The sequence below is a fragment of the Abramis brama genome, assembly GCF_963993115.1.
Source record: "Abramis brama genome assembly, chromosome: 17".
In the NCBI taxonomy this organism is placed as follows: domain Eukaryota; kingdom Metazoa; phylum Chordata; class Actinopteri; order Cypriniformes; family Leuciscidae; genus Abramis; species Abramis brama.
Genome location: NC_139979.1, coordinates 23,456,048 through 23,558,565, shown reverse-complemented (window position 1 = coordinate 23,558,565; position 102,518 = coordinate 23,456,048). Strand labels below are relative to the sequence as shown.

The 102,518-nt window shown below is 37.9% G+C and overlaps 4 protein-coding genes across 6 annotated transcripts; all 4 read right to left on the bottom strand.

Moving 5' to 3' along the window:
- Window positions 1–4,751: 4,751 nt before the first annotated feature.
- Window positions 4,752–11,274, bottom strand: rpl18 (ribosomal protein L18). The gene is made up of 7 exons (XM_084088905.1): window positions 11,149–11,274; window positions 10,429–10,515; window positions 10,170–10,277; window positions 8,505–8,603; window positions 5,242–5,365; window positions 5,004–5,073; window positions 4,752–4,891 (listed from the first exon to the last, which is right to left on the bottom strand). The coding sequence occupies exons 1-7, from the start codon at window positions 11,149–11,151 to the stop codon at window positions 4,816–4,818; spliced, it is 567 nt and encodes a 188-aa protein (XP_083945031.1). The 5' UTR covers window positions 11,152–11,274; the 3' UTR covers window positions 4,752–4,815.
- A 421-nt stretch (window positions 11,275–11,695) lies between these two features.
- On the bottom strand, window positions 11,696–13,622 carry LOC311067322 (mpv17-like protein). Its single transcript, XM_084089093.1, has 5 exons — window positions 13,588–13,622; window positions 12,486–12,989; window positions 12,266–12,336; window positions 12,137–12,166; window positions 11,696–12,036 (listed from the first exon to the last, which is right to left on the bottom strand). The coding sequence occupies exons 2-5, from the start codon at window positions 12,979–12,981 to the stop codon at window positions 11,917–11,919; spliced, it is 717 nt and encodes a 238-aa protein (XP_083945219.1). The 5' UTR covers window positions 12,982–12,989; window positions 13,588–13,622; the 3' UTR covers window positions 11,696–11,916.
- A 7,302-nt stretch (window positions 13,623–20,924) lies between these two features.
- Window positions 20,925–66,269, bottom strand: myh14 (myosin, heavy chain 14, non-muscle). Of its 2 annotated transcripts, XM_084089523.1 has the most exons (44): window positions 66,095–66,242; window positions 60,226–60,394; window positions 55,155–55,361; window positions 53,775–53,931; window positions 51,661–51,688; window positions 51,091–51,208; window positions 50,193–50,240; window positions 49,250–49,342; window positions 49,087–49,150; window positions 48,476–48,574; window positions 47,895–48,038; window positions 47,540–47,754; window positions 46,239–46,391; window positions 44,551–44,724; window positions 44,184–44,357; window positions 43,973–44,087; window positions 42,942–43,013; window positions 42,217–42,422; window positions 40,863–40,984; window positions 40,405–40,474; window positions 40,028–40,188; window positions 39,842–39,950; window positions 38,901–39,032; window positions 38,585–38,791; window positions 38,365–38,502; window positions 37,964–38,087; window positions 37,569–37,740; window positions 37,257–37,469; window positions 36,750–36,894; window positions 36,433–36,639; window positions 35,587–35,691; window positions 35,212–35,364; window positions 34,871–35,119; window positions 33,971–34,183; window positions 33,645–33,857; window positions 33,360–33,521; window positions 33,032–33,160; window positions 32,845–32,933; window positions 30,596–30,719; window positions 30,309–30,517; window positions 29,537–29,645; window positions 26,332–26,504; window positions 25,324–25,350; window positions 20,925–24,128 (listed from the first exon to the last, which is right to left on the bottom strand). In XM_084089523.1, the coding sequence occupies exons 2-44, from the start codon at window positions 60,382–60,384 to the stop codon at window positions 23,939–23,941; spliced, it is 6,171 nt and encodes a 2,056-aa protein (XP_083945649.1). In that variant the 5' UTR covers window positions 60,385–60,394; window positions 66,095–66,242; the 3' UTR covers window positions 20,925–23,938. The 2 variants fall into 2 exon arrangements, with proteins under 2 accessions (XP_083945649.1, XP_083945650.1); XM_084089524.1 differs by lacking the exons at window positions 42,942–43,013; window positions 50,193–50,240 and having other exon boundaries at window positions 66,095–66,269.
- Window positions 66,270–67,151: 882 nt separating this feature from the next.
- Window positions 67,152–102,170, bottom strand: kcnj14 (potassium inwardly rectifying channel subfamily J member 14). 2 transcript variants are annotated; one of them, XM_084088717.1, is made up of 6 exons: window positions 101,893–102,170; window positions 83,046–83,120; window positions 82,530–82,847; window positions 80,069–82,413; window positions 74,595–74,912; window positions 67,152–73,559 (listed from the first exon to the last, which is right to left on the bottom strand). In XM_084088717.1, the coding sequence occupies exons 4-6, from the start codon at window positions 81,113–81,115 to the stop codon at window positions 73,287–73,289; spliced, it is 1,638 nt and encodes a 545-aa protein (XP_083944843.1). In that variant the 5' UTR covers window positions 81,116–82,413; window positions 82,530–82,847; window positions 83,046–83,120; window positions 101,893–102,170; the 3' UTR covers window positions 67,152–73,286. The 2 variants fall into 2 exon arrangements, with proteins under 2 accessions (XP_083944843.1, XP_083944842.1); XM_084088716.1 differs by having other exon boundaries at window positions 80,069–82,847.
- Window positions 102,171–102,518: the final 348 nt, after the last annotated feature.

Below are 102,518 nucleotides of genomic sequence, written 5' to 3'. Positions count from 1 at the left end.
ATTTGGACACGCTGAGACACATAAAATGAATGGTAACACTTTATTTTTAGTGTCATTGTTACATATGTTACATGTTACTATTGTAATAACTATAAGTTATGCATAATTACATGCAACTAACCCTCAACCAAACCCTAATCCTAACATGTAAGTACATGTAGTTAATTATTATTACACAGTACTTAAATATATAATTACACTGTAACAGTGACGCCTTAAAATAAAGTGTAACCCTTTATTTTGAGGTGTCTTTGTTACACTGTTATTATACATTTAAGTACTGTGTAATAATAATTAACTACATGTACTTACTCTAGGGTTAGGATTAGGGTTTGGTTGAGGGTTAATTATGCATAACTTATAGTTATTACTATGGTAAGTACATGTAACATATGTCACTGGACACTGTAAAATAAAGTTTTGCCAAATAAAATGTAATCAAATTAATTAACTGAATTTTAACGAGATGCAAAGTATCAAACAGAGGGACTTATGCAAAGAAATTGTGCTTTTCCCAGAACTAATGTCTTTTTTTGCAATGACTTTTAACAAAGGATCTCACTGTGTTTTCAATGTGTGTAGTTTTCACGGGTGTTGTAACAACAGGTGTAGATCATCACATTAACTATAGACACGTTACACTAACATTTGACAACCAGAAAGTGTCCAGTTTTTAACAGCATTGTTTTTAGGTCCCACTTTATAAGTAACTTTAATTACTACGCTTAAAAAAATTTTTGGGACAAATATGGACAAATATGGAATGTAAAATTTACATTCAGTTTTTAAATTGGGTTTGTCCATATTTGACCCAAACATGGGTTGAAACAATGTCATTTACTAATCTGATACAATGTAATTATGTACATACATGTTTTTACATTGTACTTTTTAAAAATGCCTGCATGTAATTATAGCTATAATTATTTTCTGTAATTACATCTATAATCACACTGTTGACTTTTTCCTTACACCTTCACTCTAAAAAATGCTGGGTTGTTTCAACACATGTTTGGGTCAAATATGGACAAACCCAAACATTGGGTTTAAAAATGTAATTAAAATGTTTAAACCAGTGGTTGGGTTTGCCCATATTTGACACAAACATGGGTTGAAACAACCCAGACTACCCACATATCCCTAACTTGAAAAGGTAATCTCCCCTCGCAAGTATTTTTCAATACAACAAGAACACAATATTGTACCAATTTTTTAATTTTTTTATGTAAGTACATAGAAGTATGACACATCACACGTAATATAAAGTGTGACCATTTTGTAAAACCTTAATATCTTGACATCTATCTATATATGGCTTTTTGAGGCTGCTGTACACCAGATCAGTGAAGAGCTTTTAACCAGGTGGAAATAGTAAGCTGGCTATTGAATATGTAAATATGTAAATCCATGGAAACAGCAGTGTGTAGGTAATGCCTTCATGAGGTGAAGTATGGGAGGATAACCTCAGATCTTCAGACGCTTTCAAGCTTAGATTCTCATCATTTCCTTCCTTTGTTCATCTCGACAGTTCTCACAGCGTTTGTGTGTGTCCATGTGCCCCCATTTCACCAGAAAACATCCAAATATCAAGCGGGGTCAAGGTGGTTACAGAGCATGCGGATATCAGCGTTCACTGTCTTCAGATCAGAGGGGGCGATGTGAGAGTGTGATGGGGTCTTTCCTACTGTACATGTGGCTGATGCAGCTGATTTGAATAACAAGAGAGCTGGGAAAGACCTACCTGAGCCCCTGATGTGGAAAAAAGACACTGTCACGAGTGGGAATATTACATGCATGCAGATAGCAGAGAGGATGGAACATATTAACACTGATTATGGCAGGATTGTGACTGAGATATTACAAATTTCCTCCCCACTGACCCCCACAGTTATTAGTTTGTCATAAGTACAGACACCCACGTTCTCCACATTCATCTGTCTAAACCCTTTACTCTCTTGAAAATGAATATCCAGAGTCATTTTTTTCTTAATTTTTCGGCAGCACTTTATTTGACAGTCCTGTTCTCCATGTACATACTGTGTATTATAGTAATTGCAATAACTGGGTAATAACTAGGTACTAAACCTGAACCTACACCTAAACCTAACCTTAATCCATGTAGTTACCTTATATTACCAGTACTTTCTAGTACACGTACTGTAAAATAAAGTGCAACCCATTTTTATCTTCATTTAATCAAATTTTATTCAAATAAATTAACCCAATAATGCCTTGAATTGAATAATGAATTGAATATATATATATATATACACACACACACACACACACACACACATATATATATATATATATATATATATATATATATATACACACACACATATACATATATATATATATATATTCAATTTAATTCACATTTATTTGTATAGCGCTTTTCACAATACACATCATTTCAAAGCAGCTTTACAGAAAGTCCATATTACAATTTAGAGTGTTCTGTTATCAGACGTAACTAACTATGTATTTCAGAAATGTATATATACAAAATCACAGTTAGCTAAAAACGTATTAATTTAAACAAAGTAGTAATTTAATGAGTTCATTGAAGTAATGGATATATATTGAAGTATTGAATATATGAATATATATATACATATGAATATATATATATATGCAAAAAGCCTCTAAGTGAATTCAGTAATTCAGTAATTTCACTTAAATGGCAATGAAAATTACCTAATAATTGTCATTTAAGTGAAATTACTGAACTTAAATATACAAGCTTGATAAAAATGATCATTCTAGAAGAAAATTTCAGATGGCACTTAGAGGCTTTTGCATCTGAACTCTTCATATATATATATATATATATATATACATACACACACACACATACAAACGTGTATTTATTTTACATACATTTATTATAATGGTTTTGGGGTTTTTGGGCTGATTGTTGTATTCATTTAAATTAAACTGTTGTTATTAGATAGATGATGGACTGTAATTGCTGTTTTTTAAAACAAAAATAGTGCTTTGATCATTTGCAGTTTGCTGCGTATTAAAAATGTTTCAGATATTAAATCGAGTTGGATAGTTGAATGGCTGTTTTGTCCTTAAAATTAGAAAATCAGTTTAAATATAGGTATTAGTACTTGGTAAAATCGTGCCTTTAAACATTACATTGCATTAAATTGATTTGTGTTGCTTCTACATTAATTTGGGGATTCAATGTGTAAATATGATTTAAAAAATGTATTATTATATTTGAAGTATATTTAAGATGTAGAAAGACAGACAAATCTACTGACACAAACACATTTTATTCAGAATGATCTGCAGAATGTGATTTGTAAGAAGTTGTTCAGTTTCATTCATTACAGTGGTCAAAGTTCCATGAGAGTCAGAAGTGGGACACTGGAGCTCACAGTTTCAGTCAAAGCTTTTAATTCCACGGATGATTTCTCTATAGAAATTAGTCAAAACAGGGTTTTAAAGAAAGATATGCATCACATAAACTATTTGTGTCTCTGAGCAGATGCTGTCAGCAGATTTGTCAGACAATTACCGTTTCTTACATCATGGCACAGATCGGTTTCATCTAGAAAGTTTTGTCCTTATATAGAAAAACCCAAGATGCGTGTTAAATTCAATGGACTTCAATGTGATTTCTTAGCGGGCTTTAGAGAGCGTGAGAACCTGCTTTTCATAAAGACTTCAGATTTTATCATTTAAAACCTTAATTTCGAGATGTTGAAAATGATCAAGGTGGAAACTTAGAAATTAATATTCATTGTCTGCTATCATAACACCATCACATGTGGCTGAAACCGCTCCTGACAGTCTGTTGAACTGTTTGTCCTGTGTACTGGAAATTATAACCACAGATTTACAGATCAAAGAGAGTCAGCTTCTGAAAAGTGTTTACTCACCAATAGCAAAGCTTCTTTGAATAGTGTCCAAACACTACATGAATGTGTTTCCACATACTTCTGCTGCCACATCATTCCTTCAAGCTGTGCCATTTTACGTCTACATTTGCATGGCCGTCCGAAATAATGTAGATATTTTTGCATTTTAAATGAGGCCATTACACTTTGTACGAGATAAATTTAAAATCGCTCCAAAAACCATTTCCTAGATTGATTGAATTAGTTCTGTACTCAAAATTCATTTAAAATACATACATAAAATTACCCTTTTTTTTGTTCAACAGTAGTGTCATATAGTACTACTTTGTCAAACAAATTTTGAACATTTCTATTATTGCATGACAGGCTGAAAATTTTTTTTGAATAAACTGGTGCAAAATGTGTCTGTTAAGACTTTTATGAATTTATCAACTTCAAGCACAGATTTGTACACTTTAAAAAGATTTGTACAAATTTAGATCAACCTCAAAATCAACCCATTAAACTGCTCAGAACTGGTTTGTTTTGTGCAAATGTACGTGCAAAGTAAAATGGAAAATTCAAAGTTCAATCAAGGCCTTTCCTCTGACGTTAACTTCTTTCAACTCGACAATTATATTCTTTGCAATCTTTGAGTTTGATTAATTCTGAAACTGTATTGGAAGCGTGTGTATACACAGATGTACCTGCAGTTGTAAAAGCATTTCATCATTAGGTTTGTTTTTCCACTTGATGTGGTGAAGTCACAGTCATTTCTGTGCTTCAGGTGCATGTAAGGTGCCAATTTCACAAGAAAAGCCACTTGGCTGCAGCAAAAATATTTTGTAGCATTTTTGAAGGTGCATAAAATAGATCAAGAAAAGCAACTCCGAAATATTGTGTTTTGAATATTACCCAATCTTTATTTGCATTACAATATAGAATACAAAAAGACAGCTGTTTAGTTCTTGTAGCCTCGGCTGGCTCTGCGACCACGGGCACGCTCAAACTTCCTGCCTTTGGAGCGCACATAGGGTCTAGAGGAGAGAAAAACATGCTCTGTTAAACGGTTCATCACAACGATCAACATTTATCAAACAGCCTCAAGCTCATAAAGGCTTGAAATGAACGTTCACATTGATCCCTTACTTGGTGTGGCTGTGGGGAGTTCCAGGAGCTTTTCCAAAATGCCTGTACACCTCTCTGCCCTTACGGGGTCCTGTTAGCAAAGAAGACATATGCTTTAACAACCTGGAGCTGAAACCCTCGAAATACGAACAATTAAGCAACTCATTCAGGAAAATGAGAATGAGTTATTATTAACAAGAATCATGTTTACATTGAATGTGTTTTCTACAGAAAGTATTCTTGCTTTGCACACACGTACCAGACAACAGAACGGTGCCCTGTCCTCTAGGTGCAGTGAGGGCCAGCTGGTCAAAGGTCATGATCTGTCCACCAGCCTTCAAGATCCTGTGGCGAGCACCATCGGTCACCTTTAGGGCACACACCTGTGAGGAGGCACAGGAAAGAGAAATAATGTTCATTTAGATATCCAGACAACTTCACACTGCATGCACTCGCTTCTGGGTGAAAACCACCGCAAGTATATATATAAAAAAAAACATCCAACAGAGCCTTTAGGACTGCTTATATAACAAAAAACATCTTAAGCATAATTTAAACATCCATGTCATCTCTATAAGACATATACAAAGGCATAAATACTGTTCCTTAAAAAAAAAATAAAAAAAAAAAATAGGGTACTGCGTTTGTGTACTACTAATAAAAATGCTCTGATACCAACAACCTATACCAGGCAGCGTGCATACGGACAAAGAAACATCAACAACAGTATAATGTGGTTAAAAAAGAAGGCTGTCTATAAAGTAAAAAAAAGAGAGAGAACTTGTTGATTGCTGATCGTTCACTCAGCACACATTAGGGTATGGGCGATATGGACTTGAAATTATATCACGATATTTTCTGGTATTTATTGCGATAATGATATCACTATAGCACCCCTGTTTTTGGCCACAAGTGATGGCTGCATGCATTCTTGAGAGCCTCAGTAACAAACATTTATCTAAAGTAAAAAGTACCCATCATCAAATAGGCTCCTATAATACACCAATTACATAAAAGAATAAAAAAACAAATCCAAACACCAGTCCTTGCAGAAATGGTAAAAGTTGTAGATAAACGTTTCTTCTGTAAAAGTGCAGATAATGTTTAAATAGTGCAACTGTATTGAAAAACATCACACAATGATCATAATAATAATAATAATAATAAATAATAATAACAACAATAATTCAAAACTTAATTCTTTGTTCTATTGCATTCATTTGTAATTTGATTATTTGTTATTTTATTACTGACTGCTTGTCTGTAATGTTTTAAATGTACATTAATTAGGCCAGTAGTTTTGCTGTAGTACCAAAACTGGAAAAGACATTTGAGGCATTTCACTGGCATCTAAACATTTGAACCACTGACCCAATTGACCCTTCGCTAAGCCCCGCCCTCCTTAGTTACTGTTGCTACGCCTGTCAAGCTTTTGCGCCTGGCACGTCTATTACAGTATGTATGCACTGGTTTCAGACATTCCCAAGGAGATAATTAGTCATTTTTTTGGTCGAACAGGTGAAAATCTGAGAGAGCAAGACAAAAGGGACTGCAGTATGCATTCGAGGGATATATCCACGACATAAGATGCAAACGATTAGAGAATAATTTCATCAAAATTGAGCCTAAATTGATCAAAAGCCTAGATCGTTAGGTCCCAGTGCAAGCAGCAGCCGCCTCATACGCTGACCATTCAAATGGGAAACACAAATTGAGGAACAGGCATGCACAGCAGGGTGAGTGAAATTTGAAAATCTAATATTTATAAATCAAACAGCTTATCCATAAGTATTATGGAATAAACAAGACATTAGCCTGACCACTTTGCAATGATAACATTCTCCCGCTTATATTTTTAGTGCGCCAGGCTAACGTTACTGCTCACACGTCGTGAGTCACATAAGTGACTAACGTTACTGTTATGAACTGATTAAGTTTGCATACCAGCCTTTTCCTTGGAGATCTCTGGCAAGCCCCCTGATGTTCCCTCCTTTTACTAACTACCTTTTACTTATACTAGAACTAACACCGGGAGAGTCGCGATCGGATTGGGGTACTAGTTTAGCCGTATATTAACAAAATGCTGTATATATTTTTAAGTAACGCTAAGTTATGTCAGTAAGCCTCCGTCTTGCCTTTTATCACATTGCTTGATCCACGAGCTGGACAATAACTTTATTCTAGAGCTATAAAGCCAAAACACTTTACTTTTAATTTCTTATTATCAATGTAAAGCTGCTTTGGAACAATCTACATTGTTAAAAGCGCTATATAAATGATTACGTCCAGCATTTCTCCCCTTGGGTTTTAGGTTTCGGGAAGGGAACAAAATCCACCCCCCCCGTCCAAACTTTTAGGATACCGGGTATCAGATTTGCACAATCCATACGCACAACGCTAAGGCATGTTTCCCTCGCTCGAAAGCTTGCCAGACCTCCCGCGCCTAGTTACGGTTGCTAAGCCACGATTGGCCAGTGGTGGTTTTCGGGCGTGGCTTAGCGAAGGGTCAGTTCTCAGCACTGAGCCCTGCTGGAGCAACTCTAAATATGTGCTGTGATATTAAATGAAAGATAAAATATGAATGTAGAATGAATGAATAGCAATAGAATGAACAGTAAAAAGTAATAGAAGCTCATACAATACATTTTAACAGGCTTAATTCAGCATGAAAATAACTGAAAGAAATATATATTTGCTGAACATAATTAAGCCAACAAATATAATTTATATTCTTTTAATTTCTCTTACCCGATACATTTACATTACAAACGCAGTGAAAATACAAGTAGCGATACTCTATCATCAAGTACCAAAAAAGAAAATAGTCTCGTTCTGGAAAAAGTGGTATCGGTGCATCCCTAATAAACTGCATTACAACAACTTAAGTGCAATAGTACTATAGAGGGCAACAGTTGAGTTCCAGAAGTAAAAACTCTTTTCTCCACTGGGAAATAGATTGTTAACGATAAATTGTAAACCTTTAAAAGACAAACCTACTGTGAGCTACAAGGTTGTTAAATGATAGAATTTGCTTGTTAAAGCTGTTAGCCCACATCATTTCATCTTGATGCCTATTAGAACAGTAAATGTCATGTGGACGTCTATAAAAATGTGCATTTCACCTCAGTGATTTCACTCATGCATTCGGATGGAGATGCAGGAGCGAGTTTCGTAATTCTACAAACCCGGGAATGCACTGCTCATGTGGTCAGTCACATGATTGTCTGCTGTAAATAAAAACGTCTGTATATAAACAAACAAAAATCGTATACAATATGATAGTTTTATCAAATGAAGTGCTGAAGCTTCACACGTGCATGAGTATGTGTAGTAGACGAAACTGTGAGATTCACAGAGGGACACGCAAAACAAGCTGACTTCAGAAAGGGCCGCTTGATGATAATCCAAACTCATTTGAATGAATTACAAAATGTAAACCGAGGTACCAAAATGGACATGGACAGTTGGACCGTAAACACAAAGCTTATAAGACATTACCCACACTTCCAATGTCTGTCTTACCTTCAATTTAGGGATTTTGTGAATCCTGACATCATCAGTAATCGTTCCCACAACAACAGCAGTCAGGTTTTCACGGCCTGGAAGCTTCATCTTACGGATCTAGAGGCAAAGAAGAAAACTTTGCATGAGACAAAAATGACAAGGTTTAATTAGGGCTGTGTTAAAAATATTGATTTCTCACCAATTCTCATTTTGGTGAACCAATATCATTTCTTAAAGGGATATTTCACCCAAAACTAAAAATTCTGACATCATTTAAATCACCCTCAAGTTGTTCTAAACATGTATTAGATCTATGGCACTTAAAAGATAATATTTAGAAGAATGTGGGAAACCAAATAGTTTCTGGTCCCCATTGACTTGTATAGTATTATTTTTTTTCATACTATGGAAGTCTATGGGGACCAGCAATTGTTTGGTATCCAATTTTTCCATCTATGCTGTTTTAAGGTGATGAACAAAACAGTGTTACGTTTGATGTGAAACAAAGCCATTACTTTACCATTACAAACAATTTCATTACTAAATTCAAAACATTAATACCGCTTTCAGTCCGTATTGTCTCATGTAATCGCTTAGTTTTTCAACTGCGGAAAGACGTCAATAAAACAGCTACAAAAAAAAAAAAACCCGAGAGGAGCATTTTGCTAAATATATTCATTATATTTGTACTTAACCTGTTCAATATTTTAAGTATTTTGAATAAATTGACAGCTACAGTTTACAAATCAAAAAATTTAATTAATGTGATTAAAAAGTTATTATAACAACTTCCATATGTAATGTAATTGTGCATATACATAAGTTAATTTTAACCTTTAATATTATAGTAATGGTTCAATAAACAGTTTACAGCATTAGTTGAGAGATTTATTTTCCTTGAGAAAATTTGTCATGTACTGTACCTGATATACATCTAAATGAATCAATATCAAATCATAATGGAATCGAACGCAAGCTTGTGAGTAGAAATCAAATTGTGAAATTGTGTTAATACCGAGCCCAAATAATAAAACACAAAAGGTCATGTGTAAACGAGATCTACAGGAGTATTGCCTGCTACAGACTGTGTAAACTTTGGTATGACATGCATGTAGACTGTACGATGCTGACACCTATTGAATAGTAGGCTACGACGCAAGTTAGTATAGAATAAAACGTCATCGGCATGCGCTAGTGATAAACAAATAAGAGCGAGATGAATCGCACTTTGGCATTTGTGGTTTTTATGTGCGCTGAAAAAAACAACAAGAGCAAGCGAAAGAATATGGATGCGGTCATGGCTAGGGAAAAGAGCCCAACTTGGCATGCCAATTTTGTAAATGGAGCTTGAGGCAAGTAGTTATTAGTTTTAGCACCATGTCGCTTTGATCAATATGGCATTTGAAGTTGCATTTTTATTGGCTAGTCAGTAGACGTAGGTCGTAGCAGCAAACACACTGTGAGATGATCATGCTAAATCTCTGACAGTCAGAAAATTATCGCAGTCGAGCTTTGGTCGCAAGACCGTGACAAAAGCCGTCTTTGAACCTCTCTCACTGTGCGACGTAGGACCACCGTTTAGGAGCCATGACCACAGAAATCACCACGATTGGTCATCTTTCGTCTGGGACAGGCCAAAATCAAACAATGTGTACTGGGCATAACACTGGGGTTCAAACTCACCAGTCGGGAAATGGACAGAGGCGGGCGGTTGGTCTTGCTCATGAAGAGTCTCCTCAGAATGACCTTGTTGAAGGGAGCATCAGAACGACGAGACAGGAATCTGTACAACTACAACACATAACAAAAAAAAAGTGAACTTATATAAAATTAAAGGGAAAAATTGACAACTCATCCAACTAGCAAGAGAAATGTAGCAATACATTTTAAAACTGGAGTTTCTTGCTTGCTTATCGGTGTTGAGTATCATGTTGGTTCTTACCTTGACCAAGAGCCTCAGGTAAATATCCTGACTTTTGGGCTCCTTCCTGTGAACCTTGCGGTCCTTGTTGTGTCTGATGTCAACTCCCTGGGAGATTCAACAAAATACGTCAATTACACACCAATAAAAAGCATCGTTTCACAAAAATGGAGAATTAGCAATTTCTCCATATAAACACTAGCTTGAGAACTTAACGTTACACATATTTGAGCAATAATGGCAAACGCAACGAAAAAATAATAACGAGAAGGGAAAAACATCTTCTTTACCATAATTCATATTTGTCTCGGATAAGATGTAACTCATGTGTCTGAGAGCCGAAAACTGCTAGCACTAGTAAAGCTAGCTTAGCCAACACGAGTTTGCTGTAGTGTTTTTCCTTCTACCCAGTCAACTAAATTAAATACCAGTATGTATTTTATCTATACATTTATAAACAGGAGATTAATGAGACAGTAACACGCTATTGTCAGAGTATGTACGGCAAGTATTTTTAAACACGACAAATGAACGGGAGTCTCAGCTCTGCGGCCCGATGTGCGTTAGCCGGCATTTACTTATTAATTTCAAACACTATCCACAATAATACCTATATCTATTCATTTATAACGCTATGTAATGCTTCTAAACATCATCTGCGGCAGAACTAGATCACATATCGCTGAGGATGGAGGAAGATTTTGGATACTGGTAGATTCCACAAGATATCAAGCTACCTACCATCTTGGACTCAGAGTGAAAAGGGAAAAAGAAAGCTCGCGAGAGGACGTATAGCGAGATTACGGAACGCTATGAGTCATGTGACTGAAAAAGGCGCGTCCGGATAGGCTCACGCTTCCTGTCACTGAAAAACACATTTCAGTGTACACTGGATATGGTTGGTTACAGAAAGAGAGTAGGCTACAGTCAAATTCATACTAATCGGTGTTTAAGCAAACAAAAATAGCTAAATAAAAATGTAGGGCCTATAATAGTACAGCAGTGTGGTCTATCTCAGCTACATAAAGTTTAAAAGAGTTTGATTGCAAAGTTATTAATGAAGACATATCTTTATTGTGATAATTATAAATATAGCCTACATGTAGGCCTTTGTGTACTAAAGACACCTGATTTAAAGTGACCATTTTTTTTTACCTCATAATGTTTAATAGAACCAATTTCCCACACCTACATTATCGTTTTCTTGATAACCCATTTCACTGTGGAAGAAAAGATCTGTCACTACTTCCGTTTCATTGTAAATTTTAAAAGAATGAGTGGAAAAATTGGGTCACAAAAAAATGTGTTTATTATGTCGCATAATTGACCATTTAAAATATTCATTTATTTGTACTTTACCTATAGGAGACAAGGAAAATGATTTGTTAAAATATCTGTTGTTAAAAACGTCTGCAAGATTTATTGCATCTCTTATATGTAGTTAGTTGCATATATGCATAGTATGTTGCATATTTGGATATTCAGTGGCAAGCAGCTGTGGAATAAAGCTCAGCTCATGAAGTCACTCTTCTGTTGCTTGAAATGACATAAGAAGACAGTCCAGCCGAGAGCAACTCCTCCGACAAAAACCGTACGAGCCACTGGCGGGATCAGGGAGAAGTTCACAGCCTGAGACATGAAGAATATAATTAGGAAACAAATGAAGAAGCATCTTAGAAACAGATCTGACAGATGTATGAACAAATATATATAGATATATATATAGTACCTGCATTGCTGACCAGTACACCACTCCAGTCTACCAGAAAGTGAAACAAAGAGTAAATCAATGTGTCAAAATAATCCAGAACCTTTAATATTTACATGTTCAATCGCTCTTGTGCTCTTTAATGTTTACCTTATAAGAGGTCCAGAATTTATTTCTCCAGTCTTCAAAGGGATCCTCTGCACCCTCCAATGCACTCAGCCCTTTAGAAGTGTAATAAACACTTTAGTTTATCATTATTCATTCATTTGTGCACCAATGTATTTCTGTATAGATTTTGTTTGATTATAAGTGGAAGTGGAAATTCCTCAGTTATTCCTTTTGGTGAGTTATATTCATTGCTGATTCTCACCAATGTAGAAAGCACTTATTGTCATAGGGGCCGCAAACAGCTGGTCTAGAAACACTTTGAGTGACACTCTTTTGGCCCCTCCCCCCGGAAACATCCTCTCCAGTCCTCGTAGCCAATGGTAATTGAAGTTAGCATGGAAGCAGAACCCAACCAGTGCCACCCGAGCGGTCTGGGCCCAGTCGATGCCGTGAAGCTGTGGACCATGTTGGACTGGAGCTGATGTTTTATTTTCTTCGGAGGCTTTTTTATTGCCTTCTGGGTCACTTATTTTGGTATTATACAGACCATCTGTCTTTGCTTCTCCAGCCACAACTCCTTCAGTGGACATCTTAGATGGATCTTGTCCCATTCTATCTGGTTTGTGTTCTGTCACTTTGTCCTGAGCTTTTCCCATCATGCTTTGCTGAATGAGGTCCGCTGTGGCAAACAGGGTTGTGTATCCCAGCACATTAGGGATGTATGGATGGGATTTGAACAAAGCCCATGCTCTGTTCATGATGACCGCTGGACAGGGATAATAAAAGCAAACATTTCATTCAACTGAATGCTCAATCTACAATAAATGTCATTTTATCCTTTTAATTCAAGTTTTTAAAGTCACCATGAAATCAAAATTCTTTTTTTTTTTTTGCACCCCCATTTCCCCTCCCACTTGTAGCAACATCTCTTCTCTTCTCTGATGATGTGTTTACTGGCGTGAGGGCGGGACAACCTGTCACTCACATGACATCACAGCAATAGCAACTCACTGCAGAGCCAATAGGTGGAGCTTGATGTCCAGCTCCGCCTCATTGGACTTAATGGGTGGAGCTAGACGCCCCCCACCCACACACTAACCCTATAGCTAATCATAACTCCGCCCATTATGTCCAGAGAAGGAGAGCTGGACGTCATTTGGCACTGCAGTGAGCACCACTTGAACCATTCCTGATGGACAAATTAAAGTCCCAGCCTACATTTTTTCTTGTTCAGTGCTGTTCCAATCAGATCAAAATAGGGAAGAAAAGACTATAGCAACTTCTGTTTCATGCTGGCTTTTAAGTTTTTTAATAGTTACAAATGACAATTTAAGTTGAAATAATGTGTGTTTTTTGTAACTCACCATGTAGCTGTCCTGTTTTAAGAATGAATGACAAATCTCAAGGTTCACCCTGTTGTATCCCTCTGATTGATTCTTGTAAACAAAGCTGATTGGTCAAACATAGACCAATCAGAGTTTGTTTTGAGGTACAAAGTTCAAAGTAGCAAGAATGAGTGTTTATGATAAGGTTTATCAATGCCAGAATGTGAGAAAAGAACACGTGGTGAGAACCAGGGAACATTTGAGGGAATGTATTACGAAAGGGACATTTTTTTAATAATCAGTATATACAGTAAAACATCCTTCTTCTTAAAAGTAAAACACATTATAATCATACATAATGAAATGCAGATATTAGATACAACGTGAAGTATATGAAGCTCACCGATGTTAAACTTGAGAGAAGAACATTCTGACACCAGGCTGAAAGCAGAGGTTCTTCAAAACCAACAGAGAACATACGCTGCAGTGACATGTGAGAAGCCACACTAAATATAGTGAAGAGTCTCCTGTACACACCCCACTGCTTATGTTACCATAGTGCTGAATGATAATGGACCAATAATTCATATAACCAACGAATCTCACAAAAATTCAAGCAAGATGCCATTGGCAAGTTAACATCTGGTTCAGTGTTGTTAACTGACACTAAAAATATCACAAACTGCATTCGTTATATGAAATAAGACAGAAATAAAATAGAATATAAATATTAGATGAAAAAGATATTTAATATTTAATTGAGATATTTAAATTAAATGTAGAAATTCTTCAGAAACACACTTTTCACACTTTTGCTGTTAAATTTGTCTATTAACAATATCCAATAGAGATCACATGACAATTCTCTCTTTTTTTAATTTTTGAGTGAACTATCCCTTTAAGAATTAATTTAAAATACGATGCTCTAATGTGGATATAGATGGTAGACTATCTTATTTTCTTTTAAGTCATTTATTAAGCATTCATAGTTCAATTGAATATGTTCCTGCTTTGAATCATGTCATATTCCCTGTCCCCTGGACCACGTTCCATTATGTTGAACGTCCCCATAGATATGTAAAAACAACATTTTGTGTGAGGGCTGAAATGTGAAGGCAATTTGTGTGTGGCAACCAGTAGAGCTCTCAGACAGGAGAATGTGTTAATGAGGATCTGAGATTAAAGAGATCAATTAAAGGCCCGTTAAGCGCTTAACCGGTGCGCTGCGTTTGCTAACACTTAACAAGCGCTGTTTTTGACAATGCTCAAGGAGACCGCACGGCATGAACCAGTTGACTTCTTGGTAATTGCTTTTCTTTTCATTCTGCTGCACTTCTCTGTCCTCTTTAATGGCGTGGTCTTGCCACCCTTTATCTAAGCAGACAAAGAATCGTTCACTGTGGCATCATCGCCGAATCAATGCCACCCTCCCCTCGGTCATTCATTCACTCTCTCTCTGTCTCTCGGTCAGTCAGGGTGCAGGACTGGATCACCTGTGCAAAGCCTTCTGGTTCCCTGCTTCACATTTCAAAGTGGACTCTTACTGAGTAACAGAAGGTAGGTGGTGCTTTCATATAGAAAGATTGATTATCAGGCTTTTAGAGATCTAAATCTTAATTTGATGTTATACTGAATGTTATAGTTCTGCTCCTTTAGTTTTACAAAATGTTAACATTCTGAGCCTAAGCTATCAACATTCATTGGCAATTTAGCAGACAACTACTGAATCTGATGTATTATTATTTTATTTTTTTCTCTCTCTTTCTTTAATGCCCCTACTATTTTCTCATTTTCTCCCCGAAGCTATGCGTCCATCCAGTATTTTGACCTTTGAGCCAGGGCCGGAGCATGGAGTGCCATGGGGTCGGGATCTTTTTACTTTCGTGACCTCAGCAGCTGGTCACATGATGAGGACTTTGCAAAAACCACGTAAAAACAAGCCATCAAAACGACAAGTCAATCATCGTAGGTTTCTACACAACATGATACAGAGGTATGTTATACACAGTAGGCTATATAGCCTATGGATATGTATATGCTTGAGAGTTTCTAGCATGTTATATGTTTGGAAAACGTTCTTCTAAACCTAATTGATGTATAGTATGTAGGAAGACATGGCTATATTCCAGAATGACAATGTCAAGATTCATCAGGCTCAAACTGGGAAAGAATGGTTGAAAAGAATTATTTTCACACATGAATCGGCACCTCTGAGTCCAGACCTTAAATTCATTGAGAGTCTTTGGGATGTACTGGAGGAGACTTTACAGAGTGCTGGACTCTTGCATTGTCAATACAAGATCTTGACCAAAAATGTATGCACCTCTCGATGGTGTATGCACCTCGATAAACGTTGTGGTGTTATTTCCATCAAGATTTCCATCGATTTTTGGTTATTGTACATGTTCACAAAGGCTGCATTTATTTGATAAAATAAAAAACAGTAAAACAGTAATAATGTGACTAACTCTTTTCTATTTTAAAATATTTAAAATATTGTATTTTTTCTTATGATGGATGGCAAACCTAAATTTTAGCAGTCATCATTGCAGTCTTCAGTGTCGATTCAGGGTCGTTCTAGACCAGTGTCGAAGTGTTGATTTCTTTCAACAAAAAGAAAGAAAATCTTACTGACCCCAACAATTATATAGCCTATATATTAAATATATTTTATATAATACTAATATAATTATAAATAAATATATTAAATGATTAAAACTAATATTCCATTTGCCTCTACACAGGAAATTTGCAGAAATAGAGGCAGCGAACCATAAGCTGGCTTCTGCTTTATTTTCGACTGAAAACTCCCCAGATCATCTAACACCCAATCTGTCTCACATTGCAAAAGAACCCTCAACCCTCAACGCTCAACCTAAACCCTCAAAAAAAGGTAAAAGAACTTACTTTTTATTTTCAGAACTGGTTTGTTCTGGTCTGGAACCAGTTTGATGACTCCTTGTTCTGTTTTCTACAGCTATTGAAACTTTTATAAATGCTGACAAAACAGAAGGTCTTCCTGAACAACAAGAAGATGTCTGTGACCTCTGGACATTGGACAGTCTTACGGAGACCAATGTGGTTGATAAAAGTTTCTCACAGTGTAAGTCCTTCAACAGTACCGGCACAAATCTGAGAACTGAAAAAAACTGTAATGCTGCAATAAAAAACAACCCTGGACACACAATGGAAGGCAACAGCTTCGAAAGGCAACCGCCATCTACCGATTTAGAAAGCTTCGAGGAGAGTGTGTCCTCCTGGTTGGGAAGCATTGAAAGAACAAGAACGTATTCAAAACCATGTCTCACCAAACACTCGGACATGAAGTTGTTCCCCACAGGTGTTGAAGTGTCAGACCTGTCACCCACTTCCCCTGTGATTTCACTTTTGTCTTTGGATTCATGCGATTTGGAGGTTCAGATGCTCATTGATGCTGAACACGGCGTCCAAACGCAAGATCGCACAATCGCTGAGAGTCTTCAAATGGATATAATGGATGACCTTGAATTACTGGATTGTTATGATAATCATGAAGATCTGCTGATCCAAAACATTGATCCTAAATGTAAAATGGCTGAGTGGACGGTTCACAGTGAAGAGGATTTACTGGAAACCAGCACATTTCTAAGCTCTCTGGATTCAGACGTAGAGAACCTAACAGGTTTTGGGGTTGGAACCAGCAATTTGAGCCAAAACGGTCAAGAATTTGAATTTGATGTTCTCTGCAATCAAGAGCCACATAGAGGTAGTTTCCATCACAATCAAACAAACTATTCTATGAGCCACAATAACATCCTAGAGGGCCATTTCGGTAGAGTTGAGCCTTGCATGAGGACGAATGGAAAGGAGGATGGTTACTCAGATACAGATTTGTCTGCCTTGGATGGTATTGTTTCAAGCCACCACATGTTCCCGGCGCTTGAGAATCAGCTGGACTCTCAATCCAAACGGATTGTTCATGACATCTGGGAACAACAGCCTCTAAAAAGCTCACACAAGAACTATTCAAGTCCAGAAACGGATCAGTATCTTATGATGCAAGACACTGATATCAGAAATATTGTACAGGTTGAGAATCTCAACCAGACTGGATCAGGTCTCCTGTGCCCCATAATGTGTTGCCTTGAAGGCTTTTGCTATCATAAAGGAGAGTCGTGTTTTTACTCCAAATTCAGAGGCAATCAGAGTAGTCACAAATTTGAGGGCGTGGCTAAATCTTTCCCTGCAACATTACATAAGATCCACCCCACTCCAATTCCAACTCCGCCTCTAGATGATGATTGGTTGTTCAGTAATATTGTTGCAGAAGACGAGGTGAATACATTTGGAAAGTACAGGTCTGTCACTGGACAGTAATGTAGTTATGAAATGTGTATATTAATTTTATTGTATTGTTTGATTATTAAGTTATTAAGTTGAAAATTACAAATTTTCAGGAGGAATCTGTGCGATCCAGAGTTTCGTGTGAAGATGAAAAAGTTCCCCAAGCAGATTTCGCTCATGTTTAAGTTGGTCACATGACTGGTTGGTCAATGAACAACAGAAATCTGCTTGGTTTGAATGTGACTCAGAGATGTGCTGATACAAACGCTATTGATATTTTGCTCGCACCTTTATTGCGTTCATGATTTTATGATCATTTCTGTGAAATGTTCTTGTCCGTGTTGTGAAATGAATTTCTCAATTAGTGAACTATTTTTCTGTAATAAAGACTGTATAAGTATTGTAACATTTTATATAGAGGACTAGGAGTGCCACTCTTTAAATTATAAATGTATTTTAAAAAGTGTTAAGTACATTTATTGTTATACATTTACATTATGAACATGAATTAAACTGTTTTAAAGGGGTCCTATTTTGCTTTTCCATGTTTCTGTTTGAGAATAAAAAAGATCTGCAAGGTTAGTCCACTCCAAAGGAAGATATTTTATTTAACAGAATCCCCTTTTTAAGGACTACAACAAACGGCTCGTTTGGACTACAATAAAAATTTTCCGGAACTTATGAAGTCACAATGTTACTCATTTAAATAATCCACGCCCACGGAATATGCAAAAAATGTGTGAGGCCTGGTTTAGAGAAGATAGTGTTGTCTCTATGTCAATGAGACGCTCATTTGTTTGACCTTCCTAAGGCTGACGAACTTAAGAGTGGTTAAAACTTAAACGCTGCACATTTTATGGAGAACAGCTTGTTTTCTGTTGCTTTTGTAAGCTCACGCTTTTGTAAGACGGTTCACCGCTCCTAGGAAAATTAACCATGGTTTTCTGATCGATTACTGTTTGTATTACCTTAGTTTTCCAAATATCACGATTAAATGGTGTATAACATTGTATTTATAATGTATGAGATAATTACAAAAAAACACACCACTCTGAAACGTCCTGTGAAATCCGTGCTTGCAAAGTCTTTGCATGTTTCTTGTTCGTTAACATTGTCAGGGTCTGAATCGGGCTCGAATTGGTTTGAAATTGACGCCATCCTCAATATTTACACTAGAGAAGAACTCGCAGTTATGGAGGGGCGGGACATTTCCCGAACAGACGCTAAGCGCTGCCAATCACAACACACTGGGCCAGCTAACCAATCACAGTACATTTCATATTTCGGAAGGAGGGGCTTCATCGAAATCAGCGTGTTCGAGCCAGACTGGGGAAAGAGGTGCTGTAATAATGTAAAATATGCATGTGAAAAATAATGCGTTTTTTGAACAAGCATGAAAACATATTCTAGTACACCCCAAAAACAAAATGAAGACTTCGTAAAAGGGCATAATAGGACTAATATTGTCTAAGTGTTAATTATTTATTTGAAGTGATTTATTTATCATTTTATTGTTATAATTAACCATGTCTTTACATGTAAAATCAAAATTTAAATATCTATTTATTTATCAATTTGAAAGGTGATTTATTGGTTAATTTTATTGTTAACATTTTTTTTTAAACTTAGCATACTGCAAAACAATTATACAGTTTAATTTAGTCAAATCCAACTATGATTTATCCATTTCTAATCTAATTTTGGTTTATGATCCATTTATGATCAAATCTAATTGATTTTTTCATTGTTTTTTTAAGTGGTCCTCCACATTTACTGTGCTGATGGTGAATTGTTAATAGCGTGTTCGTGTGAAAATAAACCACACTGATTTCAAAACCAATGGTATATTAAAATTCACCCCGGTCTCATTTTATCATTATAGCAAAATAAAGCAAAAGATCAAATAAATTACATGGTTAAAAATTCAAGTTCCACAGATGCAAAAAAGCACACAGTCCTTCAGAAACACCTTAGATTCACACACGTATCTCCCCTGGAGTGTTAATACCTTTTCATACATATTCTCTGCTATTTTCCACTCATCTCACACTGGATTAAAGCTGCATTATATAAAGCACGAGTTGAGTATACCAAGACTCATTTATTAAACTAGAATATAGGACTTGAGAAATACGATTGTTTTTTATTTATTTATTCAAATGCTCTCCTAATTTAATTTTTGAGTTTGCAGCTCTGCAAATCTGATAAATGCACAAATCGATCAAAATGACTTTGTACATTTATCAGTGACAAAACACATTTTAGCAGCAATGTTGAGTTGCTTGAAAGGCAAACAGTCAGAGACATTATAGGCAGATATAATTTACGAATGCGTTTTAACATGGACAAATAAGTATAGAATAAAAACAATCTGTTGTACAAGGCTTGAGTCTTTTGGCTTGCGTGTGTGATTCTATTATTTTGTCTTTAACAGCATGGTTTCCTCCCTTTTAGTCAACATTTTACAACTGCATTCAATTCCAGCTTGATTCTAGTGATCGGCAATTAAAAATACACTAAAATTGAAAATTTAAACATTATTGGGGCAAATAAAACAAATAAAGTATCAAAATGTGATCTATTACAGACATTTTACATACAGTGTAATCTGATATGAAAACCCTGCTTTCCGATTCATAGGACAGATACAGTGGCAAGTAGTAATAACTGTGGTAATAACAGTGTAATAAACCCATCAGTGCATCAGGGAATCAAAGAACCATGTAATTTCACAGGCTGAACAGATCTTAAATATGTTCTAATACTTATTGGTGACAAACAATCATTATTCACAGTTTAATACTGCTAAATTGAATCACTTGCAAGTGTAAGCCTGTGTATCAATACTGTAAAAAAAATATTGTTTCAACTCAAAAAGTACGTTTCTGTGCTGCCTTAAAATTTTAAGTTTAGTCAACTTGGATATTTGAGTTGACTAAACTTAACTTAAGGCAGAACAAACACTTACTTTAAGTTAAATTAACAATTCTTTTTTGAATTTGCTCATCACCATACAATATCTAATTATGAAAATATTAGAGACATAAATACAGTGAAGGTTAAGAAAACTTTCATTTGACATGCCAAAGGATTCATCAATTAAATGAAAACAACCAATAAGCAATTGTATTCTAAAATGTATCACATCGCTGCCTGTATGAAAAAAGCACCTGTGAGAAGGATGTCTGAGTCAGATTATTGTTCAGCGAGACCTAATATTGCAATTTATTTATCAAATTCCAGACCTCGTTCTTATTATTTCACTGATTTTCAATGGAATCCATTTAGTATATTCTGCAGATACTACAGGCACTGTTGACATGCATACAGCTAGAATAATGTCCCTTTTGTCATCCATATGCCTCCGATTGTGTTCAACATAAACACTTTGATCCATAAATACTTACCACATTCAAAAAAGATCAAACAATCAAACAAAATACAATATGTCCTTTTGATAAAAAAAAAAAAAAAAAGTTACATTGATATAATGATATAATTAAGGAGCAACTAGCAGCCTTTGACCCCTGGGAAAAACAGGCAAGATGTCATATGTTCATGTCTTCCAGGTTCATTCCATAACTCTCAGAAATCCTGATAACAGACTTCTCACTCTTGTCAAAATGGTCTCAAACGAATGTGTTTGTGTTTGGTGTGTTATAATCTTTTAGGCCCAATGCATCTTATATGGTGAAAATGTATTTTTTTTATTCTGTCCAGTGTTACTAACTGATAAAATAGTGTAAACCCAACCTTACCCTCAAAAGATCTTTCATTTTGCCTTGTTTTCACTTAAATTGCAAACTATACAACAACCATGTCATGTCTATGTGCAGCGGAAAAAAAATACAAAACAAAATAAATAGACTGCATACCGGAATTCTCTTAATTAATAAAAATTACAACGAGTCAGTAGCCGATGTTTTAAGACATAAATTAAGAAATCCTAACTACCTATCTATGTCACTACCCACAAAAGCATCCCTTTAGAGCGACCTAACTATCTACACACAGTTTCTAAGAGGGAACGATCTGCAGCACAGATACCCTGAACTTAACAGGGAGTTGAACTGATAACTAAAGTTTGAATGAGATCAGAGTGTGTATATTTCAAATATCTAATAACTTTTACTGCTAAATCTATATGGAAGTGAAATCTATCAACTTTGGCTGCTTTTTTTGTTTGTTAGAAGTCCTTTCATGTATTTTTTATTTTTATTTTTTCTGTATCCCCATTCTTTTCTTATGGTCAGGTTATGGCTAAGATATAAAAGCTATCATGGATGGCTCAATTTTGTAGCGTATTCAGCATTATTATCTTTCTCACTTTTCTGTCAGTTTAATACAATCATAGCTTTGTGCACATAAATTGTCATCTATGGAAGCTCCTTGTTACCTCAGAGTAAAAAATAAAAAAGTAACTGTGCGACAAAGTTGAACTCTTTCCCCTCCATTGACAGAATTTTCCGGCTTTCCGTGTTTACACTGTTATACGTTAGGAGGTGATATTACGCATCCTCTGAAAGAGGACAGAATCTCCGGGTTCAAAACACAGGTGAAAAAGGAGCAGAAACAAGTGATAAAAGCAAAGCGTTGTAGTCTTTGAAAAGAAGAAAAAGGATTTTCTCAGCTTTTTGTTCAAAACGTTGCTTTTTTTTATGAAACTTGCCCACATTCAAGTGTTGATAAAATAGAATGCATGAAGCTAGAATAACATAGCAGAGGCTCTGTCCTTTCTTTTGATATATTGCATTATGTTCAGATATTAATTTAACAAAATACTCTGAGGGACATGAAAGTTTTGTGAAAATTATCAAAAATGCTGGCGTTGGCTGCCAACTTAAATAAAAAATACTGGCGGGGAAAGAGTTAAAATAAGAAATATTCACACTTTGAGATACAAAGTCGCAATTACGAGATATTGCGCTGCATTGTGAGTTATAAAGTCACAGTTAGTAGAAACAAACTCACAACTGCGAGACATAAAGTCACGATATTGAGGAAGAAAATTGCAAGATGTAGTCACACTGAGATATAAAGTCACAATTACAAGATATAAAGTCACATTTTGACATGTAAAGTGTGAGTTGTAAAGTCACAACTGTGAGAAACAAACTTGCAACTGTGAGATGTAAAGTCACAATTAGCAAAAAAACTCGCAATTGCGAGATGTAAAGTCACAATATTGAGAAAGCAATTACAATATATAAAGTCACATTTTGAGATAAGGTCACATTGTGATTTATAAAGTCGCAAATGCAAGGAACAAACTTACAACTGTGAAATGTAAAGCCACAATTTTGAGAAATAAAGTCGCAACTGTGACATTTAAAGTAGCAAAACCTTTTTTTTTCTTTTACTCTGGGGTGGAAATGGGCTTCCATAATCATCATCTTTTGCCAAATCATGTTTAACAAAAAGCAAAGTTGTCTATTTATCTGAAGAAGAGCTATCACTTCTAAAGTTTAAAACACAGATATTCTAAAATACCAAAGAGATATCCTTGTACCTGTTCAGTTCTCAATTTCTTCAAACATGACATTATTTTAGGAGTGAGCGAGAGAAAGTTTTTCAGGGCTTTGAGGGTTTGATGGCTTGTGCGACTACAGACGATGCATTTTAGCCTGATGGTGGATCATCTGTGCAATACCAAATGGCCTTTGATTGCCATTAACATGCAAATTTCTCCCATACACATGGCTTTTGATTGATTAAAAGAGTTTGAGGTGGCCATCATAATTTTGCCACATCAAGCCCGATATACTGCACCAATATACAGTACTTGTATTTCTCAAGAAATGTTGGGAAATGACGTTTTTTTTTCTCCCCAACTTTAAAACTGCAGTCCTTACTCACTGCTTGGTTGGTTTAAACAGTACTATAGGAATACTGCATCCGGCTTTCTCCATCTTGCATGCTAATTCATCTGTTCATTTAAAATCAATAAATCACATTAACTACTTTCAAGTTTATGTGTGACTGCATGGATGTTCTGTTATGTGTATGACTGCAAAAGCTATGCGAGTTAAACCAGTAAAACTGTTTATCTTTCACACACCCCCCCTTCTTATTCAGCGTCTGTAAGGCTGTAGGGGGGAGGGGGTCCTAGGGCGTTGTCTGAGGGTGTGGGGGTACCCGGCGGGCCGCTGGACGGGGTGGGTGAAGCACCTGGATCCTCAGAATCAGAGTTCTCCTGAGAAAGGTCATCCACCAGAGCCCTCCGGCCAGCACGCATGGAGATAGGGAGCGGAGCTCGCCTGAGACAGAAACAGAGAATAATCATATGCAGTTCATACACAAAACGCGAAATACATAGACAGTGTCCCCGAAACATATTTGGCTTTTTTTAGACACTTACTGTGTCACACGAACTACATATTGCAATAAAATTATTGCAAAAAATGATAACCTTTTCTAGCCATTTTTGCAGTACGCAGTTAATTCTGCTATAAAGAGTACAGAATCTCCGGATCAAAACACAGAAAAAAGGAGCAGAAACAAGCGATAAAAACATTGCTTATGCACGTTGTCGTCTGTGAAAAAAAAACGTGATTTTCTCAGCTTTTTGTTCAAAATTTAGCTTTTTTATAAAACGTGAACCCACATTCAAGTGTTGATAAAAAAGAATGCATGACGCAGGGATAATTTTTATTTTTTTTGATTGTTTAAAAGCAGAGGTTCTGTTCTTTCTTTTGATATACTGTATGTTCAGATATTCTGGGGGCTATGAAATTGTTGTGAAAATTATCAAAAATGCTGGTGGTGGCTGGCAACTTAAAAAAAAAAAAAAAAAAACGCTGGCGGGGAAAGAGTTAATTTAGAATAGTTATCAGAATTTCTTCTTTCTTTTTTTTTTACAGTGTAATCACTTTTTTGTCAAACATTTGCTTTTAATGTTTTGTTCTATAAACAAAACCACAATACAAAAACTCAAAACAAAACAAATACTCAAAACAAAAACTCAAAACAATAACTCAAAAAAAAAAAGAAAAAAAAAAACTCAAAACAAAACAAAACCTCAAAACAAAACAAAAGCTCAAAACAAAAACAAAACTCAAAACAAAAACAAAACAATAACTCAAAACAAAAAGCGTTGTTTTGGTATTTTGTCGCCTAATTCAAAGACATTCATACATTTTGAATTGTGACTTAAGTGTTCAAATACTTTTTGGGGTCACTGTTTATGAACTGGAAGAAAGAAAGAGGGGGAAAAAAGAGGAAACTGAAATGATTAGTGGAACAGAGAATCTGTGATTCATCACCATTTATAAACAGGAAGTGACCCACAATCCAATGTATACTACACCATCTTGATACGCTTCAGAATAAATCAGTTATAAAGGACTGTCTCTAGTCTCAACAGGGCACACACCACCAGAATCAAGAGGAGACAGGAAATGCTCAGAGAGGAACACAAAACACACAGTCTGACACTTTAGTATGAAAACCTACTGTTCGGACTTCTGACGTTCTGTGACGCTGAGTTGGTGTAGGAGACAAACACACAAATATGGATGGACACAAGACACATTAGATGAGTCAATGAAACATGCACACATAGTACAACAAAAAATGGATATGTATTAACGCCTAAAAGACTGAAACTTTCACTGTCCTGACCAGAGGCATTGTGACAAGTTTCCAGCAACAAGCAATTTTTCCATTCACACAGAACACTAAACTGTGCGATGTAGCCAATGAGAAGATATTTGATATAGACTGATAAACTCTTGTGTCGTTTCAAACCCACAAGCTAGTTTACTAAAATTTGAGTGCTTTATGCATGTTCGTTGATTAATGTTTATAAGTGAATGAAAGCATACATTAAGTTTGTTCATCATATAAATCGGTTGTGTCCCTTCTGAAGACTTGATTTAAACCGCTCAATTCATATGGATTAGTTTTGCAATCTCTTTATGAACGTTTTGAAGCATCAGAGTTTTGCGTGAATAGACTTTCAATGGAGGGACAGATCATTAAAAATATCTTCATTTGTGTTCTGAAAAAGTCTTATGGATTTGTAACGACACAAGGGTGAGTAAATGATGACAGAGTTTACATTTTTGGGTGAACTAACCCTTTAAGGAGTTATTTCTACCCAATCTGAGCCTTTTTTTTGTTGGTAAAAAAACAAAAAAAACATGGTCACACAATAGTTAAGGGTCCAAATTTCACTATTAACTAATTATTAACTATGATTTTTGCCTTAAACTCCTAATTACTGTTTATTAATAGTTAGTATGCAGTATGGTCATGCAGAATAAGGCATTAATATGTGCTTTATAAGTACTAATAAACAGCCAATATCCTAGTAATATCCATGCTAATAAGCAACTAGTTAATAGTGATAATTGGACCCTAAACTAAAGTGTTACCAACTTGCTTGTTGCTTTTTCATTTTACTCTTTGAATTTTACACATAGAATGGCAAACTTCACAACACACCATCATAATCCTTACCTGAGTTGGGATCGGAGAGTGTTGAGCTCGCGGTTCATGCTCTGCATGCCGTCGCTCATTTCCTCCATCTCTCGCTGTAGTTTCCTGCGCTGAGCGTTGGAGCGAGAGTTCTCTTCCTCCACCTCTTCTAACTGCCTCTTCAGCTGACGGAGACGCCCCATAGACTTATCCAACTACAAAGAGAAAGAGAGAGAGATTTTATCATTGTAGAATTACAGTTGTAATATTGTTGCACCCATTAGATTAAAAAAGGTCAGAGAGAAAAGTAAAGCACCATGGTACAACAATACTACGCATGTTCTAAAGAGAGAAACCCGTAATTTAGAGCGTAAATGGAAACAAACTAATTTAGATGTCTTTAGAATCGCATGGAAAGACAGTATGTCACGTTATAAAAAGGCCCTTAAAGCGGCCAGGGCTGAGCACCTCCGCAAACTAATAGAAAACAACCAAAACAATCCTAGGTTTTTATTTAGCACCGTGGCTAGACTAACAAATAAACAGATGTCACCTGAACAAAATATTCCGTTACAGTTTAGTAGTAATGATTTCATGAAGTTCTTCACTGAGAAAATAGAAAACATCAGAACCACAATTGTAAACGTTCAATCCTCAATCGCGCCTTATAATTCAGCCTCAATTATCACCCTGCAAGAACAATTACAGTGCTTTACAACTATAGAACAAAAAGAGTTAAATAAACTTATCATTTCATCTAAAACAACAACATGTTTATTAGATCCTATACCAACTAAACTACTGAAAGAAGTGTTACCTATAGTGGAAGAGCCTCTCCTCAATATTATTAACTCATCTTTATCTTTAGGTCATGTTCCAAGAACATTTAAACGGGCAGTTATAAAACCTCTCATTAAGAAACCACAATTAGACCCGCATAATCTAGCAAATTATAGACCCATTTCAAATCTTCCTTTTATGTCTAAAATACTAGAAAAAGTGGTATACGCTCAACTGGGCTCTTTCTTGCAAGAAAATGACATCTATGAAAAGTTTCAGTCTGGATTCAGACCGCATCATAGCACTGAAACTGCGCTCGTTAAAATTACAAATGACTTACTTTTAGCATCTGACCAAGGCTGTATCTCAATACTAGTTTTACTTGATCTTAGTGCTGCGTTCGATACTATAGATCACACAATACTCTTAGATCGACTACAAAATTATACTGGTGTTCAAGGACAAGCATTAAGTTGGTTCAGATCATACTTATCTGACCGCTACCATTTTGTCTATTTAAATGGAGAAAAATCGATCATAACTCCAGTAAACTATGGAGTGCCGCAGGGATCTGTGTTAGGCCCTCTGTTATTCTCAATATATATGCTGCCACTTGGAAATATTATAAGGAAACATGGAATTAGTTTCCATTGTTATGCTGATGACACTCAAATCTATATTTCATCACGGCCAGATGAAAACGCTAAATTATCCAATTTGACAGAGTGTGTTAAAGATATAAAAGATTGGATGACGCACAATTTTCTTTTATTAAATCCAGACAAGACAGAGGTACTAATCATCGGTTTAAAAAACCGCCCACAAAACCTCTCACACCACAACTTTAACATAGTAGGATGTCCTGTTACTTTATCCTCTACAGTAAAAGACCTAGGTGTTATACTAGACTGCAACCTGTCTTTTGAAAATCATATTTCATATGTTACAAGAACAGCCTTTTTCCACCTTAGAAACATTGCTAAGCTACGTAACATGCTATCAGTTTCTGATGCAGAAAAATTAGTTCATGCATTCATGACCTCGAGACTAGATTACTGTAATGCTTTATTAGCCGGTTGTCCTGCATCCTCAATAAACAAGCTACAGTTAGTCCAAAATGCCGCCGCTAGAGTTCTTACTAGATCAAGAAAATATGATCATATAACACCAATTTTATCATCACTACATTGGTTACCTATAAAGTTCCGTATTAATTACAAGGTATTGCTACTGACTTATAAAGCCCTAAACGGTTTAGCTCCAGTCTATTTAACGGATCTTCTATCGCCCTATAATCCATCACGCTCTTTAAGATCACTAAATTCGAGGCTTTTGGTCATACCTAGGATATCCAGATCCACCAAAGGAGGGAGAGCATTTTCACATTTAGCTCCAAAACTCTGGAATAGTCTTCCTGATACTGTTCGTTGCTCAGACTCGCTCTCCCAGTTTAAAACTAGATTAAAGACGCATCTCTTCAGCCAGGCATTCATATAATACTTTTAATCTTACAGTTAAATCCGACCTCTAGTTCATAAACGCCAGAGGAGAACTGGCCCCCGACTGAGCCTGGGTTCTCCCAAGGTTTTTTTTTCTCCATTAGGTCACCTGATGGAGTTTTTCGGTTCCTTGCCACTGTTGCCTTTGGCTTGCTCAGTTGGGGATATTTGGGATATTTAATTTAATTAATCAATCAACATTACTATTGATCAGCATTACCAAACGTGGACATTTTCCACTAGAAACAAGCATTGATGTATTATTTTAATTTAATACTGTGAAGCTGCTTTGATACAATCTGTATTGTGAAAAGCGCTATATAAATAAACTTGACTTGACTTGACTTGAGTTGTACTGAACGACCCACAACCCTGAAGCGAATCCTGCAAACCCTGATATGAGTTTGTGTAGGTTAACAAAGGCTGGTTAGGTAACAGAAGCTACATATGTTATGTAATATGGCATTTCAAAGAAAAAAAAAAACCCAGACTGAATCAATGATTAGTAGTGCTTTTTGGGATTCATTCCCTCAAGCTATGAGTACACACTATTTTACCTTTGCCTCTTTTCCCCCCAATTTTAAAGTTTAGTTAATTTCCTAATCATTTGGCAATTTGAATTGACTGTTTTAATGTGATTTATCTCAAGTTGATTGATTTGGTTAAAAGTAGAACTCCTTAGTAAAATGTTTTATGGAGAATTACTTTTTTGAAAGCTTATGAAGAAAATGAATGGAAAAAAGAAAACAATTAGTTCAGTGTAACAAATAGTGCAAAAATTATACACTAGTTTCTATCATTTGCCAATGTTATTTAGATTAAATAAACAAAATGATATATATATATATATATATATATATATATATATATATATATATATATATATATATATATATATATCTTATTAATTATATTTTATGCAATTTATTACACCAGGCTGATATGCATGCCCTGAAGGGTGGAAGTACCTGCTCTCTATACTGATCTGCATGTCTCCTTTCATCCTCCACCTGCATCAAAACTTCCTTCAGTTTCTTCTCTGTTTTCCTCACCAGCTTATTGGCTATGGCTCGCTCTCTAGGAAGGGAGAAGATGAAGAGAGGACACACAAAACAGACACAATGCTGTTAAGACACAGTGAATGAAGAACCTTAAAAGAATAATCCTTGCAAAAAATATTTTTAAATTATTTTTCTCACTTTTTCAACAACAACAACAAAAAAAACATATTCTCTTGTTCATGCAATGCAATTTAAATGGTAGCCATAGTTGTCGATCTTTATTTTTAAGCTTTAAGTCACACCAATGGCTTTGGAACGTGCAAATATCACACACAAGTGTGCACACATAGAGTAGTTCTGACATTCTGCTAAACTGAATCAACATTGAACTGACTGAGCTAAATGATGACACTGTTGCCTTCTGTAGAGATGCTTAAAGCTGAATTTAACTTGTTTCATTATTGATGAACTTTTGCATTGCATTGACAGTTGAATAATGACACTATTATCTTCTGTAGTGCTGTTTTACAGCTGAAATTGACTTTGTTTCATAATTAATGAATTTTCCTGTTTATTAATGTGAAGCTGCTTTGAAACAATTTGTATTGTAAGAAGTGCTATATAAATAAATGTGACTCAACTTGAATAAGAAAATCATTCAGATTTCATTTTACATTCAGAAGACATCTGTTCATTTGACCTCCAAGTTTATCTCTAGCACCCCCCACTGTTTTCTTACTGTCTCTCCTGCTCCATTTGTTCCTCCATCGATTCTATCTTGGCCTCTAGGGCGGCGACGCTGAGGCGATGTTTCCCCTTCACAGTTCCCTCCATCTCGCTGAGACGAGTCTTCAGCTCTTTATTATGCCTCTCGAGAGCCTCTCGTGCGCTCTCGCTCTTCTGTGCAAGTGTCCTTTCTCCAGATAGCTGGACTGTAAGAGTCTCAACCTAAAAAGTAGAGAGAGAGATGTAGAGTGCTCTGTCTCTATGTGTTTGTGTGATAGTATAGTGTGCTTCTTTGTGTACCTGTAAGGTGCTCTTCCTGTGTCTCTCGGCTATTAGTTCAGCATTACTTTGTTCTTCCTCTAACTCTTCCTCCAGCTGAGTGATTCTTCCCTCAAGACGCCGCTTCTCATCAATCAGTGCAGCTCTGCAGGGCAAACAAAGTTAAAGACAACATGAGTCCTGTTTATTTTTTAATAAACCGGCCTGTTGTTGCACACTGTTCATCAGTGCATACGAGAATAATATTAGACAATAATATTGGTATTCAAAATACTTCCAAAAAAATATTTTTAATCTGTGGGAAAGGACTTTAAAGTGGGTGTTACATACACTAACTTTCACATATTTGGTTTTTTTAAAATGTTTTTGAGTCTCTTCTGTTCACCAAGTCTGTATTTATTTGATACAAAATATTATTACAATTTAAAAATATCTTTTCCATTTTAATCTCTTTTAAAATGTAATTTATTCCTGTGTTGGCAAAGCTGAATTTTCAGCATAATTTACTCCAGTCTTCAGTGTCACATGATCCTTCTGAAATCATTCTAATATGATGATTTACTGCTCAAGAAACATTTCTCATTATTATCAATGTTGAAAACAATGATGACTGGAAAGTTAAATAGAACAGCATTTATTTGAAACAGAAATCTTTTGTAACATTAAAAATGAGTTTACTGTCAGTTTTGATCAATGTGTCACCTTAATGAATAAAAACATTAATTTCTTAAAAAAATAAAAAAAATAAAAATAATTATATATATATGGGGCGACAGTGGCTCAGTGGTTCATGTAGGTTGTCTACAAACCAGAAGGTTGGTGGTTCAATCCCTGGTTCCACCTGACCAAGTGTCGAGGTGTCCATGAGCAAGACACCTAACCCCAGCTGCTCCCGACGAGCTGGATGGCGCCTTGCATGGCTGACACCGCCGTCGGTGTATGAATGAGTGAGTGAATGGGTGAATGTGAGGCTATATGTACAGCGCTTTGGTGGCCTTAGGTCTGTGAAAGCGCTATATAAATGCAGTCCATTTACCATATATATATATATGTGTATATATATATATATATATATATATATCATACAGACCCAAAACCCTTAAATGGTAGTGTAGCCAAAAAATAAAGACGTTTTAGATGGAGAACAAATTATTACATTATTACAATTATGACATAAGACGAGGAACATGTATTAAGAAAGTTAAATTGTTAGTTCACCCAAAAATGAAAATTACCCCATGATTTACTCACCCTCAAGTCATCCTAAGTGTATATGATATTCTTCTATCAGACGAATACAATCAGAGTTATATTAAAAAATGTCCTGGCTCTTCCAAGCTTTATAATGGCAGTGATTATAGCAGAAAGTCCATCAAAGCGCAACCATCCATGCTAAAAGTGCTCCACACGGCTCTGGCGGGTTAATAAAGGCCTTCTGAAGTGAATCGATGTGTTCGTGTAAGAAAAATATCCATATTTAGAACTTTATCGACTAAAATAACTAGCTTCCGACAGATGGCCGTACGCATCGATTTACGGCGGAAGAGTAACCCCTGACCCGACGCACAATGTAATGACGAACGCGGAAGCGCAGAGGATAGAGCAAAACAAAATACCAGTCACGAATTAGAAGTCTAAAACGACAATCTTTAAAGAGAAATGTGGGAGGTGCTTGAGTTTGTTGCCCAGTCCTGTTTGTTTGAACCGCTAGAGGCTTCAATTCTTACGTTACTCCTACATCCTACGTCATACATTCGTCACTGGTTACTCTTGTGGCGTAAGTCGACTTGCGTAGTACGGTCGTCTGCTGGAAGCTAGTTATTTTAGTCGATAAACTTTTCCATATAGATATTTATCTTACACAAACACATCGATTCACTTCAGAAGGCCTTTATTTTAACCCCAACAGAGCCTTGTGGGTTACTTTTATCATGGGTGGATGCTTTTTTATGGACTTCAAAACAGAAACGCCCATTCACTGCCATTATAAAGCTTGGAAGAGCCGGACATTTTTTAATATAACTCCGATTGTGTTCGTCTGAAAGAAGAATGTCATATACGCCTAGGATGACTTGAGGGTGAGTAAATCATGGGGTAAATTTCATCTTTGGGTGAACTATCCCTTTAATAGAGGAACATTTTTAAATGCATTGTGAGTGGTGTTTAGTGTTGTTTCTAAAGCATACACAAAAATATGCATCTCATCCTCCCTAAACAGAAAGATATCTCAGGGTCAATAAACATTAACACAAGCACAAACAAATACTGACTTTCCAGTTGAAGTGTTGACAATTTCATCCGCCATTTCGTCTCTCTCCTGCTGGGCCTGTCTCCGCTGCCTCTCAGAAACGGCCAGCTCCTGAGAGAGTATCAAAATAACAGCGAATGAGAGAGAAAAAAAGAATGAAGGAGATGCATTTCAAATATCTTCTGGGTTACATTGGCAAGGCAACACACCTCTGTCAACTGTAACAGTTCTGCCTCCAAAGTCTGCAGCCGTTTCTCGCTGTCCTTTGACTGGACGACGATCTCGTCTCGAGCCAACTTGGTTTCGTCAAGCTCACGAATGAGCTCCTTCATCTGAGTCTAAAACACACACAGGAACACACTAAATATCCAAATCAGGGATCAATCAATCAAATTTTATATGGCCCCTGGTTTATTTGAATGAATTCTGGCCTTCGTAATGAAATCTACAATAAGCAACTAGTTATATCACAGCTTTCAGCAACATCTTTTTAAAAATGTCTTGTGGTCTATTTCAAAATGAACTGAACTGACAAACCTGGAGACGTTTCATCTGTCTAAGTGCTTCCTCTCTGCCCCGATTGGCTGTTTCCACCTGAGCCTCAGCCTCCTGCAGCTCGGTCTCCAGTTGTTTCTTCACCGTCAAAGCCTGAGCTCTCTGAGTCTTCTCCTCTTCAAGCATTGTTTCAAGCTCTCGCACCTGAACAAGTAATAGAAGAAGAAATGTGAGAAAACAGGAGCTCAAGATCAATTCTTTTCAGCTCTGAACATCTTCAAAGACTATCTCATCCCTTCACTTCTTTGTTCTGCTGAGGACAGCTACCTGTTTGTTAAGTGCTCTCCTCTTTTCTTCTCCTTTCTCCTCCTTAGTGCTGATCTCTCTCTCAAACTGAGCTCTAAGGGCCTGAAGAGTGACATCCAGTCTGAGGCGAGCGTTTTCCGCCTCTGTCAGCTCATCCTCCAGCTCTTGGGTCTGTTCTTTCAGGGATTGTGCCTCTGTTTCCAAAGCCCTCCGAGAACGCTCCAGCTCATGAACCTGAGGAGGCGAAAAAAGTCAAAAGTCAAAGAACAGAATATGTTTTTGCTATTACTATGCTATAACATGTTTATAAACTCTGTGCAAGCATTCAGGTAAAAAGCAAGCTGTACATTTTTGCCCACGTCATCTTGGGCATTGACGAGCTGCTCCATCTCCACACGAAGCTGCTTATTGGTTCTCTCCAGCTCATCTCTCTGCTCTGTTGCTTCCAGCAATGCTCTAGAGAGAGACAGGAAGCGTGTTTCTTTCTCTCGACTCTCTGCTTCTGCGCGGTCCCGTTCCTCCAGCAGCCGAGCACTCACTGCCTTCTCCTCTGCCAAACACTGAAGGTTAAAGGTCAAAGGGTGATGAATATTTTTTTACTTTTTTAAATGACCAAATATGAATTTATTCATGTATCTTCCTATCAATACATCTAGCTGTCTATCCATCCATCCATCCATCCATCCATCCAGCAGTTAATTTATCCATCCATTGATCCAGCAATCCATTTATTCCTCCCTTCCTCCCTCCATCCACCAGTCAATCCATCCCTTTATTGATTCACCAGTCAATCCATCCATGCATCAGTCAATGAATCTATCCATCCATTCCTCCATCCACCAGTCCATCAATCTATCAATTAATCCACCAGTAAATTCATCCCTTCATCCATCTCTCCTTCGATCCACTTGTCAATCCATCCATCCAACCATCCATCCATCCATCCATCCATCCACCAGTTAATTCATCCCTCTATCCATCTCTCCATTGATCCACAAGTCAATCCATACATCCATCCATCCATCCACCAATCAATCTATCACTCCATCCATCAACCAGTCAATCCGTCCATCCCTCATCCACCAGCCCATCCATCAATCCATCCACCAGTCAATCCATCCATCCCTCATCTACCAGTCAATCCATCTATCCCTCATCCACCTGTCAATCCATCCATCCCTCATCCACCTGTCAATCCATTCAACCATTCACTGTCTATCGGTCCATCCATCCATCCCCTACAGTACCTGATCAAATTTCTTCTGTCTCTTCTCCAGAGCAGTGCAGTTTTGTCTCTCTCTCTGAAGAGCGATAGTCATGTCCTCTATCTCTTCTCTCAGACGTTCTTTCTGCCTCTCTATGCGTTCTTTCTCTTCTTCTTTGGCTTTCTCTCTCTGTGTAGCATTCTCCAGCTCTCTCTGCAACTTCCTCCTGGCCTCCTCCCCGACCTCCACTGCTGAATTCACTTCCTCTGTCTGTCTCTTCAGATCAGATAGCTGCATGGGCACATAAAAAGAATATGATAAAATGGAGTTAAGATGGTTAGAACAATAAAAATGTTTTCCTCGATTTGCAAATGGGTGTAAACCTGTTGTGTAAGGTTTTGAATCTGGCGTGTAAGCTCTCTGGTCTTCTCCTCCTCCTCCTCTAGTCTCTCCATCAGTCCAGTTTTCTCTTCCTCTAGAGCACGTACACGTGAGCCCAGCGTCAACTTCTGCCGTGTCTCTTCCTGCAGTAACTCCTAAAAAATAACACACACACACACACACAAATAGTAAGCTTGATAAAGAGACCCTCACATTCACAGTCTCAGAGAGAAATCACAGTCTCTAAGATCTGCGTTGAAATAGAACAACAATCAGAGTGAGCAGAGAAAAGCAGTTTGGTTAAGTCCCATGAGCCTATTAATATTTAGCGGAAGAGAGCAAATTAAAACACACACTTGCACAAACACAAAAGTTACCTGCACATCATGTAGTTGGTTCTCCAGGCTGCTGACCTCCTTACTTAGACGGTGAGATTTGGAGTCAGATGAGGAGAGGGAACTGGACAGAGACTCAAGCTCTGACTGAGAGGGAGAGATTTCGAAGAGAGTTTAGACTCGTTTCATAATTGGTTTGATCCATAGGTTTGATTCAGACTAGAGTTTCATTTCAAAAATAAAAGTGGACCAGCAACAAACATTCACTAGCTGGTCATACCAACCTAAATTGGTCACGCTACTCTTTGTAACAAGGTGGTTTGTAAACCACCCAATTACCAGCTTGGACCAGCTAATGTCCAGTTTGGACCAACTAGAAACCAGCTACCATGTACCAAAAATAGCTATCATTTTAAGCTAGATTTTCCAGAATGGGAAGGACTACTGTCAGCTTAAAGTTTTGCAAACGAAAAAGGTCAATGAAGCACAGAAAAAAAGAAAGAAAAAAAAAGTAACTTTCAAAACAATCTGTTGATCAATGTGGCCAATTCACGTGACCAACTTTAACATGTTGCGCAGTCTGCATGGGTAAATCTTTCGAACCTCATGCAAAATTCCCAATTGCCTGGTTTCCAAATGACTAGATTCACAGTAAATGTGGCCACACCTTAACAGTGAACTGTACTAGAGTTCACATCAATCGTACCTAAGACCTCCTTTACAGGTATATTTGGGAGCAGTTCCCTGGTTCAGAAAACCATTTTTACATAAACCAAATCAATTCAAATCAACTCTAATTTCAAATGGTAGAAAGTAGTGGCCTTAGTCAAATTTATTTTATTTTTTTTACAATTAAGCCCATTTCCTCTCTCTTTTTTCCCATTTTACCTGGAGTTTACTGAGTCGTTCCTCTCGCTCCTCTCGTTCTCTATCGGCCTGCAAGAGGCGTGCGTTGACTTCCTGTAACTGTCCCTCTGCCCTCTTTCTGCCCCTCTCGCTCTCCATCTTCCCTCCCTGTAATGTCTTTAGCTCAGCACTCAGGTTCATACGCTCCTCCTCCAGAACAGCCTTCGCCTTCTCCAGAGACTGACGGGACTGTGGAGATATACACAAAACTTGGACATGTACCAATACAAAAGCTGGTTTCCCAGTGAAACAAACAATCTTGCAAACAAGCTGCATTTGACGTAAATGCTAGGACTCACTCTCTTGGCATTGTCTAGCTGCTCCTGTAGGGAATCTATAGCGGCGGTGTGTTTGATGCGGAGCTCTGACAGCTGAGCTTCATGACGACGGGTCTCGTCCTCTAAACATCTCTGAAGCTCTCCTAATTCAGCCTCACGACGAGACCTAAACAAACACACACACCGAAATGCCTGTGGTTAACTCTAGTCTACCCTTCTGTAAAAGAAGTATTCTTAATTGTTTTGAATGTGCACTTTTTGTGTACTTCAAATCTTAAAAGTATATAAAAAAACCTTTGAGCTTTCAGATAGTATAGTATTAATGAAATAAAAGGCCACTTAAGTGTTTTTAACGAGAGTACACATTCAAGACTGCTTCTTAACACACTTAAGTATGTTTTCTGTTTTAATAATAATTTGTAATGCTACAAAGAAGAACACTTATTTTGATGTGTTGACTAACATACTAAAGCACATGTAAAGTATTTGACTATTTTACCACGCGCACACGCACACACACACACACACCTGAGCTCTTGCTGAGCAGCTGTAGTGTCCAGTGTATCTTCTAGTTCAGTTCTCAAAGCCTCTAACTCCTCCCCCAGATCTCTCCTCTGTTTTTCGGCTCTCTCCCTCATCCCTCGTTCATTATCCACCTCCTCTTTATACTCCGAGACCTGAGACATAGCCTCTCTCAGGGCTCTCTGAGCTTCGGTACGACGTGCCCCTTCTTCTTCCAGCCTAAGAGAGAGAAAAAGAGAGCAAAAGATGTCATTACTGGAGAAGTATTAGCAACTGCGCCAGATTCACTATAAGGCATATTTGTGTTTGTGCGTGTACCGTGTCTGTAGTGTGGTGATCTCTTTCTCTCTTTGGCTCAGGCTTCCTCTCAGCTCTGTGACGAGTAAGCTCAGGTCAGACAGCTGCTCTTGAGCCTCCACTGATTCTGCTTCCATCCGTCTCTTCCACTTCTCCTGCTCCAGACGGCCCTGCTCTTCCCTCTTCAGGCGCTCTAAAGGAGAGAAAGAGACAGTTATTCGGACTTTGTGTGCTTTTGAACTATCATTGCATGGAAAAGAGATGAAATGAGGTGCACTACTGTTCAAAAGTTTGGGGTCAGTAAAACTCTTTTGCATTTAATGAATGCATTCTTGAAATTTAATCAAAATTCAACATATCCAATGAATCATTAACAGTGACATTTTTAAATGTATTATTAAGTCAAGTACTGTTACCTTCCAAATCAGCGATGACAGCTTCCTGTTTGTTTTTCAGCTTGTTAAGACTCTTCACCTTCTCCTCTTCCTCTGTTAGTTGATCTGCCACTTCATTCAGTCTCTCATCCAACTGTTTCTTCTCCTGAGAAAGAGAAAGATGGAAAGATTCATAAACCACTGTAAAATTGTAGCTGCATTTTTTCAGACAATAAACAACCCTCTTCTCTTTAAAGTCATCATGAAATCAAAACTGACAATTCTTACTTCTTTATGGAGTACTGCAGTATTTATTATCCAACTATCCAATAAATTCCCAGTGGGAAAAATCAAGTCCCGTCCTACATTTTTTCTTGCTCGAGAAGCCGTTTCACTTGGATAATGTCACAATAGGGATGAAAAGACTATTCTTGCTTGTATACCTTGCTCAATCTGTCTCTCTGCTCTCCCAAAGTCAAGGTCTCGGCTTCCAGACTCTTCACTTTGCTTTCCAGGGTGACTTTCTCCAGCTGGAGGCGCTGACGTGTCCCCTCTTCCTCCTCTAGCTGTTCTTCCAGATCCTGAGAAAAAGAAACAATAATCTTGACAGAGGATATTCAATAGTAGACATCAGACACTGAATAAAGCTTCAGTCCTCCTCACCTGCACATGTTGCTGCACTCTCTTCTTCTCATTGGTCATCTGAACGGTCCTCTCCTCTTCCTCCTCCAATCGGGTCTCCAGCTCTCCCAACACATCTTCAAGCTCCTGTTTGCGACTGGCCAGCCGTGCTCTCATTTCTTCTGCCTCCGCGAATAACTCCGCCTCCGCCTGAAGCTGGTCGGTCAGCACTGACTTCTCCTCCATCAGCTGTCAGGAAGACATCCAGATGAATGTGGAAACCGAACAAATACATTTCTTTCTTCTTTTGGTTTACCAACATGAACAACAAAAATGAGTGAAACAATGAAGTAGTCACCTGTTGGTTTTTTTTGTCCAGTTCAGTAAAGTCAAGCTCTAGTTTACTCAGCTTGTCTTTGGCTTTCTGAAGCTGTGCTTCCCGAGCTTGAATCTCTTCATCTTGACGGGTCACCTGCAGCAAGGGCTTCACCTGGAGGAGAGGTCAAAGGTCAAAAAGCAAATTAAAAAAAATATAATAAATGCGTTTTTTTTTTTTCAAAGAATCCTGAATAAAAATGTATCATGGTTTGCACAAAAATATTAAGCAGCACAATTGTTTTCAACATAGATAATATCAGCATATAAGAAGAATGATTTCTGAAGGATCATGTGACACCGAAGACTGGAGTAATCAGATGAAAATTATGCTTTGCCATCACAGGAATAAATAATATTTTAAAATATATTCAAATAGAAAACACATTTTAAATTGTAATCATTTTTTACATTATTACTGTTTTACTGTTTTGATCAAATAAATGCAGCCTTAGTGAGCATGAGAGACTTCTTTCAAAAACATTTTAAAAAATCTTATCGACCCCAAACTTTTGAACGTGTAATTCTGAGTATGTAGTAAGAGAGAGCAACATACTACCACTTCATTACTTTATATATTGATACAAAAATGCCATGTTCATCTTAGTTTTAGCTACATTCTAAATAAAATCATTACATTAAGAATGTATTTTCATGTATTAATCACTTTTTTATTGCCAATGTATGAACAGCTTGTAACCAAACTTAAAAAAGAGACCTTCCCCGACTTCCTAGGTTGTCAATGAAAGCCTGTAGACTGATTTTTATGTGAAGGATAAGTTGCTGGCTGCAGTTTACTTAATGGCCACCGGTGTCGCTAATAACAAGGATTTCATAATTCTACAAATAACCCCTTTAAAACTCATTATTATGCCTAATTCATTTTTTACTTTATATAACATGTTGTGTAATGCTTTGTGTTACCTTGGTGAAGAGTCTCCACCACTGCCAGTTTCTGAGCTTCAGGTATGCAGCACAGTTCCTCTGCATCACACGCAGAGCGCTGAGCTGCTGCTGCTTCTTATGGAATGCCCTGAAAGAACACGTCAGTTAAAACTTACATGCACACATATTACACACCACACAACCTATACGCACACAGACACTTACCTCCTGGCGAGGTATCCACGGGCCGCGCTCTGGAAGCGGATGATGGTGTCAGTGATCTTCAAGTCTCGTTCTTCCTCCAGATGAGCCAGGACTCCAGCCCGGAAGAACACCTTACTCTGCCCTACCCGGAAAAGGTTCTTGTCCAGCTCCAAAGCACTGATCTATAGATACAGTAACAATACATAATCAACAACATGTAGAATACTAATCAGAGATCTGAATAAAACACTAAACCACCATTGACCTTCCCCACTCAGTTCTTGACCCTAAAGCATCTGTGCTGTTCACATTTATGGATCCCAAACTCTAGTGTGTAATATCCTCTATCAAATCAATATTATGTACTCTTTGATTTAGGTTTGAATGGCATCACTTACCATGAGCTCACACGCCTGTTTGCCATCCATAAAGGTTCGAGGAATAGCATTTGGAGTCAAGATCTCATACCTGAGAGATACACAAACAGAAAAAGAGGCAGACAGATAAATAAGACGCAAGAAGCAAGAATCTCATTTATGTAAGATATACATAAAGCATAAAAGTATTACTGTAAGCGATTATTTTTTCCACAGACATTCACACAAACACACATGTGCGCACGCATGCATGCAGACACACACACACACACACACACACACACACACACACACACACACACACACACACACACACACACACACACACACACACACACACACAATTTACTCATCTACTGTAAATGGGGAAATTCCATAGACTTCTATTGTTTTTATATTCAGCTAGTAATAAAAACTATAATCTAGCACTAAACCTAACAAAAATGATTACACAATTGTTTGGTTAAATACACACACACCTCTGTCTGAACTCCTGGAATGGGATGCGGTTCGGGAAGCCCTGTCTGCAGATCCTGATCCCCTCCAGTACACCATTACACCTCAGCTGATCCAGAACCAGATGAGGACTCAACTTCCCTGCCTGTGATTATTTAAAGAACAAAAAGTAAGGGATGTCCCAATATATATAAAAAAAAAAAAACACACACAAAAAAAACATCAATGATATTAAAATTCTATATGTTGTCTAAATAATATTAAAAATAAAACACAAAACATTTAAAACATTACAATTTACAGTAAGAAAATGGCTTCTATATTTTGAGATTTGCTAAAGATTACATTGCACACTTATTAAATTATTAGTGTTATTATAGATTAAATGAGTGTTAGATGATTGTAAAAGGTAATCTAAATGAGCATACATAATTAAATATCCAATATCCACTGATAACAATACATTTGATAACCAACATTTTGTGCAACCTCACAATAAATACCATATCATTAGTTTCATACCATATATCATAGAGTCTTGAAGTGCCCCCATTATTATTTTTCAGTAGTGTGTTTTGTAGCTGTTTGTGAATGTAAAAGGTCTGCAGAGTTTCAAAGCCCAAAGTGCACGACAAATGGAGTTATAATCTCCCAAAACAACTGAGTCTTCAGTAATTCCAGTCTCACTTCCTGCACATGTAAGTTTGTAACGAATTTGCATAATGCCCGTCTGTGGTCTTCATTGGCTGCCACATCTACTTTGCCCCGCCCTCAAACACTGTAGTTGTAGCTGAGGCCTGGAAGAGTTTGGTTTGTGTTGTCGACATGTCGAAAAAAAATTTGTTTTATGGGCTGCAAAAGCAAATCCACTTTGCATGCACTTCCAAAGTATGAGGACTGTACAGTATTGATACAGTAAAACCAACAACATTTTTACTGTTCACATCACTGTGTATAGAAGCGCTGAGGAAGCCCCTGGAGCTGAAGTTCAGAATAAGGTAATATACGTTGTTTGTTTAGTTTCTGACACACGTTGTTAGCGGTAGACCAATCACAAAAGACTGGGCCATCTGGCCAATCAGAGCAGAGTAGGCCTGAGGAAAGGAGGGGTTTAGAGAGACTGAATCCTTTATCGAATTGTTTCAGACACTGTGAGAAAAGAACTGATGCTGCAAAAGTATATTATGAGAAAATTAAAGTGTTTTTTGAGCTTGGATGTATGTAAACCTTTTGTAAGAGACCTTAAAAAGTTAATTAGGAAACTTTAAAATAGCATAATAGGGGCACTTCACAGATATGTTAAGAAGAGAGAGATCTCATCGAAGAAGTTCTATGTAAGTACTATGTTAGTTTTTCAATTTCTCTTTCTATTCTTACCTTTTTCTCATGGTTGGGGATGATGCAGCGCAGGAAGTTGGGGTTGGTGTTGCGGAGGGTGGCCATCAGTTTAGTAAGGGACTCTTTGTAGAGTTGCCCCACCGTGCGAAACATGCCCTTCTTCGTCTTAAACCCAGCGGCCCCAAAAGTCACCGGTCCACTGTTCTCTCCGGACGACCCCTGGTCCAGACCCACAATCCTCTCCACTGACAAGCACAAAACAGACATGTTATTATCTAAAAAGAATATGTTTATGGCATGTTCAGAGAGCACTATGGCTCTATATTAGTGCTATTTCTGTAAAACCATACAACAACCAAAACGTTTTTGAGAAGAAAAGTTTTCTGTTCAAATGGAAGTCATAATATGAATGTGTTCTTCTTCTGAGACATTTAAAACTTCCCAAAAAGAAAGAAATTCCATGTGCATTTCTACATTACAAGCACTTTAAGAAAGATGCTTCACGAAGAATAAACTACAGGCAAGCAGATCACAACCATCTACTGTTAAACCAAACTAAACTAGAATGAGTTCTATAGCAACCCACAGAAAACTTACTACACATTCTACTATCTAACTACAGTTAAAAAAACAAAAAAAACAGCAACCCACACATCACATCACAATCTGATGCAATGAAAGAGAGATGAGAGAGAGAGTGAAGGGCAAATCATAATTAGATGAACTGATGGAGAGGTTAAAAGAAGAAGGGCAGAAAAACCTACTGCTGTCAGAGCCATTGGTTTGCAGTGTGGCATAAGAGTCAAAAAAGTACACACGAGGAAGAGTTTGAATATCTGAGAGAAGAGTAAAGAAGAGAAGAGAAGAGAAGAGAAGAGAAGAGAAGAGAAGAGAAGAGAAGAGAAGAGAAGAGAAGAGAAGAGAAGAGAAGAGCGTTAGTCCATAGTAGATTGCAGTGTTAAATATTAGAAATCGAACAAAAAATTTTTTATTAACATTGCATTATTAAATATTTATTAATAAACAACACAATTATTATATATATTATTTTACCATTTTCATTGTTTGTAGCAGTTTCTAATTGTTTTAAGCAATTAATTAATTTATTGTTGCCGTTAATAATATTTGTTTGTTATTTATTTAAACAAACAACAATTATTATTACTATTACTCATATTTTTATTATGAATTTGTTTGTTTTCCTGCTTCTGAACCGGAAACTTTGGGAAATTATTATTATTGTTAGTTTGTTTATTTATAAACATTACATCTTTAAACATTTATTGATAAATAACATAATATAATATAATATAATTATATATCATTCCTTCAATTATACTGAAACTTTAAGGCTATAATTAAGCTGTTTTACCATTTGTATTGCTGGTGCCAGCTTATAATTGTATCAAGCAATTAATTAATTTATAATTTATATTAATAATAATATTCATTCATTCATTAATTCGTTTATTTATTTATTTATTTTCAGCTTCTGAACCTAAAATTAATTATAACTACTTAGAATAATATTAATAACATCATCATTACTAATTAATTTGTTTATTTGTTGTTTATTTTTGGAGGAGATATGTAAAAATGATTATTATTATTATTGCTATTATTATTATTTTTCTTTATTTTTCTGAGTCTGAACCTGACATTTTGAGAAATTATTCTAATTACACCACAGCGTCTTTTAAGCATATACCAGTGCAAAACACATTCCCCAGTGTAACAATGATTTACGACACACACACACACACACACACACACACAAAAACATGCTTCCCCTCACCCTCCCTCCAGAGCTCAGAGATGAAGGGGTCAGATGACTGATGCAGGAGAGATGCCACATTATCGTTCAAAGGATCCATGTTCTTCACCAGCCACTCATCTGCCTTATAGTCCACCTGACAGAGTAAGAAAGTAGACAGAGTCCATTTTGACTTCATGTTGAATAGAAAAAGGAAAAATGGAGAGCCTAGGGCGGTAAAAAAAAATCTGACCTTGCCAGCATAGTGTACAATGGAGAAGTCGGCCTCTTCTTTAAGCTGCCGCGGCCGCATGAACTTTGAGTGTGAACCCTGCTCAGCTGACAGTTTGTCCACAAATGAGCGATCAGTTGCCCTCGGAAACCAACACTCCTCATCCAACAATGCCAGCACGCCAGGAGGATGAGCCTATGGAGCAAACCAATTCGAAACACTATCAAGGCACTGCATGTCAAACAGTGGCGGATTTAGGGGTAGAAGTGGTGGTTTGCCCAGGGCACCTTACAAGCTAGACACTGCCAATGATGTCAAATCAGGTTGTATGACAGCAAACAGTCATACATTCTCTATTATGTGAATTAAGATCTACACACACACTGACCGGTCTCTCAATGAGGTCGATACAGGGCTGAAGATCCAGACCGAAGTCGATGAAGTTCCACTCGATGCCCTCTCGCTGATACTCCTCTTGCTCCAGTACGAACATGGTGTGATTAAACAGCTGCTGCAGTTTCTCATTAGTGTAGTTGATACATAACTGCTCAAATGAGTTCAGCTATTGAGAAAGAGACATAGAGAATAATATTTCGTCAGTTGAATAATTACAGACAATAAATAACAGACATTTAAGGTGAAGTTTGTAGGGTTTTTATGTTAAAATTCATTATTTAACCCAGTTTATTGTCCATTGACTACTATTAGTAGGGTAGTCATTCATGGGTTTATCTCCCAAAAAGTGTAAACATTGAGCCTCTTTCAGGCACCATCAAAACATTGAGAGCGGTTCGTTCAGATCTGTCAATCTCTTTCCAGCTCGACCAATAGCATGTGTTTGGGGCGTGGCTACAGTAGCAGGCGGAGCCAGAGGGTGTTTAGCTGGTGTGAGACCATGGCTGCGTTCAGCCCCGACAAAACGTTGCACAACGTTTTTTAAACAGAAACGGTGATGCATTGAACACACTGTTCTGATGACGCAAGAGTTGCAACTATGGCAGCTGAGAAGGCCATTCTTTGTGTTCTTTGTGAAGAATTTTCGGAGCCTGATGAAGTCGGTATAAATATGTGTTTAATACTACAAAATATGCCCGATGTTACAGTTACTGCACTTGCCGCCCAGAACAAAAGAGAACATCCCAATCGAGTGAAGGGATTGCTGAAACTGAAATAGAAGCACACATCTTACCTAATTCAGACTAAAACACATCTATTTAGCCTCACATACTGACTTTATTTGTAGTTCATATTGTTTTAATACCCTGTATTTTCTTTCTCATTTTTAGGAAAAGCACTTAATTACCATTGTTTATTTCTATAACAAATGTCATACACTTGCAATGAAGCTAAAAATATAAACAACTACATCATTATGTTGATATCCTATATTTTTACAATAAAACTTACGACAAACATGTCTTCTAATATCCTCAGTTGTTGCGTATACCGAGCTGCATCGAACACATTTGTAAATTACTTTCCTTGAACCCATTGTGCGAGTTCACTTTAATACCGCGTGCTTTATATACATGTTGCTGCTGATTGGACTGCAGTTCTGACACACCCACCAAACAAGAGAAAACGTATCTCAAACCCCGTTGCACACCGGTGCACGCCGTTTCCAGGAAACATGACGTTCAACCCGAAAACCGTAGCAAAACGTTGCGCACCGTTTTGAACTTGAACGTGCCCCATGGCTGACGCGTTACAATGACATTTAGCTTCCGTTACAGAAGTGCAAGCCAAAATTCAATGCATTTATACCTTCAAAGATTAAACAGGTCAGGAACTCGTTCTACTCAATTAGTTCTACTCAATTGTTTACTCGTGTCGTGACACATAGCAACACAGCTGAATGGATTCCTAATATGTTGGAACCTTTATTGAAAGTAGCCTACTAGAGATGTGGCTTCACAAGCACCCGTGAGAGCTATTTTTGTGTTATGTTTGAGTTGGGGGAGGCTCGACGCACGAAAGGGAATAATGAGTCTAAGTGTGTTTGCAAGGTTGTTTGAAAATATGCTTTATTCTTGTAATTCTGCTAGGTGCCACTAGTGTTGCTCGGATCTGGCTCACCTGGAAGATCTCAAATCCAGCGATGTCCAGGATCCCGATGAACGAGGCTCCCTGGCGCTGCCTACGGTCCAGGGCTCTGTTGATCCGGTGCACCAGCCAGCGGAACAGACGCTCATATGTGGCCTTCGCCAAAGCCTCTATCGCAAAATCAGCCTGAACACACCCACCAAAACGGAAAGAATAAAAATTCAGGTTCACGTAAATCCCAAAACACACCCATTACTCATTATGAGAATAGGGACAACCCTTTTAGACCATGTGCCTGGCGCGCCGACCATTTTTCCCGTCGTTAAACTAGCAAAAGTGGATTCGGACAGGCCCTAAGTGAACTTGCGCCCTGCGCTTTAGACCTGAGCAATGTGGAGTGTTTCAGAGTGGAACAGGGTTTTTAAAGAGAAAAATAAGGTAGGGACTTTATACCTTTGGAATTGAATGGATTGTAAAAAATTATAATAATTATTATTATTTCATATGTGGAGCAGGTATCGCAATTACACTACCATTCAAAAGTTTGTGTTCAGTAAAATGTTTTAATGTTTTTGAAATTATTTATTCTCACCAAGACTGCATTTATTTGAATTTTTTTTAAAGTAAAAACAGTAATATTGTGAAATATTATTACAATTTAAAATAACTGATATAACTGATATTTACATTAAAATGTAATGTATTCCTGTGATGTCAAAGCTGAATGTTCAGCATCATTACTCCAGTCTTCAGTGTCACATGATCCTTCAGAAATCATTCTAATATGCTGATTTGGTGCTCAAGAAACATTTCTCATTACTATCAATGTTGAAAACAGTTGCTGCTTAATTTTTTTATTTTTTTTATTTTTTTTGTGGAAACCTTTCTTTTCAGTATTCTTCAGCATTTATTTTAAATATAATTTTTTTGTAACATTATAAATGTATTTATTTATTTTTAAAGAATTTTTCTTTTTATATTTGAATGGAAGTGTACATTTTGATAAGACATCAATTTTTCTTTGGAATATCTAATAAATCATCATAGTAAAATCTATAAAGCACTTTATGCGGAGCTGCGACTTTGAAAATGGTTTGATATGCGAAACTATTCACTAATGATTCAGACAAAAGTTATGATTTATTGCTTAGACACCCTTGTTTAACCATGCATTAAAAAAGCTGAAATAACACAGCAGTGTGAATTTAAATGAGGTCACTGTCAATCTTTTTAGGGTAAAATGAACTCAACTATTAGTAGACAAGCAAGTTCCCTTCTCAGAGTCAGTCTGTAATGTACATTTGTAGTATTTGTAAAGCACTACACGAACACACCTGCTGCTTGGTCTGGGCCTTCTGGACGTACTCGCGGCCCACTTTGATGCGGGGAGTGAGAATGGCTCGGCTGAACTCCAGTACACTGATGCCCAGCAGGTGGCAGAGCTTCTGCGCCGCCGTGTCATCCGGCATTGAGGCCTGATCTGTGTTCTTCTCTTTGTGAAACGAGATGTTCCCAAACTGCAGCACTGCAGAGATCACCTTTAACATAGCTGAGAAGAGAGAGAGTGAGAGATCAGGATGGACAGCAGGATAGAAAATCTTTTTTTTACATGTTTAATTCAAGTACATGTTTTATGAAATCGTGTGGATGTTTCCTTCTAGATCTATTTGAGACCCTTTTCTCCCTTACATGTGGATTCTTCCGGGGTGAAGCCCATGATGGTCACTGAATCCATTGTCTGAGTGAAGTTTTCTGAATCACTCTGACCCGGAACAGGAAGTGACCCCCCGCAGATGAAGCGGTACTGATCCGCGCTGCCCAGCAGAAGCTCCTCTACAGAAAGGGTGTGAATAGATAAACACAATGATTATGTTTCCATTAGAGAGAATTCACGAGTTCACACTTACAAATAAGTCAGATAGAATAAATGCGTATTTGGCGTGCTGTCCGAGGAGAGGGCTCCGGGCTCGGTATTCGGCCCGAACCCAGAGTACTCCCCCCGTATTCCTGGCTGTGAAAGAACAAGCCAAGAGTGAGGAGTCGGGGTGGTGGAGGGATGCTGAAAACTGTCAAGGAATGTTAGGTAAGTTGACAGTGAATATACATATGCTTCCTCTCATGCTGATAGGGTAGACATGGTAATTGTTTGATGACGAGTTGATTGATTGATTATTTGAACGTGCTCCTCCCGAACTTTGTTTATAAAACGTTATTAAAAAACCTGTATATTGTGAAGCAGTGTGTTTTCAGTGTTTGTGTGGTCTACTGACTTCTCATGGCCTCAGAAGCTCCAGAGAGGAGCTGGTAGAAGATGTGGAAGGTTCGCTCCTCTTTAGCCTGCCTGATGGCTCGAGACTTCTCCAGCAGATCTGATACACATGCAGGTTAATGAAAAATGCACCGATACACACTTTGTTTGCTGTACATTATGGGCCAGATTTACTAAACAGGGCAAATTAGCATGAACGCAATTCAAAAAAAGCGCAGATGGGAGTGGAAAAGTTCAGCGCGTGATCTACCGACGACACACAAATTAAAGAACACAGACGCAGCCGGATCATTTCCATAATGACCAATGCAATTTACCAAGAGCAGCGCAAATTCGCGTCTGGTTTAAGACTTGCTTTTTTTGGGCTGTAAATAATGGTGCAAATACCAGTAAATTGACAAGAGCTAACCTTAGTAAATCACCTTGCATGATTAATTTAAACACTCTCCTCCCATAAATTTTGCGTCTGAAAGGGAAACTCCAACAAATGCATTTGCAATTAGTTTAACCGCAAAAATAACCCTGTCCACGCCTTTTCAGCGATAGTTTTTCACTGCGTCATTAATTATCAACTGGTGTAAAAGTGATTTGTAGTGAATGTTTGAAGGATACAGGTCTCAATATTAGCACCAACAATATATCCAGCAACATCAAAATTGATCCTGATGAATTTGCCCTAAAACAAATAAAAAAATACATGTCAGACCAGAACAAAGCATCTGATCGAGATATAACTCTCTATGAATATGGTTAGATGTGGCGTTTCAGGGCTTACAAATCTGGAAGAGTTGTCGTTTTTGACCGTTTTGGCATTGCCGAAGGCCTCGAGGATGGGGTTCGCTTGCAGTAATTGTCTCTCTAGCTCCCCCTAGTGACGGGACAGAAAGAACAGCATGTCAGTGCAGGAATATTACCTACATTACAGCTAAAAGCCCTTCATCAGCCCAGCATCAGCATATGACGCAGCCAAACAATCACACTCTTTTGCAAAAACACATACGCATTCATTTTACTAAATTGAGACTTACCACAGACAAGAAACACGCCTTCTAAAGGAGTGCAGATGTACTGTAAGGACAAACTAGTTCTCAAATCTAGCATCTTATGTAAAAATAAATGTCTGGAAACAATTTTCATTACATCTTTCCTCAACTTTGAAATCTGTCCTCAAATTAAAGCTAGCTCAGAAGAATCACACACATAGACAGCTGAAATGGCAAACTCATAAATTTGCAGCTCAGCAAAAGCCTTAAGCCGGAAAAATTAAATTCCATGTACAGGCTAGAGAACCTCTGTCTAAGCTATGAGGTTTCGCTCTCACCTATATAGACTAGTATGGTCTATATAGGTCAAAAAAACAAAACAAAAAAACACCATAGCAAAGCTTTAATATGTATACAGTGCCCCCTACAGGCCCATAGTGGAAGCATTAGAACACAGCAATACTCACATACTGCATTGTCTGTTAGTCCACAAAAAAAGAGAGATGGGGTGGTTGAACAAGTGCACAGAACACACAGGGGACAAAAACAGAACATGTTGATGAGCAAAAACATGGTAAAAAAAAAAAACATAAATAAATCCAAAGACATTAATAAGACATATGATATCACACATTATGAGGTTAAAGTGGCAGGATGTGAATTAGAACTGCTGTAGTTTGAACTTCTCCTTGTCAGCCGGATGTGCCAGTCATGAAGAGAAAAGCCCCCACTCACCCTGTTCACAGCACTACTGCCACGACCCAGAGAGCGTGTGCCATCCATCTTCAGCAGGACAAAGAGGAAAGAAACCAACAGCAGAAAGAAACAGCAGGACCCGGGAAAGAGAGGAGACAGGGAGAGGAGGGCAACCAAGAAGAGCGGAAATTGAAATATTAGAGAAAAGGAAATGCAAATGAAAGGATTTTTTGGGATTTGTATGTATATAGCGCACAGATACACCAACATTTACAGATTTATAATTCAAGATGCAACTATAAGGATGGCCCATGGGTAAGAGTGAAAAAACGTATCAATATTGGGGATATGTAATGTAATATATATATATATATAAATATATTATAATTATTATAATTATTACAATTCACTTTTAATATTTAAAACAATTGATTTGATTTTTTATTTAATTTTTCACATTGTTTTTGACAAACTAGTATAGAATTTTTAAATCTAACATTTACTGTTTACCGGCATCAGCTTATCGTAATAGGCCAGAATTGTAATCATATTTGTGCATCCCTAAAAAAAAAAAAACCGTAATATTTAATTAAATATAATTTTGGCAGATTTAATAAAGCAATAAATTAAAACATCACTTAAAATAATTATAATCATTTTTATTTGTGGTTCCAGTGAAAATATGGGTACTATCTATACTATACTATAAGTACTATCCCAACCGGATCCTCAGAATTATTGTATTATTACTGCATTTTGTATTATTTATCCTTATTGTTGAGCCATGTAACAGAACAGTTATTAGAGAACTACAGACAACAGCAAAAATAAATAAATAAAATAGAAAGGTAAGCATGTGCTGACTTGTTTTAGAAAAGCAGAATGCAGAAAGAGCTTTTTCTCTCCCTAAAGTCTTCCGCCAGTCCCCCGTCCTCACCTGTAGGGCGATGTCTTTGGGCCGTCCCAGAGTGCCAGACTTGTGTGAGGACGCCACATGTGCCAAATACTGAATCACTTTTTTTGTGTTCTCCGTCTTTCCTGCACCAGATTCCCCACTGAACACACACACATACATAAACAGAACAAATAAACCACCTTCTTCTGTAAAATAGGGGCAGACTATTTTCAGAGTTATTCAAACAAATACTGGCAGATGACTTAAATGACTTAGCTGGAAACAAATTTGGAACAAAATTAGAAACGTGCCAGTAAATGGTAAGAAAATACGGATCTGTAGAAAAACATGTTATTCTACATTATAACAGGCCTTAGGGACTAAACAAGGTAATATCGTGTCTTTTTGTGCCCTTTAGGCTTCTGCTGTGCCTACTAAGGCATTCAAGTCAAATACCTGCAGCTCAGTCTTACATCTCTCCTCATGCTGCAAACCATCTTAACTTCTCCATATTAAATGCTCAATTAAATGTTCACTGATTTTTCTAAACTTTCTGCTGTAATTCCACATATATGTAGAAATATGCAGTGGCCACAGCCAGTGGAAACTCACGTGCACAGAATGGCCTGATCTTCTCTGTCTGTAGGAGAAAAAACAAAACACATGAATAGGGATATTAGAATGACCAGTGAACATTTACAGTAATTGCTCTTGATTTAAAAATGAATTTGAATTGTGTCAAATTTCTGAAAATTAAACTTTTGGTATTTAAGAGAAAACTTAAATGTAATAAAAATGCTTAGAGAATAATCATTTAATTATTATGACTCAAAAGTAGGGGGTGACACCCTAAGACACTGAAAGTAACTCTAAATGATACAATTATAAAATTATATCAATATTGAGAGCATCTAGATTGGTGGATCTGAACGAGTTTTGATCCAGGACACAGATTTTCCATTCGACAGTGGCAATACAACACAGTTGTTATTGTCAAATAAAACTAAAATGATTAATAAAATATAAGAAAAAAAAAGAAAAAAAAGAAAAAAAATTGAGATCCCGCTGTTATTCATGCAAATGCTTTTAAACCATCTAAGCACGGTAAGACACAAAAGAGAACACACTCATGCGCACAGAAAGCCGCTTCAGACAGCGCCTGAACGGACAAAAACCTAATAAACCTGCTGTCTGTCATTAAGGATAATCAAAGAACAAAAGAAAAAGAGAAAATCACTGACTGAATAACTTTTGTAGCTTTAATAAGGATTAATCTATATTTAATTTATAATTTATGCAGTGAAGACTGTGAAGTGTTTGATAACTTTATTCAATTTTTATTTATATTCTACCTGTCAATGTTTTTTTTTTACAAGGTTACATGGGTCAAAAACAACAAAAACAATAATGTTTTGAGCATTTTTACAGGGAAAGTAAAAATCTGAATCGGTCTGACTGGGCCAATAGAAAAAAATTGAGTCCTGATATATTGAAGCGCACAGGTAAATGTGACATTCATTACAATGGGTTTATGTAACGATTTTTTAAAGTTTACTTAAAGTTTACTTTTTTAAAAGTTTAAGTTGTTACATTTTATAAATGTACATTTTTCAAATTGATAGCTTTCAATTATACCGTAATGCTGAATGCCTATAATCAATGGCTAAAATTGAGGAAAAAAAAAATTCATAGAGACATCAGTAGCAGTAGCGGTGTTACTGGCTTTCTTTCATAAAATGATGCCATTGAACAAATATTTAAAATATAGGTGTCAGAGATATTCAGTCATTTGCTCATTTAGTTTCATTATCATGGACTTTTAGTTTGCTTCTCATTATTTCCTGTTGTCTTTGTTCATGTTTTCCGTCATCATTAGTTACTGGCAATTCATCTGATCATCACACCTGTTAGTCTTTTAGTTCGTTATCAGGGTGTATTTAAGTTCCTCGTTTCTCTGCTTTGATTGTTGGTTATTGTTTGTGTATCACACGCTATTACGTTACCTGTGGATTATCTGAGTTTGTTTGATTAAATTGTTTATTTTTGAATTCATCTTCATCTGAACTTCTTCTGTGGACCTTATTCACTGCGATCGTGACAATAGGCTTCTGTTGTTTCTGTTTCTAGAAATAGAATAGAATGGGGCATCAGTTTACTGTTGGAATTTGTCGCTTCGCGCTGCATCCAGTGTAGACAGCATCACTGATTATAATAGGTTGTATTTGCTTTAGCGTGTCACACCGCTCACATCTGGTTTCGGTAGTTGTGACGTTTAAAGTGGATTCATCGCTTGTTTTACGTTAACCTGGCACTGGCAGCCCTTTGCTTACTGCAGAACCTTGCACCATTCACTTTATATTTTTACACGTTTCGCTGAAATACTCAATTCTGATTCTTCAATTGCGCCATACAACTGGTAACAGACTGAGGAAAGACCCGTGACATAATCGGCATGGCACTTTTTCCCAGAAAACACACACACCGGTTGAGCCAGTTTATTAACCACGGACACACCCTGAAGAGCAGGATCCAGGGTGAAATTGCCAAATCTCAGTGTCTCAGTCATGCCTGGGGTTTCGCACTGTTACTAAGTGTGTGAAAGATCTGAAACTTCATGTAGCAACATGAAACTGGTTTTCTACTTTCTATATATGACGCAGAGGTGTATGAATAAATTCACATGAACTGAAGCAGGCCTACAGCAGGATAGTTGGTTGCCATGGTACCTTGCAGCATGCTCCTGTAAGCCGCCTCCGATATGGCGTAGATATGTGGAGGCATCTCATGCCGTTTCTTCCCACGATACATCTCTATGATGGATTCTGTATAGATGGGCAGGTTCTTATAGGGGTTGATAGCAACACAAAACAGGCCGGAGTATGTCTGTGGCACACAAACACAATAATTAAGACAGTTAGAAATAATGATTTTGTATGTAGAAACTATTCTTGGCAGAGACTGAACAACCTCAGACCGCCCACATTCTCTTCACTGACTGCCTGATGGATACTGCACACAAAACTAGCAGCCACTTAAAATCAGAAGCTGAGATCTGAATGGCTTCCTGAAGTCAGAGTGCTCAGGTTTTTATCAGTTCAAAGCAGATGTTGAAACATTGTAAAACCAAGCACAATAAGCAATTTTAAGGAAGGACTAATCACTGGATTTTACAAAGTTTGCAAGATTAGAGCAACGATTTTTCTAAAGAGCTCTAGGTCTGCTGTGCTTGTTTGTAGGGCTGCACAATTTGGGCAAAACTTCTGTGATTATAAATCAATGTGACATTACTATTATTATAATAAAAATATTAAACAAAATAAAAAATATTTCTAGACCATTTCACTATAAAATAAAGAGCTAATATTTTATAACTAATTATTAAATTAGTATAACTAAAACGAATATTTGTGTCTTAATTTCCTCCTTTTCAAACGTTAAACCACTGAGCTTTTATTTTGGTGGAAAACTGTATATTCCGTTTTGTTTTCTGTGTTATGTTACTTTATATATAAATTACAATATATATATATATATATATATATATATATATATATATATATATATAAATAATAAATGTACCATATTAATTTGAGTGAATTTTACTCTACATTTATTTTAGTCAAAGTTTGGTTGACGTTAAAGTGAAAAAATGTAACCAAATATTAATATATATTCACATTTTACTTGTGCAGTCAAATCGATTAATCGCATCTAACATAAAAGTTTGTGTATATGTGTGTGCGTTTGTATATATACACACAACACAAGCACACACACACAAAATATTTACTAACTTTTATGTTAGTGATACTCCTTATATATAAATACTCCTTGATCTTGTGTTGTATAAGTGTGTCTGTTCATGTGTGTTTGTACTTTCTTGGCTGCGTTCTACATGAAACCTGGGCAGAAATTCAAACCGTGAGCCTTTGATGAACAAACACACACGTGCATATCTGTGTGTGTAACACTATCCTTCTCACTTACTTACTCAGAGAAAACCCACACACTCATGTGATGGCAGCGCACAGTCGTGGGCATGTGTCAGGACTAAGTGATTGCTAAAAACATGTGTGAAACAACTCTGGCTAAAGGGAAACACTCACATATATGAGTCCTGAATAGTATCTCTCTCGTAGATTGTGTAAGACAGAGGCCTCATTGAGGCATGTGAGATCTGCCATATCTTCGACTTTACTGAATCGGGGAGGGTTCATCCGCTGCAGCTCCTCCCTCGAAAGCGTCATTTTCTTCCCAGTTTCAGTAAGCTCCACCTCCACCTCGTCGCCCCGCTCCTCACGCACACTTGCAGACTGACCAAAGGAAACACAGGCAGAAAAAGAAAGGACGATGAGAGATTAAATGATTGCACTCTATGTAAAATGCCTTTCATCGAACATGCGCTACCAACTCCACATTTGCAGCCAATGGGTCAATGTCCTAATATTAATATTAAAGTCATAATCACTGTGAAGTCAAATGTCCAATGTTGGCTCTGATATTATGTAGACAGAAATCTAAAATTTCACTCCAAAATAATTGTGACACTGTTTTCATGACAATTATGCACATTAATGTCTCAGTACTGTAATGTAAAACAATAAATAAAAATATAGCTGCAAGCAGCGATGACGGGCCCAAGCCCCCGGAGGCGGGCAATCATTTGAATGTGCCACATTTACTGCAGTCAGCTGGTGCCACTATGAGCAGAAACCACAACAGCCACATCCATGAGGTCAATTAAATTTAGATTAATTTCATGTCATAGGATGTCATAGGACAATTTCAAATATGTGTGAAGTTATCAAGTTATCATTGCAGTCCATAAGTATTTATCTTAAGGTCTTTTTAAATGAATGATGATGGTTTCAGGAGATGCACCCTACCAGAAATGTTACCAAAGCACAGTGGGACTTTAGTGGGTTTATTCAAACAACATTGTGAGATAAACACACACAGTTTCTGTGTTTCAGAGATTGATAATGATACTTAATATTCTCCTACAGACCAGTCTCTCACACAAGCATACTCACTTTGTTGGAAACAGAGAATACATTCATGTTTGATGGAGACAGACAGTCTGAGGGGGAGAGTGTCAGGGGTCCAGAAACAGAAATAGATATACTGAGACATAGAAAGTGAGAGTATAGAGTGCCGCCTTCATGGCCTCCAACAGGAAGTGCTGAGATCTCTCTCTCTCTGTTCTCTCTGGCAGTCAGTCACATTCTCAACATGGGACACTTCATGACGAGGCCTCATTTTGCATTGCGGTGACGTTTAGCATTGAGCAACCCTTGGTTCAACAAGTGTATTGAGTTATTTATAGAGTGTCATATCAAAGCACTAAAGCCACGTGTTTGGTAGGTGGGCTGCATAGGACTTTCTGAAGTAGCTTTTTAGATCTGAAAATGTAACTAGAAGGAGACCAACATAAACAAGGTCAAAAGTTGAGCAGCAGATTAGAGCCTCCTGTCATGGCTTGTAATACAACAGCTCCTCAAGAACCTTGGGCAACCAGCTAAAAGCTCTGGTTCATTTTGTGATCATTTAGTCACCTGATATTTTTTAAATCCTAATTATTTACCTTGGAATTTTAGGGAATATTAAAACTGGTTCTATGTTCACAAGAGACACAAGGTGGCAAGCTTGTATATCCATAAGTGGGAATGATATTTGAAAGCTACAGTGGAGGGGTAGATTTTTAGTCAATAACGACATAAATTTGGGTTTGTTTCACACAGAAATCAATCATATGAATCATATCAATCATAATCATACTTATGAATATAGCTTATGAGCCATATGGACCACTTGTATGCTGTCACTGTATTGAAAAGAACAGTCTTAGGGCCGGTTCATACAGAACATGTTTTTGGTGTTTACACACAGGTGTCACGATTTTGGACTCTTATTTTGCTATTCTGTTTTGTTTCCCTTAGTTCCTGTATCCCTGCTCTGTTTAGTTTTGGTTTCCTTCGTTTCTGATTATGTCCTTAGGTCCATAGGTGTGTTCCTATGGTTACATATTATCTGCACCTGTCTGCCATTATGTTCGCCTTGTACTGTATTTATACTCCGTTCTTTAGAGTTCTCGTCATGGTTTGTGATTTCTCCTACGTTTTCCCTGTGTGTTCCTGAGTGTCAAGAAGTTTTCAAATTGAGCTGCTTGTGTGGTTACCCCGTTTCTAAAAGATTATTGTAGTTTAAGGCTTCTTTATATTTCCATCAGGATCAGTGAATCAGGATAAACTCAGGATTATACACAAATTATGATTACTCCCAGATCCCAAGCATCATGATCAATAACACTGTGGGCCCTATTTTAACAATCTAAGCACATGGTCTAAAGCGCAGGGCGCAAGTTCACCTAGGGCGTGTCCGAATCCACTTTTGCTAGTTTAATGACGGGAAAAATGGTCGGCGCGCCAGGCGCATAGTCTAAAAGGGTTGTCCCTATTCTCATAATGAGTAATGGGTGTGTTTTGGGATTTACGTGCATTAAACCAATCAGAGTCTCATCTCCCATTCTCTTTAAATGCCAGTTGCACTCGCGCCATGGCAGATTCGCGATTTACATGACGGAATTTGATAGTGGAAAGACCGAATCTGTCTCCAGAGCGCAAAGGGAACTGCTCGTGCGCGAGGTAAAAGTGCGCAAGCAGACCATCTACGGGACAAGCCAGATTCCACCATATCTTTATGTACACAATAATAATCTTTTACATTGTAATTTAATTTTAATATTTGGCATGTTTGTGTGCTGCTGTGTGTCCCTGTGTGTTTAATAAGCAGAATGTACGCTCGCTGTGGACCCGCCTATAGGCGCACATTACTAACGCGCTCTTTAAATAACAAAAAATATATATATTTTTTGTTATTTAAAGAGCGCGTTAGTAATGTGCGCCTATAGGCGGGTCCACAACGCACGTCTATTTCTGTTGCCTCAAAATAGCAACGCGCCAACAACGCACCAGAACACACCTCGTTTTCAGACCAGCACGCCCATGGGCGCACAAATGGGCGCAAATGCATTTACCTTTTAAACAACGTGGCGCAGGACGTGAAAATGATAACTGCGCCGAACTGAAACTAGCAAAAAACACTTGCATCGCGCTTGACGCTGCATTGCGCCGGGTGTAAGATAGGGCCATGTGTGTCAAAAGCAAATAGTACCCTTTATGGGGTATGGAGTGGATTATGCAAATAAAAATCTTGCAATGCTGAAAAATCTGCATTTATTTTGGATGCTGTAAGTAACTTTTACAATTTAAAAACTATTAGTCAAACATTTAAAAAGAACCCACCTATATCTTCTCTACAAACAAATGGAATTGTAACACATTTATGTAATGTTTAAAATACTATTTATAATGATCTATAGAGCGTAAAACACGGAGCTGCTCATATCCATCATTAAAACTGCTTGACTGAAGAACTGGGAAGCGCTATTGGCGGTTTTTACACCTAATTACACCTATTAAACAAACTCACATGTCTATCACAAGGTTGAATCCAGTTATTCATTAGTCAGCTATTTATTGATGCTTGTTCTATCTTGAATAACGTGACACTTCCATAACGTGTTGTTCCCATAACAGAGATGTAAATCTCTGTCTTTCTCGCATTTTCAAAGGCTCATAAAATATAATACTGTGGCTTGGCTTGATACACAGTCTAATGGTCTAACAAAATCTAAAATTTAAACATCTTTTAATGTACCATTTCATGGGCCTTATACTTCTTATTTGAGCCAATGCAGATGAATGAGCAAAGTTAATTCAGGGCAAGACTGATTGTAAAGCAAATCCTGATTGGTTGGAGCGAGAGCATGCTATGATTGGTGAGCTCAAATGGCTGTTATCTGATTGGCTTAGAGTCCACCGGTTGGTGGAGTTCATTTATTTGCGGATTTCTCTGCATGGCTTGACGCTAGAAGTGTTTCAAAATCCATAAATGTGTGCGGGGATGTACAAATGCGCAGGAAGCAATTCACAAAATGCAGAGTTGTGTTTGTGACATGAAACACATTTGTAAATAGTTGTTATATGCAAATCTCATTTTATTTATTTGTGAATTTTATTAATTTTTGTGTAACTATTTACATTTATTTGTGAATCTCAATATATTTATTTGGAATAATGAAACAATTCTAACCCCATAGTTGAAGGACGCAATCTACTCTATGTTTTGATCATCGTTTCGAAAACGACCCGGACGTAGTCATTGACAAAAACACAATTTTCTCAGCTTTTTGTTCAGAATGTTGCTTTTTTTTATGAAACTTACCCACATTCAAATGAAAAGGAATGAATGAAGCTAGAATAAAATATTTTGTGAAAATGATCCAAATGCTGGCATTGGCTGGCAACTTTTAAAAAAAATGCTGGCAACATTCAACTTAATGTCAAGTTAATGTCAAGAGTTAACTTGAGATTCACATTTTAGAAATGACGTGTAATGCTTGACATGAGGGTTATAGACATCCATCTAGCATGTGATTACATTGAAAAACAATGGAAAAGTAGTGCAGTGAAATGGAAAAACACATTCTGTGTGATCACTGTTCTTAATGTTGGACCAATAAATCGTTGCATTTTTTCTGTTTGGCCAGTAAGTGTCGGAAGCAGGACTTGTATATTGACAGCACTGGGACTTTTATTTTGACAGTTTATAGTCTTTGTATGACAATTATGTCTAATAATTTATTAGGTCTGAAATGTTAAAGAAATTAAACAATATTTGAAAAAAAGGTTAGCGTTTGCCTTTCTAGTATTAGTAGGCCTAATCGAAAGGCAAAAACTATAATACTTTTTGTATACCATTTAGTTTATTGAATATTTCTGCCTTTAATTTATTATCATTATTGTCACATTCACTGTGTATGTAAAATTTGCATTAACTGATTTTCACCCAGTTCAAATTATCTAAATATGTTTTTCCATATTGGTTCATTTTCAAAAAAAAAAATTCCAATTTAGTTTTTATATAATATATTGTTAAATAAATATACATTTTATAGCAGCATGTATTATTTACTATCTTTAAATTAAATAGATATAAAAATAATAGATATAAAATATAAATATATATATATATATCGCCTTTACATCGGCCACAATACCTTCTAAAATATCAGCACCGGCTATCAAAAACCAAAACTTTTTGTATCAGCCTTACCTCAAACCCATGTTTCTCTGAAGGCACCCATACGAGTCTCTTAGCCGCCCAATCAGCTTGGCTGGAGGCGGAGAACTTTGAGCTCGGTGACCCAGGCCCCGCCCCCGTGGACAGGAAGCAGGTGACATCATTAACACTGCCCCCCGCTGGCCTGGACATGGTTGTAGCACTGCGTAGGAGAAACAAAGAGAGAGAGGTGTAACTCTTCTTGGAGGAAACACAGCAAAGGCCGATCATTACCCTTAATCGAATTATAACCCTCATCATTATTATGCCACTGAGGCAATCAGCCAGTCCATCAATCACAGGATAGGGCAACAGAGAGGGACGAGGGGAGGCAAACCAACAGACAGAGAGTGTTGAGAGAGAAATATGGAGATGATTACAGTATTGTGACATTTAATACTGCAGTTATACTGAAGGACACCCTGATCAAGAGCTTCAGCAACAGTATGCATATGAGAAAATGTGTGTGTGACTTTACATAGCCTGTGCAAATATGATTAAGAAAATAAACAACCACACGTACATATGTGTATTGTTGATCTTGTTACTGCATTTCTGCACCACAGCTCCACCAATGAATTGTCAACTATAATAAACGTGAACAAACAAAATGTCTATTTTTCAGGATACATGCAAGAGGCATGAGAACTACAGATGTGGCCAGAGCAATAAACTGCAGTGTCCGTAATGAAAGACACCTAAGCAGTGCTACAGCTAACCATAACGTGTGACCCGAAGACCTGTTTGAGAACTTGCAAGTGCCATGGAGGAAGAGTGGCGAGACATCTCACAGCAAGAACTGACAAATCTGGTGCCATCCATGAGGGTGAGATGCTCTACTATCGTACTAAAAACAGCTACTGGCCACACCAGATATTTAGATTTTGCTTATGACAGTGATTTGAAAATACTGTTCAAAAGTTGGCGGTTGGCAAGATTTTTTTATGTTTTTGAAAGAAGTATCTTATGCTCACCAAGGCCACATTTATATGATCAAAAATACAGTAAGAAACAGTAATATTGTGATATTATCATTACAATTTAAAATAACAAAAACATTTTTTTTTACTTTAATTATACTTTTAAATATTGTAAAAAGCAATTTATTCTTGTGTTAGCAAATCTGAATTTTCAGCATCATTACTCCAGTGTTCAGTTACATGATCCATAAAAAATCATCATAATATGCTGATTTGATGATCAAGAAAATGATTTGCTGCTTAATTCATATTTTTGTGGAAACCGTATTACATTCTTTTTCAGGATTCTTTGATGAATAGAAAGTTCAAAAGATCAACATTGTTTCTCATTAGCCATTTCTCATTAGCCTCACGATCACTATAGGGAAGAAAAGACGATCACAATTCCGTTTCATTATGACTAATTTCTTTCCTTTTTTAAATCTTACTTTGCAGCCAAATGGTCTAGTTGCGACATCTTACAACATGTGCTAACAGAATCTTCCAACCACCTTTCACTCTTTGGCATGCAGTAAGCCATTTCTGAGAAACGCTGTAGAAAGTGGATCGGTCCGAGCGCAACACACTTGTAGCCAATCAGCAGTAGGGGGCGTGTCTAATCATGATGGGGGAGGAGAGAGAGAGAGAGAGAGAGTGAGTGAGAGGGAGATTTGTAGCCTGGGAAAACCCAGACAATCTTCTGGCAAATTTAGATTTGCTCTGCAAGTAGTCTGGCAAAGAGCTCATTCAAGCCCATTTCTAATCCGTCGAAATCGCAGCACCAGTCAGAAACGTTGGGGCGGGGTTTACACAATGACGATCGCTCTGATTGGTTTTAGGTCTATCCAATTGCGCCCAGAGGCATTTGAGCGACGTCCGTTGGTGACGCCCCTTTGGAAATGAGTTATTAATGAAGCTTTGCCAGACCATAACTCAGTTACTACTGAGAATGGTCTGGTTTTAACCAGGCTAGGAGATTTGAAGAAAGACTGTAGAAAGAGAGATGGCTGAGAGACATTGCAAAAGAGAAAATGTCCAAGGAATATCACTGGAAAAAGAAGGGTTTAGGACCCGTGTTAATATTAGAAAAGCTTTCCAGAGCCGAGACTAAAGTGGAAAGATCTGAAAACGGACGCAGAGGTCGCGTTGCTTCTGCTCCATACGCGAGTAACATTGGTTTATTTATGCTGTTGTTAATGTTAGCTCTAGTAACAGGACAGTTTTGAGTGTCACTGTTTATCTGGAGCTGCTGTGCTGCTGGTTACTAACAAACAACTCTTGCTTGTATATACTCGTACTGTTATTTTCATTTTTTGTTCTTCCTTGTCGTTCGTTCGTCATCTTTATTTTGCAAGCATTATTTTGCTCCGCTTTAGCTATGATAAAGAGACACCTACTCTTGCATTGCGTGTTCATGCATTTTGGGGGCGGAGCAATGAAGGATGGGGTGTGTTTGTTTGGGTTGAATTCAAATATCAACAGTGTTCAACAATGTTTCTCAGAAATCGCTTAAAGCAGAGCAGCGTTTTCATACCACCGCAGTGTTTAGACTTAATATCAACCTATAAATGGCTTACTTATAATAATATTGCATGTTAAACTGGGATAGGATGAAGTATTTTAGCATGGAAATAAAAATGACACACTACGTATACATACAAGTTTTGTCTTTCTATCTGTGTGTTTGATGCAGGGGTGTTCCTGTGTGTGTGTATGTGTGTGTGTGTGTGTGTGTGTGTGTGAGGTGGATAGGGGGACAATGTGCATGTTCTGAATTTGATGGATCGGTGAAGTGACAACCAGGCCAGAAAGCCAAGAGTGGAAATGAGGTCTACACATATAAACGTCCAGAGAAAAACAGGCCATTCAGGCCGGACCATATATTCCGATCCATGATACATACTGGCAGATAAGCCCGACTACTTCATTGCATTCTAGTGCATTATAGTGGGGGACTACATCTTAAAGCTAGATGAACACTTAACCTGCCCAGTTTAAAGATATAGGCTAGTTCATCCATTTACTCAACCTCATGTTTCAAACCTGCATGACATTTTTTCCATGGAACACAAAAGGAGATGTTACACAGAATTCCATCGCTGCTCTTTATTGAATGTGAATGGGGATCGAGCTCCAAAAATGACACACAAAAAAAATCTATTAAAGTAGTCTATTTGATTTGATTTGGGCTGTCAGTCACTGTCAATTATTTTGGTAATAACTACTCAAACTAATCAAGCAGTCAGATATGTTTTGTCGTAAGTAGCCCAATAAAAAAATAGACCCATTAAACAATCAACAGTTACACTTTATTGTAAGGTGTAATTATACAATTAATACTAAGTAATATTAAATCAAGATTAGAGTTTGGTTTAGGGTTATTGTTTCTGTTGACACTTTAGATTACAGTGTCTTTGTTACATATGCTACATGTACTTACTGTGGTAATACCAGTCAATTATGCATAATTACATGCAATAAACACTTAAACCAAACCAACACCTATTCCTAACACAAGTATGTTGTTAATTATATTACTCAATACTGAAATGTATAATTACACTGTAACAAGGACACCTTAAAATAAAGTGTCCACGTTTTGTTTAATGTAATTACTACATGTAACAATTGATAAAGTGTTACCCAATAGCCTTTAAAATTACTTAAACTATACATAAATAATAACAATGAGGCAATATTAATTGAATCAATAAAGTATTAAAAGTAATCTTAAAATACATAATGTAATATACTGTATGTGTGCACATCAGCCTATTTTATACTATGGCAGAGACAGATATGCATTAAAATATGCATACACGTCTTGTAAATCAGTCAGGTTTGGAACAACATGAGAACGAGTGAATAAGAGAATTTATATTTTTGGGTGGAAAAAAAAAATCCTCATTCTGATATTCAGTATCGCTCAGAGAAACAGGTTCGCTGATTAAAAGAGCATTGGTATACACAGTATAAATCCATATTGAGATCAATTAGAGCACTTTGTTCTGACATCCTAGCACTGAAGAAGAGCCTGTGGGCAATACAGGTCCTGCTTGACCAGACGCAGTAGTGGCCTCACCCGTCTGGGTTTCAGGACTTTTCATTACGAAACTTGTTAAACCAATTAAAGTCATCCAAGTTTTCTGACTGAGGTTGTGCAACACATAGGGAATGTGTATGAACTAGCCAAACTATTGTTTTTTAGTCATCTGCTCTTAATCCCAGTCCTCAAAATTCCCCAGAGGGCTTCAGAGTTTTTTTTCCACAGAACACAGAATGATCGTAATGCTGGTTGGTTTAGCCTACGCATGTCAATCACTTGGGTGTGTTTTCCTTTAAGTGTGTTGGCAGCATCTGACACATGACAGTTGCACCAGTTGCACTTTGAAGATATTTCCCAATTCAAAATCCAAATAATTCAGATTAATGGTCGATGGTCAGATTAATGGATTTTTCAATGGTTCAAGCATGATGTGAGTGTGTGTTCACTACACTGGAAAGTCAAGGGGTTACACACACCTTACCCATCAACACCATCCCTCTCACAGTGACTATGAGATCATGTCTTACTCACAAGAGGTGAACCTGTCCGAGTGTGTGTGCTTGTGCATGACAAATATGACAGGAATGAGGGTGTATCTCTTTCATTCTGTATGTCTCGTTCTCATCCGCTTTCAATTTTCTCTTTTAAAAGTATTTTATGTGAAATACTGCCAACACATCAAAGAAAGAAAAAAAAACATTCTAAATAATAGAAAGAATAAACAATATGACAGTAATATCAATAAAAATAATTGCAAAATATAAGGAAAAACTAATTGAAAATGAATAAATAAAATAAAGACTACTCCATTGTACAAACAATGAATGAAGTCAGTATGAATTTCAGAGCTGTGACTGTTGCCTGCAGTTCATATATAAATTTGGCTGTGACAGATGCATGACTGTCCTCTCTCTCTCTCCCTCTAATACACAAGTAATCAGGGTAGTTTAATGTTGATCTTTCATTTCTGACTAGTGAGATAATTATATACATGATCAGATGAGACTAAACAAAGGGCATCAACATGATCATGTGTGTGTGGTTCTCCTTGACGGATCCTCAACATCTGACGCGGCAAAAAAAAGCATCAAACACGCGGTCTATTCTTTATTATATTATTACGATACCGCTAGTGACGTCCGGTTCTCATGGAAACATAATTACGATACGGCGTTTTTGGGGTATTATAAGCGCGTTCCAGTCTGACTGAGTCATGCTGCCTTATAATGCTGTCTAGGTAGTAAGTGCCCTAGGTTTTGAGACATCGCGCCGGTACGTAACGTTAGCCGGGCTGGGATCGTGTATGTGATGTATGTCTTGCAAAGCTTATCTATTCTCATAATAGAAGACCTAAAACGAGAAGAAACCACACCTCGGGCATTATTAGGCTATATGTGACAAATAAATAGAGCAGCTCTGATGGGTTAATGCAGCACAGAAAGGCATGGACCGTTCATACTTTCTTAAGATGGCTCAGGGAAACACCCTTTAACGGTGATTACTGTATCTGCATATGAAGATGAGACATTAATGTTTCTGTATGTCTCTGAATTATTAAATATATGCATTTACTTGTATCCCAGAGAGCGTGCTATTGGAAAACACTTAATACATATTGTATAAAACGTTTTGATACCGCAAATGCTGTTAACGTGCCAGCGATGTGACTGTTTTCTATAATGCATTTTGATGCCGGGGTCTTGCCAGATCTTCTATACACACTCTTGGGGGGGACTGTCCCTCTCCGGTGTCATTTTCGGCTTTATTTCGAGGCCCTATAACCCACTGAAACATGATCACGCGCACGGCGCAGAATAAGGAGATACGGACATAATACAAGAGACAACGCGTGTCTTACCTTAAATGTGTTAATCCACTCTCGGGGTATGGCTAGAGCTGTGAAGAGAAAAGAAACGTGCTCTCGTGTTTTTCTTTTTCAGTGTGAGAGGGCTAATAGGGCAAATGCGGCTTTTCACATTACAGCGCTCGCGTGAAGCCGCAAACTCAATCACACTGAGAATAAAATAGACAGTAAAGAGAAGTGATGGCAAACGGAGGACTTCACCAAAACGCCGACGCTTCCTCACTATTGACCAATGGCGTTTAGGATATACACGCGTAGTCCCGCCCTCCAGAAAATAGAAGCTAATTAAAGCCCTTACTATCCCTTTAAACCCGCCTTGTGAATAGGACAGAGCGGCCACGCCTTTGTACTGGCGGATTCTAGCTCGACAGCCAATCATACGCGCGATGATAAGAATGACAGCACTGGAGAACCAATGAATCGAGAGGATTGGGTGAGGCTTGTCCTGATTGACGTGGCTGGTGGCCAATGGCGCGAGAGCAGCAGGTGCCGCTGCAGGACTGTCGCGCGGAGGGGTAGAGATTTGCGCGCTCTTTGTTGACAGCAGCGCAGTGTGTCTGAGTGTCTGCCGCGGGAATGATCCCTGAAGCTGGACGCCCCAGATTCCGCATTAATGCCGAGGAATTTGAAGATCGAGGTCTGGATGGCCGCGCCTAACAATTAGGTCAAAAACGTGAACGTTAATTTGAGCACAAATAAACCATTTTCGTCTGTACTGCTGACATAGTTACCGTTTAGCATTTGATTATTATTATTATTTTTATTTATTTATTTAAGACCTCATAATAATATTCATAATATTAATAAGAATATTCATATTTTATTACAATCGATAAATACGTCGTTAAAGCATAATAATGACGATGATCATTATCATAATTATTAATAATAATATAAATAATATAAATGTTGTTCGTTATTATTAATAATAATAGGTAATACTGTCATTACCTAACAATTATTACAATTCAGACATTATAAAAATTCGTATCTTTTTAAGCCCTGCATGCAATTAAAAGAAATGTTGGAATACAAATAGAAATGAGACAAGTGAAGAAAACATGTTTGTTTATTCTTGTCCATGAAGCACATTCAGTAATGTGAATGGTATCAAAGGAACAGCACAGAGGCCTGTACACTGACGGACCGATAACTTAAACTGCATTTAGAAAATGAATTAAAAATAGAACATGAGCCACTGGATGCCATGGTGAACTCAGCCAATACTGAGTAATGGAGTAATGAAAGCATCTGATAATTAGACAGGGTAATGGTTTTTAGAGTACAAGTATTTAGAAAACAATGAGGTCGAAGTGCAAGTGATGGTCCAGTTATGGCAGAGGTGTTAAACTGGAGTGACCAGACAAGCACTGTCACACACAACACACAGGCATATTAATAGAATTTTGTGATCATGAAGACTAATGATAAACAGGCAAGCTTACATACAGAGAAACAGGAAAAAGAAAAATAGATTACAATAGCAAATAAGCATAAGTGGGTCAATTAAGCAACAATTGTTTATTGAAACAGAGCCCAAGGCTACATATCTAAGATTTTCTTAATATAGTAACAAGCGTACATATCCCTAAGTTTAACTTGAACAGGGTTCAATCCAGTGCATGTATATTTCAATCAAACTATCATCTGCAGAACTGGAGAGACAGAGACAATTTTATCTTCTGCCTCTATATGAATATGAATTGTCTGACTAAATTTAACCATAAATCTTATATGCTTAAAAAAAACCTTTCTGTGATGTATTAATATATTTAATTGCATATAATTTTTTGAAAGAAAAGATATTAATACTTTTATTCAACAAAGATGCATTCAATTGATCAAAAGTAATAGTAAAAACATTTACAGTGTTAAAAAATATTTCTATTTAAAAAAAATCCACAAAAATATTAAACGGTTTGAATTTTTCCAACTATGACACTGTAACATTAGTATTATTTCACAATAGTATTGTTTTTACTATATATGTTTTGATCAAATAAATGCAGTCTTGGTAAGAGATTTCTTTGGAAAAAAAATATCATAGAAAACATATGTGCATTTCTTTCTTCTATGGAACACAAAAGAAGATATTTTGAAAGTCAATGGGGTCCAAATGACTTCCAGCATTTGGAGAAAAAAGACAGAGAACTTTTTCTTTTCAAAGGAGAAAGAAATATAGAGATTTGGAACAGCGAGTAAATGATGAAAGAATTGTCATATTTGGGTGAACTATGCAGTGACAGAAGCTCATACAGAATCTGCATCCACAGATTTTAATTGGAATACATAATTCCCAAAGTTCTACACAACTCACACACCTTGCATGTAGATTTAATAAATATTTTGCATAAGTTGATTATACATGTAGCTATAACAGTAGCCAAGTTTTCATCCACTTGTACTGTTATTATATAATTTGTTTTATCATACATTTTGGCCTTTTACCAATAAAATGCTGTGCATAAAAAACATTGTCACATAAGAAAAAAAAAACCGTATTGTCGCATATGCAGAGACAGATTCAATATCTAATTTTAGTTATAAAGGTCAGTATCAGTCATTTTTCAAATGTTGTATCAACATTCACAATTTGTTGTTATTAACTGGTTTCCAGCTTTTTAAAACAATGTTTTCAGTGTGTTCCATTTTTTACGTTTTGTTTGTTTTCAGTTTTCAGTTTTTGTTTTCATTCTTTGAACCACTTTTAATCCCTGAGAGAAAAGCTTCCCCGAAATGCCTTGGCTCATACAACTGTAATGGGCAACGTAAAGGTCATGGAACCATAAAAATACTGAGTACAATTTTTTTTTAAATTTACATTTTGTTAGATCATTTCACTGTGCATGAAGTTCGAAGTAATTCTGTCAAATAACACCACTTTTATTTGCGTTAAAGCCCTTTTCTCAACAAAAAGTGTTTCCAAACGTTTTTTTCCACAACATTTGAAGAATTGACACAAACAGTGTTGGGGGGTAACGCATTACAAGTAACGTGGAATACCATTTTTCTAAACTAGTAACTAGTAAAGTAATGGATTACTTTAAAATTTTGAACAAAATATCTGTTACTTATTTGCATTGCTTATTTGAAAAATAATACATTTTTTACGCATGTTATGTTCTAGTAAATGTAAGCAAGTATTTACTCATCTAATTTGCACAAAAACAGATTCAATATTCCTAAAAATGAATAAAAACAGAAATGCTTATTCAGAATGTTACATTTTGTAATATGCCTTTACATTTTGTACTTTTGTTTTGTTTGTTTTTTGTTAAGAAACAAACAAGCAAGCCCAGGTGAGAAAACGTAACGCAAAAGTAATGTAACGCATTACTTTCCATAAAAAGTAACTAAGAAACGCAATTAGTTACTTTTTAGGGAGTAATGCAATATTGTAATGCATACTTTAAAAAGTAACTTTCCCCAACACTGCTCACAATTTTTTTTTACCAATAATAGCATTTCCATCAGCTATATTGGAAAAATCTATACTTTTTTCGCAAAGAAATCCTTGGATGAAAACTTGGCAAGTGTCTCAGCTCCATTTAACACATTTTACTATATTCAAACATAGAATTAACATCTGCATAGAATATGTGGAAATATAGATTCCACCTGGGCCTATAACTTAACATAAGCATTAATACATCCTAATGTTCTCCATTACTCCCTAAAACCTCAAAACAAGCAGGCTCACTTTCAAAGGCACACCACTGGCAAACGTATTACAAAAAGAAAAAAACCTGTCCGGCAACATGCTTTAGGTCAGAGTGCTTGTGTGGTTGTTTAAGAATGAATGGGAAGACAGAAAAAAGACATGCCTCAGTCATGACAACAATACTACAGTGTGTAAATAAATAATTTACCATAGTTTCTACTACGCGCTTCTAAAACACTAAAGGAACACAAAACATTAAAGTCTACCATTCAAACAGTGGCTGATGATAGATCCATGTGCTGTACATGAGTCAAACCAGAGTTTCCCCATGCTGTGCAATCAAATTATCTCTTATACTTTCAAGCCACACCCTTCAAAAAAATACAATATGTTGCTCCATTTCCATACAGCTAGCTAATTAATTTTTGGTCTGTGCAATTGTGACAAATATGGTATGTTACAAATTACGAAAGTGCTTCACATAATCTTTGTGTACCATGATACAAAACAGTGCTTAAACTTAAATAAATAGAAAATTAAAAATACAGTACATAAGAGAAACAACTTGAAAATGCTGCATATTTTCAGTAGTTTCTTTTTTTTGCAGTGGCTCTAGCAGGCATTCTGACATTCGGTACAAAACACAATAGTTCTCGCAACAAGTTAATTGACATTTGTTTTTGCCAAAAATTCCTATTTGTGTATGATATTGCCATAAGAGGTTATGTATTATAGGTATTTGTATTTCCTTCCTATTTGTGAATTGTGAAATGGCTCATCCAGGTTGCAGCCACTGGGCGCCACTGTTGTGTCTCTATCAGGTCCATGCTGGAGCCACTGCAGCTTCGTGTGGATTCCAGAAGATCGCCAGGTTCAATCAGCACACTGGGTCGGTGTTGCAGCTCTCCTCATGTCCAAATGACCTTCTCTATCAATCCCTCTATATTCCCCCTCACGCTTTCATTTCACCCCCAGGTCGATCTGTTTTCGGTCATTAAGTCTTTGACCTCATTTCAATTTGATTGACCTGAATACATTCCCCCTGCACTGACTCACACTTTAACAGCTCAAACTTTAGCTTCCTCCTGCCTGACTCCATCCGAAAGTTCCTTCTCTAAAAAAGCTCATTCTATTTGGAGGGGATTCACAAAAAAAGTTGCTGCCTTAAATTTTTAAGTACAATCAACATAAATATAAGTCATTTCAACTTAAATTCAGGGTTCCCACACCTTGGTTAACTTCAAATTCAAGAATCTTTCAAGGACTTTCCTGGTCCAATACCCTAATATTCTTATTGTTATAAAATTCTGTGGGGACACATTTCAAGTGAGAGGAAGGTTACATCGTGTTACCTTGTAAGATACATTGTTGCGCACTCCGTCGCTATGGAAACAAAGACGCTAACATGCAATCCCCCGTAAATTAATGTGTGGGTCTATGTTAAATACATAATTTTACCTTTAAATACGGGACCATTCTTTGTAATCTTCTTTGGTGAGCCAGATATCTTGAAATTAACATTTTCCAGGCATCACGTTTCTGCGGTTTCACACTATTTTTGCAATGTTTCACGGTGTGTCTGTGAACCGTTGAGGTACCATCGTAGTGGTTTCGAGCGCGCGTGAGTGTCATGGCAACGTACAACACAAAGTACCTCACGCGGGAAACACGTAACATAACGCGTAAATGCGCGTAACTAAAGTAAATCAAGCAAGCTAGTACGCATAGGCCACGAAGTGTTGGCGAAATAAAACATTAGCGAACCAGATGGATTAATATGGACTTTTTTCGAGAAAACTTTCAAGGACCTATGTATGTTCATTTTCAAAAACTTTCCAGGGCCTTGCATTTTTTTTTTTTTTTTCAGATTCACAAACTTCCAAGGGTTTCAAGGACCCGTGGGAACCCTGTAAATTACATGAAACTGACTTTTAAAAAATGAGTTGAATCTTGTACAACTTATACAAAAAAAGTTGAAAATTGCTTGATTTATTTTGATGAGTTAAAGCAATTCAAAAACATATGTTGTCATAACTTATTCATGTTTTTTTTTTTTTTTTTTTTTTTTTACAGTGCAAGAATGAATAACGAAATTGGCTCTAGTAAAGCAAGTCCGTCTTCCAAATAAAAAAAGCCAAACTGCAAAGTCATCACTTGGTCTTTAAGAAAGCTCTTGCTGTTGACAGCATCACTGCATCTGCTAACAGAAACAGCAATACAATGCCGTGGTACTTTACTCTACACAGTGTATCCGTACAGTTTCGTACAGTTAACAAGTTAGCATTTCTTTAACTTCTGGATTCATTGTCCTGAAGCCAATAGGTTTTTTTGAATGGGTTCATGTTTGAATGACTGTAATAAGGTCTGTGGTGAGCACAAGCACAAGATATTTTCACATTTTATTCTGACATAAAATACATCAATTATAGCCCACTTGTGTTTTTTTAAACTTTAACGTCTTAGCTGATAACAAGTGGCTAAATGGGACTACAGAGGTTGTCTGGGACATTAAACGTCATTACAGCGAACAGGAAAACTTGTGTTTATACCTGTGCAAACTATTCTAAATCAAACTTTACATCTTGTAAATAAAGAATGAAAGAGTGGTCGGAAACTTAATGGTGGTGGCACTAAAGTCATGCGTCCGCAGTGTTCGTTTAAAGCCTACGCTTAGCTTTTTACTTCTGGCAATTGTATTTAGGCTTTAAAATCCATAAAAGTTGTGTTCATTTGTGAAGATTGTCATGATGAGCAAAATGTGGAAGAATCATAAACTTCTGTTGGTCACAGAGCTTATATTCTGCAGTTATCCAAAAGTCAATGGAAAAATCCAATTGGGTTTTTGTCAAGGGAAACAGAGTGATGCTAACTTCCGGGTTGGCCTACAAAAATACGTCATCCCTGTGGCCCTCTTTTGTCTGAACAAACCTAAAATATTAAAATTTTAGCTTACCATTAATGTCAGTTTTTATTGCTGATTAGAAAAATGTAATAGAAATGCAAATTTAATAAGCAGCTTTTGAGATTTCTGTGTTTCCTACTAAGAGTTGTATTTGAATGACTGAAAACAGCTGTGCTTCCAAGATGGCCGCTGAGTGTTTTGCCTTGAAAAGTCTAAACAGGATTACGGGGAGTTATAAGCTGAAACACTGCACTGACCGTTTAGTGAATTTGCCCCACTGTCTCACTACGTTGCTCTTTGGTTCTCTTCTCCCAGGCGGTAAGAGGCCCCTTTCCCTTTTCTATTCTCCATCTTTTGTGCATTCTGTCTTTTCTCACCCCATCGTAAGCATGACCTTTTGTCATTAATCAGTCCTACATTGTCCCTTTATGGTCCTCTTTGCCTTAGTCCCCTGTCCAAGTCTGTTTTTCCAGGTCTTTGTCCATTTGCTGGTTCTCTCTCTCTCTCCCTACCCCCAGTTCCAACTCCTCCCTCCATCCTGACCCTTTTCCTTTCTTTCTCTACCTCCTTTTCTTCTTTTGACCGCTGCTTTCCCCGGTGCCCTTTTATCCCAGCCACATGGCTCAGTGTATGTGTGGGTGCTCGCTGCAGGAGTCTTGTCGAGGTGGTGGTGCGGGCAGAACGAAAGAGGGTGAGGGAGAGGGGGAAGAACAGGGGGATGGAGAGAATTGGTCAGGACTGGAATGGACAGAGGAGGAGAGCTGCAGAGCCACTTCGTTCTCGTAACAAAAGGAGGAACGGGAGCCCTGGATGTACTTTTTCTCTGCTAACTCTTTAGCGCTGCAGGTTGGCGTGTCCGTGACCTCATAAGTCCTGTTGAAGTACGAGTAGTCCACCTAGAGGCGGGGAGGACGCATGACAAGTACAAAGCATAACTACATGTGCATTTCAAATGAAAAACCAGTACAGATTATTGTTTTATAAACGCAAGGAATGCAAAAAGTGCTGCACGGGGTGTAACTTCAGTATTTCGGTGCTCTTTGGGTGTAGAGATGGTTCCTAGTCACCTGTTTTTAAAATCTAAGCCATGAAAGAATAAAGGCTTTTTATATTTTTCTAAAAACTGATTACAAGTGCCTTGGATTGTTTTTTCTTATAAGTAGATTATTGTTTTAGTCAAGACTAGTTTTAAGTTTTGGTTCTACATAAAAGAGAGATGCTTTTGTGTGTGTGTGCAGGAGAATCAATAAGCAACACCATCTTTGAGCATAAATGTGGCTATAAGGTTCTGGTATCAATAGCTATGTTTCCATCCAAAGTTGCGAATTTTGCATAAACATTTGCAAATAAAGCACCGTCCATCCAGTGAGGCGAAGAGAACAAAATCCTTGCAAAGTCACGTCTTTTTTGATGCGCATCGAGGAATTTATTCGGTAAATGTGTTTCCATCACAGTTTATGCGTATGTTTTCTTACCAACTCAATGGAGCGCATAATCTTTCTACGCGCATTTTTGAATCTATGCGCATTTTGCCGTTTCCATCCAGGCGGGGTTTTTTTATGCGAATGATGAAAATGGGCATACAAATAGATGGATGGAAACATAGCTATTAGCTCCTATTTATTTAGAATGTCGGATTGAGAATTGAATCTATTTTCATTCCAATGCAATTTTCATTCCATTTTTAAAGAATTGCAGAATTGGACAAAACAGTCTTTAAATGTTAATGTGACAATGCCTTTAAAACATCTTGATATTTGAAGGTTTTACAGGCCATAGATAGACAGACAGACAGACAAGATAGATAGTCAATATAATGCTGCCTTACAAACACTGTAATGAGTCCCATCTGGTACTTCTACATTTACAACCAGTGCAATTTCACTCAATCACTTTCCACCCTCCAGTTCTTTATTCTGTTTATCTCTCACCTGGTAGCAGTTCTTCCTTTCAAAGAGCACAGGTTCAAAGCGGTGACCCCAGACGATCTCAGAGGCCAGGTAAGAAGACCGGCATTGGGTTGTCATGGCAGTGGCCTCTACCATGCCCTCCAGAATCACCACCACTTCCAGCTCTTTGTCCCCCTCTAGTGTACGTTTGTCCACCTCAAAGAAAGGGCTCTCCTCATCAATCTCGTGAACGATGGTCACAGGTGACACCAAAAAGATGCGATCTGTTCCATTGTCAAAGCCGACATTGAGGTCTGCATTGTCCAATGGCAGGAACTCACCCTCAGGGGTCACCCGTGGCTGCAGAAAATGTTAAAGGCAATGTTAATTTTCACACAGTTTGGTGTTTTAGTCATTTTTCTTGTTTGACAGAAATGTCCTGTAGGCAATTTAGGTTATTAGTCAATATTTAGGTATTTTTATTGTTTGAAATAAATGTCCTGTAGGCAATTTAGTTTATTTAGTCAATATTTAGGTATTTCATATTTATTAATAGTAATCCATTTTATTCTGACTGAAATGGCTTTTTTTTTGTCAATAAAGATGTTTTAGCTGACGATAATATGCAAAAAAAATTGTCAAACTGTAACAGACCAAACTTTCTACCATTTTAAACATTATAAATATGTATTTAAACATATTGAAGATTTATTAACATAAAATATGCTAATTTGAGCCCTTGCAAATATATAGCCTGTATAATTCAATAAAAAAAATTTTTTTTTAATTAAGGTTGGACCATTTGCATAAACTCAACATTTTCCCTCAACATTAACATTGTTGAAGCATTGTTAATACCCTACAGCGGCAGTGTTATTTTTTTATCTTCTCATATTTTAGTCTACAATGTTAAAATGGCTTGATAATCGCTAGGGGGTGTCTTTTTCTCTCGTCTTTATTATTGTTGACAAAATAAATAAAAAAATAAAAAAATAAAAAACATTTTCACCAGTAATTTCGTCCACCTTGTTGACTTTATGATAGCAACATTGCGTCATATTCAGACACGGAGCTATAAAAAGCGATAAAAGCTGTCTTTTATGGAAATCTATAATTTATTTTAGCGTTATAATGAGCGATACATTTTGTTGGTTGTTCGGTTTCTATTTTGTCACCCACGGACGCCCTGTCAATGGTAAAATCTCATTGGTTCAAAACTCAGCTGCACATAACTCTATATTGGTCATCAACCAGCTAAAATTGTGTTCCATCACACAATATTTTCAGTGAAATTAATAAAAACTGCACATATTATCTGGTCAGGACACAGTTTAAGATTATTTAAGCAGATACAGGAAGTAATTACATTCCATTTTTTCCACATCTGTAAATCACAAAAAATAACAATGTCTTTATGATTGTATGTGTGTGCATATTGACTCCGGTCATTTTATTCCAGTATTTTTATTCATTATGCAATAACATAGGAACTATTAGAGTGTATTTTTTTTCTTTGGATCTTGTCTTATCTTCATGTTCAAACATCTCATCATCTAACCTCAACACATCAGAACCTTTTAGAAACATCCATGTAGACAATGACACGATAAAAGACAAACATAAACACCATACTCGCAGACATAATACACACATCTGCACAATGACACACATTCGGATCTACTTAAGACATCAAGATTTCATTCACTGTAAAACAAAACATACTGACACAAATACATTAAATCCAGCCGTTAAATGAAGTCACACACACACACACACACACACGGCAGATAAGTGAGACAATGGTTTGCTCTAGTAAAGAGTTAATCTCCTCTACAAATCTTATAAACCTCCGGTATGAGGTTGAAGAAAACAAGCCTTCATTAACCACACCAACTGTCCAGATGTCAATCTCTCTCGTTATTTTTCTCTTTCATTCGCTATCTCTCATCTCGTCATGTATTCTACCTTTGCATGTATTACTTTCTCAAGTACACTACCCTTTAAAAGTCTTGGGTTGGTAACATTCTATAATGTTTTTGTCACTTATTGTCAACAAAGCTGCATTTATTAGGTGTAAACTAATAAATAAATAAAAAATCAAAATATAAAGTTCAAAAGAACATAATTTATGTGAAATAGAAATTTGTAATATTTCCATTCTTTTGTAGAATGGTGAATTTTATGCTTAATAACAGGATTAATTTCTTTCAATAAATAAATACATAAATAATTACCGACCCAAAACTTTTGCATGTTAGTGTACCTTCACAGTTGGACTTGGTCTTGGTCACACCACATGATAAAATTTTAAAATTCTAAATAAGCAGTGAAGCAATTGTGTTTCTAAGAAATAATAAAAGATGTGGGTAATTACTTAACGTTTTCTTTTCAAGAATTTAATTAATTTTCTTTCATTAAACATTTTGCCACCCCAAAAATATCATAATAAATTTTAATTCAGAAATCAACATTCTCATCACAGAAAAGTCACTGTAATGTAGAAGTACCAATAAGTAAAGTGTGCCATATGCATCAGACCTTCAGCCAATGGTCCGTGGCCGTGAAGTCTGAGGCTGAGACTAGGCAACACTGGCTATGTTTACATACACACATTTTGTTTCAATTGGAATGAATTGATCAATCTGAAGTTCCGAACGTAGTTTTTACATGAGCCAAAAATAAAGTGATCGGGCTGATATGCACGCTTCGTTGTGTTGTGGCTTTATTTCGTTGTGTTGTGAACTTACATTTGCTTTTTAAATTTCGTTGTGTTGTGCACTACTGGGCCGATGAGCACATGAGCTGTTATGCCGTGCTGCTTAGATTAATCAAACAGCAAAAATGCCCCTTCCCGTGCCCAAAATAAAGTCTCTGTGGATGAGAGTATGAAGGGAGGAATGATGGGACGTTGTCCTTTTCCACTTCACAGATGATGAGTTCTAGGTGAATTTTAGAACAACACCAGTCATTTATGACTCTTTATTTAACAACAACTGCAGCTCATTCTGAGCGTCATACGTCATTACACCATTCTACGTCAATGCACATGCGCAGTCCTTTCCAGTTTTGGTTTTCAATCCAATCAAGTGTTTACATGTCCTCTCGATCGGATTAGAAAAGGAATAAACCACCCTTTTTAGTCTGATCGAAATTTAATTCGGATTGGGCCCATTCGGATCATTTAAAGGTCCCATGACACGGATTATTTTATTATTTTATAATGTTTCCTGGGGTGCCCTTATAATGTTAGTATGTTTTTAAGATCAAAAATTGTAATAATTTAGAAATAAAAGGCATTTTTCCTAGCCAGATTTTAGCCGCTGATTTGAACACTCCGTTTGAAGGGGCGTGTCTGTGTGAGACTTCAGTGTAAACGCCCACTGCTGTGATTGGCTGACATGCTTGCATATGAAATAGCTAGCATTACATGTGGAACTCTCTCGAATACTTTTACTATTACAGCTATTATACGTTTTCACTATTATAGCTATCGAGATTAACGAATCGTGAGAAGTTTTTTAAGTATTTAGATCTATTCCCATCACATAAAGGGTTGCAGTGATGAGCATTGAGCAGATGACAGCCTGTTGATCGCGTGAATGAAGATCTTATCATTGCAACGCAGTTTCTGCACTCTCACTAATGATTTCACCAATGCAAACATGAGGTAAGTACAGTAAGAGCTTTGTTGTGCATCGTAACTGTAACGCAGCTGAGAAAAGCAGGCGAAGACGAGGATCTAAACGCAGGGTGATTTAATAAAGTAACACAAAACAGAGAACACAGAACTCTAAGAACAAAGGAACAAAACCTTGGGAATCACAGAGAGAGGCAACCATTACACGTACAACAACTGACAAAGTAACAAGTGAAACACAAGGGCTATAAATACACAGGGACAAACAAGCTAAGCTAGATAACAAGGGGGCGTGGCTAATTAGAAACACCTGGGAAGACTAATAAACAAGAAAACCTACAAAGGACTACAAAACATGGCACAGAACAGTAAATAACAAAAGTCCACACAAGACAAGGGGAACACAAGACAGGAATCATGACAGTAACAGCATCATTGATTTCATAACAAGATTTGGCAAGTGTCCAGATAAACTCGCGCTGTGTGATTGACAGCTTGGGCGATTGGAAAGGGATTGTTCTTTGATCGCTTTCTGTATATATTTTAATCACATTTTAAATAAGATTATTTTCATCCTACCAAGAAAAACGATGTGAAGCTTAACGTTTAGTCACTAGCTTCATTTACTGATGCATAACGTTTGCAAGCCATGATGTCTCTCGAGGAAAAACCAATATTGCGCTCACGCAGCTCATTTTCTCATAGGCGGGCCAAATTCTCTTTGCGGGCAAAGAAGAGAAAGGGGAGGTGACTTTTCCCCTTATGACAACATAAGGGGAAGATTCTAAATTCACCCGTCTGAGCTTTCATTTTCTCAAAAATACCCAGGGCTTGGTTTACACCTATCAAAATGTCTAGCCACTGGGGGACCATAGGCAGGCTAGGAGAACTCATATTAATGTTAAAAAACCTCATCAAGTGAAATTTTCATGTCATGGGACCTTTAAGGTGTTTTCATGAAGGCTTTTCAATACGAATGATACGCCAATCTGATTACTAATGGATCATTTGTTTGCATGTGTCTACAGCGAACGCGAGCATCTCGCTTATAATAAATCCATCCAACTTATCTGCACCGGGAGCATTTTTTTTTTACATGATGCACCAAAACTATTTGAGGCTGTTCACACTGGACACATCAAATTAAACTTAATAAACTGGAACATTTGTCTTTCTGAACGAGTGCATAATGATGTTGTATTGAAGCATTCATTGTAGCACGTTGAAATGTAATGCACTGTTCGCTTTGACATGTTAATGAATCATGACCTATTTCATTTTTATCTTACATGCTTCACCTTTAAGTCATGGGCGTTTATAATGCCGCGCAGGGACCAGTCTGTACATTGTTTTTCTTCCAAATTACGCCGGTTGAAAAACATGGGGTGCTGCGCATTAATTCTGGCCCACCCATCATCCACTTTCTGCCTCCGCCACTCTGTGTGAATTTATTCAATTTTTTTATATATATTAATAGACAGGACAAAAAATTGTGGTTACTAACTCTCATAAGTGTATTAGTTGAGTATTAGTAGACTGTTAGGGGTAGGGGTAGTAGAATAAGGGGTTAGAGTTAGCAGAATAAGTTGACATGTACATGCAAAGTTACTTATTGTCAGTAGAATATCTGTTGGAGGACCATCACAATAAAGTGTTAGCAGTCAGATATTAGGCAGTCAGTCAACTAATACTCTACTAATACTCTAATGATAGTTAGGTGACATGTAGGTGCAACGTTACTTATAGTCAACAATGTCTAAAAAGAACCATCAAAATAAAGTGTTACCAAATTTGTTACCGATTTTAAAAAAAACAACATTTCAGCCAAGACACACACACACACACACACACACACTCAAAAGCACAACTTCTTACTGACCTTCAGTATCTGTGCTCGTACATGGGCCTCCACCAGGTGGCTCTTGCGCATGTTTCCAACTCGCCACATAATGCAGAGTTTCCCGTCCCTCATGGCCACCACAGCCACATCCGAGAACACCAGTGTCTCATTGCGCTTCTTGGGCTTGGCGATCTTAGCCATTACCGCCCCAATGATGAAAGCGTCGATGATGCAGCCCACAATGCACTGCAACACGACAGCAAACACCGCCAGGGGGCAGGCCTCGGTAACGCTCCGGAAGCCGTAGCCTATAGATGTCTGCGTCTCTAGAGAGAAGAGGAACGCTGCCATGAAGCTGTTCACCTGCTGAAAGCAGCGTTCCTCTGTCTCCGCCACTGTCTGCACCGGGCCGGAAACCCCGGTAGGTTGCAGAGGAGCAAAAGAGGAGGAAACAGACGAAGGAGAAGAGGAAGATGATGCCAGGGAAGCCAGATCCCCATGAGCGACGGCAATGAGCCAGAAAGCGAAACCAAAGAGAAGCCAGGAGAGCAAGAAGGAGAGGGTGAACACCACGAGCATCCAGCGCCAGCGGATGTCCACGCAGGTGGTGAAGAGGTCGGTGAGGTAGCGCTGGCCCCTCTCGCTCATGTTGACGAAGGTGACGTTGCAGCGCCCGTCCTTGCCTACAAAGCGCCGCCGGGGCCGGCGGGACTGGCCACGGCAATCGCGGGGCGGTGAGGGAGAGAGGGAAGGCGAGGATGCTCTCTTGCTCCTCTCCCACCTCCCTTCTGCCCCAGACTCCCCCTTGAGTGCCGAGCCACGCCCTCCTCCATCTCCCCCCCTCCTCCCTCCCCCTTCTTCATCATCATCATCATCCTCCACATCATCATCCTCATCCCTCTCTTCACTCCTTCCTCCATTGCTGTGATGAAGGTTGAGCACTTTGCCATTGCAGTTGGGAGAAGGAAGCACGCCCGAATGGGAGGAAGTGACATCGTCACTTTGCGCCAGTCTCATGACTTCCTCCTCATCCAGAGGTGTATCCACAACTGCACTGAAGCGCCGCTTCACCCGAGCAGCCCCCATTACTAGCGACAGCACACAGAATAAAAATGTCTGGGAAAAAAGAAGCGTTCAAGAGTTTGCCAGATAAATCCAGGGTCAAAGCGGATTAAAAAATTGGGATGTTTCCGTGAGAATAATTGCGGTGATATAGATATCCAAAATATGAGTCGTTGATTGTATTCCACAGCGAGGCTTATGGCCTGAAATAGTCCTTATTGTCATTCAGATCCCGGCAGCCAATCGTTGCCCAGAGACGGAACACAATCGCATTAGAGATCATCTCTGACATCATCAGAGTCCCTCTTTTGAAGATTCGCGAAGTCTCTACTTGAGCAATCTGTCCACCATAGGAAGCTGTCAGGTATCAATAAACCAGTATTCCTGGATTTTACAGAACGCAAATTTCCAAAGTTGTTAGATGCAGTGAATAAAGAAAAAAGTCAGTTTCAATGCAGTTTCTCAGCTTTAGAAATAGTTTTGACAAGGTCAGTTGGTGGGCAGAGACCAGACAGGGAAAACGGTGCTGCTTTAGGCCTATGCGCAATGTATAGCGACTACATAAGAAAGTGAGCAGCTAAAAGGCACAAACAAACAAGGCGAAGCTCAAGCAGAGCAGAAAGATGCAGAAGGAAAGAAAGGAACTTATATAACATGAAGAGAAAAACATAAACAAGTCTCAAGCTTTAGAACATAGGGGAAGTTGAAAAGAACATATGTCTGACATGCATTAAAATAGTATAGAAAATATAAGAGTAATAAATAATGAAATAAATGAATATAACAGCATGCATATACAGACCGATTTTTCCTTCTAGAACCTCTTCACATTTCCTTATTTAAATGGACGGATGTTTAAAGACACAAGAGAAACATGCAATTAATATGAAAACTGGTCAGCATTTGCTATAACTCCATAGTTGTGACCAGTTGTCTTCGATATTGAGCAAATATAACTCTAACACAGAGCAAGTCCATTTCCCAGTTATATTAGACATTGAAATAATTCAAACAGTCACAAGTGTCACGTATCCACCTCAAGTCTGGTTTCATCCAGTCTCAAGGCAAGAGCCCAGTTCTCCAAAAGAAAGGGTCATTTTGCTCTAGACAAAACTTGAAGTTCTGTAACTGAATTACTGGACAATATCTGATAAAGAAAGTCCACACATTACAATAGGAAGTTTAGAGTGAGATGAATTATGACCTGTTGATGTACTTGACCTCTCCAAAAGCTTAAAAATACTAGACGATGCTTTGAGATCTTCCTCAGAGTCCAAGTCCAGTTTGGTCATCAAAAAACACACGCAATTGTTGAAATATCCCTAAAAGTGAACAATAGGCCAGGCAAGCGTAAGCTAAAGCACAAATAATTACCTTCATGGATTTCAAAATAACATGATTGAGAAACCAAAAGTTCAGACCTGATAAATTATGTTACCTTTTCATATACCTCCTCTGAGAAACCTGTAGTTCGAGGCTTAATGAACATAATAGAAAAGATTTAAAAAAGACTTCTAGTCATGAAAAGTCCACTTGCACAGGAACATATCAAAGGATGAAATGAGGAAAAAAAAATATTGGAGTGTGGAAAACGAACATTTCTAAAGTGAGAGGTGAGTCAGGTGACAAAAAGATTAATCTTCAAATATCTGCTGCCTTCACACTGACATTTGTGGTAGAATATATAGGCAGGCCCGTCACGTTCCTTATTGCTTGAGTCTGCCGTTTTTTGCGTTGAGATCACAATCTAGAACTCCTAGAGAAAAATCATGATATGAAAGTTATTATGAAGGCAAGATAACAAGATAAAAAAAATTACAAAAATGGTTCTATGTGACATGAAAACATGCTCAATATATGCTGATTATGTCTGATTATTCAGCTCTAAGAAAATGTCACAATTCCACTTACAGATTTATTTTATAGATTCATATATAAACAAATGGAAAATTACCAATGCTGGCAGTTAACGAAGTACATAGATCATCCTCTGCCTTCTTTCTTTGCCCATTAAGTCAACAGAAATCTGCTGCAAAAGATAAAATATAAAGTAAAAGATTAGTGTCTTACTAAAAAAAAAATCCTCTGTCCCTGAAATTAAATTAAAATAAATAAATAAAATACATGCAAACAAAGCCTGAGTAATTTCAAATGATCAAATCATGTTTATTTTAATTCCCAATTTTTTTCCCCTTTTATTTCCCAATAAAGACTTTTAATGTAAATATCAGACTTGCTTCTGTTAGAAGTGAAGCAAAATGAAGGTAAATTGCTCCCACATGTAGCACTTGGTGGTATAATGCCCCTGTTTACAACATGTAAAATAAGTCTCTGTTGTCCCTAGACAATAAGTCTCTGTTGTCTGTATGTCAAATTTTAGCTCAAAATACCCCACAGATATTTTTTACAGCATGTTAAAATTGTCCCTTTTTGAGGGTCCAAAAAAAAAAGCGTTGTTTTTGTGTGTCCCTTTAAATGCAAAAGAGCTGCTGCTCCCGGCACAGAGGGCGGAGCTTCAACAGCTTGTGTGTGTGTGTGTGTGTGTGTTAGCAGCTCCAATTACCTCATGCAGACAAGCCCTAAAATGTCATAACAAAATTACACACTTCACCTAATCACCAATATTTTCCCTTTTGAAAAGGCATGAAACTCTCCAAATCTCTACACTTTTGAGCTTTATTTTTGTTTTTTTAAATGGCTTTAAATATAACACTGAAAGCTAAAATATCCAGTTAAATACTTCTCTCAAGTTTTTTCACAAAAATATTTGCTCACAGTGTAGTCACAGTGCTTTCCATGTCATGTGTGTTGTTCACTTGGATCTAGTGAGTGTTTGTGCCTTATTTAATTAATCACCAACCCTTGACCTCTTTAACCACTTCACATTATACTGTAACCCAGGCTGTGTGAGTGTGTGTGTGTGTGTGTGTGTGAATATTCTGTTTCAGATCTCATTAGAACACTAAACCTATTGATTAACACATAAACCAACACTGCTGAAAATACACAATTGGCGGAGAGCCATTCTGTTGATTGACAGCATTCATGTTCTCTCAGCTAATAAGATCATCCACAGCAGTTAGTTACACTCTCATGGTTTTGAAGATTGTTAAAGCAACACTAAGGAACTTTTCCTCTTCGGTCGCCCTACAGGTTGGAAGCGGAATTGTCCATTACCGCTGTCGTAAATAGTTTCGCCGCCCGCAGCCTACTGTCGCACGCACGCTCGCTGTTTATCTAGCACCGGCTTTGGAATGAACGATCTCCACAGACAAGGTTGCATGATTTCATTAAAGTATGATGTATTGCGACATCAGAAACGAAGAAAAAGTAAATAATGACTATTTGATGTAAAGCAAGTCAAATTTGTAGTTTTCTTATGTCTCATTCGAACTACAGAAACGCGACCCGGTTTGGCAAACTTGCATAGTGCGGTTATAGCAGATATAGGGCTGCAAAGCGAATCCAGAAGTGCCTTTCACCCTGTTACTGAAACCATTTTGGAAACATTATTTTAAGGTAAAAAATGTTACTTAGTGAGTGTTGCTTTAACTTTTCTATTCCTTTTAGCAAGTAGCTGTCATGATTTTATATTTAGTGAAGCTCACAACATAATTTCGGGAGGAGTGAACCCATCTAATCTTTCAATTAACTGCCGGAGCATATAAGCAGCCGCTCACCTTGCTCTGGCATCAGCTGTTTTTGGCGTCCCTCCACCTCCCCAACTCCACCAACATTATTAGGCATCTTGCTTCCATACTCATCATCCAACCATTAGTAGTCCCACTGGGGGTATATCTAAGCTAGAGTTGAAGCTGCTTCCTCGAGCCCCTCCACTGCGGACTGCAAGCCATACGCTTAAACTTATTAACTTAAAGATTATATGGGCAAAGGAACTTGTGAATTAAGTTACCACCATTGCTTCAGTTACACTTTAGACATCTACTAACTTTGCATGTCAACTACTGTAACTCTCATTAATTTGCCACAACATGTCAGCTAACTCTTAGGGCCCTATCTTGCACCCAGCGCAATTGACTTTGTACAGCGACGCATGTTTCATTCCTATTTTGCACCCGCGCAAAGCGCGCTTTTCCCTCCACAGAAGCACGTCGCTAAACTAGGGAATGAACTTGCGCTCCCTGGGCGGTTCAGCGCAAAAAAGGAGGCGTGTTCCGGCGCAAACGTTCCTTCATGCTATTTTGCAGGTTTAGAAAACAATTGCGCCACTAACCAGGAAAAAATAGTTTAAAGTCAGTGGCGCGTTGCGCATGTTATTCATATGCTATTTTAAGGGCGCATGCTTGGCCATAATCAATGTAGCGTGTGCACAACGCGCACTTTGATTCTCTCATCTACACAGAAGCAGCAGTTTTCATTTTTGCAAATCATACATTATTACGATAGATAGATAGATAGATAGATAGATAGATAGATAGATAGATAGATAGATAGATAGATAGATAGATAATTTATTATAAAAGCATACATCTAGCTTACACATTTACCCAAATTATCATACGCCTTTTTAACCGAAGTTAATTTGGGTGGGTTTCTCCATCCCCAACGTCCCTGACGAGAGCGTTGCTCTCCTCGGCTGTGAACCGCTCCTGGCGCGCGTCTGGCAAATCCGCCGTTATAATAGGAATCCGCTTAGAACAAGTGCGCCTGCTCTTAAAGGGAATGTGAGATGACGCTCTGATTGGTTTATTTCACGTTACGCCCAAACCACACCTATGAATAATGAAGCTACTTCAGACCAACCCCTTTTAGATTTGCGCCTGGCGCAAGAGTCATTTATCCCGCCGGGAAAATAGCAACAGCGCCAAGACCCGCCCACAAAGTTACTTGCGCTTTGCGCTTTGACACTTGCGTTTCAGATCGTTAAAATAGGGCCCTTAGAGTATTAATAGACTGTTAGGTTAGTGTTAGGGTTAGCCGAATAAATTGAGGTAGTTGTAAAGTTACTTATAGTCAGTAGAATGTCTGTTGGGGGACCTTTAATATAAAGTGTTAGCAGATATTAAGCAGAGAGTCTTCTAATACTCTAATGACGGCTAGTTGACTTAGTTGCAAAGTTACTTATAGTTAGTTGAATGTCTAAAGTAGACTATCATTAGTTATTTCCCTAAATAAAGACTGATATGAATGATAAAAAGTTGCTTCTTTTAGAAAAAGGTCAATTGCAAAATATGTTATTTTTAATAGCACTTAAATGTGTGCTAAAATAATGGCAGATTTAGTAACCTTGATGATACTCTAAAACTTAAAACACTTACGGACCAGGTACCATGATTTGAAACCCACACAAATCTCGGATTGATTGCAAAGTTTAACCATCATAAAGTGAAAGTTCACCATTTGCACGTGTTTTAGATCCTGTCAGTTTAAACATTCACATGATTTTAAACCATTTTCAACCAAAATGCCTGTCTGAGAAAGAAAACGGATGTGTATCAATATATTAGATCTGAGCATTCAGTCTTAAAATGACATCAGCCTCCTGCAGCTGTCTGTGTCATTAATCTTAATCAAACAAAACAAAAAAAGAAAATCACTTTTAGCTTTAACAGATATTATTATATATATATATTTATACATTTAATTTATAGAGTGAAGACTATGCAGTGTTATTTTACATTTGATTAAATTTCTGTACCTGAATACTGTTTAACTTCTCTGAAAAACATAAAGCACTGCTTATTTCATTTGTATCTCTGTTCTATTGTATTTTTCTATGCTTGTAATTTATTTTCTATGCAGATGCACTCCCCTAAAAAAAACATCCCAATCATTCTAGAATGAATAATTCTTTCCACATAGAGCTATTCAAGTCTTCTGTTGAAATTGTTTTCATATTGCAATATACAGTATATCACAGAAAAACAAAATATTGCAATGTTAGTTTTTTTCCAATATCGTGCAGCCCTACTTCATATTAGTTGGTTTTTAAATGAACTGCAAAAAATACTAAAAGGATTTAAACATTCAAAATTAAACCTGAAAATATAATTTATATATAATAATAAGTAATAATAAGTAAATTGTAGCATTGACCATGTGAACTTATTTGTACAAAAGGTCATTTTCAATTTTGATCATTTTCAAATAGCTGAATACCATGACTGTTAAGCTGATCATATAATTGTAAATGAAAAAAGTATTTTAAATTGTTGAAAACAGTTCTTAAGAGTTATCAACAATTTCAGTGAACTTCACGTGTACTAACACTGACTCTCTCACTTTCTCTCTCCATATCACTCTCTTTAACATGTTGGTGGTGTCTGGTGAAACCTCCCATGCTGCTTATGAAAACTGAGTGCTATACTCAAACACCCCTGATCCTCTCCAGCACGTGTAGCATTCAGAAGGACCAAGATACGGGGCCAAGGTCAGCGTGATATGCGGACGCTCTAGAATAATTGCTGGCAGAGAGCCAGAGCAGCAGTGCCAGGCTTATGTCGGGGTGGAGTGCACTGATCAGACTGCAATTAACAGGGAACTAGCTAAATCTATGCAAATCAGCTCAAATGTTACACAACAATTAACGTTTGACTGCATAACAAGGTTAATAGCGATGTTCCATCTGACCCCAGAATATTTTAATAAAAGAAAAAGGGTTGTGAAAAGGAGCACAATTAAAACATTTGTACTATTGTTCCTGAACATAAAAAATGTTCCAGGACTCTACATATAAATATCATTATTTTCAGTAGTTTATTCTCTCTGACCCCTTGGCACTCAAACTGCATTCGTCTCTCTATCCATCCTGTATTATCTCTCTCTTTGTCTTTCTATCCCTGTCCCTGATTACATGTCCATGTTCAAGTGTTATGAAGGGAGATTAAGGTCCATGTGAAAATCAATTCAATAACATTCTGTACAGTGAATAACCTTTCGATCTCTTCCTCCCTTTCAGAAATCTGATGGGGATAATCTTATCGAAAAATGTACGCTATTATTACATCACATGACTGATGTCATGCACTTTTCTATGGTACAGTATGTGAAAGTAATTTTACTTCAGCTAAGACTGACAAGACAGGCTCATATTCTAGGCTGTAAAAAATGATAACCTAAAAAATATGACATATAAATTAACTGGTTTTATTTAAGTCAAAAATATTATTTATATATATATATATATATATATATATATATATATATATATATATATATATATATAAACAAACATTTATATAAACCATAGCCTATATATTGCTGAATCAACCTAAATACATTTATTTATACCAACACAATTTTTTTTTATGTGTTAAATCAAGTAAAATAAGGCAACAATTGCAAATTACCACTTTCTACAGTGTATGTACTGTACGCTGGTTAAATACTACAGACACTTTACAGATGAGAAACATTTGTTAGTAAAGTGACAAGTAGTATGCTTGTCTTTTATTTCTAGTATTGACCATTTTATGTGATCAAGAAGCACATGGCAGACCTGCATTGATATTCCACAAACATTCTGTTCTATTCAAAAATTCGAATTAGAATTCGAAATTTGAAAATCAGTAACGTTCTATTGAAGAGAAAACTAAATGTACAAATTGCAATAAAGCGTGATCCATAAAGAAAACCAGCAAATAAACTAACAAATATGAGTGTCAATGTTACATAAAAAACATGTTCCACATTAGGAGTGAAAAAAAAAACAACTGAAATAAACGTTTTGTCTTAAACCACGAATTCTAGGAATGGGAATCCTAAGGAATTTTATGTTTGTGGTTGTGATTTGATTCTTATTAAAGGGATAGTTTAAGAATCAAGACAGCCTAAAATGAAAATGAAGTCATCATTTAGCCTACTCACTCTGGTGTTGTTGTAATGTTATGCAGCACATTTGAGCTTCAGCAAGAACCAATGAGGTTCATTCTCGTGTTACAGCACATAGGGATGTCACGATACCAAAATTCCAGTAGTTGGTAGGTTCTCTGTACCAATTTCGGTACCACAGCAAAATCTGTTGGAACTATTTTTCTATTTTATTTAACTATTTGAAAAAAAAAAACCCCATTAAATTCAATTCAGTGACTTTATTATTTATGATGGTAATCATAAGTAAATGATACATATAAGCATTGAAGGCTACATGCTGTTTAAACATAAATATTGCTTATAAAAAATCAAGTTAAAAATAAGCAACCTTCTATGCACACATTATTATTATTATTAGTAGTAGTATTTTTAATACATGGAGATGTAGCTTAAAAAATAAAATAATAATACATGTTTTAATACATGGAGACGTAGCTACCCCTCCTTGAACTGCCACCTTACCATGGTGGAGGGGTTTGAGTACCCGAACGACCCTAGGAGCTATGTTGTCTGGGGCTATATGCCCCTGGTAGGTTCTCCCAAGGCAAACAGGTCCTAGGTGACGGGTCAGACTAAGAGCGGTTCAAAAATCCTTTATGATGCCTATAAATTTGAGGACCGTGACGTCGCCCGGCATGGCGCAGCCGGGGCCCCACCCTGGAGCCAGGCCCGGGGTTGGGGCTCGTATGCGAGCGCCTGGTGGTCGGGCCTCCCCCCATGGGGTCCGGCCGGGCTCAGCCCGAAGGAGTGACGTGGGGCCGCTCTCCCGTGGACCCACCACCTGCAGGAGGGACCGCAAGGGGCCGGTGCTTAGTGGATCGGGCGGCAGTCGAAGGCGGGGGCCTCGACAACCCGATCCCTGGACGCGGAATCTAGCTCTAGGGACATGGAACGTCACATCTCTGGCAGGGAAGGAGCCTGTTGTGCGTGAGGTTCAGAGATTCCGACTAGAGATAGTTGGGATCACCTCCACACATGGCTTGGGCTCTGGAACCACACTCCTTGAGAGAGGATGGACTCTTCACCACTCTGGAGTTGCTCATGGTGAGAGGCGGTGGGCTGGTGTGGGTTTGCTTATAGCCCCCCAGCTCAGCCGCCATGTGCTGGAGTTCACCCTGGTGAACGAGAGGGTCGCTTCCCTGCGCCTTTGGGTCGGGGATAGGTCTCTCACTGTCGTGTGCGCCTATGGGCCAAACGGCAGTGTAGAGTACCCGGCCTTCTTTGAGACTCTGGGAGGGGTGCTGGAAAGTGCTCTGACTGGGGACTCCGTCGTTCTACTGGGGGACTTCAACGCCCACGTGGGCAACGACAGTGACACCTGGAGGGGCGTGATTGGGAGGAACGGCACCCCTGATCTGAACCCGAGTGGTGTTCTGTTATTGGACTTCTGTGCTAGTTACAGCTTGTCCATAACGAACACCATGTTCAAGCATAAGGGTGTCCATCAGTGCACATGGCACCAGGACACCCTAGGCCGGAGGTCGATGATCGACTTTGTGGTTGTTTCATCTGACCTCCGGCCGTATGTCTTGGACACTCGGGTGAAGAGAGGGGCGGAGCTGTCAATGGATCACCACCTGGTGGTGAGTTGGATCCAATGGCGGGGGAGGAAGCTGGACAGACTCGGCAGACCCAAACGTACTGTGGGGGTCTGTTGGGAACGTTTGGCCGAATCCCCTGTCAGAGAGATCTTCAACTTCCACCACCGGCAGAGCTTGGACCAGATCCCGAGGGAGTCTGGAGATACTGAGTCCGAGTGGACCATGTTCTCCACCTCCATTGTCAACGCGGCCACTCGGAGCTGTGGCCGTAAGGTCTCCGGTGCCTGTCGAGGCGGCAATCCCCGAACCCGGTGGTGGACACCGGAAGTAAGGGATGCCGTAAAGCTGAAGAAGGAGTCCTATCGGGCCTGGCTGGCTTGTGGGACTCCTGATGCAGCTGACGGGTACCGACAGGCCAAGCGGACTGCAGCCCGGGTGGTTGTGAAGGCAAAAAATCGGGCTTGGGAGGAGTTCGGTGAGGCCATGGAGAAGGACTACCGGTCGGCCTCAAAGAGATTCTGGACAACCGTCCGGCGCCTCAGGAGGAGGAAGCAGTGCCCTACCAACGCTGTTTACAGTGGAGGTGGGTGGCAGTTGACCTCGACTGGGGATGTCATCGGACGGTGGAAGGAATACTTTGAGGATCTCGTCAATCTCGCTGTCACGTCTTCCATTGAGGAAGCAGAGACTGAGGGCTCGGAGGTGGACTCGTCCATCACCCGGGCTGAAGTCACCGAGATTAGGGGTGCACCGAAATTTCGGCCGCCGAAAATTTTCGGCCGAAATGGCATTATCGGTTTCGGGCCGAAATAAAAAAAAAAAGCCGAAAACGTTTAACCGAAAATGAATGTCACCCGCCCCTCCCATCCGTGCGCAAGCGCTTAGGTTTCACTCACGGTCGAGCTGTTATCACGCGTCTGCCTATCAAAGATTAAGCATGTCAAAGGGCTGTCACTTATTGCACAATCGATCGGACCAACCAACACAAGTTTCGAAAACGAAAATAGGGAATCGATTTTAACGGCCTTCTCTCGGAGCGCGTCCAGCTCGTCACTACAGTATACGCTCGCAGCGAACGCGCGTCACACAGCAACTGCAGGTTCTGACACACACACACATAGCCTATTTTTGCATAATATAGTGCATAATATGTAGCCTTCAGTAATGCTTTTCATTGATGTTATGGCAGTCCACATTGCTGACTTGTGCGCCCTCTTTACGGTCGTCCTAATGCCTGTTTAGTTGTCCGTGGATTTGCCTATATTTGGCGTTGAAAATGGATCGACGCCAAATATAGGCAATTTACTAACGATTCAATGAACACTTAGCCTATGTCTCAAAAATCGAACAGGAAAAATCGAACAGTGACAGCCCTATACGAGAGGACACCAAAGTTGCAATATGTAACATTTGTTCTGCAAAAATCTCCAAAATTGTGGATTTTTTTTGCACAACTTTTAAAAAACTATTTTATTTGATGGAACATAAAACTTGAAGAATAATATTATTTGGTATTATTATTTATATTTATTGTTAAAAATATTTTATGTTTTGTTATGTAACTGTTAATAAAATTTGATTATTATATTGTGATTTTTCATTTCAGATCCATTAAATTCAAGCAGTATATATACGTTTTTAAAAGAAACCATTTTCGGCTTCAGTTTCGGTTTTCGGCCAAGAGCATCCTAAATTTTCGGTTTCGGTTTCGGCCCAGAATTTCCATTTCGGTGCATCACTAACCGAGATAGTCAAGAAACTCCTCGGTGGCAAGGCACCGGGGGTGGATGAGATCCGCCCCGAGTACCTCAAGTCTCTGGGTGTTGTGGGGCTGTCTTGGCTGACACGCCTCTGCAGCATCGCGTGGCGGTCGGGGACAGTACCTTTGGACTGGCAGACCGGGGTGGTGGTCCCTCTTTTTAAGAAGGGGGACCGGAGGGTGTGCTCCAACTATAGGGGGATCACACTTCTCAGCCTCCCCGGGAAAGTCTATGCCAGGGTACTGGAAAGGAGAATATGGCCGATAGTAGAACCTCGGATTCAGGAGGAACAGTGTGGTTTTCGTCCCGGTCGTGGAACACTGGACCAGCTCTATACCCTCTCCAGGGTGCTGGAGGGTTCATGGGAGTTTGCCCAACCAATCCACATGTGCTTTGTGGATTTGGAGAAGGCATTCGACTGTGTCCCTCGCGGCATCTTGTGGAGGGTGCTCTGGGAGTATGGGATTCGGGGCCCTTTGCTAAGGGCTATCTGGTCCCTGTACGACCGGAGCAGGAGCTTGGTCCGCATTGCCGGCAGTAAGTCAGACTTGTTCCCGGTGCGTGTTGGACTCCGGCAGGGCTGCCCTTTGTCACCGGTTCTGTTCAAAATTTTTATGGACAGAATTTCTAGGTGCAGCCAGGGGCCGGAGGGTGTCAGGTTTGGGGACCACACGATTTCATCTCTGCTCTTTGCGGATGATGTTGTCGTGCTGGCCCCATCAGACCAGGACCTTCAGCATGCACTGGGACGGTTTGCAGCCGAGTATGAAGTGGCTGGGATGAGAATCAGCACCTCCAAATCCGAGGCCATGGTTCTCAGTTGGAAAAGGGTGGTTTGCCCGCTTCAGGTTGGTGGAGAGTTCCTGCCTCAAGTGGAGGAGTTCAAGTATCTTGAGGTCTTGTTCACGAGTGAGGGAAGGATGGAACGGGAGATTGACAGACGGATCGGTGCAGCTTCTGCAGTAATGCTTTCGCTGTACCGGTCTGTTGGGGTGAAGAAGGAGCTGATCCGCAAGGCGAAGCTCTCGATTTACCGGTCAATCTACGTTCCTACTCTCACCTATGGTCATGAGCTGTGGGTCATGACTGAAAGGACAAGATCCCGGATACAGGCGGCCGAAATGAGCTTTCTCCGCAGGGTGGCTGGGCGATCCCTTAGAGATAGGGTGAGAAGCTCAGTCACTCAGGAGGAGCTTAGAGTAGAGCCGCTGCTCCTCCACATTGAGAGGGGCCAACTGAGGTGGCTCGGGCATCTTTTCCGGATGCCTCCTGGACGTCTTCCCAGGAAGGTGCTCCGGGCATGTCCCACCGGGAGGAGACCCCGGGGAAGACCTAGGACACGCTGGAGGGACTATGTCTCCTGGCTGGCCTGGGAATGCCTCGGTGTCCCCCCGGAAGAGCTGGAGGAAGTGTCTAGGGAGAGGGAAGTCTAGGCATCCCTGCTTAGACTGCTGCCCCCGCGACCCGGCCCCGGATAAGCGGAAGAAGATGGATGGATGGATGGATGAATGGAGACGTCTCTAAATCTACTGTACAGTAGCCTAATATAAATATTTCTGTCAATTTCTTCAAGTTAAACCGAACTTTTATTTTGACGGGTTGCCGTGAAGACCTTTGAGTTTCTGTGTGTGTATGATATGACAATAGTTTTTCTCAAATGAAATGGTAAAATGCTCATGAAGTGACTCTCAGAGCAGCTCTGGAGATGAATTTCATCATGTCATCATATCGTGAGGCAGCAGAGACTGAAAACAGTGCGAGCATCACTTGTGCTTCAGTGTGTGTGTGTGTGTGTGTGGTAAATAAAGCCGCGCGTCTGCGCCATTCATTCACTCATACCCCTTTTCCAACAGCAAGAACCGGGTGCTAATTCAGAGCCAGAGCTATTGCCAGTTCGGAGTTGGTTCGACTGACGAGCTTTCTAAGAACCAGTTTGCCTTTCCACAGGCCAGAGAGCCACCCACCACAGAGCCAGATCTTACGTCACTGTACACATCTCATGTTGCCCGGCAGCGCCAAACACAAACAGACCAGGCTTGTTCGAGATGGTTCGACTTCTCGCAGACCGATCGGCACATGACATCAAAGCACTGCGAAAGTGATCCAAAAGCACAAGGAGTCGTATGCTCTCCAAACATTCCCGCAGCTCCGAGCGGTCCGCGCCGCTCCGATGCATCTGGAACAAGCCTTCCATCAACAATGGCGGTCGTTGCGTTACTATTGATGCTTTGCGAACCTACATCGGCATCCAAACACGGCAAATCCAACGCGTTTGTACAGCTCGCAGTAACTTGCATAGACGGAGATTACAATCTGCTGCTATTAGCTCGATTAGCTACTATTTAAAAAATGGCGGTCACAAGTTTCTGTTAGTCTTGTTGGTCACGGTAACCCTGTCCCCAGCCCCTGATGCAAGCGGTTCTTACTTCTAGACCAGCAATGTTTTGGTGCTACTTAAGAACCACTTTTCCTGGTTCAGAGCTGGTGCTTTGGGTCCATACTCGTGTTACGCAGCACGTTTGAGCTTCTGCAGGAGCCAATGAGGTCCATTCTCTTGTTACGCAGCACGTTTGAGCTTCAGCAAGAACCAATGAGGTTCATTCTCGTGTTACACAGCACATTTGAGCTTTTGCAGGAACCAATGAGGTCCATTCTCGTGTTACGCAGTAGGTTTTAGCTTCTGCGGGAACCAATGAGGTTCATTCTTGTGTTACGCAAAAAGCTTGTTCTCGCCAGCCAAGCAGGTTTGGTTGAACTTCTGTTTATGTTCGCTGATTAATGTTTATATGTGAATAAAGGACTAAATTCAATCTGTCCATCAGATAAAGTGATCGTTTCTCTCAAATTTGGTCTAAACTGTTCGATTCATTAGTTTACGATCTCTTTAGGAACTTTTTGAAGTGTCAAAGTGGTAGTTGTTTAGCTGTCAATAAAGGGACAGAAAGCTCTCAGATTTCATTAAAAATATCTTCATTTGTGTTCCGTAGATGAATGAAAGTCTTACGGGTTTGGAACAACATGAGGGTGAGTAATTGATGACAGAATTATCATTTTTGGTTGAACTATCCCTTTAATATAATTCTTGTAAAAATGTGTTTACTTTTCAGTGACTTCACAGCATGGCAACACAACACAATATCAGTTCCTGGATCATGTTTTTGATTCACAAGAAAGAATTAGCTCATAAAAGTCAAACTTTAGGGAATCAGCGTAATTTGGTCACGGCTGTAAGATTCACTAAATAGAACAAGTTTATAAGATTAATTTGTTCGGGAATCAGACATTACTAGACGCATTGTATCTAGCACGAACTACCAAGAATGCACATTAAAAATGTTAACGGAACTGAAAGACATGAAAATCATTTGGTTACAGTTATTTTTTCTTTTTTTTAATTAACCATGAATAAATTAAGTATAGTATAATAAGTATAAATAAGCTTTTGAGTATTATAGAATTAGTCAAACTTCTGCCTGAATCACATAATGTATTGTACAGACTACATTCAAACTTAAGTTTTGTAGAAAATTTCAGCCTTAAGTGGGCTTTAAAAAAATTAATTTGAGAGCAAAATTTGAAAATCTCTTATTGATTGATGATGTTCGGCATTCAAAATTTAACCAAGAGCAAGTACATCATAATATTTGCATTCTGAATCACAACCAGCTATCTTTCTTACATCTATTTGCATACTGAACTGTGAGTGGTCTTGTCATCATTGCATATAATGAACCATTTATAGCTGCTTTTATAGTGCACAAGCGATGTTCATTCTTGTGAGCAGCCAAATAAACACAAGAATCGCACTGGCATGATTTAATTTACACAGGACCAAAGCCTGCATTGAAACTTGCAGGAAATGCAAATTTAGTGAATAAAACATTACTCACGTCACGAATATCTAATTGTTTAAAATGTATAATGTTTATGCAACAAGCTCAGTGACTGGTTGCATATAGTATTGGTATATGGTGGAAATACATGCTAAGCACCTGCAGCAGAACACATGCAGTAATACAACAGCCCACATGCTGCATGACTAATCCATAGCGCCATCGATTCCGCTATGCCACAAAATGGGGCCACAAAAAGTCCATGCATTCACATGGCCGAGCTGTGTCACTCTCCATTTCCCTCTCTGGCTCACTCTCAATTTCTCCGTGCTGCTCTCTCGCTCACTTTCAGTCTCTGATTTGATGTCTTCTTCTATCTCTCTCAAGTCTAGGTATGCCAGAGGCATGCGATGAGATTATAGTGATCCAGTCAGCCTACTGAAGCCTGGCTGGAAACTAACTCGTGTTAATCTGAGAGCAGTAATGAGAAAGTATTAACTACAGATAACATCCCCACTCACTGATTCTCTCCACAATAGGCTTCAGTACAATCACCAAATCATTAGAACCTAATGTATGTGAAGAGACCAAGACTACTTTTCCTCTTAAACTGATAAATGAGGAATGATATTTTTAAAATCTTAAAGGAATATTCCAGGGTCAGTAGGGACCATGATGTTGATTAAAAATGTTTGATGGGGTCAATTCGTATTAAAATACTCACAGTTTCAATAGTATAGACACACAATGTACATAATTTGTTTTAATATGATTTAAATGTGAAAAAAATACTTACTAACCTTTTCTATGTAAAGTTAAATATCAAATTTTACAACTCTGTTGCCACGAGTCACAAGACAAACATTTCTGTGCATTTATTTAATTATAAGATCTCTATTGTGTTTTTAAAACCTCCAAATTCTTGCCCAATTAAACTTACACTTACATCAATGCAATCTCAATTTCTGCATTTTTTAAAGAAAAATAGTCTAAATATATATATATATATATATATTTTTTTAGAAATCAACATTAAAATCAAAAGTGTAAGTGCTGTTGAATGAGCTTAACTTGTATTGAATCTGGAATATTTCTTTAAAGTTGGCATAAAACAGAAGTTGTAATAGTCTTTTTTTTCTTCCCTATTACATATATACGAGTTTCTCAAACAAGACAAAATGTAATGCGGGAATTGATGGGATGATTGTGGTTTGCTATTGCAGCAATCTCATATGATTAACAGGTTGTATATTTTTTATGCTTTCTTTCTTCAGATTAAGACATGCCAGATGCCTCATCCAGCCAAACTCTCTCCTGCACATACTGTCAGGGTCCTCCTCATTCACTTCTCTGCCTGCCTGCTTTCCACACTGTGGTCTGTTGCTGCAACACTTCAACCCCAGGAGCTTATAAAGTGTTGTGTCACCTTAGATATGCGTGGGAGTGCAGACTTCTTTTAAACTGCCTGTTACTGCAGTAGCACTGACACAACTTACATAGTCTGAGTACTCGGTCTTTGCAACCCTAACCAATGTCTATAGGACACAACAGCCTCTTTAACCCTTTAAAGGTTATAAATTCAGTGAGGAACTGCTTCTGAACTAGTACTGGTAAAGCTACTTGAAACCCATGACAACAGTCTTATCATAGAACCAACAGTTTATCACACATTCATTATGATAAGAGCAAGCTTGTGCATATTTAGTTGGTGAGTGAATTTCATTGTACTGACAAAGACCCTGTGCTAAATGCCACACAAATGGCATGAGTACCGTTCTGAATCATTCAATGACACATGGGACACCCTGCGGTCTTACAGCCTTATTTGCGCATGTCTGTGAAGATCCATATCATAAGGTCCATATTATTTAGGACAGATGGCTGCAAACAATGTTTAAAGTCCCATCCTGCACTAAAACAGATATTTAAGAGTGCCTAAAATCAACTATCTTTGCTAAAGTCCTGTTCACACCAGGCATATTAATCAAAGCTAATGCAATAACTATGTCTCCTCCACATGCGTTGGCATGATAACGTTCTGTTTATCATAAGCACGCGCTGCATGTTTGTCGTCTGCCACTTTAAATGCTCAAGATCTTTAAAGTCAGGTGGATTCTAATTGACTGTGTGATGGATTTTTAATTAATCATAACTAAAATTTATTTTTCTAGCAGGAACAACATTCATATGCTCTTGAATCTTAAATGTTTCCAAACCCTTTGGTCGAACACTCATGACTTTGAGTGTGTGTGTATAAATAACAAATAGGGGAAATGAAACTAGACAGATGTCTAGGTTTGAAAACTTGTGATTAACCTTCTGATTAACAACTAAGTAATCAAGAAAACAGAGTTTGCTTCTACCTAGTAACAGAAGGGTTTGCCTATGAAGAACCAATCAAATTTTAGGGAAATTATGTAATGTATCATGTCATTTTCACCATGCTCCTATTCTATAAAAACTGTTGTATTCCTTTTGCTGGTGGGATTCTCTTTGAAATTTGTCTGAGATCCTCCGGCCGTGATTAAAGCATATTCAGAGGCATTGTCTGGAGTCTGTTTAGTTATTGCTGCGCAGCAAGTTAGGGTTAGGGGACTCGGCCAACGTCAATGAGGAGACACGCTAGAGTTAAATATTATTGAACGGGGATGTCAATTGTAGACGAGACCCAGATACAGGAAACTAATGTCGACTGTAGACGTTCGGGGACGTCGATTGTAGGCGAGACCCAGGAAGACTTAAAGGGATAGTTCACCCAAAAATGAAAATTCTGTCATCATTTACTCACCCTCAAGTTGTTCCAAACCTGTACGAGTTTCTTTGTTCTGCTGAACACAAAGGAAGATATTTGGAAGAATGTTTGTAACCAAACAGATCTCGGTCCCCATTGACTACCATAGTAGGAAAAAAATATACTATGGTAGTCAATGGGGACCGAGATCTGTTTGGTTACAAACATTCTTCCAAATATCTTCCTTTGTGTTCAGCAGAACAAAGAAACTCGTACAGGTTTGGAACAACTTGAGGGTGAGTAAATGATGACAGAATTTTCATTTTTGGGTGAACTATCCCTTTAAGTCAGGTGCGAAAAATGAAAAAATCGACCACAATTGTCAATGATTTTATCGTTCATCAGCTGGGAATTTTTTTTAATCGTTTCTAAATCGTTTCCCTGTGTTGTTATCGTTGTAGCTGGTGTGGACTTCCGTATTCTCTAAGAATTAGAATGGTTCTAAAAACTGTATTGTTATAGTTGATGTAAACTTATCTTAAGTGCTGTGTGATCTTGACTTAACTTTTAATAATCGTTCTAATTATATGAGAATAGTCAAGTCCACACCACAAATAGGCCTATATGATAACAATAAGGAAAAAATAATTAGAATCAGAACAATATTTTCCAGGTGATGATAAAATCATTGGCAGTCCATCAGAATTCACCAAACTTTAAAGAGTTCAAGCATCTAAAAGCAGCAGACGACATAACTGTGATGCAAGCTTATAATAAACAGAACATAATGTTGGACACTAATATAGTTATTGTATAGTTATCGTTCTTTTAATATGAGTGTGCAAAATTTGGCCCTAGTAGGAAAGAGGCTGCAGATATTCAGACCTACAGCATGACTGAAATTTACTTTTTCAATAAACAAGTTGTTAATGTTGAGTAACTTATGTGTTAGACCCAGTATTGCGAGTTACTTCGTCTACTGTATTTATGAAAATAGTTCCAAATTCCAAACAAAATAATAGCAGGATCAACAGTTCCACATCTCCATGCAGTGATGCTTTATTTCTGAATGAATCACAAAACAGCTGAATTAATAATGATTCAATGACTATGTCATAAAGACCTATGTCACTTGTCGCCACCTACTGTCAAAAAAAGGTATCCTGAAAAAGGTTTCACTGAAAAAACCCAAGCCACAGACCACGCAAACTAGGAAAAGTCTGAAAATTTAGTACTAACCCTATCCCTACCCCTAAACCTAACCCTACCCATAACTTCACAGTTAAATGACAGGTGAATAACACTAATGTGAAAGCACCTAACCCTGGTTGTAAGCCAAAACTATACATAAACTGTAAACTTGTCCTTTATATCTGATTGGTTGATTGGAATGTTGTTCCAGGAACATTTTGTATTTGTTGAAATCACGTTCACCAATTCACTCAAAAGCTCCTCGAGCATGTTTTAATGGAAATATCTCTTTTCCAATGTTCATAACTTCATCACCTCAACCATCTCTGACTCAATTTTCTCTGTGCCTCCTACAGCTCTGCCTCTCGAATTCTTGAAGATTAATCTTTGTACTGAAATAATGCATAAATCTTTTCATCTCATTGTAATTTCTCCTTTTCTTTTTTATCAGCGTTTCTCCTACTCGTCCTCTGCAAAAAAAATGTAGTTTGTAGTCTCTCATGTGATGCATCAAAAGTTAAATGGGAGAAAGTATATCACTCTCTCCCGCTATCGCTTTCAGATCCTCTCTCCAGTCTATCACGTGGAAGAGGAGGAGGAGGATGGGAGATGAAAAGGTAATCCTTTAGTCTGAGAGCATTTAGTTTTAAGTGTTCATTTTCACATCATGCTCAAGCCAATGATTCTCCTAATGAAAGTGTCACCATCATTTCTACAGAAATGAACCTTCTCCCGTTGTCTCAAAAAAGAAAGCACCGATTCTTAGAACTAATGACCTTGAGGTTAATCTCAACTTCAAACTAATAATACTGTAATACAGCGCCAGATGAAGGAAAGAGAAATGAAACGAAAATCCTCTTTGCAGTGGCACTAAAATAACAACAAAATTTGGGGTGCAATTGCCTCTCCGTGTGGTTTACTAAAAAGTGAATGCAGCCATTATAAAAGGACCTGATTTGGGTAGTGTGTTATTTATAGAATTACCTAACTGCTCCGTGGGATTAATAAAGCAAACTAAACTCAAACACCACTGAAATACTTTGAAATGTCTATGTTAGACTATGAGACTATCAGATTAATTTTGATATCCAACAAAGACTATAGCACATACAAATCTGTACTTTAATCTACATTCTTCAAGTAGTTAAATACAGAATATATTTAAGTATGTAGGCTATAAAAATTTAGAAAAAAAAAGAAAAAAAATGAGCTACTATTAAATCTATAAGCATTGGGGGACCCTTTTTTATAACTTTGAAATTAACAAACTTTACAATATAGGTCTAATGTGTAATAGATTACAAAGAAATAGTGAGAAATGCCATTAAAGTTTCATTTACAGGTTGTCAGCCTATTCATATTTGAATACATGCTGATCTCCAATAGGCTACCTATTGTTGTTTTTAATGGTGTATTAATAAAAACAAATTTGTTTTAGCGTGCAGCTAAATATCAACTATTTTCTACAATATTTTTAATGACTTCGTGATTAATGAAAGTTATTATAAAGTAATCAAGCCTTGTTTTGCTGATATAGGCTGCTGTGAATGAGGCCTGATCGAAATGCCCTTCACCATGACCTGGTCACAGGTCAACCTGGCGACAGACGAGTTTTGAATTAGCCTAATATTCATGTTTGTGTTCTTACAAAGACCACAAAAGTATACCAATAGAGCAATTAACCTACATTTTGAGTGAATTCGCTGTGAAATGTTTTGAAGTTTCGTGTTTATGATTTATTTACCAATTAACAGCCAAACAATTCTACGTCGTACTGAACCACATCATGCACAACTATACTATTAAATGCTCATATGGTACATTTATGTTTACTTAAGTAATACAAGAAAATCACTGAAACTAAGCCGATGGAAGTCAAATTTGAAGTTTGAAGAACGAAAACGACACTCACCGGCTCGTGCACAAATGTCATCACATAGCTATAGTCCATTTAAGCGTCATGTCCATTCCATTTCAATTCTAACACTGTTTTAATTTCAATTAATATTAAAGCACAAGCCAGATAAAGCGGCTGCTGTTTGAGGATGCGTCACATTAAAACGCTTTGCGGCGCGTGAAAGTGTGGCGTGGGCGCTCTCTCTCTCTCCGCGTGCTCTCCTCCGCGCGCGCGCTCACCAGCAGGCAGAAAAAAACTTCAGTATCTAATCTGCATCCTTTCCTCTCCTCTCTGCATCCTCTCATTCTGACTGTCCCTCTTACTTAGTCGTTGTTTCGTGACATTGACACGCAAACTTACTGTAACGGAACGGAAATCTGAATATTTTTGTTAAGTAATGTTTCATTGTTACGTTATATTATCAGAAAATGCTTGGTTCCTATCAACATCAACGTTTTAGCATTAGTGCAGTATTCTTATACACGGGCGAAGTCGTTGTTTCATTCCATTGACACTCACTGTAACAAAAAGTTATTTTGGTGAAGTAATGTTGCATTGTTACGTCATATTAGCTGCAAATATTTGGTTCATAACAACATCACAGCACGTTTTATTAGCATTAGTGCAATATAAACTGACAA

What these genes read in the sequence shown, in the direction of transcription:
- rpl18 (XM_084088905.1), bottom strand. An exon ending in CTCTGTCCATTTCCCGACTG is followed by an intron (nt 8,604 to 10,169) that starts GTGAGTTTGAAC and finishes CTTTGCCTCTAG; the next exon opens with ATCCGTAAGATGAAGCTTCC. An exon ending in GGGCACCGTTCTGTTGTCTG is followed by an intron (nt 5,074 to 5,241) that starts GTACGTGTGTGC and finishes CTTTGCTAACAG; the next exon opens with GACCCCGTAAGGGCAGAGAG.
- LOC311067322 (XM_084089093.1), bottom strand. Translation starts at nt 12,981, where the DNA reads ATGAACAGAGCATGGGCTTTGTTCAAATCCCATCCATACATCCCTAAT. An exon ending in AATAAGTGCTTTCTACATTG is followed by an intron (nt 12,337 to 12,485) that starts GTGAGAATCAGC and finishes ACACTTCTAAAG; the next exon opens with GGCTGAGTGCATTGGAGGGT. An exon ending in TGTACTGGTCAGCAATGCAG is followed by an intron (nt 12,037 to 12,136) that starts GTACTATATATA and finishes TTCATGTCTCAG; the next exon opens with GCTGTGAACTTCTCCCTGAT.
- myh14 (XM_084089523.1), bottom strand. Translation starts at nt 60,384, where the DNA reads ATGTCCAGGCCAGCGGGGGGCAGTGTTAATGATGTCACCTGCTTCCTG. An exon ending in GCAGTAGTGCTGTGAACAGG is followed by an intron (nt 49,343 to 50,192) that starts GTGAGTGGGGGC and finishes TCCCGTCACTAG; the next exon opens with GGGGAGCTAGAGAGACAATT. An exon ending in CAGATCAGTATAGAGAGCAG is followed by an intron (nt 26,505 to 29,536) that starts GTACTTCCACCC and finishes TTCTCTTTGTAG; the next exon opens with TTGGATAAGTCTATGGGGCG.
- kcnj14 (XM_084088716.1), bottom strand. Translation starts at nt 81,115, where the DNA reads ATGGGGGCTGCTCGGGTGAAGCGGCGCTTCAGTGCAGTTGTGGATACA. An exon ending in TACGAGCACAGATACTGAAG is followed by an intron (nt 74,913 to 80,068) that starts GTCAGTAAGAAG and finishes CATTTTCTGCAG; the next exon opens with CCACGGGTGACCCCTGAGGG. An exon ending in AAAGGAAGAACTGCTACCAG is followed by an intron (nt 73,560 to 74,594) that starts GTGAGAGATAAA and finishes CCCCGCCTCTAG; the next exon opens with GTGGACTACTCGTACTTCAA.